Source organism: Chiloscyllium punctatum, chromosome 30 (genome assembly GCF_047496795.1).
Source record: "Chiloscyllium punctatum isolate Juve2018m chromosome 30, sChiPun1.3, whole genome shotgun sequence".
NCBI classification, from domain to species: Eukaryota; Metazoa; Chordata; class Chondrichthyes; order Orectolobiformes; family Hemiscylliidae; genus Chiloscyllium; species Chiloscyllium punctatum.
In genome coordinates, this window is record NC_092768.1 from 18595605 (window position 1) to 18724053 (window position 128449).

At 49.0% G+C, this 128449-nt stretch overlaps 1 protein-coding gene and 4 non-coding genes across 5 annotated transcripts; 1 reads left to right on the plus strand and 4 right to left on the minus strand.

Annotated features, from left to right (window-relative positions):
• Positions 1-40953: 40953 nt before the first annotated feature.
• LOC140455849 (U1 spliceosomal RNA) lies at positions 40954-41118 on the minus strand. The gene has a single exon (XR_011953079.1). It is a non-coding gene; the product is annotated as a U1 spliceosomal RNA (small nuclear RNA).
• Positions 41119-46137: 5019 nt separating this feature from the next.
• LOC140455843 (U1 spliceosomal RNA) lies at positions 46138-46302 on the minus strand. Its single transcript, XR_011953073.1, has one exon. It is a non-coding gene; the product is annotated as a U1 spliceosomal RNA (small nuclear RNA).
• A 5022-nt stretch (positions 46303-51324) lies between these two features.
• On the minus strand, positions 51325-51489 carry LOC140455854 (U1 spliceosomal RNA). Its single transcript, XR_011953082.1, has one exon. It is a non-coding gene; the product is annotated as a U1 spliceosomal RNA (small nuclear RNA).
• A 5022-nt stretch (positions 51490-56511) lies between these two features.
• On the minus strand, positions 56512-56676 carry LOC140455844 (U1 spliceosomal RNA). The gene has a single exon (XR_011953074.1). It is a non-coding gene; the product is annotated as a U1 spliceosomal RNA (small nuclear RNA).
• A 22039-nt stretch (positions 56677-78715) lies between these two features.
• LOC140455221 (nuclear factor 7, brain-like) lies at positions 78716-97065 on the plus strand. The gene is made up of 6 exons (XM_072549944.1): positions 78716-79238; positions 79328-79423; positions 79513-79746; positions 82114-82136; positions 82237-82352; positions 96396-97065. Exons 1-6 carry the CDS (start codon positions 78828-78830, stop codon positions 96908-96910), a joined length of 1395 nt encoding a protein of 464 aa, XP_072406045.1. The 5' UTR covers positions 78716-78827; the 3' UTR covers positions 96911-97065.
• Positions 97066-128449: the final 31384 nt, after the last annotated feature.

Consider the following 128449-nt stretch of genomic DNA (forward strand, 5'->3'; position numbering starts at 1 on the left):
CATCAGAGGTCAGATCAGTTTTCCTTCGTGTGAATCCAAAGAGAGCGATGGGACCAGATGGAGTACCAGGCCGACATCTTCCAGCTCTCCCTGCAGCCAGCCACTCTCACTGCCTGCTTCAAGAGGGCCAACATCATCCCTGTGCCTAAGAAGGCTCGTGCAGCATGTCTCAATGACTACTGCCCTGTGGCCCGAACATTGGCGGTCAGGAAATGCTTTGAAAGGCTGGTCATTGCATTAGTCAACACCAGCCTCCCCACTACTCTTTGACCCACTCTGATTTGCCTATTGGACCAACAGATCCACGTCAGGTGCCACATCACTTGCCCTTCACTCCTCCCTCGAACATCTTGACACCAAGAACAGCTATGTAAGAGTCCTGCTCATTGACTACAGTTCAGCCTTCAACACTATTATTCCCTCGAGACTGATTACTAAACTTAGTGATCTCAGACTGAGCCCCACTCTCTGCAACTGGATCCTCAGTTTCCTGATCCACAGGCCACAATCAGTGAAGACTGGGGACAATATTTCATCTTCACCAACATTCAACACTGGATCCCCCCAGGGGTGCGTACTCAGTCCCCTACTGTACTCACTGTATACCCATGGCTGCATCACCAAATACCAGAGTAATGCCATTTACATATTTGCTGATCACATCACCACAGTCGATTGAATCTCAGTTGGCGACAAAATTGGTCACAGATGGGGAGGTGGAAGACCTTGAAAAATGGTGCCCTGAGAACAACCTAGCTCTCAATGCCGGCAAAACCAAGGAACTCATTATTGACTTTCGGTGGGATGTTACTCATGCCTCCCCCCCCTACACATTATCAGCACAGAGGTGGTACGAGTGGAGAGTGTCAAGCTCCTGGGAGTGGTCATCCACAACAAGTTTTCTTGGACACTTCATATGAATGCACTGGTTACAAAGGCCCAACAATGTCTCTTCTTTCTCAGGCAGCTGAGGGAATTGGGCATGACGGAAAATACCCTTGCCATCTTTTATTGGTGCACCATCGAGAGCATTCTGTCTGAATGTATCACCACCTGGTATGGCATGTACCATTCAAGATCGGAGACAGTTACAGAGTGTGGTGAACTCCGCCGGACAATCACAAAGGCCAACCTCCCATCTGTAGAATCCATCTATCAGACCCGCTGTCAAGGAAAGGCCGCCAGCATTCTCAAAGATCCATCCCACCCTGGCAAGGTTTTGCTCCAACCTCTGACCTGGGTGTGTGTAACACTAATGCTCCTGCTAAGAGCCTGAACATAATCTAGCAGGGCTTTCCAATCCAGCCTTTCTCTGTTCTGACTGGCTGGGACAGGACTGGCCGCCAGCTTCGAATTGGGCTATATTTAAAATGTCAGGTTCGCTTACCCTGTTCAGAGACAAAGGAGCTGTCGACTAATATTGACAAACTTTTTTTTAATTTCAAAAATATACTTTATTCATAAAATATTTTGATAATCTGTACAATTAGTCCTGCCATACATCCTTAAATATTCCATTTCTTGGTAGACAGAGACAGAGTAATCATTCATATATACAGCTCTGTGCCATTACATATTTAGCTGAGGCACCAGCAGAGCCCAATGACTGCATGGGCCCCCTGTTCTTCTTTAGGCAGGCAGATGGTACATGGTGGTCTTTCCCCTCCGCGCCTTGGCTGCAGCTGCCCCAAACTTCAGCATGTCCCTCAACACGTAGTCCTGGACCTTGGAATGTGCCAGTCTGCAACACTCAGTCGGGGTCAACTCCTTCAGCTGGAAGATCAACAGGTTTCGGACCGCCCAGAGAGCGTCCTTCACCAAGTTGATGATCCTCCAGGCGCAGTTAATGTTCGTCTTGGTGTGAGTCCCGGGGAACAGGCCGTAGAGCACGGAGTCCTGCGTCACGGCGCTGCTCGGGGCAAACCTCAACAAACCCCACTGCATTCCTCTCCAGACTTCGTCAGCATCGGCACATTCCAGAAGGAGGTGTGTGACAGTCTCGTCCCCCCGCAGCCTCTTCGAGGGCAGCGTGCGGTGCGGCTGAGAGTCCGGGCATGCATAAAGGATCTCACAGGCAGAGCCCTTCTCACCACCAGCCAAGCCACGTCTTGGTGCTTGTTGGAAAGTTCTGGCGATGAGGCATTCTGCCAAATGGCTTTGACAGTCTGCTCAGGGAACCGCCCGATAGGATCCGCCCTCTCCTTTTCCCGAAGGGTATCAAGGACACTACGTGCTGACCACTTCCTGATGGACTTGTGGTCAAAGGTGTTTTTCCTCATAAATTTCTCCACGAAGGACAGGTGATACGGAACGGTCCAACTACTCGGAGCGTTCCGCGGCAGCGAGGCCAGGCCCATCCTTCGCAACACCGGGGACAGGTAGAACCTCAGTACATAGTGACACTTGGTGTTTGCGTACCGGGGATCCACGCACAGCTTGATGCAGCCACACACAAAGGTGGCCATCAGGGTGAGGGTGGCATTGGGTGTATTTTTTTCCCCGTTGCCCAGATCTTTATACAGCGAGTCACTTCAGACCCGGTCCATCTCTGATCTCCATATAAACTGGAAGATGGCCCGGGTGACTGCAGTGGCACAGGTTCTGGGAATAGGCCAGACCTGTGCCACGTATAACAGCAATGACAGTGCCTCCCACCTGATAACCTGGTTTTGTTCCCATGATGGAGAGAGACCGTAGCTTCCATCTGCCCAGTTTCTGCCTCACTTTGCTGATACGCTCCTCCCAAGACTTGGCGCATGCCCCAGCCACTCCGAACCAAATACCCAGCACCTTCAGGCGGTCGGCCCTGATGATGAAGGGGATCGAGGATTGGTCGGTCCAGTTCCCAAAGAGCATGGCCTCGCTCTTGCCTCGGTTTACCTTGGCCCCCGAGGCCCGGTCGAACTGGTCACATATGCACATGAGCCTGCGCACGGACAGCGGATCCGAGCAGAAAACAGCGACTTCTTCCATGTACAGGGAGGCCTTAACCTGCAGGCCCCCGTTGCCAGGAATAGTCACCCCTCTCAGGCTCGCATCCTTCCTGATGGACTCGGCAAATGGCTCTATGCAGCACACAAACAAGGCAGGAGAGAGAGGGCAGCCCTGCCTGACTCCAGATCTGACTGGGAAGCTACCTGATTTCCACCCATTGATTGAGACTGCGCTGACAATGTTGGTGTAGAGCAGTCTGATCCAATTGCAGATTCCCTCCCCAAAGCCCATTTTGGAGAGAACATCTCTCATATACCTGTGTGATATCCTGTCAAAGGCTTTCTCCTGGTCCAGGCTGATCAGGCAGATGTCTAACCCTCGGTCCTGCACGTAGGCGATCGTATCCCTGAGGAGTGCGAGACCCTCAGCGATCTTCCTCCCCAGTACATCACAGGTTTGGTCAGGGTGAATCACCGACCCTAGGGCAGACCTGACCCGGTTGGCGATGACCTTTGACAGAACTTTGTAATCCGCATTCAACAGTGAAATAGGTCTCCAATTTTTGAGTTCCTCCCTCTCTCCCTTCCGCTTGTAGATGAGGGTGATGATGCCTTTCCTCATGGATTCACTCATGGTACCTGCCTGAAGCATACTGACATACACCTCCAGCAGGTCCTGGCCGATCAAGTCTCACAGAGCGGGATAGAGCTCGATCTGTAAGCCGTCAGTTCCGGGAGTTTTAATCTTTTCGAAGGACTCAAGGGCTTTGGTCAGCTCGTCCAGAGATAGTGGCTGGTCCAGCCTGTCCTGTTTTCTGTCGTCTAAGACCTCTGTGATAGAGGGCAGGAACGACTGGGAGGCCGCGCTGTCGGTCGGCTTCGCGTCATACAGACTGGCATAGAAGGATTTACTGATCCTCATGACGTCAGCCTGAGATGACGTTATCGAGCCATCTTCTTCCTTCAGGCTGCTGAGCACGGAACTGCAGAGAAATTACCCAATAAAGCAGATAGCACACAACCAGATCGGGTGAAACTGACAAGCTATTTAGTCCAAGTGATTAAGATTAAAGGTGCCAGGTACAAGCAAAGATTTCTCAACATTGTTTGGATGTGAGCTTAAACTGAGAGCACCATCTTCTCTGGCTGAACATTCCACGTTTTCAACACCCTTTGTTGCTTTGAAAAACAGTCGCCTGTGATTCCAATGTAAACATTTCCATATAGCTTTGATTTACGGGACTTGCTTACTTACACTAATAACGGAACGTGTTTTACCAATGAGATGTGCTTATGATTGTTGAAACACAAGATAGATATCTGATTAGATTAGATTCCCTCGAGTGTGGAAATAGGCCTTTCGGCCCCAACAAGGCCATACCGAACCTGTGGGAGAAATTAGCCCAATAAGGCAGAGAGCACACAAACCAGATCGGGTGAAACTGACAAGCTGGTTATTACAAGCGATATCGTTGGAAGAGAAACTGATGAGTCTGACACAGAACTGACAGTCTGTACAGGGAGATCAAGGGTTACCTTTCTCGAGGTGAGGATGAAGCCAGGTTTTATAGGAATCTTGTACAAAAAGATGAATGAAAATGGGGAAAGATACAATGCATCTGGAAATGGAGAAATCTCATTACAATGATGATAATTGAAAAACAGTTATCGGATGAATGTCCTGAATCTCGATACAATGCAACATCCTGACAGTATCAATGGGATCAGGAGATTCCAGCTCTTTGCAGGTTGGTGAGAATGTCTCTTCTGAAACAGTAAGGGGCTTCCATTGTTCCTGTCCTGGGAGCGATGTCCTTGGTGGTGTCTCTCCATCTGACCTGATCTTTGTGGGGCTTTGGTATTGCTGTGTTATGAGACTGCCCTCGGGGTTGTGGGAGGTTCGCAATCTGCTTTGAGAGCACAAGATTTCTTTTAATTTTAAAATTTATACTTTATTCATAGAAATGTCTTTCCATAGATGTGTTTTCTCACAAGTGCAGGGAACAGGAGCAGATCAAAGAAACTATTACATATTGGAGTTTTACTCTAATCAACAAACAAAAGGCATCTCTTAGATTAAATTATTTACAGTATTAACACAGGCCCTTCGGCCCAACAAGTCCACACCGACCCTCTGAAGAGCAACCCACCCAGACCCATTCCCCTACATTTACCCCTTCACCTAATACTGGAGGCAATCTTGCATGGCCAATTCACCTAACCTGCACATCTTTGGACTGTGGGAGGAAACCGGAGCACCCGGAGGAAACCCACGCAGACACGGGAGAATGTGCAAACTCCACACAGACAGTCACATGAGGCAGGAACTGAACCGGGCTCTCTGGCGCTGTGAGGCAGCAGTGCTAACTACTGCGCCACTGTGCCACCCACAAGATTGCATTTACAGAATATGATAAAGAGGTCTATATTACACCGATCATAGCGGGTCAAACTGAAGTTCAGGCTGTTCTTCCTGTTCCCAAAGAAGAATTGAAGCATAGACTATTTCTAAATGGGGAGAACATTTGAAAACCTGAAGTGCAAAGAGACTTGGGAGTTCTAGTCCAGCATTCTCTCAAGGTCAAACTTGTAGGTTGAGTCAGTAGTTTTGAAGGCAAATGCAATGTCGGCATTTACTTTGAGACAAACAAATAACAAAGAAATTTACACGAACAGGCCCTTCAGCTCTCGAAGCCTCTGTCGATTCAGCTTCTCTGTCTAAACCTGCCACCTAATTTCAAAAGCTCTGTGTTGTTGTGTTCCCTCCCCATTCATGTATCGACCTGGATACATCTTCAATGACGTTGTTTTTCTAGCCCCTACCACCTCCACTAACAATGTGTTCCAGGAACCCCCAACCGTCTGCCTGATGAACTTTCCACATATCTCCCCTAAACGTTGCCCCTCTCACTTTGAACATGTGACCCCTAGTGATTGAATCCTCCGCTCTGGGGAAAAGCTTCTTGCTGTCCATCCTGTGTCTACTTCTCATGATTTTTTAGGCCTCAATCAGGGCCCTCCTCAACCTCTATCTTTTCAATGAAAATAATCCTAATCTATTTAAACCTCTCTTCATAGTTAGCCATGGTCCACATTCTTTGGGGAATGTTGGGACCAGAACGTAGAATTCCTAATGTGGCTGAACCAAAGTCTGAAACAACTGTAACATGACCTGCCAACTCTTGTACTCAATACCCCGTCTGATGAAGGAAAGCATGCCGTATGCCTTTTTGACCACTCTACTGATGTACGTTGCCACCTTCAGGGAACAATGCACCTGAACACCAAGATCTCTCTGTCCATCAATTTTCCCCAGGACTTTTCCATTTATTCCATAGTTCTCTCTGGAATTTGATCTTCCAAGATCCATCACCTCGCATTTGTCCGGAGTGAACACCATCTGCCATTTCTCTGCCCAACTCACCAATCTGTCTGTATTCTGCGGTATTCTCTGACAGACCCCTTCACTTTCTGCTACTCCACCAATCTCAGTTTCATCTGCAAACTTGCTCATGAAGCAACCCACACGTTCCTGCAAATGATTTATGTACATCACAAGTAACAGTGATCCCAGCACGGATCCCTGTGGGACACCATTGGTCACAGGTCTCCGTTTTGAGAAGCTCCCCTCCACTAATACTCTCTGTCTGCTGTTGCCCAACCTGTTCTCTATCCATCTAGCTAGAACAGCCTGGACCCCGTGCGACTTCACCTTCTCCATCAGTTTACCATAGGGGACCCTATCAAATGCCTTACCAAAGTACATGTACATGACATCTATGTCTCTTCCCTTATTAATCAACTAGGACTTGAATATAAAAGCAGAGATGTACTTCTGAGGCTCTATAAAGCTCTGGTCATCGAATCATAGAGATATACAGCATGGAAATAGACCCTTCAGTCAAACCCATCCATGCTGACCAGATATCCTAACCTAATCTCGGCCCATTAGCCAGCACTTGGCCATATCCCTCCAAACCTTTCCTATTCATATACCCATCCAGGTTCCTTTTCAATGCTGTAATTGTACCAGCCTCCACCACTTCCTCTGGCAGCTCATTCCATACACGTACCACACTCTGCGTGAAAATGTTGTCCCTTAGTTCCCTTTCAGATCTTTCACTTCTCACCCTGAACGTATGCCCTCTAGTTCTGGACTCACCCACCCGAGGGAAAAGATCTGTCAATCAAAAGTTGGCGTGGAGGTAGAGTGGAAGAGTCAGATATCGCACAGAGCCGTGGTCAGAGGGGACTCCATAGTGAGAGGAACTGACCGGGGTGTTTTGTGGCAGCAGGCAGGATTTAAGGATGGTGTGTTGCCTTCCTGGTGCCAGGGTTAAAGACATCACAGACACAGTGCAGGAAATCCTCAAGGACGAAGGTGCAGGTCACAGACGTCACTGTAATTTCTAAACGCGATGACATTCGTGGTGTAGGATTGCCACCAGCTGGCAGTCACCGGTACTGCAGGCACATATCATTCATGCGCGATCATAGCCCAAAAGTAAAATATTGCAGATACTCAACATCGAAATAAAATCAGAAAAGGTTTACAATTGCTTAGCAAATCAAGTAGCATCTTTGAACAGAGATAACTTTGCAGATCTGTGGCCTTTTGCCAAATTGTGAAAAGGTGAAAAATAGATCTGATTTGAAATCTGACACAGACGGGGAAAGGTGAGAAAAGTAACAACCAGAAAGGGGAGGATTTGTGATGTGGTGGAAGGATCCGTTCCAGTGCAGCCTCCCCCATTGGACTGTGGGATTAACCCAACTGTTGGTCTCTCGCACCATTCCCACTGCAGTGTGCAGGCTCCTCCCGCTAATCCGAGCGATATTCCCAAACAATGGACCATCTGAAAGTAGTTGTCTTTCTCCTGAGTTTTTTCCTACAGGTTTCCCTCTTGCTGTCCTCTTGAGGTCGAACCTTTTGGCACATTGAGCCTGCATCATGGCAGAGAAGTTTAGTATCTGCACTGTTACCCCAAAAGGACATCAGACAAACTCGAGGAGAACAGAAATTCTGGAAAAGCTCAGCAGATCTGGCGGCATCTCTTTGGATTGTGGGAGGAGACTGGAGAATTTCCCGGATGCTGTCAGACCTGCTGAGCATTTTCCAACACTTTCTGTTTTGGTTCCGATTTCCACCATTCCCAGTTCTTTCGGTTTTTATGAAAGTCCATCTGAGTCTGGAACAGGACAGGAAACAGCTGCTGGTCCGTAAAGTTTGTCCTTCCCAACTGCTCCATCCTGTCTATCACAATGTATTATCTCTCCCCGCCCCCACACCTAAAGCCACGTGATCTCCTCCTGTTGGATAAATTGTTCATTTTAAATCTGAAAGAGATGCAGTTTTTGGGTCAAAGATGTTACGGGATTCGGGCTTAAGTCAGGAACATGGACCTGGGACAAGCTCAGCCATGATCTCATTGAATGGTAGAACAGACCCAAGGGGCCGAATGGCCTATTCCTGTTCCTGTGCCCCTGTCATGGGGAGATGGCGGTGCAGTGGGAACCTCACGAGACCAAGAATTCCCGGATGGACACGGGTCCCAATCCATCACGGTGCCTGTTAGAACTTCAATGCAATGTCTCAGTCTGGAATGGAAAGTGATTCCCATTAAAGTGGCCCAATGTTGGAAAGCCCCCTCACTATCCCCCGCCCCCCCAATTAGTGTCAGTGCTGCCCTTTAGGGAAAGCAATCTGCCCCCCTCACAGGCAGGGCGGGGCCGAGAGGGGGCGCTCGCGGGCGGTCGGTAACCGGGGGGTAATGCGGGGGGAGATGGGGATGTTCCCAGGGTTCGGTTTTAGATCCTTTGCTTTTTCTGATTTTTCGATATGGGTGTTAAAGGCAATATTTCTAAATTTGCTTCTGATATTAAGCTGGGGAGAACAGTCAATTGTGAGAATGATTCTGAGGGATTTCAAAGGGACATTGACAATTTAGCCAAATGGACAGAGAGACTGACGGGTGAATTCCAATGCAGGGAAATGTGAGGTCATGTAGTTTGGTCGAAGAAACATGGAGAGACAATACAGGCTTAATGGTACAACTCTGAGGGGAGTACAGGAGCAGGGGACTGAGGGGTTTACGTACATGGTTCTCTGAAGGTGGCCAGGCAAGTCGAAACAGTTATTAAGAACCCATATTATTATTATGGGATTCTTGGGTTTATAGACACAGGCATGGAGTATTGAAGCAAGGATGTGATGCTACACCTCTACAAAACATTGGTCAAACCACATTGGGGTATTGTGTTCAATTCAATTCTGGACACCTTACTTCGGGAAGGCTGTTAAAACCTTGGAGGGAGTGCAAAGGAGATTTATGAGAATGATACCAGGCATGAGGGATTTTAGACATGAGGAAAGATTAGAGAGATTGGGCTCCTTCTCTTTGGAACAGTGAAGATTAAGAGAGGACCTCATTCAGATGTTCAAAATTATCAGCAATTTTGACAGGGGGAAGACAGATAATCTGTTTTCACTCGTTGGTGTGTCAGTAAGTAGAGCCCACAATTTCAAGATTGTCATCAAGAAAGTTTGGAGTGAGATGGGGGAAACTTCTTTCCCCAGAGAGTTGTATAGGATTTGGAATGTGCTGCTTCAGGGAGTGGTGAAGGCAGAATCAATAGGAGGTTTCATGAAATCTGGAAATCGAGCTGAAAGGGATGAATTTAGAGACAAGGTCAAGAATGGGACAAGCTGGGTCACTCTTTCAGGGGCCAGGACAGACATGATGGGTCAAATAGCCTCTTTCTGGACCGAAATAGTCTATGATTTGAGATGAAAGTGGGGGTCAGACTTGATGGGCTGAATGGTCCTATCTGCTACTTGATCAATGAATCTATTGATCCATTGGATATGAACAGGTGATCAAGTCTTTGCTCAACTACAGCAGTGAGAGGGAATGAGTTTGATCGAAATGCTGGAATGACAGGGACCAGTGAGTGCAGGACAACTCAGGGCCTGGCTGGGGCAGAATCAGAAAGCAGACTGTTGTTTAAATAGGCCGAGGCTCCAATAAAGTACAGCATCGAGGAGTCTGAGAGGACATGTGCATGAAATGGAGAGAGTTAGCATCCAGCTTCAGCAAGGAGCAGAATTTTAGCCTTTGTTGTTAGGGTCAGTTTTGGGGTTTAAGAGTAGGGCTATCTTGTAGAGCGTGTTTATGAGCCTACATCTGGAGTATTGTCTACAGTATTGATCCCTGTGCTGAAGGATGTAAATGCATTGGAATGGTTCACAGAAGGTCTACCAGACTAATAGCTGGAATGAGTGGATTATCGTCTGAAGAAACATTGAGCAGACTAGGTTTGTATCCACGGGAGGGTAGAAGAAAAGAGATGAGTTGATTGAAAGATCCTAAAGCACCTTCAAAGGTTGGGTGTGGGATTGATGTTTCCACTTGTGGGAGAATCTAGAACTAGTAGTCACTCAATAAAAATCAGAGTCATCCATTTGAATCAGAGTTGAGATGAAATGTTTCCTCTCAGATGGATGTGAACCTTTGGAAATCTCTCCTTGAAAAAACAGCTGGAAGCAGAGCCCTTCATTAGTGTGAAGGCAAAGACTGATTGATTCTTGTTCAGCAAGGGAGTGGAAGGTTATCGTGGGTAGACAGGGACATGGATGAGAGGATAGAATCAGAACAGACATGATATTAAGAGAAACAGAAACAAAATAGGAGAAGGCCATTTGGCCCTTTCAGCCTGCTCCACCATTCAATATGATCATGGCTGCTCATCCAACTCAGTCTCCTGTTCCCAGATCCTCCCCATACCCTTTGATCCACATGCAGTTTAAGATTCTGAACTGACCTCAGTGAAGATGTATCTCTGAGCAGGAGAGACGAGGAGTCAAGGGCACAGCACCAAGAGATGACCCTTTAGCACTGATTAGGGGGAATTTCTTCAAGCACAGAGTGGTGACTCTGGGGAACTCATTGCCTCAGAAGGCTGTGGGGACCAAGTCATTGAGGGAGATAAATTCTTGATTAGTAATGGGGATTAAAGGTTACGGGAGAAAGCAGGAGAATGAGGTTCAGAAATGTATCAGGAGAAAGTGAGGACTGCAGATGCTGGAGATCAGAGCTGAAAAATGTGTTGCTGGAAAAGCGCAGCAGGTCAGACAGCATCCAAGGAGCAGGAGAATCGACGTTTCAGGCATAAGCCCTTCTTCAGGAAGGGATTGCTTCCTGAAGGGCTTATGCCCGAAACGTCGATTCTCCTGCTCCTTGGATGCTGCCTGACCTGCTGCGCTTTTCCAGCAACACTTTTTCCAGCTCAGAAATGTATCAGCTGTGATCGAATGGTGGAGCAGACACAATGGGTTGAATGGCCTAATTCTGCTCCTATACCTTAAGGTCTTATTATCCCATGAGCCCTAAGAATTATATCTAACTCCTTAGAATCACAGAGTCAGAGAGATGTACAGCACATAAACAGACCCTTCAGTCCAACTCAACCATGCTGACCGGATATCCGAACCTAATCTAGTCCCATTTGCCAGCACTTGGCCCTTATCCCTCTAAACCCTTCCTATTCATATAGCCATCCAGATGCCTTTTAAATGTTCGAATTGCACTAGCCTCCACTGCTTCCTCTGGCAGCTCATTCCATACACATATCCCCCTCTGTGTAAAAATATTGCCGTTATGTCCCTTTTATATCTTTCCCCACTCCCCCTAAACCTCCTCCCTCTAGTTCTGGACTCCCCCAATAAAGAGAAAACAGTCTGTCTATTTATCCTATCCATGCCCCTCATGATTTTGTAAACCTCTATAACATCACCCCTCAGACTCCGACGCTCCTGGAAAAACAGCCCCAGTTTATTCAGCCTCTCCCTAGAGCTCAAACCTCCCAACCATGGCAATATCCTTACAAATCTTTTCTGAACCCTTTCAAGTTTCACAACATCCTTCAATAGGAAGGAGACCAGAATTGCATGCAATATTCCAAAATGGCTGAACCAACGTCCTGTACAGCAGCAACATGACCTCCCAACTCCTATACTCAATGCTCTGACCAACAAATGAAAGCAAACTAACTGCCTTCTTCACTATCCTATACACCTGCGACTCTACTTTCAAGGAGCTATGAGCCTACACTCTAAGGTCTCCTTGTTCAGCAACACTTCTCAGGACCTTACCATGAAGTATATCAATCCTGCTCTGATTTCTCTCCCAAATTGCAGCACCTCGCATTTATCTAAATTAAACTCCATCACACTGCCTCTCCTTGTCTTCTACCTTCGAGCCAGTTCTGTATCCAAATGGCTAGTTCTCCTGCAATGTTTTGGCCTCAGTCACTTCCAGTGGTAGTGAATTCCACAGCCTCCCCATTCTCTGTGTGAAGGCATTTCCCCTCTTCTCAGTCCTCAGTGTATACGAGAAAATGTTCTGATTCAGTATGTGGATGTACCTACCAGAGAAGGTGCAAAACTTGACCCACTCCTGGGAAATAAGGCAGGGCAAGTGACTGAGGTGTCAGTGGTGGAGCACTTTGGGGCCAGCGACCATAATTCTATTTGTTTTAAAATAGTGATGGAAAAGAGTAGACTCGATCTAAAAGTTAAAGTTCTAAATTACAGGAAGGCCAATTTTGATGGTATTAGGCAAGACCTTTCAAAAGTTGATTGGGAGCAGATGTTCACGATAAAGGGACGGCTGGAAAATGGGAAGCCTTCAAAAATGAGATATGAGAATCCAGAGAAAGTATGTTCCAGTCAGGCTGGTAGGGAATGCTGGATGACTCGAGAAATTGAGGTTTTGGTCAAGAATAAGAAGGAAGCATATGTCAGGTAAAGACAGCAGAGATTGAGTGAATTCTTAGTCGATTATAAGTCAGTCGGAGTATAATTAAGAAGGAAATCAGGAGGGCAAAAAGGGGACATGAGATAACTTTGTAACTAGGGTTAAGGAGAATCCAAAGGGATTTTACAAATACAATAAGGACAAAAGGGAAACTCAGGAGAATAAGGCCCTAAAAGATCAGTCAGGCAGCCTATGTATGGAACCGCTGGAGTTGGGGGTTATAATAAATGAAAAGTTTGCATCAGTGTTTACTGCGGAGAAGAACATGGAAGATATAGAATATGGTGAAATAGATGGTGACATCTTGAAAAATGTCCATATTATGGAGGAGGAAGTGTGGGATGTCTTAAAATGCATGAAGGTGGATAAATCCCTGGGACATAATCAGGTGTAACTGAGAACTCTGTGGGAAGCTAGGCAAGTGATTGCTGGGCCCCTTGCTGAGATATTTGGATCAGCAATAGCCACAAGTGAGGCGTGGGAGGACTGGAGGTTGGCGAACATGGTGTCACTGTTTAAGAATGGTGAGAAACAAATTTGTCAGGAGATCTCAGTTATCTGTAAGAATAATAGGGTGGTTATGGTAGGGGATTTTAACTTTCCAAACGTAGTCTGGGGCTGCTATAGCGTTAAGGGTTTAGATGGAGAGGAATTTAAGTGTGTACAAGAAAATGTTCTGATTCAGTATATCGATGTACCTACTAGCGAAGGTGTAAAACTTGATCTACTCTTGAGAAATAAGGCAGGGCAGGTGACTGAGGTGTCATTCGGGGAGCACTTTGGGGCCAGTGACCATAATTCTATTAGTCTTAAAATAGTGATAGAAAAGGGTAGACCAGATCTAAAAGTTGAAGTTCTAAATTGGAGGAAGGCCATTTTGATGGTATTGGGCAAGAACTTTCAAAAGCTGATTGGGCGCATATGTTTGCAGGCAATGGGATGGTTAGAAAGTGGGAAGTCTTCAGAAATGAGATAATGATAGTCCAGAGAAAGTATATTCCTGTTAGGGTGAAAGGAAAGGATGGTAGGTATAGGGAATGCTGGATGATTAAAGAAATTGAGGGTTCGGTGAAGAAAAAGAAGGAAGCAAATGTCAGGTATAGACAGGATAATTCGAGTGAATCCTGAGAGGAAAAAAATGCAGTAGGAGTACACTTAAGGGGGAAATCAGGGGGGCAAAAAGGGGACATGAGATAGCTTTGGCAAATAGAGTTGAGGAGAATCCAAAGGGTTTTTACAAATACATGAAGGACAAAAGGGTAACTAGGGAGAGAATAGGACACCTCAAAGATCAGCAAGGCGACTTTTGTGTGGAGCCGCAGGACATGGGGGAGACACTAAGAATATTTTCCAACTGTATTTACTGTGGAAAAGGACATGGAAGATATAGAATGTAGGGAAAAACTGGCGATATCTTGAAAATCATCCATATTACAAAGGAAGACATGTTGGATGACATGAAACGCATAAAGGTGGATAAATCCCCAGGACCTGATCAGGTGTACCCTTGAACTCTGTGGGAAGTGAGGGAAGTGATTTGTGTGCCTCTTCGCGAGACATTTGTATCAATTAGTTTAAAATAGTGCCGGAAGTCTGGAGGTTGGCTAATGTGGTGCTACTGTTTAAGAAGGGTGGTAAGGAAAAGCCGGGGAACTGTAGACCAGTGAGCCTGACGTCGGTGGTGGGCACGTTGTTGGAGGAAATACTGAGGGACAGGATGTACATGTATTTGGAAAGGCAAGGGCTGAATAGGGATAGTCAACATGGCTTTGTGCATGGGAAATCATGTCTCTCAAACTTGATTGAGTTTTTTGAGAAGTCACAAAGAGGATTGATGAGGGCAGAGCAGTAGATGTGATCTATGTGGACTTCAGTGAGACGTTCGACAAGGTTCCCCATGGGAGACTGGTTAGCAAGGTTAGGTCTCTCGGATTACATGGAGAAATGGCCATTTGGTTACAGAACTGACTCAAAGGTAGAAGACAGAGGGTGGTGGTGGAGGGTTATTTTTCAGACTGGAGGCCTGTGACCAGTGGAGTGCCACAAGGATCTGTGCTGGGTCCTCTACTTTTTGTCATTTACATAAATGATTTGAATTCGAGCACAAGAGGTACAGTTAGTAAGTTTGCAGATGACACCAAAATTGGAGGTGTAGTGGACAGTGAAGAGGGTTACCTCCGATTAAAACAGGATCTTGACCAGATGGGCCAATGGGCTCAGAAGTGGCAGATGGTCTTTCATTCAGATAAATGCCAGGTGCTAAAGTTTGGGAAAACAAATCTTAGCAGGACTTATACACTTAATGGTAAAGTTCTGGGGAGTGTTACTGAACAAAGACATCTTGGAGTGCTGGTTCACAGCTCCTTGAAAGTGGAGTCGCACATCGGTAGGATTGTGAAGAAGGCGTTTGGTATGCTTTCCTTAATTGGTCAGAGTATTGAGTACAGGAGTTGGGAGGTCATGTTACAGCTGTACAGGACATTGGTGAGGCCACTGTTGGAATATTGCGTGCAATTCTGGTCTCCTTCCTGTCAGAAACATGTTGTGAAACTTGAAAGGGCTCAGTAAAGATTTACAAAGATGTTGCCAGAGTTGGAGGATTTTAGCTGTAGGGAGTTGTTGGATAGGCTATGGCTGTTTTCCCTGGAACATTGGAGGCTGAGGGGTGACCTTATAGAAGTTTATAAAATCATGAAGGGTTTGGATAGGATAAATAGACAGTCTTTTCCCTGGGGTTGAGGAGTCCAGGAGTCGAGGGTGTCGGTTTAGGGTGAGAGGGGTAAGATATAAAAGAGACCTAAGGCGCAACTTTTTCACACAAAGTGGTATGTGTCTGGAATGAGCTGCCAGAGGAAGTGGTGGAGGCGACTACAATTGCAACATTTAAAGGGCATCTGGATGGGTATATCAATAGGAAGGGTTTGGATCGATATGGACCAGGTGTTGGCAGGTCGGATTAGTTTGGGTTGGGAGATCTGGACAACATGGAAGAGTTGGACCGAAGGGTCTGTTTCCGTGCTGCACAACTCTATGACTCTATGTATTAGCATAGCACCTGGCTTTCGAGGAAATACATGAAGCCAAAGGAGATGGAATTATGAAGCTATTAAATCAAACTGAAAAGACATGAAATGGAAAAGAGAGAACTTGGTTGAGAAGTGAAAGGGCGAAAAAAGTGAAATAATCTGAATATCAGTTTAACACAATGCATTTGGAACAAGAGACATCAAATACGAATGTAGTACTGAGAGTTGTGGAGGTGCCATCACTGAAAGGGTTTAAAGTGGAGGTTGATAGATGTTGTAATATCTGAGAGTTGATGGCTATGATGAGCTGCCATCAAAATGGAGCTGAGCCCTGGGGCAGGTTACCCATGATCCTGTTGAATGGCGGTGCAGACCTGAGGGGCTGAAAGACCTATTATTTCTCTTATTCCTTATGTTCTTATATTAATATATCAGGTCCTCTCTTTTCAATCCCTCTTCATCCATCGCAACAAATATCTTCATTTCCTGCCACAGTTGTGGGTCTGTTCACCGAGCTGGGAAGTTGTTTTGCAGATGTTTCATCTCCTGACTCTGGGACATCCAGCGCTTTGGATCCTCCTGTGAGGTGTCTTCTGGAAATTATTTGGTTCTGTTCCTGCTGCTTCCAGTTGCTGGTTCCGGTTGTTCGTTGTAGTGGCCGGTATATTGGGTCAAGGTCTGTGTGTTTGTTAATGAAGTCCGTGGATGAGTGCTTTGCTTCGAGAAATTCTTTGGCTGTACCCCTGTTTAGGTTGTCCCTGTCACCTGTTCATATGGGCACTTTGGACAGTTGGTCATGGCGTTTTGTGGTGAGTTGGTGTTCATGGATGTGGATTGCAATTGTCTGTCTGTTTGTGCTCGACAGTGTTACATACAGTCTTAGCATTTTTACAAGATTTCTTGGAAAGATTGCATGAAACATTGGAGAATTTTTAGCAGCATGGCCCTCATTCATGGACTCCCATCAACAAGCACATCGACCACCAACCAATATACTGGGCACTACAATGAACAACAGGAACCAGCAACAGGAGTCGAACCAAATAAATTCCAGAAAACAGTATAGCAGCACTTCACAGGGGAATCCAAAGCACTGAAGACTTCACCTGGACAGAAGACAAAATGTCTGCAAATCAACTTCCCAGCTTGGTGAACATACCCACAACCATGGAAACTGGCACCCAAGCTACAAATCTTCACACAAACCTTGATCTTCATTTCCTGTTCTGGTTCACACTTCAATTCAAATGTAATGAATGAGATCAAACTGATGGAGCCAAATGATAAGGATTTCTTGAGTGAAAAAAGAGGATCTGTTCGCCGAGCTGGGAATTTGTCTTGCAAATGTTTCGTCCCCTGTCTAGGTGACATACTCAGTGCCTGGGAGCCTCCTGTGAAGCGCTTCTGTGCTGTTTCTTCCAGCATTTATAGTGGCCTGTCTCTGCCGCTTCCGGTTGTCAGTTCGAGCTGTCCGCTGTCGTGGCCGGTATATTGGGTCCAGGTCGTTGTGTTTGTTGATAGAGTCTGTGGAAGAGTGCCATTCTTCCACAAACTCGATCAACAAACACATCGACCTGGACCCAATATACCGGCCACTATAGCGGACAGATCGAACTGACAACCGGAAGCGGCAGAGACAGGCCACTATAAATGCCGGAAGAAACAGCACAAAAGCGCTTCACAGGAGGCTCCCAAGCACTGAGGATGTCACCTAGACAGGGGACGAAACGTTTGCAAGACAAATTCCCAGCTCGGCGAACAGAACCACAACAACGAGCACCCGAGCTACAAATCTTCTCCCACACTTTGAAAAAAGAGGAGTTTTGTTCCCAATAACCCTGAGAAAATAAAAAAAGTACCAACAAGTATAAACACAGACCAGAAGGGACAGGGTGTCTGATCCACAGGGGAAGCTGAAGTTTAAATTCCTTGAGTTGTGAGAATTATCTAAATCCTGTCTGTTTTGCTGTTGTCTTGTTTGTTTAGCAGAAGAGAGGTTTGAAGATATCCCGGAGTTCTTGGTTGTTTTTTTCCAAGGTGCTTTTTCACTGGGCACTGACATTGACTTTGACAGAGAGAATCCTTTAGCTCTTTCACTTCTTGTTGTTTTTCACAGAAAAATGTGTGTAAATCTTTATTTATATTCCACCACCAGGAAGAAAGGAAACACCTGAGTGGCCAGTGACGAGCGATGCCCTTCCTCAGGGCAATGCTGCGTGATCAAATATGAAGTGAAGGGCAGGGATTAGATCAAAATAGATTTGGAGGGGGAAATAATACACTCCACCGCTCTTTCACTTCACAAGGTAATTGCACATTGTGTTGGTGGGAATTTGAGCTTGGATCGAGGATTGCCTGACAAACAGAAAACCAAGAGTTGGGCAAATTGGGCCATTTTCTGTTTGTCAAAATGTAACTGATAACATGTCACAAACCCCAAATATTTCCAATCGTTATGAATGACTTGGATGGAAGGATAGAAGGAATTATGGACAAATTTACAGATGATACTAAAAGAGGTGAGAAAATATATTGCAATGAATAAATAAGAAATATAAAAATGCATATGGATAGATGAGGTGAATGGGCAGGATTTGATAGATGAAAGGTGAATATGTGTGAGGTTATCCATTTTGCACAGAGGAAAAGAAAAGCAACATTTTATTGAAATGGAGAGAAACATCTGAGTGCTTCAGTGCAGAGGGATCTGGATATCCTTGGGTGTGAATCGCAGAAAAGTCAAATGTAGCTGCAGCAGGTAACCAGGAAAGCAAATGGAATCCTGACATTTATTACTAAACGAATAGGGTATGAAAGTTGGTGAGTGTTGCTACAATTGTACAAGGCATTAATAAGACCACACCCTGAGGATTGTGTACAATTTTAGTTCCCATATCCTTGAGGATGAATACAGTGGCACTGGAGTTAAGTGAGGGGAGATCTCAGTGAGTATATAAGATGATGCAGGGGATTGTGAAATTAAATGTCTAGAGGATACTTCCCGGAATGAGATCATAGTTGTTAGGAAAAGGTATTGTAGTTTTTAAATAGAAAAGAGGAAAGATTATTTCTTTCAAAGGGTCGTGAATATGTGTAATTCACTATCCCAGAGTATAGTGCATGCTGGGACATTGAGTAAACTTAAGGTGGAGAAAGGTTTCTAATTGATCGGTGAAAGGGTTAGAAGGAGCAGGCAGGAAGTGCAGTTGAGGCTGAGATTGGACCATAACTGACCTCATGAAATGGTGGAACAGGCTCAAGGGCCTGAATGGCCTATTCCTGTTCCTAGTTCTTATGATCTTTCTGATAATTCCAGCTTCCTTCTCTCTGCTGTACTGCAAAAAAAATCTTAAGCTATAAATTCTGTGATCCAACTCCCCCCACCCCCCGCCCCCGACCCGCCACCCCGAGCAACCTGACGAAGAAGCAGTGTTCTGAAAGCTTGTACTTCCAAATAAACCTGTTGAACTTCCAAATGAATCTGGTGTTGTGATTTTTTTTAGCAAAAAACATTGGTGTTGAAATATAGTTCAGCGTGTGTTGCAGAGTGAAGATCCATCAAGTGAATGTTATCAAATATCAGACAAGTGTCAATTTTGGGAAGTTCCATGGATGGGATCATTCAGTGAGTTTTCTCACAGTTCTGCATAGCTCACCTCATTGAATATGAACCGTGACTCCAAGATGCCTTACTCTGACTATTGTCACTTCACAGTGCACGTAGTGACATGGCAATGAAAGAAATGCTTCTGGGGGCCCACAGGTGACCCTTCATTGGAAACTCCCATTCATAAATGTATTGCTGTTATACATCATCTTATTTCTGATTGATTCATGTACCTACACCTGCAATGGCAGTCAATCTACACAGGCTGCATGTTCTGAACACCATACCATCTTTCAGTTTTGTGTAATGGAATGTTAATCTTTCCCTAAAACATATCATAGCATTACGCTATCTCATAGACATAGAAAATAGGAACTGGAGTAGGCCATTTGATCTTTTGAAATTTCTCCACCATTCAACTGAACCATGGTGATCATTCAATGCAGTCCCTTGTTCTCACTTTCTCCCACATCCCCCTTGATCCCTTTAGCCCAAGACCGATGTCTAAAGCCTTCATGAAAACATTTAATACTTTACCCTCAACCACTTTGTGAGGCAGAGAACGCCCCAGGCTTAGCATCCTCTGGAAGATGAAATTTCTCTTCATTTTAGACCAAAAAGCAAAACAGCTCAGGAACAGGCCCTTCAGCCCGCCGAGCCTGCGCCAACACATTTTGCCCTTCCATACTAAAACTGTCTTCACTTACAGGATCCATATCCCTCTATTCACTTCCTATTTATGTATTCATCCAGGTGCTTCTCAAATGCTGCTGTTGTGTCTGCTTCCACTACCACCTCTGGCAGCAGATTCCAGGCATTCACTGCTCTTGATGTACAAAAAGTGACTTGCATATCTCTTCTAAACATTTCCCAAACCCAACCCCTCCCCGCACCTTGAATCTGTGCCTTCTTGTAATTGACCCCTCCACTCTGAGAAAACCCCTCATATTTTTCCATTCTATCTGCCATTCACAATCTCATAAACATCCATCAGGTCAGCCCTCAACCTCCTGTGTTCCCTGTGAAAACAAACCAATTCTATCCAGACTTTCTTCATAGCTACAATCCCCCACACCAGGCAATATCCTGGTAAACCTTCTCAGTACTCTGACGGTGACTCAGGTGCTGCATTCTTGATTATCACCCTTCCTGTATTTATCCTGTCCAGTCCTGTTAGAATTTTATAGATTTCTATAAGATGCTTCCTTGTCTGAAGTCCAGGGAATATCGCTCTGACAGATCCAGTTTCTTTTCACATGTCCATCCTGGTATCCCAGGATTCAGTCTGGCAAACCATATTTCAATGCCCTCATAGTCAGTACTTCTTTCCTCAGATAAAAAAACCAAAACCACACAGAATACTCCAGATGTGGTCCCACTCAGGCCCTGTACAGCTGCAGCAACTCATCCCTGTCCCTGTACACTATCCTCTCACTATGAACGCTAACTTATCATTTGCCCCCTTCACCTCCTGCTGCACCTGCACACTTACTTTCAGTGATACGTGTACAAGGACATCCAAGTCTCATTGCACATCCCCTTTTCCCTATCTATTGCCTTTCTGTTCTTGCTACAAAGTGGATAACCTCACATTTACACATATCATATCTCATCTGTTGTATGTTTTCCCACTCACTCAACGTGTCCAAATCACACTGAAACATCTCTGTATCCTCCCCACAGCTCACCCTCCCACCCAAGTTCTCTGTTCAATGTGAGAGCTTCACATGGTTGAAAACATTTCAACATTTATAAAGTTAACTTCTTTTCAACAGCAACAAAAATACAGATCAAACAAGGAAAAAGAAGCAGTATTTCTTCTGGGAAGATAGACCACTTGCTTTTCAATCATCAACAAATTTACAGCCAGTGATTGGAAGTGTTCATCCTGTGGAACAGCTCGACAGAATGTTCGGACATTGGGGGAGTCAATGAGATCCGAAATGGACAACATACTCATGGAGCTGTCCACTCAAGTCCCCCTTTACAGTAATATTCCCCTGTCCATGAGAATAGACATTCATTATTCCCTGCACGCCCAGTTGAACACCTTGAGCTGGGGTTAAACTAAACATTCCATTGAGAATAGGACTGATCAGATCCCTGTCCCTGTATTCTCAGATGGGACACAATATTCACCCAATACCCACATCTCTCACGGAGCTGTTCCACCTCAACACTTGGTGCAGCATCAATTCTGCAATGCTCATGTTTTATATTGACACTGTGGGGGTGTCCCCATATCCCCTAAATTCCTCATTGCCAGCATTACCTGATGGGGCCCATGGGGAGAGATGCTCATGGGGGTGGGAGTAACAAACAGCCCGTTCTCTGGTCCCAGTGACTGGGGAGAGCATCCGGTAGACTTGGGTTCCTCTTTTTCTTCAAAGCAAACGGAGGGAGCTTCTGGGTGAGATTAATGTTTTTCCAATGGAACATTTCCCCCCTTTTCCCAGCACACAGCCCCAAGGGCCCACCTCCTTTCCAGGGCGGTGCCATGCAATGCCTAATAGGTCCACCTCTTCCATCCCAACAGCGATGAAGATCTGCCTTTCACAGCCACCATTCCAATCCCATCCTGACTGAAGCTGGGGCCTGCCCCAGGCCTCACATCATGTCTCCCTCACATTGTTCCCTCCAGTACCGACGTCAATGCACTCGGATTCTGACTGAGGAGGAGACATCTGGATTCCAGGTATCCCCTATCTGCTCCCATCTATTTTAACTCTCCTCAGAAACCAGACAGGGTTATTCTCCATCACTGTCTTTGAGGATGTGTTACAAATGATAAACATTCTTTCTTTACTTATTCTTCCCTAACTGTGTGCTGCTAAACACACTTTACTCGACAATTTCTCGTCAGCTCCCCAGTGTAACCTCCCCTCTCAACCCTCACCAATTTACCCGACTCCATCACCCTCCTCAGTTACCCAATGTATCCCCCCTCCCCACCCAGCCTGACCCTCAGGGTTTCATTGGGATCGGTGTATCAATCACTGACCCTGCATTATTATTCTCTTCCTGATTCTCTCTGGACAATGTTCCCAGTCGGGAATCCCAGGATCATCACCGTCTTCATGGTTCCATATAAATCCCCAAACCCCCTATTCTGGGAGCAGGATTTGTCCCAGGAGTATGTTGTGGACCAGACCAGACCCCCCTCAAAGCAGTTTAAGAAGGTAGCCCAGACTCTAACCTTTCTGGTTGTTTTAAGCAGGTGTGTAGTGGATATTCCAGGAGTGATGCAGCTGGCCCAACCACTTAGTGTAAACCAAACAGAATTCATTTGCAAGATCAAAACGAGAACAGAATATTAAATAACATAACTATTTAAAAACACGACTTTATTGCAACTCAATGATGCTGTTCCAAATACTTCCAACAGACCCCATAAACACCCCCTTGGCAAAAAATCTAAAATCAAACACAGGATCTCACAGGAGGGGTGTCAGAGAGAGAGAGAGAGAATCAGCGTGGAGCTGCTTCCTTGACCAGCAGTCTCAAAAAGCTGCCATCTTGCCAAAACCAAACCAAACCAGAGTGAAGATGAGCTGGGAGAACTGGGCACTTTCCTTTCAGTTTACACATTTTTTTTCAAAAAATAACACCTTGAAAGCCTTTTGCCTGAGGCATTATTTGTTGGCTATAAGCAAGTTGGCCCTAAAATCCATCCCAAACGGACACATCGGAATCTGCATTTGTGACTCCTCTGAGAAAAAAGAACAAGCTAATCTTGTTAAAGGAGTAGCAACATTCCAGGAGCATTATTCCCATCTCCAACCGTGTGGAATGCTGCATGAGCTGAGGATCCATGTGGGTCTCCTGTCCCTGTTCCCCTCTCTTGGGGCTGCTGTTGCAATTCTCTGTCCTGTGGCTGGCTTTGTCCATGATAGACTCTGCGTCCCTGTTGAGTGGGTCAAACATTCCCATTCCTGTGTCATTTTCCACCATCTCCTGATCTCCCACAGCCATTTCTAAATAAAATGTGTTTTGCTTAAAGCCTCGCACTGGACCAATCAAATCACATCTGGAACGCAGCGCCTTACACTTCCCTTTAAATAAAATAAAGAATTAAGGTCTCGGCTATCTCCTTGACCTATTTTTGCTATAACTTCTGTGTTAGGATTGACCCCTCCACTATCACCTGATGAAGGAGTGTCGCTCCGAAAGCTAATGATCTTCCAATTAAACCTGTTGGATTATAACCTGGTGTTGTGTGATTTTTAACTGTGTAATATTACCATCCTCTGGCGGCGAGGGGGACTGTAGGGAACAGACGCCACTGTAAATGCTCAACGGCGATGACATTCGTGGTGTAGGATTGCCACCAGCTGGCAGTCACCGGTACTGCAGCCACATATCATTCATGCGCGATCAGAGCCCAAAACTAAAATACTGCAGATACTCAACATCGAAATAAAATCAGAAAAGGTTTACAATTGCTCAGCAGATCAAGGAGCATCTTTGAACAGAGATAACGTTGCAGATCTGTAGCCTTTTGCCAAAAGGTGAAAAATAGATCTGATTTGAAATATGACAGAGGCGGGGAAAGGTGAGAAAAGTAACAACCAGAAAGGGGAGGATTTGTGATGTGGTGGAAGGATCCGTTCCAGTGCAGCCTCCCCCATTGGATTGTGGGATTAACCCAACTGTTGGTCTCTCGCACCATTCCATAAAACCATAAGACATAGGAGTGGAAGTAAGGCCATTCGGCCCATCGAGTCCACTCGCCATTCAATCATGGCTGATGGGCATTTCAACTCCATTTACCCCCATTCTCCCCGTAGCCCTTAATTCCTCGAGACATCAAGAATCTATCAATCTCTGCCTTGAAGACATTTAGCGTCCCGGCCTCCACTGCACTCTGCGGCAATGAATTCCACAGGCCCACCACTCTCTGGCTGAAGAAATATCTCCGCATTTCTGTTCTGAATTGACCCCCTCTAATTCTAAGGCTGTGTTCACGGGTCCTAGTCTCCTTGCCTAACGGAAACAATTTCCTAGCGCCCACCCTTTCCATTCCCACTGCATTCCCGGGGGGTAATGCGGGGGGAGAGAGGGAGGGACAGGAATTGGACAGCACCGGTCACTGTTCATCCTTCATTAAACTGGTTCAGGCCGATTGTCGCTCTCTCTCTCTCTCTCTCTCTCCCCCCACCCGCCCCCACCTCCCCCTTTCACCGGGGGCGGATTGAAAGAAACTGGGATCTTCCTGCACTCTGATCCTCCTCTTCCCCATTTATTTAAGGGAGAGAGGGAGGGGGCGGGTGGGGATTGTGTGAACCGACCCCCCGGGGGGGTGGGGGGGGGGGGGGGGGAAGCATCATGATGGAGGGTCGAGTGGGTTTGGGAAGTGGGGCATCTGGAGCCGGAGCTGCCTCTGGGATATTTCTCTCTCTCTCTCACTCACACAGACATACACACAGACACACACACACACACACAAAAACACACACACACTCACACACACAGACACAAACACACTTAAACAGACACGCACACACATACAGACAGACAGACACACACACAGACACTCACTCACACACACACACACTCTCACACACTCACACACACCGGGGTGAAAGGCTGTGAGCTCAGACCAAGCGGGAAACAGGCATCTGCTGGAAACAAGATGTGGGCGATGAGGCTGAAAGGAAGCTGCTGGAGCCCGCGCCCCTGAGTCTGAAATGGAGAGGTCTCTGAGCTTGCCCAAGGTGAAGGGTTACAATCCCAGGATTGAGGGGGCACCGTGTCTTCATGGAGGGTCTTGGGAGGAAAATATCACCAGATGACAACGGATTGAAATGTTCTTCATGACTGTTTCAGGAGGTTGTACAGGATGTTGGTGAGGACACTTCTGGAGCAATGTGTTCAATTCTCGTCCCCCTGCTGTAGGATGGATATTATTAAACTGGAGAGGGTTCAGAAACAACCTACAAGGATATCACACAGACTGGAGGGTTTGAGTTACACAGAGAGGCTGGACAGGTTTTTCACTGGAGTTTTGGAGGCTGAAGGGTGACCTTCATCGAGGTTTATAAATCATGAGGGACATGGAAGGGGAAAATAGCAAAACTTTTTACCCCTTAGGGTAGAGGAGTTCACAACAAGAGAGAGGTTTAAGGTGAGAGGGAAAGATTACAGAGGGATCTCAGGTGAAACATTTTCACACAGAGTGTGGGTCGTGTACGGAACGAGCTGCCAGACAAAATGATACAACGACAACATTTAAAGGGCATTTGACAGGAACATGAATAGGAAACAGTCAGAGGGTTATGGAGTAAATGCAGGCTCCTCGGACTTGTTTAGTTTGGGAATGTTGGCTGGCATGTTCGAGTTGCTGTATGCCTCTACGACAGTGATTAATGATGTGAAAAAGAATGATTGTAAATGGGAAAATGAGACAGAATTTGAATAAACACAAAGATAGAATGCTGGGGAAACAGAGTCTGGTAGGGTCAGTGCAGAGAGAAACAGAAACTGAATGTGGAGTTCTGAACAAGAGAGAGATTGGACTGAAAGGTTAATTCTGTTTCTCTGTCCACTGACTCTGCTGTACCTGCTGTGTTTCTCCAGCACTTTGTACAATAAAATCACCAGCATCTGCAGTATTTTGCTTTATTATAGTACATTCATTGTCATGAAAAGATGCATCGACAAAGAGGTTCAAATGGAAACCACAGAAGCATTCAGACAAAAAAAAGCTCTGCCCGAAAATATAGAGGGACATAGAGTACGATTTCAAAATTCTACAAAATTCTGGAAGGCTGCAATATTCCTACACCAAAGTTAAGGGACCATCTCTTCACCTGACAGTTTCATCGGAACGAGAGGATTTGGAGGGGAATGGTAAGTGGAGCAATACTACCACCACGTGGCGGAAATAGGCAGTGCGGGGAAATAAAATATAAAAGTGGTATCTCGATAACAACCGCCAGGTGGCGATGATGGTCCATGGAAAACATTATTTGCAACAAATGGCCTTCGTCAACTTGTTCAAAACTCATTGATCGACATTTCCTCCGAGATTTATTTCAAAGACGATGTTGTTTGATTTGGTTGGCAATCTAGAGGCAGGGTTCGCTGGCAGAGCTAAGAAGGCACAAGCCTTAGGTTTAGAGGAAATGCAAGAAACCGATTCTCCAGGGAGTGAAGCAGTGAAATCAGGGCAGATGCAGCTCCAGTGAAGGCAGCTGGAGAATAAAGAGAGAATGAAGAAACTGGAGAAGGCAGAAAAAGATAAAGTGGAGCAGAAAATGAGAAAGAAAGAGCAGAGAAAGTAAAGATAAAGGAGATGGATATAGGAAGCTTTGAAATAGACCTGAAGAGACAGGATATGGAAAAGAGAAAATTAGATTTAGAAGTGAAATAATGTGAACATTCGTTTAACATAATCCATTTGGAACTAGAGGCATCCTGTAGTATTGAGAGTTGTGGGGGGTGCCATAACTGACAGGATTTAAAGTGGAGGTTGATAGATGATGAACTATCTGGGAGTGATTGGCTATGATGAGCTGCCCTCAAATGGGGCTGACTTCTGGGACAGATTACCCATGATCCTGTTGAATGGCAGGGGCTGACCTGAGGGGCTGAGTGGCCTATTAACTCTCCTATTTCTTATGTTCTTATTTTCATATATCAGGTCCTCGCTTTTCAATCCTTCTTCATTTAATTTCCTCCTGTAGTTGTGGGTATATTTTGTTTCTGAGGAGACCTTAAATCTCCTGGTTTGATATGTTTTCCCCAGCCCCCATGTTGTGTGTGTGCAGGTGTGAGACACAGTGACAGACAACAGCTGTATGAATCTTTATTCTATTTCCACCATCAGGAAGAAAGGAAAACGCCAGGGTGGCCAGTGACAAGCAGTGCCCTTCTCCTCAAAGAGCAATGCTGAGTGATCAAAAAAGTGGAGGGAAGGGGAAGGATTAAATCTAAATAGAGTTGGAGTAGGAAATAAAGCACTCCACTCTGTGGGGTGAACATCTTTCTGTGAACAGCTCGAGGGAGTTGGTAGACACCACATGCTCCCTCTCCAGGGACACCCGGGCTCAGATATAACCATCTGTCTCTCCTGTATAATGCTTCATGCAGACTTTGCATGCAACCTTGTAATAATGCAGAGACTGTGTGGAACACTGTACAGGGCAAACAGAGAGACAACTGGCAATCCACATTCACGAACACCAACTAGCCACTAAACACCACAACCAGCTGTCCCTGATAGCCACACACACAGATGACAAGGATTACAAATTTGATTGGGACATTACAACAATCAGAGGACAAGCTAAACAGAGGACAGCCAGAGAATCTCTAGAAGCATGGCACTCATCCACAGACTCCATTAACAAACACACTGACTGTGGCCCAATACACCGGCCACCACAATGAACATCCGGAACCAGCAACTGGAAGCAGCAGGAACGGAACCAGATACATTCCAGAAGAGACAGTACCACAGCGCCTCACTGGAGAATCCCAAACCCTGAAGATGTCCCCTGGACGGGGGAGGTAACATCTGTAAACCAACTTCCCAGCTCGGTGAACATACCCACAACTACGGGAACTGGCATCCGAGCTACAAATCTTCACACAAACCTAGATCTTCATTTCCTCTTTTGGTTCACACTACACACTTCAATTCAAATGTAATGAATGAGATCAAACTGATGGAGCCAAATTATAAGGTTTCCTTGAGTAAAAAAAAGGAGGAATTTTGTTCCCCAAACCCTGAGAAAATAATAAAAATGTACCATCAAGCATAAACACAGACAAGAAGGGACAGGGTGACCAGACCGGAAGCTGAAGTCTTTGAGTGTGAGAATTACCTAAATTCTGTCTGTTTTGCTGTTGTCTTGTTTGTGATAGTCCAACAGGTTTATTTGGAAGTACAAGCTTTCAGAGTGCTGTTCCTTCATCAGGTAGCAGGACTTAACATTTATTATAAACAATCAAAGTGATTTTGCTTCTTGTAAAGGACCCCTCCACTATGGAAAAAAACTCATATTTTCCATTCCATCTGTGCCATTCACGATCTACAATCCCGCACACCAGGCAACATCCTGGTAAACCTTCTCTGTATTCTGACTGTGACTCAGGTGCTGCATTCTTGATCATCATCCTTCCTGTATTTATCCTGTCCAGTCCTGTTAAAATTTTATTAGTTTCACCTCTTAACCTCTGATGCTCCAGGGAAAACAGCCCCAGTCTGTTGAGCCTCTCCCTATAGCTCAAACCCTCCAACCCTGGCAACATCCTTGTAAATCTTTTCTGAACCCTTTCAAGTTTCACAACGTCTTTCCGATAGGAAGGAGATCAGAATTGCACACAATATTCCAACAGTGGCCTCACCAATGTCCCGTACAGCCACAACATGACCTCCCAACTCCTGTACTCAATACTCTGACCAATAAAAGAAAGGATACCAAATGCCTTCTTCACTATCCTATCTACCTGTGACTCCTCTTTCAAGGAGCTATGAACCTGCACACCAAGGTCTCTTTGTTCAGCAACACTCCCTAGGACCTTACCATGAAGTGTATAAGTCCTGAGAAGATCTGCTTCCCCAAAGTCCAGCACCTCACATTTATCTGAATTGAACTCCACCTGCCACTCCTCAGTCCATTGGCTGATCTGATCAAGTTCCCGTTATACTCTGAGGTAACATTCGACACTGTCCACTACACCTTTAATTTTGGTGTCATCTGCAAACTTACCAACTGTATCTCTTGTGCTCACATCCATTTATATAAATGTTGAAAAGTAGTGGACCCAGCACCGTTCCTTGTGGCACACCACTGGCCACAGGCCTCCAGGCTCAAAAACAACCCTCCACCAGCAGCTTGTGTCTTCTGCCTTTGCGCCAGTTCTGTATCCAACTGGCTAGTTCTCCCTGTATTCCATGAGATCTAACCTTGCTCATCAGTCTCCCATGGGGAACCTTGTTGAATGCCTAACTGAAGTCCATATAGATCACATCTACTGCTCTGCCCTCATCAATCCTCTTTAGCACTTCTTCAGAAAGCTCAATCAAGTTTGTGAGACATGATTTCCCATGCACAAAGCTATGTTGACTATCCCTAATCAGTCCTTGCCTTTCCAAATACATGCACACCCTGTCCCTCAGGATTCCCTCCAACAACTTGCCCACCACCGACTTCAGGCTCACTGCTCCATAAGAACCACTCCCGCCACATTCCCATTCCATGATCCAAAACCAATTATACAAATCAAAAACACACACATTTGAGCATCGATCATTAATAAACACCAATGTCTACCTCCCAGCAGTTTGAAAAGTAACCAGTTATCAAAGGGGAAGGTAGTGTTGATGCCACTGAAAGTGTAATCTGTGAGCCCAGGCCAAGGATCAGATTAGATTAGATTAGATTACAGATTCCCGACAGCATGGAAATGGGCCTTTCAGCCCAACAGGTTAACACTGACCCTCCGAAGAGTAACCCACCCAGACCCATTCCCCTACCCTATGTTTATCCCTGACTCATGCACCTAACACCACAGGCAATTTAGCAAGGCCAATGCACCTGAGCTGCACATCTTATTCTGGCGAATGTGTCAGACATCCCTCAACCCTCCCACTGCAGAAAAGACCAACAAAGAATTAAATCAGATGGACCACTGGCATTAATCCAGCCTCTGGAAATGACGCTGGCACACACAAGCGAAACATTCCTTACTAATGACTCGGGGCTTGTGCCAGAATTGGGAGAGCTATTCCATGGGGTCATCAACCAACAGCCTGTTAATCCTCTGTCCAAGACAGCAACTTCCTTATTCAACAGGACACATCACCAGAGGTTACAGTGCAGTGGTATAGAGGCAGGAATGAGTTACCCTGGGGATCTTGGCATTGAATTGGGACCCCATGATGTCTCATAGGTACAGGTTCAATCTGGCCAAAGAGTTAACTGGAACAATCACTGAGGGTAGAAAATGTACAGAAGGTATTCTAAGTCTGGACTTCAATGTCCATCACCAAGAGCTGGCTGGGAGCACCATTATCCATTGAACAGGCTCAGTCCTAAAGGATCGAACAGTTTGACTTGGTCAGTGACAGATGGTGAAGGAACCAGCAAGAGCAAAACAGATAGTGAACCTCATCGCCACTGACCCAGCCGTCAGAAATACATCTGACCATGGTAGTATCGGAAGAAGGGACCAGAACACAGCTCTTTTGGAGAGAAAATCCAGTCATCACATTGACAATCCCCCCTGTTGTGTTGTGCAGCACTATCACCGTGCTGAATGGGATCGCTTTCCAAAAGATCAAAGAACTCAGAACAGGGAATCCCTGAGGTGCTGTGGGCCATCAGTAGCAGCAGAATTATATCCAGCTCCAATCTGTGACCTCATGGCCAAACACAATCCCCTCATATTTCCTGAATTTTCTGGTTTTATTTCTTGAATGACTGTAAGTGATGAAATCACCTGGATTTGTTATAAGGATGTGAATGTATTTGTTAACAACATGTTCATTGCAGCTTAAGAGGAGGCAGGAGATTCAAATGAAATGTCTGTACTCTGCAAAAGTTTGACTTTGTACATGTTGAGTTAGATGTTTTTGTTTATTCAAGTTTTGTAGTGTTTTAATGTTCAAATGCACATTTTACCCCAATCTGAACCTACAAAGTATCTAAGTATAACAATAAACTTGAATTTTCTTGCAGATTTGTTGATTTAAAAACAGATGTAAAACAGCGATTGTGCAGGAGGACCACTCCCCCGCCCTGAGAGTTTTCCACAAGTAACTTGCTCCTTGCTGAATGTATTTGTTAACAGCATGTTCATTGCAGCTTTAGTGGAGGCAGGAGATTCAAATGAAATGTCTGTGCTCTGCAAAAGTTTGAGTTTATAGATTTTGAGTTAGATATTTTTGTTTATTGGGATTTTGTAGTATTTTAATGTTAAAACGTTCATTTTTCCCCCAAAATGAGCCTACAAAGTATTGAATTATAATTATAACCTTGGATTTTCTTTTAACAATTTCTTTGTAGGTTTAAATACAGATGTAAAACTGTGATTGTGCAGGAGGACCACTCCCCCACCCTGAGAGTTTTCCCACAAGTAACTTGCTCCTTCTGCTTCCTGCATCCTTCAATGTAAAGACATGGCAGACTGGTTTTGTTTGAAAGTATCAGCTCTAAGTAATGTCAGTCATGCTCAGTCCTGTGACTGTTCTTGTGGAGCACATTTTTACAAGTTGGGGAATTTGAGATGACAGATAATGATAGTTTGTGGGTGAGGTGATGAACAAAATGTGAACAGGTTCAGCAATGGAACAGAAAGTCCACTTCTCAAAGTGATCAGGCTCAGTGGAAAAAGGCAAACTGAACAATTCAAGTATGTTAGAGACCATAGGACTGTAAGATAGGAGCAGAATTAGGCCACTCAGCCCATCGAGTTTGCTCCATCACTCGATCATGACTGTTATGTCTATCAGCCCCGTGCGACTGCCTTCACCCACTAACCTTTGACTAATTATGAACCTACCTATCTCTAAAACACACTCAATGACTTGGCCTCCACTGCTGTGGACCCTGCTGTGCAAGGTGTTCCACAGATTAACCACACTCTATCTGAAGAAATTCCTCCTCATATCAGTTCGAAAGGATGATCTCTTTCCCTCTGAGGTTATGCTTTTGGGGCCTAGTCTCTCTGACTGGTGGAAGCATCTTCTCCATGTCCAATCTGTCCAGGACTCTCAATATTCTGAGATCCCCCTCTTTTCTTTTTGATTTGATTTATTATTATCACGTGTCCTGAGATAAAGTGAAAAGTGTTGTTTTCTTTGCTAGTCAGGCCGACCATACTGTACAATATTACAGGTGGCACGGTGGCTCAGGGGTTAGCACTACTGCCTCACAGTGCCAGGGACCCATGTTTGATTCTAGCCTTGGGCATCTGTGTGTGTGGAGTGTGTACATTCTCCCGTGTCTTTGTGGCTTCCTCCCACAGTCCACAGATGTACACGCCTGGTGAACTGGTCTTGCAAAATGGCCCATAGCGTTCAGGGATGTGTTGACCATGTGCATTAGTCAGGAGTAAATGTCGAGTAACAGGGTAGGGAATTGGGTCTGGGTGGGTTACTCTTCAGAAGCTCGGTGTGGATTTGTCGGACCAAACAGTCTGTCTCCACACTGTAGGGAATTCTATGATCAGGGGAATTGAACAGTTTTGGAGGTGCAGAGAGAGATAAACTGAAACACTTGAGATGTCCATCCGGAAGTATGATAACATCAGTGAAGAAGCTGTTCTTGAATCTGTTGGTCTGTGTTTACAAGGTTTTATATCTTCTGCCTGATGGAAGAGGCTGGAAGAGAGTACATTCGGGTTGGGAAGAGTCTTTGATTATATTGGCTGCTTTCCCAAGACAGCGGGAAGTGTAGATGGAGTCAATGAATGGAACTGTGTGATGGACTGGGCTGTGTCCATGATTCTCTGTAGTTTCTTGTGGTCTTGGACAGAGCAGTTACTATGCCGTACTGTGATACATCCAGCTAGTATGCTGTCTATGGTACATCTGTAAAATTGGTAAGAGTCATTTGGACATGCTGATTTTCCTCAGTCTTCTAAGGGAATAGTAACATTGTGGTGATTTCCTGACTGTCGCATCAACATGGATGGACCAGGACAGATTGGTGGTGATTGTTACTCTGAGGAACTGGATGCTCTCCACCATCCCCACCTCAGCATCATTGATCCAGACAGGGGCGTGTCCTCCACTTCCTGAAGTCGATCACCAACTCCTTCGTTTTGTGGACATTGATGGAGAGATTGTTGTCTCGAGACCATCCCACTAAGCACTCCATCTCTTTCCAACACTCTAAATTTTCGTTGTTTGAGATCTCACCCGCTATAATGGTGCCATCAGCAAGTTTGTAAATGGAGGTGGAGTGGAATTTGGGCACATAGCCGTGAGTGTATAAGGTGTACACCAAGGGCTGAGTGAGCAGCCTAGCAGGGCACCAGTGTTGAGGATTATAGTGGAGGAGGTGTTATAGCCTATCACTACTGCAGTCTGTGGGTCAGGAAGTTGAGGATCCAGTCACAGAGTGGATCCAGAGGGGGAAGCAGAGTGCTAGGCCTCAGACTTTGGTGATGAGTTTGGTTGGAATTATGGTGTCGGAGGCAGAGCTGTGACCAATAAGTAGGAGTCTGACATTGACATCTTTGTTCCCCAGGTGTTCCAGGGAATGAGAGTAGGCCAGTGAGATGGTGTCTGTTGTGGACCTGTTGTAAGGGTAGATGAACTATCGTCGATCTAACCTGGGAGGCTGGTGTTAGTGTGTGCTATGACTAACCTCTTGAAGCACTTCATAGTTCTTCTGTTATACTTCATCAAGGACAGACCCAGAGACACAAACTATTCCTCAAATGGTGAGTTCTTCATTCCCAAGACCATTCTTGTGAACCTCCTGTGTAACCTCCCCAAAGCCAGTTCATGCTTCATCAGAATTGGGGCACAAAACTGCTCACCATTCAAAAAGACAGACCATCAGAGATGGCAGTGCAGTGGTACACCGTCAGGAATGAGTTGCCCTGGAGATCTCACCATTGCATTGGGATCCCATGATGTTTCACATGAAATGGTTCAATATGGGCAAAGAAACAACTGAGGGTGGAAAAGCCAGTGCAGGTATTCTGGGTTTGGGACTTCATGGCCCATCACCAAGAGCTGGCTGGTAGCACCATTACCAACTGAATCTCCAAATCCTGACTGGGTCTGTCACAGTTGGTGAAGGAACCAACAAGAGCAAAATCATTGTTAACCTCACCGCCACTGATCTACCTGTCAGAAATACACCTGACCACGGTAGTTTCTGAAGAAGGGACCAGAACACAGCTCTTTTGGGAGAAAATCTTGTCTTCAAGACAATACCCAGTTTTGTGTTGGATAGCACAGACACCCTGCTGCATGGGATAGATTTCCAAAAGATCAAACAACTCAGAGCTTGGAATCCGTGAGGTGGTGTGGGTCACCAGCAGCAGAAGAATTGTATCCAACTACAATCTGTGACTCATGGCCAAACACATTCCCCCAGTATTTCTAGTATTCTCTGGTTTTATTTCTTGAATGACTGTGTGTGAGATGAAATCACCTGGATTTATTATGAGGATGTGAATGTATTTGTTAACAATGTATTTGTTCATTGCAGCTTAAGCGGAGGCAGGAGATTCAAATAAAATGTCTATGCTTTTCACAAGTTTAACTTTAAACAATTTGAATTAGATATCTGTTGCAGCTTTTTTGTGTATCCATTCATCAGACAGGTGCATCGTTGGCTGAGCCAGTATTTATTGCCCGTCCCTAGGTGCCCCTCCAGAAGGTGGTACTGAGCTGCTTTCTTGAACCACTGCAGTCCATCAGAGAGGGATTTCCCAGGATTTTGATCCAGCAACAGTGAAGGAACAGTGATATATTTCCAAGTCAGGATGGTGAGTCACTTGAAGGGAAACAAGGCTGGTGGACACCCGTATCTACTGCCAATGACAATTTTATTTTTAAATTCAAACTTATCAAGTTGCCACCTGAATTCAGGAAGTTTGTGTTAACTGACATCCATAGAGTCATAGAGATGTACAGAAAGGAAACAGACCTATGTCCCTCGAGTTCTGGACTCCCTGACCCCAGGGAAAAGACCTTGCCTATTTACCCTATCCATGCCCCTCATGATTTTATAAACCTCTACAAGGTCTCCTTTTTATATATGAGTTTGCTTGCACTCATATTTCATCTCCTCACCCTTTATTTCTTTTGAATTATCCTCGATTGATTTTTAAAGTGTTCCCAAATCTCTGGCGTCCCACACACCCTCATCACATTGTCTGATTTTACTTTTGCTTTTATGCTGATCCTGACTCCCCTTGTCAGCCACGGTTGGCTTGTGCTCTCCTTAGAATGTTTGTTCTTCTTGGGGATGAAAATAGTGAAAATACCTTCAGCTGCCTGGGCCCAATTCCCGGCCGGCACATTTCATCATCTCATCCAGCTTTCCTCCTTTAAGACAATCCTGTCTCTTTGACCAAATGTTTGGCTCATCTGTCCAAACACCTCTATCTGTGACTGATAGCCTCATAATCCAGAGGGACAGGCTAATGATCTGGGAACATAAGAACATGAGAACCAGGAGCAGGAGTAGGTCGTCCGGCCCTTCGAGCCTGCTCCACCATTCAATAAGATCATGGCTAATCTTTTCATGGACTCAGTGGTGTATAAGTCAGTGCGCCAAACTACCACTGTACCCTCCTTGTCGGCTGGTTTGATGGTGAGGTTAGAGTCGGAGCAGAGGGAGTGGAGGGCTGCGTGTTGTGAGGATGAGAGATTGAAGTGGGTCTCCTCTAAATTGGGGAGTCGAGATGCCCACTTGCTGAGCACTTCAGGGAACTTCTCCGGGGACCCCCGCAGCAACCAACCCCATCAGACTATGGCCAAACACTTCAACTCCCACTCCGCCGAGGACATGCAGGGCCTCCTCCATTTCCATTCCTTTACCACCCGGTGTCTGGAGGAAGAACACCTCATCTTCTGCCTCGAGACACTCCAATGTGGATTTCACCAGTTTCCTCATTTCCCCCTCACTCCCCAACCTTATCCCAGTTCCAACTTTCCAGCTCAGCACTGCCCTCATGACCTGTCATACCTGTCCATCTTCCTTCCCACCTGTTTCCTTTACCCCCCACCTCCACCTACCTATTGTATTCTCAGCTACCTTTGCCCCAGCCCCACGTCCCTCCCATTTATCTCTCCACCCCGAAGGCTCCCAGCCTCATTCCTGATGAAGGGCTTTTGTCCGAAACATTAATTTTCCTGCTCCTTGGATGCTGCCTGGCCTGCACCACACTCTCAACTGATAAAGGTCAGTGTCCTGTATGCTTTCCTAACTACCTATTAACCTGTTTAACCACCTTCTGGAATCTGTAGGCAAGCACCCACTATCCCTCTGTTCTTCTGAGCTTCTTAATGTCCTGCCATTCATTGAGTCCTTCCTTGTCTCCTTACTTCTTCCAAAGTGTATTACCTCACACTTATCAGGGTCAAATTCCATCGGTCACAGATCTGCCTGGAAGTATATATCAACAATATCCTCTTCACCATGAACCACCTAGCCAATCTACGTGTCATCCAAAACCTTACTTATCATCCCCCCACCTTCTTATTTATGTTATTTATAAATAAACACAAACAATAAGAGACCCATAGTGATCCCTGTCGTATGCCACTGAACAGTCACACAAATAGCCTTCCACAACCACTCTCTGCCGCCTGCCATTAAGCCAATTTTGGATCCAGCTTGTCAAGTAATTCTGGATCCTATGAGCTTTCACCAACTTTATCAGTTTCCAACAGGGGACTGTGTCAAAGGCCTTGCTGAAATGTATACAAACGACATTAACTGCAAAACCATCTATACGAGTAACCTGGCTTGATAAAACATCTTTTGTCTTATTTTGGTTTTAATGAGGTGGTCTGTAACTGAGACAGAAGCATAGAATGATGTCGGTTTTAACCAGAAGAAATGAAGGTTTTGTATAATAAACCATACTGTATTTTTTCCTTCTCACTGGAGGACATTGAAATAGGCTTGAGCAGCTCGAGAGGGGAGTGGGTCTGTTGGGGATCACAAGTGGAGGTGATGGTGGGGTTGAGTAAATCAGTCACTGCAGAAATGTTGTGGTGAATGGAGGGTCAAAGGCCTGGATAACGTTTTTTGTTTTGAGTGTGTGGTTATCAGTGAATTGGGGAATAGTTCTTTTTCCCCATGGAGGAATACAGAAGGCCGCAGACCTGGAATGTGAATGTGGGATGTAGATTAGGGTTAGTGATCAGAGCTGGCCTTCTTTGTAATGGAAGGATGACGATGAGAGGACTAAGGTCGGGTGAGACAGCAAGACCAAGGTGGTGGCCAGGAATCATGGTTGGAGAAATGACTGAAACTGACAGTCAGGACAACCAAGGAAACTTCTAGAAAGATGATTATTCCTCACATATAATCAATACTTTGCAATATTAATTACTGATACACAATAAAGCAAACTTCAATCTGTCTTTTCATTCCTCAAATTGAGATAATTAGGAGATCACAGCAGGTCAGGCAGCATCTATGGAGAGACAGCGAGCAAATGTTTCAAGTCTAGATGACTCTTCATCAGATTGTATTTGAAAAGAAAGGGCCGGCCCACAAAAAAGCATCAAATTTGGCAGTAATTACCTAGAGGTAAAAGGTCAAGTTACAATCACCACACACCCCCAAACTTTGGACAGCCCCAGTGTCCCAATGGATAAGTCACTGGCCTCCCAAAACCAGGATTGTGGGTTCAAGTCCCAGCTGGGGTGGAACAAAGTTTGGTCAAGATACAAACCTCAAAGCCCTTTCTCTCAACATTGTTTGATCTGAATGTGGCAATCTGGGCAGTTCCCACTCAGCCGCTTCTCACTCTGTCACTTACTTTCCAGTGACACAAACCAATGTAATACTTCTCTCAAGCTGAACACCATCGCCATCTCACCCCAGTTCCCAGACAAATCCTGTCCCTTCAGATGCTGTCTTCAGTTTAGCCAACACCCCACAATCACTACTTTGAAATGCCAATTGATCAAGTGTAAAATTCTATTGAGACATTTATGTCAGAAAGGATTTTTTTAATTTCAAAAATATAATTTATTCATAAAATAATTTGATGGTTTGTACAATTGGTCATGCCATACATACGTAGAGATTTACATACAGAAATCAGAATTTTAAAAGACCCAGTATATCCCATGGACAAAACCAACGTCATCTACAAAATTCCATGCAAGGACTGCCACAAACACTACGTAGGACAAACAGGAAGAAAGTTCGCCACCAGGATACACGAACACCAGCTAGCCACAAAAAGACACGACCCTCTCTCCCTCGTAGCTCTACACACAGATGTAAAAAAACACCATTTCAACTGGGACAACACATTAATCCTGGGACAGACTAAGCAAAGACATGCCAGAGAATTCCTAGAGGCCTGGCACTCCAACCACAACGCAATAAACAAACACATAGATCTAGATACCATCTATCAACCCCTCAGATAACGAACAGGAAATGACATCACCACAAACCCCAGGAACCCCATCCAGGAGAAAGATATAAATAGAAAGCAGGAGACAACAGCTTCGCTTCACTTGGAGGTCGCCACTGATGATGTTACCTCGCCAGGTAATGAAACGCCTGGATATCAAACCTACAGCTCAGTGATCAAACCTCCACCCTAAACCTCAAGCTGAGCTACAAACCTTCACAAACTTTGCAAACACCTGTGAGACTCTAACCTGGTGTTGTGTGGTTTCTAACATTGCACACCCCAGTCCAACACTGGCATCTCCCAATCCAGCCTTTCTCTGGTCTGACTGGCTGGGGCAGGGCTGGACGCCAGGTTCGAATTGGGTTATATTTAAAATGTCAGGTTCGATTACCCTATTCAGAGAAAAAGGAGCCGTCGACTAATGTCAAGAAACGGTCAGAGAAATTACCCAATACCCGATTCAGCTTCTCTGTCTAAACCTGCCACCTATTTTCAAAAGCACTGTGTCATTTTGTTCCCTTCCCATTCATGTATCTACCTGGATACATCTTCAACCTGCAGGAAGCTAGGGAAGTGATTGCTGGGCCTCTTACTGAGATATTTGTTTCATTGATAGTCACAGGTGAGATGCTGGAAGACTGGAGGTTGGCTAACGTAGTGTCACTCTTTAAAAAGGGTAGTAAGGACAAGCCAGGGAACGATAGACCAGTGAGCCTGATGTCGGTGGTGGGCATGTTGTTGGAGGGAATTCTGAGGGACAGGATGTACATATATTTGGAAAGGCAAGGACTGATTAGGGATAGTCAACATGGATTTGCGTGTGGGAAATCATGTCTCACAAACATGATTGAGTTTTTTGAAGAAGTAACAAAGAGGATTGATGAGGGCATAGTGGTAGATGTGATCTATATGGACTTCAGTGAGGCGTTTGACAAGGTTCCCCAAGGGAGACTGATTAGCAAGGTCAAGGGTCACAGAATAAAGGGAGAACTAGGAATTTGGGACAGAACTGGTTCTAAAGTAGAAGATAGAGGGTGGTGGTGGGAAGTTGTTTTTCAGACTGGAGGCCTGTGACCAGTGGACTGCTACAAGGATCAGTGCTGGGTCCACTACTTTTTTTCATTTACATAAATGATTTGAATGTGAGCATGAGAGATATAGTTAGTAAGTTTGCTTATGACACCAAAATTGGAGATGTAGTGGACAGCAAAGAAGGTTACCTCAGACTACAACAGGATCTTGATCAGATGGGTCAATGGGCTGAAGCGGCAGATGGAGTTTAACTCAGATAAATGCGAGGTGCTGCATTTTGAAAGCAAATCTTAGCAGGACTTATACACTTAATGGTAAGGTCCTAGGGAGTGTTGCTGAACAAAGAGACCTTGGGGTGCAGGTTCATAGCTCCTTCAAAGAGGAGTCGCAGGCAGATAGGATAGTGAAGAAGGCGTTTGGTATGCTTTCTTTTATTGGTCAGAGTACCGAATACAGGAGTTGGGAGGTCAGGATGTGGCTGTACAGTACATTGGTTAGGTCACTGTTGGAATATTGCGTGCAATTCTGGTCTCCTTCCTATCGGAAAGATGTTGTGAAACCTGAAAGGGTTCAGAAAAGATATACAAGGTTTCAGAAAAGATTTACAAGGATGTTGCCAGTGTTGGAGGATTTGAGCTATAGGGAGAGACTGAACAGGTTGGGGCTGTTTTCCCTGAAGCGTCGGAGGCTGAGGGGTGACTTGAAAGAGGTTTATAAAATCATGAGGGGAGTGGATAGAATAAATAGACCAAGTCCTTTCCCTGGGGACATAGTTTAGGGTGAGAGGGTCAAAGATATAAAAGCAACCTAAGGGGCAATGTTTTGACTGAGAGGATGATACGTGTATGGAATGAGCTGCCAGGGGAAGTGGTGGAGGCTGGTACAATTGCAACACTTAAAAGGCATTTGGATGTGTATATGAATAGGAAGGATTGAGAGATATGGGCCGGGTGCTGGCAAGTAGGACTAGATTAGGATGGAGTATCAGGTTGGCATGGACGAGTTGGACCCAAAGGTCTGTTTCCATGCTGTACATCTGTATGACTGAATAAGCGTGTGCAGCATGGCCAATTTGGGCCGAACAGCCTGCCACCATACTGTAAAGTTGTATGATTAGATGACAGCATCCACCGTCTCCTTTGGCCTGGAGCAGGTGGTGAAGAATCAGTGGACAGAGCTGAATATAATCTGTCGAATAAATTGTTGAAAGAGGCACTTTGAGCAATACTGGAATAGGCAGTAAATAGAGGGAAATGGAGCAAATGCGGACGCAGATTTGGTTATGTGAAGGGCTTGGTCCTCTTATGAAAAACTTTGAACACAGCGGATAAAATAAGACGGACGGCATTATCTGTCAATTTGGGTGAAACTGAATTGAACATAGGTGCGGGGGACATAGGGAGCTGTATGAAGCACAAGTGAACCTCATCTACTGATAGATCTGTTTTTTGTTTGTAAATCAGGGGAGAGCGCAAACACAGTCCCCCACTACCACAAATTTTGCAGTCGAGTATCCCGCATTTGGGGACATCGCAGGCGTCAGCACATCCGAAGTGCAATGGGATAGCCTTGTCCTGGGAGAACTTTTTTTTAATTTCAAAAATATACTTTATTCAGAAAATGATTTGATGGTCTGTACATTTGATCATGCCATACATATGTCCACATTTACAAACACAGATTCGACTTTATCCTTGTCCTTTACACTCCTGTGCATTTTTCAATCTTGTACATATACATATATTTGGCTGAGGCATCAGCAGAGCCCAAAAAAACGTCTGTATGGGCCCCCTGTTCTTCTTTAGGCAGGCCGATCTTACACGGTGGTCTTTCCCCATCGCGCCTTGGCGGCAGCTGCCCCAAGCTTCAGCGCGTCCCTCAACACGTAGTCTTGGACCTTGGAATGTGCCAGTCTGCAACACTCGGTCGGGGTCAACTCCTTCAGCTGGAAGATCAACAGGTTTCGGACCGCCCAGAGAGCGTCCTTCACCGAGTTGATGATCCTCCAGGCGCAGTTAATGTTCGTCTCGGTGTGAGTCCCGGGGAACAGGCAGTAGAGCACGGAGTCCCGCGTCACGGCACTGCTCGGGACGAACCTTGACAAGCACCACTGCATTCCTCTCCAGACTTCCTCTGCATAGGCACATTCCAGAAGGAGGTGTGTGACAGTCTCGTCCCCCCGCAGCCACTTCGAGGGCAGCGTGCGGTGCGGCTGAGAGTCCGGGTGTGCATAAGGGATCTCACAGGCAGAGCCCTTCTCACCACCAGCCAAGCCACGTCTTGGTGCTTGTTGGAAAGTTCTGGCGATGAGGCATTCTGCCAAATGGCTTTGACAGTCTGCTCAGGGAACCGCTCGACGGGATCCGCCCTCTCCTTTTCCCGAAGGGTCTCAAGGACGCTACGTGCTGACCACTTCCTGATGGACTTGTGGTCAAAGGTGTTTTTCCTCATAAATTTCTCCACGAAGGACAGGTGATACGGAACGGTCCAACTACTCGGAGCATTCCGCGGCAGCGAGGCCAGGCCCATCCTTCGCAACACCGGGGACAGGTAGAACCTCAGTACGTAGTGACACTTGGTGTTTGCGTACCGGGGATCCACGCACAGCTTGATGCAGCCACACACAAAGGTGGCCATCAGGGTGAGGGTGGCATTGGGCGTGTTTTTTCCCCCATTGCACCGGTCTTTGTACATAGAGTCTCTTCGGACCCGGTCCATCTTTGATCTCCGAATGAATTGGAAGATGGCCCGGGTGACTGCGGCGGCACAGGTCCTGGGGATAGGCCAGACCTGTGCCACATATAGCAATACTGAGAGTACCTCACACCTGATGACCAGGTTTTTTCCCGCGATGGAGAGCGACCGTTGCCCCCATCTGCCTAGTTTCTGTCTCATCTTCCTGATCCGCTCCTCCCAGGTCTTGACGCACGCCCCAGCCCCCCCGAACCAAATACCCAGCACCTTCAGGTGGTCAGTCCTGACGGTGAAGGGGATAGAGGATTGGTCGGCCCAGTTCCCGAAAAGCATGGCCTCGCTCTTGCCTCGGTTTACCTTGGCCCCCGAGGCCCGTTCGAACTGGTCACAGATGCACACGAGTCTATGCACGGACAGCGGATCCGAGCAGAAAACAGCGACGTCATCCATGGACAGGGAGGCCTTAACCTGCAGGCCCCCGCTGCCAGGAATAGTCACCCCTCTCAGGCTCGCATCCTTCCTGATGGATTCGGCAAATGGCTCTATGCAACACACAAACAAGGCGGGTGAGAGGGGGCATCCCTGCCTGACTCCAGATCTTACAGAGAAGCTATCTGATTCCCACCCATTGATTGAGACTGCACTGACAATGTTGGTGTAGAGCAGTCTGATCCAATTTCCGATTCCCTCCCCAAAGCCCATTTTGGAGAGGACATCCCTCATATATGTATGCGATATCCTGTCAAAGGCTTTCTCCTGGTCCAGGCTGATGAGGCAGGTGTCCACCCCCCTGTCCTGCACGTAGGCGATCGTATCCCTGAGGAGCGCGAGACTCTCAGAGATCTTCCTGCCCGGTACAGCACAGGTTTGGTCCGGGTGGATCACCGATCCCAGAGCAGACCTGACCCGGTTGGCGATGACCTTTGACAGGATTTTGTAGTCTGCATTTAACAGTGAGATCGGTCTCCAATTTCTAATTTCCTCCCTCTCCCCCTTCCGCTTGTAGACGAGGGTGATGATGCCTTTCCTCATGGATTCACTCATGGTACCTGCCCGGAGCATACTGACATACACCTCCAGCAGGTCCTGGCCGATCAAGTCCCAAAGAGCGGAATAAACCTCGACCGGTAAGCCGTCGCTTCCGGGAGTTTTATTCTTTTCGAAGGACTCGAGGGCCTTGGTCAGTTCATCCAGAGATAGCGGCTGGTCCAGCCTCTCTCGTGTTCCGTCATCTAGGACCTCCGTGATAGAGGACAGGAACGACTGGGAGGCCGCGCTGTCGGTCGGCTTCGAGTCATACAGGCTGGCGTAGAAGGATTTGCTGATCCTCATGACGTCAGCCTGAGATGACGTTACCGAGCCATCTTCTTTCTTCAGGCTGCTGAGCACGGAGCTCTCTTTGTGCACCTTCTGGAAGAAGAAACGTGAGCACGTCTCGTCCTGCTCCACCGAGCGGACCCTGGACGGGAAGATTATCCTGGAGGCCTCTGAGGCAAAGAGCGAGGCTTGCTGGCCCTTCACCTCCTTGAGGTCCTCCGTGACATCCACCCCCATCGTCTGCAGCAGGAGCAGGTTCTGCATACTTTCCTGGAGCTGGGACAGTTTTCCCCGCCTCTCTCTCGCCTCCTGGACACCTTTGAGGATAAAGAACCTCTTGATGTTCCCTTTTACCGTTTCCCACCAGTCCGCTGGAGACTCAAAGAGGGGCTTCACGGTTCTCCAACCTGCGTAATCCCTCTTGAGCTCTTCGATGTTTCCCGGGGTCAACAGCTTAGTGTTCAGTTTCCACGTTCCCTTGCCCGCCCGCTGTTCGTCCTGTAGGTGACAGTCGGCCAGCAGGAGGCAGTGGTCAGAGAAGAACACCGGCTTGACGTCGGTGGATCTGACCGAGAGCATTCGGGACACAAACAGGTAATCTATCCTTGAGCGGATAGACCCGTCTGCCCTTGACCAGGTGTATCTACGCTGCGCTCCGTCTGCAGGGGCGCTGAAGACGTCGTGCAGCTTGGCGTCTTTGACCGTTTCCATCAGGGCCCTGGACGTAGCGTCCGGTTTACTGTCCCCCCCGCCGGATCGTCCATCCGCATCAATGATGCAGTTGAAGTCTCCGGCCAGAATGACCGGCCTGGACGTAGCCAGCAGCAGTGGAAGCTGTTGCAGGACGGCCAACCGTTCACTCTTACCCACTGGGGCGTACACGTTGATTAGTCTCACGGGAGCGTTTCTGTATTTAACATCCGCGACGAGGAGGCGCCCGCCCACCACCTCCTTAACCTCGGAGATGGTGAAGTTGCCTCCCCGCAACAGGATACCCAGGCCGGAGGCGCGGCTATCGTTGCCCCCCGACCACACTGACGGCCCGTGGGCCCACAAGCTCGACCATCTCCTGTAACTGCTGAGGTGCGGTATCCCACACTCCTGCAGAAACAGGACATCGGCTTTGACGTTGGCCAGGAAAGCCAGCGTTGAGACACATCGCGTAGCCGATTTAATGCTACGCACATTTATGTTGGCAATTTTAAACCCCATTTTAACAGTTTACGGGGTTCCCAGTGTCCATTTTCTTCTGGTCTTGCTCCAGTGGGGTAGCTGCGTGCATCTCCGTGGTGACAGCAAACTGCTGGACCTTCGCAGGGCTGAGGTAGTTGTCCGGCTCCACGCTGGTGTCATTTCCCCGCTCTGGTGTCATCGTGTCAGACCCAGGGTCCGCATCGCCCCGTTCTCCATCTGACAGCAGGGCTGTGACTGGGACGCTGCTCCCAGTTACCTGGAGCTGTGGGCCGGTGGGTACCCCTTGGTTCTCACCGGGTAGGGGGAGGCCTTCACCCACCCCCTCAGAGGGATCGTCTTTTCCTTCTTGGGCGGTGCTGCCCTCCTTTCTCCCCACGGCGCTCTGCCTCTTCCTCAGGTGGCGACCCTTCTTGTGACTGTCCTCACCCGCGGAGGAGCTGCCTGTATCCTCCTCTTGGAGGTGTCTCTTCCCCCTTCGCTTGATGGCTTTGGGGCCCTCGAGAGGTTTCCTTTTCCTGTTTTTAACGATAATCCACTGCTCTGCCTCCTTTGATCCCTCCTCTTCAATTTCTTCCGTCTGTCTTGCAGGAGCTTGGGTCGGCTGCTGCATCTCCCCGCTGTCTGCCGCCTGCTCCTCTACAACCTTCCCTTCCTTCTGGGTGCCTCCAGGCACCGTTCCTTTGCTGATTCGCGGTACCTCGTTGGACTTTGTCGGTCCGCGGCTCGTGTTACCACCTCCGGCCATCTCTGCGTAGGTGGCGGCTCCTTGTCTTGGGCAGGCCTTGTACATGTGGCCCGCCTCCCCGCACAGGTTGCAGCTCTTTTCCTCCCGACAGTCCTTAGTCAAGTGACCCTCCTGTTTGCAGTTCCTGCAGATGGTCACTTTGCAATCCTCCGCCACGTGTCCCGACTTCCCGCAGGTTCGGCACACTTTGGGCTACCCTGCATATGTCAGGTAGCCTCTGCTCCCTCCGATTGCGAACCTCGAGGGTGGGTGGAGGATGTTCCCACTGTCATCGGCCCTCAGAGTTACCCTGACCTGCCGCTTACTGGTCCAGATCCCAAAGGGGTCGATCACATCAGTGGCTTCTCCCTCAACTTGGACGTACCTTCCCAGGAAGGTCAGGACATCAGCCGCTGGAACGTAAGGGTTGTACTTATGGATTGTAACAACCCGATTCCTCTGTGCAGGAAGCACACACAATGGGGTCGCTGACAAGATGGAAAACAGCGGCTCCCCTTCCTTCTCCTTGAAGACCTTCAGGAGCTGTTCTCACTGCTTCACGCTTCTGAAGGTCACATCGAAGTAGCCTGCCCCAGGGAAATCCTGCAGGCAGTACACGTCCGCTGCTGCAAGGCCGCAACACGCGGGATATAGGGAACCGTATGAAGCACAAGTGAGCCTCATCGACTGATAGATCTGCTTTTTGTTTGTAAATCAGAGGAGAGCGCGAACGCAGTCCCCCACTACCACAAATTTTGCAGTCGAGTATCCCGCATTTGGGGACATCGCAGGCGTCAGCACACCCGAAGTGCAATGGGATAGCCTCGTCCTGGGAGAACCTTTTTTTTTTATTTCAAAAATATACTTTATTCATAAATGATTTGATGGTCTGTACATTGGATCATGCCATACATATGTCCATATTTACAAACACAGATTCGACTTTATTCTTGTCCTTTACAATCCTGTGCATTTTTTCCATCTTGTATATATACATATATTTGGCTGAGGCATCAGCAGAGCCCAAAAAAACGTCTGTATGGGCCCCCTGTGCTTCTTTCGGCAGGCCGATCTTACACGGTGGTCTTTCCCCACCGCGCCTTGGCGGCAGCTGCCCCAAGCTTCAGCGCGTCCCTCAACACGTAGTCTTGGACCTTGGAATGTGCCAGTCTGCAACACTCGGTCGGGGTCAACTCCTTCAGCTGGAAGATCAACAGGTTTTGGACCGCCCAGAGAGCGTCCTTCACCGAGTTGATGATCCTCCAGGCGCAGTTAATGTTCGTCTCGGTGTGAGTCCCGGGGAACAGGCCGTAGAGCACGGAGTCCCGCGTCACGGCGCTGCTCGGGACGAACCTCGACAAGCACCACTGCATTCCTCTCCAGACTTCCTCTGCATAGGCACATTCCAGAAGGAGGTGTGTGACAGTCTCGTCCCCCCCGCAGCCACTTCGAGGGCAGCGTGCGGTGCGGCAGAGAGTCCGGGCGTGAAGAAAGGATCTCACGGGCAGAGCCCTTCTCACCACCAGCCAAGCCACGTCTTGGTGCTTGTTGGAAAGTTCTGGCGATGAGGCATTCTGCCAAATGGCTTTGACAGTCTGCTCAGGGAACCGCTCGACAGGATCCGCCCTCTCCTTTTCCCGAAGGGTCTCAAGGACGCTACGTGCTGACCACTTCCTGATGGACTTGTGGTCAAAGGTGTTTTTCCTCATAAATTTCTCCACGAAGGACAGGTGATACGGAACGGTCCAACTACTCGGAGCGTTCCGCGGCAGCGAGGCTAGGCCCATCCTTCGCAACACCGGGGACAGGTAGAACCTCAGTACGTAGTGACACTTGGTGTTTGCGTACCGGGGATCCACGCACAGCTTGATGCAGCCACACACAAAGGTGGCCATCAGGGTGAGGGTGGCATTGGGCGTGTTTTTTCCCCCATTGCACCGGTCTTTGTACATAGAGTCTCTTCGGACCCGGTCCATCTTTGATCTCCAAATGAATTGGAAGATGGCCCGGGTGACTGCGGCGGCACAGGTCCTGGGGATAGGCCAGACCTGTGCCACATATAGCAATACTGAGAGGACCTCACACCTGATGACCAGGTTTTTTCCCGCGATGGAGAGCGACCGTTGCCCCCATCTGCCTAGTTTCTGTCTCATCTTCCTGATCCGCTCCTCCCAGGTCTTGGCGCACGCCCCAGCCCCCCCGAACCAAATACCCAGCACCTTCAGGTGGTCAGTCCTGACGGTGAAGGGGATAGAGGATTGGTCGGCCCAGTTCCCGAAGAGCATGGCCTCGCTCTTGCCTCGGTTTACCTTGGCCCCCGAGGCCCGTTCGAACTGGTCGCAGATGCACACGAGTCTGTGCACGGACAGCGGATCCGAGCAGAAAACAGCGACGTCATCCATGTACAGGGAGGCCTTAACCTGCAGGCCCCCGCTGCCAGGAATAGTCACCCCTCTCAGGCTCGCATCCTTCCTGATGGATTCGGCAAATGACTCTATGCAACACACAAACAAGGCGGGTGAGAGGGGGCATCCCTGCCTGACTCCAGATCTTACAGGGAAGCTATCTGATTCCCACCCATTGATTGAGACTGCACTGACAATGTTGGTGTAGAGCAGTCTGATCCAATTTCCGATTCCCTCCCCAAAGCCCATTTTGGAGAGGACATCCCTCATATATGTGTGCGATATCCTGTCAAAGGCTTTCTCCTGGTCAAGGCTGATGAGGCATGTGTCCACCCCCCTGTCCTGCACGTAGGCGATCGTATCCCTGAGGAGTGCGAGACTCTCAGAGATCTTCCTGCCCGGTACAGCACAGGTTTGGTCCGGGTGGATCACCGATCCCAGAGCAGACCTGACCCGGTTGGCGATGACCTTTGACAGGATTTTGTAGTCTGCATTTAACAGTGAGATCGGTCTCCAATTTCTAATTTCCTCCCTCTCCCCCTTCCGCTTGTAGACGAGGGTGATGATGCCTTTCCTCATGGATTCACTCATGGTACCTGCCCGGAGCATACTGACATACACCTCCAGCAGGTCCTGGCCGATCAAGTCCCAAAGAGCGGAATAAACCTCGACCGGTAAGCCGTCGCTTCCGGGAGTTTTATTCTTTTCGAAGGACTCGAGGGCCTTGGTCAGTTCATCCAGAGATAGCGGCTGGTCCAGCCTCTCTCGTGTTCCGTCATCTAGGACCTCCGTGATAGAGGACAGGAACGACTGGGAGGCCGCGCTGTCGGTCGGCTTCGAGTCATACAGGCTGGCGTAGAAGGATTTGCTGATCCTCATGACGTCAGCCTGAGATGACGTTACCGAGCCATCTTCTTTCTTCAGGCTGCTGAGCACGGAGCTCTCTTTGTGCACCTTCTGGAAGAAGAAACGTGAGCACGTCTCGTCCTGCTCCACCGAGCGGACCCTGGACCGGAAGATTATCCTGGAGGCCTCCGAGGCAAAGAGCGAGGCTTGCTGGCCCTTCACCTCCTTGAGGTCCTCCGTGACATCCACCCCCATCGTCTGCAGCAGGAGCAGGTTCTGCATACTTTCCTGGAGCTGGGACCGTTTTCCCCGCCTCTCTCTCGCCTCCTGGACACCTTTGAGGATAAAGAACCTCTTGATGTTCCCTTTTACCGTTTCCCACCAGTCCGCTGGAGACTCAAAGAGGGGCTTCACGGTTCTCCAACCTGCGTAATCCCTCTTGAGCTCTTCGATGTTTCCCGGGGTCAACAGCTTAGTGTTCAGTTTCCACGTTCCCTTGCCCGCCCGCTGTTCGTCCTGTAGGTGACAGTCGGCCAGCAGGAGGCAGTGGTCAGAGAAGAACACCGGCTTGACGTCGGTGGATCTGACCGAGAGCGTTCGGGACACAAACAGGTAATCTATCCTTGAGCGGATAGACCCGTCTGCCCGTGACCAGGTGTATCTACGCTGCGCTCCGTCTGCAGGGGCGCTGAAGACGTCGTGCAGCTTGGCGTCTTTGACCGTTTCCATCAGGGCCCTGGACGTAGCGTCCGGTTTACTGTCCCCCCCGCCGGATCGTCCATCAGCATCAATGATGCAGTTGAAGTCTCCGGCCAGAATGACCGGCCTGGACGTAGCCAGCAGCAGTGGAAGCTGTTGCAGGACGGCCAACCGTTCACTCTTACCCACTGGGGCGTACACGTTGATTAGTCTCACGGGAGCGTTTCTGTATTTAACATCCGCGACGAGGAGGCGCCCGCCCACCACCTCCTTAACCTCGGAGATGGTGAAGTTGCCTCCCCGCAACAGGATACCCAGGCCGGAGGCGCGGCTATCGTTGCCCCCCGACCACACTGACGGCCCGTGGGCCCACAAGCTCGACCATCTCCTGTAACTGCTGAGGTGCGGTATCCCACACTCCTGCAGAAACAGGATATCGGCTTTGACGTTGGCCAGGAAGGCCAGCGTTGAAACACATCGCGTAGCCGCTTTAATGCTACGTACATTTATGCTGGCAATTTTAAACCCCATTTTAACAGTTTACGGGGTTACCAGTGTCCATTTTCTTCTGGTCTTGCTCCAGTGGGGTAGCTGCGTGCATCCCCGTGGTGACAGCAAACTGCTGGACCTTCCCAGGGCTGAGGTAGTTGTCCGGCTCCACGCTGGAGTCATTTCCCCGCTCTGGTGTCATCGTGTCGGACCCAGGGTCCTCATCGCCCCGTTCTCCATCTGACAGCAGGGCTGTCACTGGGACGCTGCTCCCAGTTCCCTGGAGCTGTGGGCCGGTGGGTACCCCTTGGTTCTCACCGGGTAGGGGGAGGCCTTCACCCATCCCCTCAGAGGGATCGTCTTTTCCTTCTTGGGCGGTGTTGCCCTCCTTTCTCCCCACGGCGCTCTGCCTCTTCCTCCGGAGGCGACCCTTCTTGCGCCCGTCCTCACCCTCGGAGGAGCTGCCTGTATCCTCCTCTTGGAGGTGTCTCTTCCCCCTTCGCTTGGTGGCTTTGGGGCCCTCGAGAGGTTTCCTCTTCCTGTTTTTGACGATAATCCACTGCTCTGCCTCCTTTGATCCCTCCTCTTCCATTTCCTCCGTCTGTCTTGCAGGAGCTTGGGTCGGCTGCTGCATCTCCCCGCTGTCTGCCGCCTGCTCCTCTACAACCTTCCCTTCCTTCTGGGTTCCTCCAGACACCGTTCCTTTGCTGATTCGCGGTACCTCGTTGGACTTTGTCGGTCCGCGGCTCGTGTTGCCACCTCCGGCCATCTGTGCGTAGGTGGCGGCTCCTCGTCTTGGGCAGGCCTTGTACATGTGGCCCGCCTCCCCGCACAGGTTGCAGCTCTTTTCCTCCCGACAGTCTTTAGTCAAGTGACCCTCCTGTTTGCAGTTCCTGCAGATGGTCACTTTGCAATCCTCCGCCACGTGTCCCGACTTCCCGCAGGTTCGGCACACTTTGGGCTACCCTGCATATGTCAGGTAGCCTCTGCTCCCTCCGATTGCGAACCTCGAGGGTGGGTGGAGGATGTTCCCACTGTCATCGGCCCTCAGAGTTACCCTGACCTGCCGCTTACTGGTCCAGATCCCAAAGGGGTCGATCACATCAGTGGCTTCTCCCTCAACTTGGACGTACCTTCCCAGGAAGGTCAGGACATCAGCCGCTGGAACGTAAGGGTTGTACTTATGGATTGTAACAACCCGATTCCTCTGTGCAGGAAGCACACACAATGGGGTCGCTGACAAGATGGAAAACAGCGGCTCCCCTTCCTTCTCCTTGAAGACCTTCAGGAGCTGTTCTCACTGCTTCACGCTTCTGAAGGTCACATCGAAGTAGCCTGCCCCAGGGAAATCCTGCAGGCAGTACACGTCCGCTGCTGCAAGGCCGCAACACGCGGGATATAGGGAACCGTATGAAGCACAAGTGAGCCTCATCGACTGATAGATCTGCTTTTTGTTTGTAAATCAGAGGAGAGCGCGAACGCAGTCCCCCATTACCACAAATTTTGCAGTCGAGTATCCCGCATTTGGGGACATCGCAGGCGTCAGCACACCCGAAGTGCAATGGGATAGCCTCGTCCTGGGAGAACCTTTTTTTTTTATTTCAAAAATATACTTTATTCATAAATGATTTGATGGTCTGTACATTGGATCATGCCATACATATGTCCATATTTACAAACACAGATTCGACTTTATTCTTGTCCTTTACAATCCTGTGCATTTTTTCCATCTTGTATATATACATATATTTGGCTGAGGCATCAGCAGAGCCCAAAAAAACGTCTGTATGGGCCCCCTGTGCTTCTTTCGGCAGGCCGATCTTACACGGTGGTCTTTCCCCACCGCGCCTTGGCGGCAGCTGCCCCAAGCTTCAGCGCGTCCCTCAACACGTAGTCTTGGACCTTGGAATGTGCCAGTCTGCAACACTCGGTCGGGGTCAACTCCTTCAGCTGGAAGATCAACAGGTTTTGGACCGCCCAGAGAGCGTCCTTCACCGAGTTGATGATCCTCCAGGCGCAGTTAATGTTCGTCTCGGTGTGAGTCCCGGGGAACAGGCCGTAGAGCACGGAGTCCCGCGTCACGGCGCTGCTCGGGACGAACCTCGACAAGCACCACTGCATTCCTCTCCAGACTTCCTCTGCATAGGCACATTCCAGAAGGAGGTGTGTGACAGTCTCGTCACCCCCGCAGCCACTTCGAGGGCAGCGTGCGGTGCGGCAGAGAGTCCGGGCGTGAAGAAAGGATCTCACGGGCAGAGCCCTTCTCACCACCAGCCAAGCCACGTCTTGGTGCTTGTTGGAAAGTTCTGGCGATGAGGCATTCTGCCAAATGGCTTTGACAGTCTGCTCAGGGAACCGCTCGACAGGATCCGCCCTCTCCTTTTCCCGAAGGGTCTCAAGGACGCTACGTGCTGACCACTTCCTGATGGACTTGTGGTCAAAGGTGTTTTTCCTCATAAATTTCTCCACGAAGGACAGGTGATACGGAACGGTCCAACTACTCGGAGCGTTCCGCGGCAGCGAGGCTAGGCCCATCCTTCGCAACACCGGGGACAGGTAGAACCTCAGTACGTAGTGACACTTGGTGTTTGCGTACCGGGGATCCACGCACAGCTTGATGCAGCCACACACAAAGGTGGCCATCAGGGTGAGGGTGGCATTGGGCGTGTTTTTTCCCCCATTGCACCGGTCTTTGTACATAGAGTCTCTTCGGACCCGGTCCATCTTTGATCTCCAAATGAATTGGAAGATGGCCCGGGTGACTGCGGCGGCACAGGTCCTGGGGATAGGCCAGACCTGTGCCACATATAGCAATACTGAGAGGACCTCACACCTGATGACCAGGTTTTTTCCCGCGATGGAGAGCGACCGTTGCCCCCATCTGCCTAGTTTCTGTCTCATCTTCCTGATCCGCTCCTCCCAGGTCTTGGCGCACGCCCCAGCCCCCCCGAACCAAATACCCAGCACCTTCAGGTGGTCAGTCCTGACGGTGAAGGGGATAGAGGATTGGTCGGCCCAGTTCCCGAAGAGCATGGCCTCGCTCTTGCCTCGGTTTACCTTGGCCCCCGAGGCCCGTTCGAACTGGTCGCAGATGCACACGAGTCTCTGCACGGACAGCGGATCCGAGCAGAAAACAGTGACGTCATCCATGGACAGGGAGGCCTTAACCTGCAGGCCCCCGCTGCCAGGAATAGTCACCCCTCTCAGGCTCGCATCCTTCCTGATGGATTCGGCAAATGACTCTATGCAACACACAAACAAGGCGGGTGAGAGGGGGCATCCCTGCCTGACTCCAGATCTTACAGGGAAGCTATCTGATTCCCACCCATTGATTGAGACTGCACTGACAATGTTGGTGTAGAGCAGTCTGATCCAATTTCCGATTCCCTCCCCAAAGCCCATTTTGGAGAGGACATCCCTCATATATGTATGCGATATCCTGTCAAAGGCTTTCTCCTGGTCAAGGCTGATGAGGCATGTGTCCACCCCCCTGTCCTGCACGTAGGCGATCGTATCCCTGAGGAGTGCGAGACTCTCAGAGATCTTCCTGCCCGGTACAGCACAGGTTTGGTCCGGGTGGATCACCGATCCCAGAGCAGACCTGACCCGGTTGGCGATGACCTTTGACAGGATTTTGTAGTCTGCATTTAACAGTGAGATCGGTCTCCAATTTCTAATTTCCTCCCTCTCCCCCTTCCGCTTGTAGACGAGGGTGATGATGCCTTTCCTCATGGATTCACTCATGGTACCTGCCCGGAGCATACTGACATACACCTCCAGCAGGTCCTGGCCGATCAAGTCCCAAAGAGCGGAATAAACCTCGACCGGTAAGCCGTCGCTTCCGGGAGTTTTATTCTTTTCGAAGGACTCGAGGGCCTTGGTCAGTTCATCCAGAGATAGCGGCTGGTCCAGCCTCTCTCGTGTTCCGTCATCTAGGACCTCCGTGATAGAGGACAGGAATGACTGGGAGGCCGCGCTGTCGGTCGGCTTCGAGTCATACAGGCTGGCGTAGAAGGATTTGCTGATCCTCATGACGTCAGCCTGAGATGACGTTACCGAGCCATCTTCTTTCTTCAGGCTGCTGAGCACGGAGCTCTCTTTGTGCACCTTCTGGAAGAAGAAACGTGAGCACGTCTCGTCCTGCTCCACCGAGCGGACCCTGGACCGGAAGATTATCCTGGAGGCCTCCGAGGCAAAGAGCGAGGCTTGCTGGCCCTTCACCTCCTTGAGGTCCTCCGTGACATCCACCCCCATCGTCTGCAGCAGGAGCAGGTTCTGCATACTTTCCTGGAGCTGGGACAGTTTTCCCCGCCTCTCTCTCGCCTCCTGGACACCTTTGAGGATAAAGAACCTCTTGATGTTCCCTTTTACCGTTTCCCACCAGTCCGCTGGAGACTCAAAGAGGGGCTTCACGGTTCTCCAACCTGCGTAATCCCTCTTGAGCTCTTCGATGTTTCCCGGGGTCAACAGCTTAGTGTTCAGTTTCCACGTTCCCTTGCCCGCCCGCTGTTCGTCCTGTAGGTGACAGTCGGCCAGCAGGAGGCAGTGGTCAGAGAAGAACACCGGCTTGACGTCGGTGGATCTGACCGAGAGCGTTCGGGACACAAACAGGTAATCTATCCTTGAGCGGATAGACCCGTCTGCCCGTGACCAGGTGTATCTACGCTGCGCTCCGTCTGCAGGGGCGCTGAAGACGTCGTGCAGCTTGGCGTCTTTGACCGTTTCCATCAGGGCCCTGGACGTAGCGTCCGGTTTACTGTCCCCCCCGCCGGATCGTCCATCAGCATCAATGATGCAGTTGAAGTCTCCGGCCAGAATGACCGGCCTGGACGTAGCCAGCAGCAGTGGAAGCTGTTGCAGGACGGCCAACCGTTCACTCTTACCCACTGGGGCGTACACGTTGATTAGTCTCACGGGAGCGTTTCTGTATTTAACATCCGCGACGAGGAGGCGCCCGCCCACCACCTCCTTAACCTCGGAGATGGTGAAGTTGCCTCCCCGCAACAGGATACCCAGGCCGGAGGCGCGGCTATCGTTGCCCCCCGACCACACTGACGGCCCGTGGGCCCACAAGCTCGACCATCTCCTGTAACTGCTGAGGTGCGGTATCCCACACTCCTGCAGAAACAGGATATCGGCTTTGACGTTGGCCAGGAAGGCCAGCGTTGAAACACATCGCGTAGCCGCTTTAATGCTACGTACATTTATGCTGGCAATTTTAAACCCCATTTTAACAGTTTACGGGGTTACCAGTGTCCATTTTCTTCTGGTCTTGCTCCAGTGGGGTAGCTGCGTGCATCCCCGTGGTGACAGCAAACTGCTGGACCTTCCCAGGGCTGAGGTAGTTGTCCGGCTCCACGCTGGAGTCATTTCCCCGCTCTGGTGTCATCGTGTCGGACCCAGGGTCCTCATCGCCCCGTTCTCCATCTGACAGCAGGGCTGTCACTGGGACGCTGCTCCCAGTTCCCTGGAGCTGTGGGCCGGTGGGTACCCCTTGGTTCTCACCGGGTAGGGGGAGGCCTTCACCCATCCCCTCAGAGGGATCGTCTTTTCCTTCTTGGGCGGTGTTGCCCTCCTTTCTCCCCACGGCGCTCTGCCTCTTCCTCCGGAGGCGACCCTTCTTGCGCCCGTCCTCACCCTCGGAGGAGCTGCCTGTATCCTCCTCTTGGAGGTGTCTCTTCCCCCTTCGCTTGGTGGCTTTGGGGCCCTCGAGAGGTTTCCTCTTCCTGTTTTTGACGATAATCCACTGCTCTGCCTCCTTTGATCCCTCCTCTTCCATTTCCTCCGTCTGTCTTGCAGGAGCTTGGGTCGGCTGCTGCATCTCCCCGCTGTCTGCCGCCTGCTCCTCTACAACCTTCCCTTCCTTCTGGGTTCCTCCAGACACCGTTCCTTTGCTGATTCGCGGTACCTCGTTGGACTTTGTCGGTCCGCGGCTCGTGTTGCCACCTCCGGCCATCTGTGCGTAGGTGGCGGCTCCTCGTCTTGGGCAGGCCTTGTACATGTGGCCCGCCTCCCCGCACAGGTTGCAGCTCTTTTCCTCCCGACAGTCCTTAGTCAAGTGACCCTCCTGTTTGCAGTTCCTGCAGATGGTCACTTTGCAATCCACCGCCACGTGTCCCGACTTCCCGCAGGTCCGGCACACTTTGGGCTACCCTGCATATGTCAGGTAGCCTCTGCTCCCTCCAATTGCAAAGCTCGAGGGTGGGTGGAGGATGTTCCCACTGTCATCGGCCCTCAGAGTTACCCTGACCTGCCGCTTACTGGTCCAGATCCCAAAGGGGTCGATCACATCAGTGGCTTCTCCCTCAACTTGGACGTACCTTCCCAGGAAGGTCAGGACATCAGCTGCTGGAACGTAGGGGTTGTACTTATGGATTGTAACAACCCGATTCCTCTGTGCAGGAAGCACACACAATGGGGTCGCTGACAAGATGGAAAACAGCGGCTCCCCTTCCTTCTCCTTGAAGATCTTCAGGAGCTGTTCGCACTGCTTCACGCTTCTGAAGGTCACATCGAAGTAGCCTGCCCCAGGGAAATCCTGCAGGCAGTACACGTCCGCTGCTGCAAGGCCGCAACACGCGGGATATAGGGAGCCGTATGAAGCACAAGTGAGCCTCATCTACTGATAGATCTGCTTTCTGTTTGTAAATCAGAGGAGAGCGCGAACGCAGTCCCCCACTACCACAAATTTTGCAGTCGAGTATCCCGCATTTGGGGACATCGCAGGCGTCAGCACACCCGAAGTGCAATGGGATAGCCTCGTCCTGGGAGAACCTTTTTTTTTTATTTCAAAAATATACTTTATTCATAAATGATTTGATGGTCTGTACATTGGATCATGCCATACATATGTCCATATTTACAAACACAGATTCGACTTTATTCTTGTCCTTTACAATCCTGTGCATTTTTTCCATCTTGTATATATACATATATTTGGCTGAGGCATCAGCAGAGCCCAAAAAAACGTCTGTATGGGCCCCCTGTGCTTCTTTCGGCAGGCCGATCTTACACGGTGGTCTTTCCCCACCGCGCCTTGGCGGCAGCTGCCCCAAGCTTCAGTGCGTCCCTCAACACGTAGTCTTGGACCTTGGAATGTGCCAGTCTGCAACACTCGGTCGGGGTCAACTCCTTCAGCTGGAAGATCAACAGGTTTTGGACCGCCCAGAGAGCGTCCTTCACCGAGTTGATGATCCTCCAGGCGCAGTTAATGTTCGTCTCGGTGTGAGTCCCGGGGAACAGGCCGTAGAGCACGGAGTCCCGCGTCACGGCGCTGCTCGGGACGAACCTCGACAAGCACCACTGCATTCCTCTCCAGACTTCCTCTGCATAGGCACATTCCAGAAGGAGGTGTGTGACAGTCTCGTCCCCCCCGCAGCCACTTCGAGGGCAGCGTGTGGTGCGGCAGAGAGTCCGGGCGTGAAGAAAGGATCTCACGGGCAGAGCCCTTCTCACCACCAGCCAAGCCACGTCTTGGTGCTTGTTGGAAAGTTCTGGCGATGAGGCATTCTGCCAAATGGCTTTGACAGTCTGCTCAGGGAACCGCTCGACAGGATCCGCCCTCTCCTTTTCCCGAAGGGTCTCAAGGACGCTACGTGCTGACCACTTCCTGATGGACTTGTGGTCAAAGGTGTTTTTCCTCATAAATTTCTCCACGAAGGACAGGTGATACGGAACGGTCCAACTACTCGGAGCGTTCCGCGGCAGCGAGGCTAGGCCCATCCTTCGCAACACCGGGGACAGGTAGAACCTCAGTACGTAGTGACACTTGGTGTTTGCGTACCGGGGATCCACGCACAGCTTGATGCAGCCACACACAAAGGTGGCCATCAGGGTGAGGGTGGCATTGGGCGTGTTTTTTCCCCCATTGCACCGGTCTTTGTACATTGAGTCTCTTCGGACCCGGTCCATCTTTGATCTCCAAATGAATTGGAAGATGGCCCGGGTGACTGCGGCGGCACAGGTCCTGGGGATAGGCCAGACCTGTGCCACATATAGCAATACTGAGAGGACCTCACACCTGATGACCAGGTTTTTTCCCGCGATGGAGAGCGACCGTTGCCCCCATCTGCCTAGTTTCTGTCTCATCTTCCTGATCCGCTCCTCCCAGGTCTTGGCGCACGCCCCAGCCCCCCCGAACCAAATACCCAGCACCTTCAGGTGGTCAGTCCTGACGGTGAAGGGGATAGAGGATTGGTCGGCCCAGTTCCCGAAGAGCATGGCCTCGCTCTTGCCTCGGTTTACCTTGGCCCCCGAGGCCCGTTCGAACTGGTCGCAGATGCACACGAGTCTATGCACGGACAGCGGATCCGAGCAGAAAACAGCGACGTCATCCATGTACAGGGAGGCCTTAACCTGCAGGCCCCCGCTGCCAGGAATAGTCACCCCTCTCAGGCTCGCATCCTTCCTGATGGATTCGGCAAATGACTCTATGCAACACACAAACAAGGCGGGTGAGAGGGGGCATCCCTGCCTGACTCCAGATCTTACAGGGAAGCTATCTGATTCCCACCCATTGATTGAGACTGCACTGACAATGTTGGTGTAGAGCAGTCTGATCCAATTTCCGATTCCCTCCCCAAAGCCCATTTTGGAGAGGACATCCCTCATATATGTATGCGATATCCTGTCAAAGGCTTTCTCCTGGTCCAGGCTGATGAGGCATGTGTCCACCCCCCTGTCCTGCACGTAGGCGATCGTATCCCTGAGGAGCGCGAGACTCTCAGAGATCTTCCTGCCCGGTACAGCACAGGTTTGGTCCGGGTGGATCACCGATCCCAGAGCAGACCTGACCCGGTTGGCGATGACCTTTGACAGGATTTTGTAGTCTGCATTTAACAGTGAGATCGGTCTCCAATTTCTAATTTCCTCCCTCTCCCCCTTCCGCTTGTAGACGAGGGTGATGATGCCTTTCCTCATGGATTCACTCATGGTACCTGCCCGGAGCATACTGACATACACCTCCAGCAGGTCCTGGCCGATCAAGTCCCAAAGAGCGGAATAAACCTCGACCGGTAAGCCGTCGCTTCCGGGAGTTTTATTCTTTTCGAAGGACTCGAGGGCCTTGGTCAGTTCATCCAGAGATAGCGGCTGGTCCAGCCTCTCTCGTGTTCCGTCATCTAGGACCTCCGTGATAGAGGACAGGAACGACTGGGAGGCCGCGCTGTCGGTCGGCTTCGAGTCATACAGGCTGGCGTAGAAGGATTTGCTGATCCTCATGACGTCAGCCTGAGATGACGTTACCGAGCCATCTTCTTTCTTCAGGCTGCTGAGCACGGAGCTCTCTTTGTGCACCTTCTGGAAGAAGAAACGTGAGCACGTCTCGTCCTGCTCCACCGAGCGGACCCTGGACCGGAAGATTATCCTGGAGGCCTCCGAGGCAAAGAGCGAGGCTTGCTGGCCCTTCACCTCCTTGAGGTCCTCCGTGACATCCACCCCCATCGTCTGCAGCAGGAGCAGGTTCTGCATACTTTCCTGGAGCTGGGACAGTTTTCCCCGCCTCTCTCTCGCCTCCTGGACACCTTTGAGGATAAAGAACCTCTTGATGTTCCCTTTTACCGTTTCCCACCAGTCCGCTGGAGACTCAAAGAGGGGCTTCACGGTTCTCCAACCTGCGTAATCCCTCTTGAGCTCTTCGATGTTTCCCGGGGTCAACAGCTTAGTGTTCAGTTTCCACGTTCCCTTGCCCGCCCGCTGTTCGTCCTGTAGGTGACAGTCGGCCAGCAGGAGGCAGTGGTCAGAGAAGAACACCGGCTTGACGTCGGTGGATCTGACCGAGAGCGTTCGGGACACAAACAGGTAATCTATCCTTGAGCGGATCGACCCGTCTGCCCGTGACCAGGTGTATCTACGCTGCGCTCCGTCTGCAGGGGCGCTGAAGACGTCGTGCAGCTTGGCGTCTTTGACCGTTTCCATCAGGGCCCTGGACGTAGCGTCCGGTTTACTGTCCCCCCCGCCGGATCGTCCATCAGCATCAATGATGCAGTTGAAGTCTCCGGCCAGAATGACCGGCCTGGACGTAGCCAGCAGCAGTGGAAGCTGTTGCAGGACGGCCAACCGTTCACTCTTACCCACTGGGGCGTACACGTTGATTAGTCTCACGGGAGCGTTTCTGTATTTAACATCCGCGACGAGGAGGCGCCCGCCCACCACCTCCTTAACCTCGGAGATGGTGAAGTTGCCTCCCCGCAACAGGATACCCAGGCCGGAGGCGCGGCTATCGTTGCCCCCCGACCACACTGACGGCCCGTGGGCCCACAAGCTCGACCATCTCCTGTAACTGCTGAGGTGCGGTATCCCACACTCCTGCAGAAACAGGATATCGGCTTTGACGTTGGCCAGGAAGGCCAGCGTTGAAACACATCGCGTAGCCGCTTTAATGCTACGTACATTTATGCTGGCAATTTTAAACCCCATTTTAACAGTTTACGGGGTTACCAGTGTCCATTTTCTTCTGGTCTTGCTCCAGTGGGGTAGCTGCGTGCATCCCCGTGGTGACAGCAAACTGCTGGACCTTCCCAGGGCTGAGGTAGTTGTCCGGCTCCACGCTGGAGTCATTTCCCCGCTCTGGTGTCATCGTGTCGGACCCAGGGTCCTCATCGCCCCGTTCTCCATCTGACAGCAGGGCTGTCACTGGGACGCTGCTCCCAGTTCCCTGGAGCTGTGGGCCGGTGGGTACCCCTTGGTTCTCACCGGGTAGGGGGAGGCCTTCACCCATCCCCTCAGAGGGATCGTCTTTTCCTTCTTGGGCGGTGTTGCCCTCCTTTCTCCCCACGGCGCTCTGCCTCTTCCTCCGGAGGCGACCCTTCTTGCGCCCGTCCTCACCCTCGGAGGAGCTGCCTGTATCCTCCTCTTGGAGGTGTCTCTTCCCCCTTCGCTTGGTGGCTTTGGGGCCCTCGAGAGGTTTCCTCTTCCTGTTTTTGACGATAATCCACTGCTCTGCCTCCTTTGATCCCTCCTCTTCCATTTCCTCCGTCTGTCTTGCAGGAGCTTGGGTCGGCTGCTGCATCTCCCCGCTGTCTGCCGCCTGCTCCTCTACAACCTTCCCTTCCTTCTGGGTTCCTCCAGACACCGTTCCTTTGCTGATTCGCGGTACCTCGTTGGACTTTGTCGGTCCGCGGCTCGTGTTGCCACCTCCGGCCATCTGTGCGTAGGTGGCGGCTCCTCGTCTTGGGCAGGCCTTGTACATGTGGCCCGCCTCCCCGCACAGGTTGCAGCTCTTTTCCTCCCGACAGTCCTTAGTCAAGTGACCCTCCTGTTTGCAGTTCCTGCAGATGGTCACTTTGCAATCCACCGCCAGCACACCCGAAGTGCAATGGGATAGCCTCGTCCTGGGAGAACCTTTTTTTTTATTTCAAAATATACTTTATTCATGTAAATAAATCTTTGTTACTTGTACAATTTTCCATGTCATTCATAGTTATATACATTGCATTTCTTAACATTACAAAGAACAAATTGAATTAATCAAATTCACAGTTATCCTATTAACAGTTACATTTATTAACTATCCAGTCTCTTGGTATTTGGCTGTGGCTTCAGCGGAACCCACCTACTGAGTGGGTGCCCTGCAAATGAAACTTCTTTAACCCCCAGCTTATGGGGTTACCATTGTCCATATGACTGTCCTGTCTCTGGGGTGGCTGTCTACATCCCCAAGGTAAGCACGAACTGCTGGACCTTCGCTGGGCTGAGGTAGCTATCCAGCTCCTCACTGGGGTCATTTACCCGCTCTGGTGTCATTGAGCCAGGGCAAGGGTCCTCACTATCCAGTTCTGTGTCTGACAGTGGGACTGTCAGAGGATCGCAGCTCTCGGTTGCCTGTAGTTGTGGGGCAGTGGGTACCTCCTGGTTCTCACTGGGTGGAGGGTGGACTTCGGGGGGTCCGTTGTTTCCTAGTTGAGAGGAAATGCCCTCCTCTTTACCGACGGCGCTCTGTCTCTTCTTCTGGTGGTGATGACCTTCTGTGCGTCCATCTTCCCCCTCCGAAGAGCTGGCCGTTCCTCCCTCGTGCAGCTGTCTTTTCCCCCTTTGCTGGGAGGCTTTGGGGGCCTGGCAAGATTTCCTCTTCCTGTTTTTAACAGGTATCCACTCCTCCGCCTGCTTGATTACCTCCTCCTCCTCCATTTCTTCCATCTGCCCGGCTAGAGCTAGGATCAGCTGCTGTGTCTCACCGCTGGCTGCCGCCTCCTTCACTCCAGCCTGTCCTTCTTTCTGGGTGCTACCAGACTCCGTTTCCTTGCTCTCCGGGTGGACTTTACTGGTCTTTGGGGGTCCACGGCTCACATTGCCACCTCCAGCCATCTGTGCGTAAGTGGGGCCCCCCCGTCTTGGGCAGGTCTTATACATGTGGCCTGCCTCTCCACACAGGTTGCAGCTCTTGTCTTCCTGACAGTCCTCCGTCAAGTGACCCTCCTGTTTGCAGTTCCTGCAGATGGTCACTTTGCAATCCGCCGCCACGTGTCCCGACTTCCCGCAGGTTCGGCACACTTTCGGCTGCCCTGCATATGTCAGGTAGCCTCTGCTCCCTCCGATTGCGAAGCTCGAGGGTGGGTGGAGGATGTTCCCACTATCATCGGCCCTCAGAGTTACCCTGACCTGCCGCTTACTGGTCCAGATCCCAAAGGGGTCGATCACATCAGTGGCTTCTCCCTCAACTTGGACGTACCTTCCCAGGAAAGTCAGGACATCAGCCGCTGGAACGTAGGGGTTGTACACATGGATTGTGACAACCTGATTCCTCTGTGCAGGAAGCACACACAATGGGGTCACCGACAAGATGGAAAACAGCGGCTCCCCTTCCTTCTCCTTGAAGACCTTCAGGAGATGTTCGCACTGCTTCACGCTTCTGAAAGTCACATCAAAGTAGCCAGCCCCAGGGAAATCCTGCAGGCAGTACACGTCCACTGCAGCGAACCCACAGCATCCCAACAGTACCTTCTTAATAAACAAGGTGCGGTCGAGCGGTGTACGATCCTCAATCTTCTTCACAGTCACCCTGACTGTGTTCCGAACACCCTGCCCAGGGCTGCGGGCAGCTGTTGAGGTCATAGCTCTGAGGTTGGCTGGTCCCTGAATTGGTGTTAGGCCAAAGCCAGTATGAACATCCACCAAGAGCAGGTCAGCACAACCAAACGATCCTCCAACGTCCAATCACGATCCAGCGATGATCTCCTCACTAGCTCTGATGACTCGCAAGCTGTTCTGATAAGAACAGATACTAGATCCTAACCCCGTCCTGGGAGAACCACCTTGGTGATCATGGTATCTCCCCTGCCAGGTAAGTATGCTCAATATTCTCACTCGCTCAAACCCAACAACAGCCCATACCTCTCACACTCATACTAACTGCGTGTTCGAAAATCGGAAATACACCTCTCTAAGGTTCCCTGTCTGTGAAACAGCGCAATTTCTGACCTGGATCACAGAACATCCGGAAAGGCTCATGTTTCACTGAAAAGGACACTCACTGGGCGCCCTGAGAAGCTGCGCTAATTTGCATTTCGTCCTGAAACAAAGACGCTCCGCCCCTTCCCCACCCACTGCAGACTGACTCCTCTTTCACCAAAACAAATCCCCAGAAATCCCTCATGTTCTTGAAGCTCTCTGTTACCAAACACTGTTTACAATGTGAGATGAACGCGAATAAAAGCAATTTTTAAGCTTTGCTGGTGAAACTTAAAGGATATTTTGAAATCGCTTTTTCCTAATCCCTACAAATTGAACAAATCTTCTTTTGTGAAACTGCAGCTTTGCAATCTTCCCCCCTCTGTGTTCCACCATGCAAATCAATTCCTTCAGGAGACGTCACCGTTAAAATTAAAGGTGACAGGAACAAGTAAATATTTCTCAACGCTCTTTGGATGTGACATTAAACTGAGAGCACCACCTTTTCTGGATGTACATTCCACGTTTTCAACACCCTCTGTTGTTTCGAAAAACAGTCTCCTGTGATTCAAATGTAAATATTATTTTCATATGTGTCTTTGATTTGCTTGCTTACTGATACTAATAATGACACGTGGTTATTATGGTTGAAGTACAAGATTAGATTCCCTACAGTGTGGAAACAGGCCCTTCAGCCCAACAAGTCCACACAAACCCTTGGAACAGTAATCAACCCAGAACCATTTCCCCTCTGATGCACCCAACACTTCAGGCGATTTTAGCACGGCTAACTCACTTAACCTGCACACCTTTGGACTGTGGGAGGAAACCCACACAGACATGGGGAGAATGTGCAAACTACGCACAGTCGCCCGAGGCTGGAATCAAACCTGTGGCCCTGGTGCTGTGAGGCAGCGGTGCGAACCACTGAGCCGCCGTGCTACTCCCATGTAGGGCCTCTATAAAACCCACCTGTCCTTCTCATTTCCAGAGCAACTTTACAGTTCTTTAATGCCTGTGCCCTCTGTCTTTGAGAACGCAAGATAATTTTTAATTTTTAAAATTATCCTTTATTCATTAAAATGTCTTTACATATATATGGTGGCTCAGTGGTTAGCACTGCTGCCTCACAGCACCAGAGACCCTGGTTCAAATCCAGCCTCGGACAAGGCATCTCTTATTTGTGCAAGATTGCATTTTCAGAGGGTGATAAAGAGGTTTATACTACCCTGATTATAGTGGGACAAACTGAAGATCAGGCTGTTCTTCCTGCTCCCAAGGTTTCTGATTCTTGGTGCTAATGTTCTCTCTGGAGTATGTGAGGGAACCCGTCTGATCGGAGTTGTTTTATTTCACAGGAGGCTGGAAGAACACAGCAAGCCAGGCAGCATCAGGAGGTGGAGAAGACAATGTTTTGGGTCTAACCCTTTGTCAAGACTGGGCTTTGAACTAGTTATCTGGGTCACCTCCGAGTGCTGTTTGGTGTAAGAATGTAATTAGCATAAATTAGTTACTTAATGTTAATTGACATTCTATCTCGGGAAGACTGTTACAAAAGACAGCATTGGATATTGTAATTTCCCTATTGACTGAGCGGACCCGAGGAGTCGAACTGTCCCAATAGCAGTTCGACTGAAACTCAGATCTACTGTTCCACCCGAAACCTTGCAGCATTGTCCTGTCAACACCGATACAATCAATCAAGTTGAATGGCCTGTGTATCTGTCTGACTTGATCCAAGTGAATGCTGCAAGCTTCCTGCCTTCATACCACAGTTCCCACTGTCCTATTAAAACCTATTCCATATCATCAATCAGGGTAACAGGTGTGCATACCTGTTGGTCTGGCCTGATCCAACCTCAGTTATCCAGTTTTCCCAGCAGGCCATTCAACTGGCCAATGCTGTTTTCAGAATCCCAAAAGAGCTGTATTTTCTTTAAAAAGGGACAAGATAGCAGACGATGACATATCCCTCCCAGATCGTCTCAACACCATCTATGCTCGCTTTGAGCAGAATTTCGGTGGAGAGGTAACACCTATTCCGACCAGTCCTAATGAACCTATCCCAACAGTCACCGCATCAGAGGTCAGATCAGTTTTCCTTCGTGTGAATCCAAAGAGAGCGATGGGACCAGATGGAGTACCAGGCCGACATCTTCCAGCTCTCCCTGCAGCCAGCCACTCTCACTGCCTGCTTCAAGAGGGCCAACATCATACCTGTGCCTAAGAAGGCTCGTGCAGCATGTCTCAATGACTACTGCCCTGTGGCCCGAACATTGGTGGTCAGGAAATGCTTTGAAAGGCTGGTCATTGCATTAGTCAACACCAGCCTCCCCACTACTCTTTGACCCACTCTGATTGGACCAACAGATCCACGTCAGGTGCCACATCACTTGCCCTTCACTCCTCCCTCGAACATCTTGACACCAAGAACAGCTATGTAAGAGTCCTGCTCATTGACTACAGTTCAGCCTTCAACACTATTATTCCCTCGAGACTGATTACTAAACTTAGTGATCTCAGACTGAGCCCCACTCTCTGCAACTGGATCCTCAGTTTCCTGACCCACAGGCCACAATCAGTGAAGACTGGGGACAATATTTTATCTTCACCAACATTCAACACTGGATCCCCCCAGGGGTGCGTACTCAGTCCCCTACTGTATTCACTGTATACCCATGGCTGCATCACCAAATACCAGAGTAATGCCATTTACATTTTTGCTGATCACATCACCACAGTCGATTGAATCTCAGTTGGCGACAAAATTGGTCACAGATGGGGAGGTGGAAGACCTTGAAAAATGGTGCCCTGAGAACAACCTAGCTCTCAATGCCGGCAAAACCAAGGAACTCATTATTACTTTCGGTGGGATGTTACTCATGCCTCCCCCCCCTACACATTATCAGCACAGAGGTGGTACGAGTGGAGAGTGTCAAGCTCCTGGGAGTGGTCATCCACAACAAGTTTTCTTGGACACTTCATATGGATGCACTGGTTACAAAGGCCCAACAATGTCTCTTCTTTCTCAGGCAGCTGAGGGAATTGGGCATGACGGAAAATACCCTTGCCATCTTTTATAGGTGCACCATCGAGAGCATTCTGTCTGAATGTATCACCACCTGGTACGGCATGTACCATTCAAGATCGGAGACAGTTACAGAGTGTGGTGAACTCCGCCGGACAATCACAAAGGCCAACCTCCCATCTGTAGAATCCATCTATCAGACCCGCTGTCAAGGAAAGGCCGCCAGCATTCTCAAAGATCCATCCCACCCTGGCAAGGTTTTGCTCCAACCTCTGACCTGGGTGTGTGGAACACTAATGCTCCTGCTAAGAGCCTGAACATAATCTAGCAGGGCTTTCCAATCCAGCCTTTCTCTGGTCTGACTGGCTGGGACAGGGCTGGCCGCCAGCTTCGAATTGGGCTATATTTAAAATGTCAAGTTCGCTTCCCCTGTTCAGAGACAAAGGAGCTGTTGACTAATATCGACAAACTTTTTTTTAATTTCAAAAATATACTTTATTCATAAAATATTTTGATAATCTGTACAATTAGTCCTGCCATACATCCTTAAATATTCCATTTCTTGGTAGACAGAGACAGAGTAATCATTCATATATACAGCTCTGTGCCATTACATATTTAGCTGAGGCACCAGCAGAGCCCAATGACTGCATGGGCCCCCTGGTCTTCTTTAGGCAGGCAGATGGTACATGGTGATCTTTCCCCTCCGCGCCTTGGCTGCAGCTGCCCCAAACTTCAGCGTGTCCCTCAACACGTAGTCCTGGACCTTGGAATGTGCCAGTCTGCAACACTCAGTCGGGGTCAACTCCTTCAGCTGGAAGATCAACAGGTTTCAGACCGCCCAGAGGGCGTCCTTCACCGAGTTGATGATCCTCCAGGCGCAGTTAATGTTCGTCTCGGTGTGAGTCCCGGGGAACAGGCCGTAGAGCACGGAGTCCCGCGTCACGGCGCTGCTCGGGACGAACCTCGACAAACACCACTGCATTCCTCTCCAGACTTCCTCTGCATAGGCACATTCCAGAAGGAGGTGTGTGACTGTCTCCCCCCCCCGCAGCCACTTTGAGGGCAGCGTGCGGTGCGCCAGAGAGTCCGGGCGTGCATAAAGGATCTCACAGGCGGCAGACCCCTTCTCACCACCAGCCAAGCCACGTCTTGGTGCTTGTTGGAAAGTTCTGGCGATGAGGCATTCTGCCAAATGGCTTTGACAGTCTGCTCAGGGAACCGCTCGACAGGATCCGCCCTCTCCTTTTCCCGAAGGGTATCAAGGACACTACGTGCTGACCACTTCCTGATGGACTTGTGGTCAAAGGTGTTTTTCTTCATAAACTTCTCCACGATGGACAGGTGATACGGAACGGTCCAACTACTCGGAGCGTTCCGTGGCAGCGACACCAAGCCCATCCTTCGCAACACCGGGGACAGGTAGAACCTCAGTACTTAGTGACACTTGGTGTTTGCGTACCGGGGATCCACGCACAGCTTGATGCAGCCACACACAAAGGTGGTCATCAGGGTCAGGATGGCATTGGGTGTATTTTTTTCCCCGTTGCCCAGATCTTTATACAGCGAGTCCCTTCAGACCCAGTCCATCTTTGATCTCCATATAAACTGGAAGATGGCCCGGGTGACTGCAATGGCACAGGTTCTGGGAATAGGCCAGACCTGTGCCACGTATAACAGCAATGACAGTGCCTCCCACCTGATAACCTGGTTTTGTTCCCATGATGGAGAGAGACCATAGCTTCCATCTGCCCAGTTTCTGCCTCACTTTGCTGATACGCTCCTCCCAAGACTTGGCGCACGACCCAGCCACTCCGAACCAAATACCCAGCACCTTCAGGCGGTCGGCCCTGATGATGAAGGGGATCGAGGATTGGTCGGTCCAGTTCCCAAAGAGCATGGCCTCGCTCTTGCCTCGGTTTACCTTGGCCCCCGAGGCCCGGTCAAACTGGTCACATATGCACATGAGCCTGCGCACGGACAGCGGATCCAAGCAGAAAACGGCGACTTCTTCCATGTACAGGGAGGCCTTAACCTGCAGGCCCCCGTTGCCAGGAATAGTCACCCCTCTCAGGCTCGCATCCTTCCTGATGGACTCGGCAAATGGCTCTATGCATCACTCAAACAAGGCAGGAGAGAGAGGGCAGCCCTGCCTGACTCCAGATCTGACTGGAAAGCTATCTGATTCCCACCCATTGATTGAGACTGCGCTGACAATGTTGGTGTAGAGCAGTCTGATCCAATTGCAGATTCCCTCCCCAAAGCCCATTTTTGAGAGAACATCTCTCATATACCTGTGTGATATCCTGTAAAAGGCTTTCTCCTGGTCCAGGCTGATCAGGCAGATGTCTAACCCTCTGTCCTGCACGTAGGCGATCGTATCCCTGAGGAGTGCGAGACCCTCAGCGATCTTCCTACCCAGTACATCACAGGTTTGGTCAGAGTGAATCACCGACCCTAGGGCAGACCTGACCCGGTTGGCGATGACCTTTGACAGAACTTTGTAACCCACATTCAACAGTGAGATTGGTCTCCAATTTTTGAGTTCCTCCCTCTCCCCCTTCCGCTTGTAGATGAGGGTGATGATGCCTTTCCTCATGGATTCACTCATGGTACCTGCCTGAAGCATACTGACATACACCTCCAGCAGGTCCTGGCCGATCAAGTCTCACAGAGCGGGATAGAGCTCGATCTGTAAGCCGTCAGTTCCGGGAGTTTTAATCTTTTCGAAGGACTCAAGGGCTTTGGTCAGCTCGTTCAGAGATAGCGGCTGGTCCAGCCTGTCCTGTTTTCTGTCGTCTAAGACCTCTGTGATAGAGGGCAGGAACGACTGGGAGGCCACGCTGTCGGTCGGCTTCGCGTCATACAGACTGGCATAGAAGGATTTACTGATCCTCATGACGTCAGCCTGAGATGACGTTATCGAGCCATCTTCTTCCTTCAGGCTGCTGAGCACGGAACTGCAGAGAAATTACCCAATAAAGCAGATAGCACACAACCAGATCGGGTGAAACTGACAAGCTATTTAGTCCAAGTAATTAAGATTAAAGGTGCCAGGTACAAGTAAAGATTTCTCAACATTGTTTGGATGTGAGCTTAAACTGAGAGCACCATCTTCTCTGGTTGCACATTCCACGTTTTCAACACCCTTTGTTGCTTTGAAAAACAGTCGCCTGTGATTCCAATGTAAACATTTCCACATGGCTTTGATTTACGGGACTTGCTTACTTACACTAATAACAGAACGTGTTTTACCAATGAGATGTGCTTATGATCGTTGAAACACAAGATAGATATCTGATTAGATTAGATTCCCTAGAGTGTGGAAACAGGCCTTTCGGCCCCAACAAGGCCATACCGACCCTGTGGGAGAAATTAGCCCAATAAGGCAGAGAGCACACAAACCAGATCGGGTGAAACTGACAAGCTGTTTATTACAAGCGATATCGTTGGAAGAGAAACTGACGAGTCTGACACAGAACTGACAGTCTGTACAGGGAGATCAAGGGTTCCCTTTCTCGAGCTGAGGATGAAGCCAGGTTTTATAGGAATCTTGTACAAAAAGATGAATGAAAATGGGGAAAGATATAATGCATCTGGAAATGGAGTAATCTCGTTACAATGATGATAATTGAAAAACAGTTATCGGATGAATGTCCTGAATCTCGATACAATGCAACATCCTGACAGTATCAATGGGATCAGGAGATTCCAGCTCTTTGCAGGTTGGTGAGAATGTCTCTTCTAAAACAGTAAGGGGCTTCCATTGTTCCTGTCCTGGGAGCGATGTCCTTGGTGGTGACTCTCCATCTGACCTGATCTTTGTGGGGCTTTGGTATTGCTGTGTTATGAGACTGCCCTCGGGGTTGTGGGAGGTTTGCAATCTGCTTTGAGAGCACAAGATTTCTTTTAATTTTAAAATTTATACTTTATTCATAGAAATGTCTTTCCATAGATGTGTTTTCTCACAAGTGCAGGGTACAGGAGCAGATCAAAGAAACTATTACATATTGGAGATTTACTCTAATCAACAAACAAAAGGCATCCCTTAGATTAAATTATTTACAGTATTAACACAGGCCCTTCGGCCCAACAAGTCCACACCGACCCTCTGAAGAGCAACCCACCCAGACCCATTCCCCTACATTTACCCCTTCACCTAATACTGGGGGCAATCTAGCATGGCCAATTCACCTAACCTGCACATCTTTGGACTGTGGGAGGAAACCGGAGCACCCGGAGGAAACCCACGCAGACACGGGGAGAATGTGCAAACTCCACACAGACAGTCACATGAGGCAGGAACTGAACCGGGATCTCTGGCGCTGTGAGGCAGCAGTGCTAACTACTGCGCCACCGTGCCACCCACAAGATTGCATTTACAGAATATGATAAAGAGGTCTATATTACACCGATCATAGCGGGTCAAACTGAAGTTCAGGCTGTTCTTCCTGTTCCCAAAGAAGAATTGAAGCATAGACTATTTCTAAATGGGGACAACATTTGAAAACCTGAAGTGCAAAGAGACTTGGGAGTTCTAGTCCAGCATTCTCTCAAGGTCAAACATGTTGGTTGAGTCAGTAGTTTTGAAGGCAAATGCAATGTCGGCATTTACTTTGAGACAAACAAATAACAAAGAAATTTACACGAACAGGCCCTTCAGCTCTCTAAGCCTCTGTCGATTCAGCTTCTCTGTCTAAACCTGCCACCTAATTTCAAAATCTCTGTGTTGTTGTGTTCCCTCCCCATTCATGTATCGACCTGGATACATCTTCAATGACGTTGTTTTTCTAGCCCCTACCACCTCCACGAACAATGTGTTCCAGGAACCCACAACCGTCTGCCTGATGAACTTTCCACATATCTCCCCTAAACTTTGCCCCTCTCACTTTGAACATGTGACCCCTAGTGATTGAATCCTCCGCTCTGGGGAAAAGCTTCTTGCTGTCCATCCTGTGTCTACTTCTCATGATTTTTTAGGCCTCAATCAGGACCCTCCTCAACCTCCATCTTTTCAATGAAAATAATCCTAATCTATTTAAACCTCTCTTCATAGTTAGCCATGGTTCACATTCTTTCGGGAATGTTGGGACCAGAACGTAGAATTCCTAATGTGGCTGAACCAAAGTCTGAAACAACTGTAACATGACCTGCCAACTCTTGTACTCAATACCCCGTCTGATGAAGGAAAGCATGCCGTATGCCTTTTTGACCGCTCTACTGATGTACGTTGCCACCTTCAGGGAACAATGCACCTGAACACCAAGATCTCTCTGTCCATCAATTTTCCCCAGGACTTTTCCATTTATTCCATAGTTCTCTCTGGAATTTGATCTTCCAAGATCCATCACCTCGCATTTGTCCGGAGTGAACACCATCTGCCATTTCTCTGCCCAACTCACCAATCTGTCTGTATTCTGCGGTATTCTCTGACAGACCCCTTCACTATCTGCTACTCCACCAATCTTAGTTTCATTTTCAAACTTTCCCATGAAGCAACCCACACGTTCCTGCAAATGATTTATGTACATCACAAGTAACAGTGATCCCAGCACGGACCCCTGTGGGACACCATTGGTCACCGGTCTCCGTTTTGAGAAGCTCCCCTCCACTAATACTCTCTGTCTGCTGTTGCCCAACCTGTTCTCTATCCATCTAGCCAGAACAGCCTGGACCCCGTGCGACTTCACCTTCTCCATCAGTTTACCAGAGGGAACCCTATCAAATGCCTTACCAAAGTACATGTACATGACATCTATGTCCCTTCCCTCGTTAATCAACTAGGACTTGAATATAAAAGCAGAGATGTACTTCTGAGGCTCTATAAAGCTCTGGTCATAGAGTCATAGAGATGTACAGCATGGAAACAGACCCTTCAGTCAAACCCATCCATGCCGACCAGATATCCTAACCTAATCTCGGCCCATTAGCCAGCACTTGGCCCATATCCCTCCAAACCTTTACTATTCATATACCCATCCAGGTTCCTTTTCAATGCTGTAATTGTACCAGCCTCCACCACTTCCTCTGGCAGCTCATTCCATACACGTACCACACTCTGCGTGAAAAAGTTGTCCCTTAGTTCCCTTTCAGATCTTTCACTTCTCACCCTGAACGTATGCCCTCTAGTTCTGGACTCACCCACCCGAGGGAAAAGATCTGTCAATCAAAAGTTGGCGTGGAGGCAGAGTGGAAGAGTCAGATATCGCACAGAGCCGTGGTCAGAGGGGACTCCACAGTGAGAGGAACTGACCGGCGTGTTTTGTGGCAGCAGGCAGGACTTAAGGATGGTGTGTTGCCTTCCTGATGCCAGGGTTAAAGACATCACAGACACAGTGCAGGAAATCCTCAAGGACGAAGGTACAGGTCACTGACGTCACTGTAATTTCTAAACGCGATGGCATTCGTGGTGTAGGATTGCCACCAGCTGGCAGTCACCGGTACTGCAGGCAAATATCATTCATGAGTGATCATAGCCCAAAAGTAAAATATTGCAGATACTCAACATCGAAATACAATCAGAAAAGGTTTACAATTGCTCAGCAGATCAAGTAGCATCTTTGAACAGAGATAACTTTGCAGATCTGTGGCCTTTTGCCAAATGGTGAAAAGGTTAAAAATAGATCTGATTTGAAATATGACACAGACGGGGAAAGGTGAGAAAAGTAACACCCAGAAAGGGGAGGATTTGTGATGTGGTGGAAGGATCCGTTCCAGTGCAGCCTCCCCCATTGGATTGTGGGATTAACCCAACTGTTGGTCTCTCGCACCATTCCCACTGCAGTGTGCAGGCTCCTCCCGCTAATCCGAGCGATATTCCCAAACAATGGACCATCTGAAAGTAGTTGTCTTTCTCCTGAGTTTTTTCCTGCAGGTTTCCCTCTTGCTGTCCTCTTGAGGTCGAACCTTTTGGCACATTGAGCCTGTATCATGGTAGAGAAGTTTAGTATCTGCACTGTTACCCCAAAAGGACATCGGACAAACTCGAGGAGAACAGAAATTGCTGGAAAAGCTCAGCAGATCTGGCGGCATCTCTTTGGATTGTGGGAGGAGACTGGAGAATTTCCCGGATGCTGTCAGACCTGCTGAGCTTTTTCCAACACTTTCTGTTTTAGTTCCGATTTCCACCATTCCCAGTTCTTTCGGTTTTTATGAAAGTCCATCTGAGTCTGGAACAGGACAGGAAACAGCTGCTGGTCCGTAAAGTTTGTCCTTCCCAACTGCTCCATCCTGTCTATCACAATGTATTATCTCTCCCCGCCCCCACACCTCCTGTTGGATAAATTGTTCATTTTAAATCTGAAATAGATACATGTTTTGGGTCAAAGATGTTACGGGATTCGGGCTAAAGTCAGGAACATGGACCTGGAACAAGCTCAGTCATGATTTCATTGAATGGTAGAACAGACCCAAGGGGCTGAATGGCCTATTCCTGTTCCTGTGCCCCTGTAATGGGGAGATGGCGGTGCAGTGAGAACCTCACTAGACCAAGAATTCCCGGATGGACACGGGTCCCAATCCATCACGGTGCCTGTTAGAACTTCAATGCAATGTCTCAGTCTGGAATGGAAAGTGATTCCCATTAAAGTGGCCCAATGTTGGAAAGCCCCCTCACTCCCCCATTAGTGTCAGTGCTGCCCTTTAGGGAAAGCAATCTGCCCTCCTCACAGGCAGGGCGGGGCCGAGAGGGGGCGCTCGCGGGCGGTCTGTAACCGGGGGGTAATGCGGGGGGAGAGAGGGAGGGACAGGAATTGGACAGCACCGGTCACCGTTCATCCTTCATTAAACCGGTTCAGGCCGATTGTCGCTCTCTCTCTCTCTCTCCACCCACCCGCCCCCACCTCCCCCTTTCACCGGGGGCGGATTGAAAGAAACTGGGATCTTCCTGCACTCTGATCCCCCTCTTCCCCATTAATTTAAGGGAGAGAGGGAGGGGGCGGGTGGGGATTGTGTGAACCGACCCCCCCCCCCCGGGGGGGGGGGGGGGGGCAGCATCATGATGGAGGGTCGAGTGAGTTTGGGAAGTGGGGCATCTGGAGCCGGAGCTGCCTCTGGGATATTTCTCTCTCTCTCTCTCTCACTCAGTCAGACACACACACACACAGAGACACACACACACACACACACAGACACACAGACTCTCTCTGTCTCTCACTCAGTCACAGACACAGACACAGACACACACACAGAGGACTGAAATATTAATTCTGTTTCTCTCTCCACTGAACATTCAGAACCTGCTGTGTTTCTCCAACACCTTACACGTTCAACCACCAGAAGCTGCAGTATTTTGCGTTAATATTATTGTAATGTTGAACGCAACGAAACGATACGTCGACAAGAGGTTCAAATGGAAACTGCGGAAGCATTCAGACAAAAAATGCTCTGCACGAAAAATATATAGAGGAACATAGTGTACAACACAAAATTTCTGGAAGGCTGCAATATTCCTATACCTCATCCACGCACTCCATTAACAAACACACTGACCCTGACCCAATACACCGGCCACCACAATGAACATCCGGAACCAGCAACTGGAAGCAGCAGGAACGGAACCAAATACATTCCAGAAGAGACAGTACCACAGCGTCTCACTGGAGAATCCCAAACCCTGAAGATGTCCCCTGGACGGGGGAGGTAACGTCTGTAAACCAACTTCCCAGCTCGGTGAACATACCCACAACTACGGGAACTGGCATCCGAGCTACAAATCTTCACACAAACCTAGATCTTCATTTCCTCTTTTGGTTCACACGACACACTTCAATTCAAATGGAATGAATGAGATCAAACTGATGGAGCCAAATGATAAGGTTTCCTTGAGTGAAAAAAAAGAGGAATTTTGTTCCCCAAACCCTGAGAAAATAATAAAAATGTACCATCAAGCATAAACACAGACAAGAAGGGACAGGGTGACCAGACCGGAAGCTGAAGTCTTTGAGTGTGAGAATTACCGAAATTCTGTCTGTTTTGCTGTTGTCTTGTTTGTGATAGTTCAACAGGTTTATTTGGAAGTACAAGCTTTCAGAGCGCTGTTCCTTCATCAGGTAGCAGGACTTAACATTTATCATAAACAATCAAAGTGATTTTGCTTCTTGTAAAGGACCCCTCCACTATGGAAAAAAGCTCATATTTTCCATTCCATCTGTGCCATTCACGATCTGCAATCCCGCACACCAGGCAACATCCTGGTAAACCTTCTCTGTACTCTGACTGTGACTCAAGTGCTGCATTCTTGATCATCATCCTTCCTGTATTTATCCTGTCCAGTCCTGTTAGAATTTTATTAGTTTCACCTCTTTACCTCTGATGCTCCAGGGAAAACAGCCCCAGTCTGTTGAGCCTCTCCCGAAAGCTCAAACCCTCCAACCCAAGCAATATCCTTGTAAATCTTTTCTGAACCCTTTCAAGTTTCACAACATCTTTCCGATAGGAAGGAGATCAGAATTGCACACAATATTCCAACAGTGGTCTAACCAATGTCCCGTACAGCCGCAACATGACCTCCCAACTCCTGTACTCAATACTCTGACCAATACAGGAAAGCATACCAAACGCCTTCTTCACTATCCTATCGACCTGACTCCACTTTCAAGGAGCTATGAACCTGCATGCCAAGGTCTCTTTGTTCAGCAACACTCCCTAGGACCTTACCATTAAGTGTATAAGTCCTGAGAAGATCTGCTTTCTCAAAGTGCAGCACCTCACATTTATCTGAATTGAACTCCACCTGCCACTTCTCAGTCCATTGGCTGATCTGATCAAGTTCCCGTGGTACTCTGAGGTAACATTCGTCACTGTCCACTACACCTTTAATTTTGGTGTCATCTGCAAACTTACCAACTGTATCTCTTGTGCTCACATCCAAATCATTTACATAAATGTTGAAAAGTAGTAGACCCAGCACCGATCCTTGTGGCACTCCACTGGCCTCCAGGCTCAAAAACAACCCTGCATCAGCAGCTTGCGTGTTCTACCTTTGAGCCAGTTTTGTATCCAACTGGCTTGTTCTCCCTGTATTCCATGAGATTTAACCTTGCTCATCAGTCTCACATGGGGAACCTTGTTGAATGCCTAACTGAAGTCCATATAGATCACATCTACTGCTCTGCCCTCATCAATCCTCTTTAACACTTCTTCAAAAAACTCAATCAAGTTTGTGAGACATGATTTCCCATGCACAAAGTCATGTTGACTATCCCTAATTAGTCCTTGCCTTTCCAAATACATGCACACCCTGTCCCTCAGGATTCCCTCCAACAACTTGCCCACCACCGACTTCAGGCTCACTGCTCCATAAGAACCACTCCCGCCACATTCCCATTCCGTGATCCAAAACCAATTATACAAATCAAAAACACACACATTTGAGCATTGATCATTAATAAACACCAATGTCTACCTCCCAGCAGTTTGAAAAGTAACCAGTTATCAAAGGGGAAGGTAGTGTTGATGCCACTGAAAGTGTAATCTGTGAGCCCAGGCCAAGGATCAGATTAGATTAGGTTAGATTACAGATTCCCGACAGCATGGAAATGGGCCTTTCAGCCCAACAGGTTAACACTGACCCTCCGAAGAGTAACCCACCCAGACCCATTCCCCTACCCTATGTTTATCCCTGACTCATGCACCTAACACCACAGGCAATTTAGCAAGGCCAATGCACCTGAGCTGCACATCTTATTCTGGCGAATGTGTCAGACATCCCTCAACCCTCCCACTGCAGAAAAGACAAACAAAGAATTAAATCAGATGGACCACTGGCCTCCAAATCTTTTCTGAACTTTTTCAAGTTTCCCAACATCCTTCCTGTAACAGGGACACCAGAGCCTCCAACAGGGACTGAGATCATGAACAAAGGACACTGGAGGACATGTCAACAATGAGATAGGATCAGCATCATCAGGTCATTCCTTTCAGAATTGGAGGAAGTCATTGTCACAATCAATAGCCCAGACAGCATCCATCACATCATGGAAGGAGATACATCCTTCTATATTTGGATCAATTTGGGAGCCAGGGATACAATTTCCCCTAAATCCCTCACTGTTTCAAACCCGACTGTTTTCCCTGTCCTGTGAAGGGCCTGATCTGACTCCACCGCCTATGGGAGCCCCTATTGGGAAAACACCTCTCACTTGGGTCTGGGCCGCCTAGACAAATCCCCCAGTGACTCCATGTGGCAGTGAGTCCCACATCCCCACCAGTCGATTGAAGAGAAGGACACTCTCATGGAGTCTCATGTCCCGTCAGGCCCTCCCCCTGGCCCCTCTCTGGGAGAGGGAGATACATTCTGAGGGAGAATTGCTGCCGTGTGTCCAGTTTGGTGGAAACCCTTGGGGTTGAATATCCCTGGTGTGGATTCCCTGGACTGTCTGTTGTATTTAGTGGGATCCAGCAGTGAGCCCGGAGAAATAGTGGAAATGACACCAACAGGATTCCCACTGGCCTCCTGCACCAAGCTGCAGCCAATTCTGGGCCTGCCCTTTCGGAAGGATGTCAAGGCTGAAGGGATGGTACAAGGGGAGATTTCCCACAATGGGACCAGGGATGAGGCTCTTCAGTTCTGTGCAGTGACTCCCAAAGTGAGGATTGAGAGGATCCTGGTGGATTGTAAGGGAGAGGTGAGGAGGCGCTGGACAATATGTTTCAGCTTGTGTTTCCCCCAGAGTCAAACACAACTTGGCCATCCGTGTCTGGGACTGCTTTGGGACTGAAGGATATGAAGGAGAGCAGCAGGCTGCCAGTCACTCCCAGGACAAAATCCCCACCCACTCCCATCCTCTCTCCACCCACCTACCCCACTCCCAACCGACCTTCCCTCTCACCTCCCAGCTTCAGGGATTCCCATGGTTTTGCCAGGACCAAACACTTGTTGGGAGGGCCAGGAGCTTAACAATGTACAATTTATATTTTGAGAAACCACCACCAAAAGTACAACATAATTTTCTTTCAGTGAGTTATGTACCAACAGAGATCAGTGGGAGAGACTGGAGGGAGTATATTTTCCGCTCAGTGTTGGGAGTTGGAGGTTTGGGGGTTTGGGGGTTGGGGGTGTTGGGGGTTTGGGGTTGGGGGTTTGGGGGTTGAGGGTTGGGGGTTTGGGAGTTGGAGGTTGGGGGGTTGGGGGTTTGGGGGTTGGGGGTTTGGGGGTTGGGGGGTTGGGGGTTGGGGGTTGGGGGTTTGGGGTTGGGGGTTTGGGGGTTGGGGGTTGGGGGTTTGGGGGTTTGGGGGTTGGGGTTTGGGGGTTGGGGGGTTGGGGGGTTGGGGGTTGGGGGTTGGGGGTTGGGGGTTGGGGGTTTGGGGGTTTGGGGGTTGGGGGTTGGGGGTTGGGGGTCTGTTACTCATTTCCTGAAAACAGAATGCTCCAGTCACATCAGCGGACGGCGAATGAGTGCGAGACTCTGCGCTGGACGGTACCGGTGGATACAGAAAGGAAGCCCTGTATGAACTATCACCATCTCGGTGCTGCCTGAGCTGAATGTATTCAGCAGCGCAGGGACAGTGAAAGTGAAAGAGGGTTTGAATCAGGAAGTGCTGAGGGTGAACATGGCTTTCAGACAGCAGGTACAGAGTTTGACCGAGGAGGTAATCTGTCCCATTTGTCTGGATTTCTTCACCGATCCGGTTATACTGGAGTGTGGACACAACTTCTGCCGCTCCTGTATCACCCAGAGTTGGGAAAAGCAGGAGATAAACTCCTGCCCGGAATGTAGACAGGAGTTTCCGGACAGAAACCTCAGAGGAAACCGGGCCTTAGCGAATCTGACCGAGAAAGCTCGAACATTAAATGTGAATCCACAAGAGAAGGAAAGTAACCATCACTGTGAGGAACATCAGGAAGGACTGAAGCTGTTTTGTGAAACTGACAAGAAATTGATCTGTCTGGTTTGCAGAGATTCCCGGGAACACAAATCTCACAACTTCATCCCGATTAAAGAAGCTGTTGGAATCTACAAGGTAAAAGGAAACAGATTCCATCCCCTGATTATTTCATCACATTTTCATGAATAACACTTTTATTTTCTGATTTTCTCTCCCAATCCCAGGATCGGGTGAAATCTTCCTTGGATTCTCTCACAGAGAAAAAATCAGCAGCTCTAGGAATAGAGCGGGAGCAGAAACAGAAGATTTCCCAAATTCAGGTAAAATCTCCCCGGGTTCGGCTTCAACATTTGATTTGTTCATTTATTTTTTTTGCAGAAACATATTGTTTTTATATTTCCCCTGACAGGAGGAATCCAGTCGTCTGCAGACTCACATCAAATCTGAGTTCACTAAAATGCACCAGATGCTGACTGAGAAAGAGCAGAGTTTACTCCGAGATCTCAGGGAACAAGAGGAAAACATTCTCAAAGCAATGGAGCGAAATCTTTGTGAAATTCAAAAGCATTTAAATTCTCTTCAGCAGAAACTCTCAAACTTGGAAAAACAATTGGAACAAACAGACGGAGTGATATTTCTGACGGTGAGGGATTATGTTTCAGTTTAGTTCAGTGAAAGAGACACCCATCCTCCGTCACTATCTCCCTCTGCTGCTTTCTCCATCATGGGATTCTCCACTTTCCTGTTCAATATATTTGTCTCAATCACACTGTGTGACCGTGGGTTCCACATTCTCATCACTTTCTTGATCAAGACATTTCTCCTGAATTCCCCATGGAATTGAATTGAAATGAATTTATTGTCACGTGCACCGAGGCACAGTGAAAAGCTTTGTCTTGCAAGCAATACAGGCAGATCACAGAGTTATGTCACATAGACAGTAAATAATAGGCAAACAGCGGCAAAAACAAAAATACAGGTACAGGCGAATGTTAAGAGTTTGTGAGTCCACTCAGTATTCTAACAAGAAACTGGTGCATGTGTTCAGGATTCTGTACCTTCTCCCCAATGGTAGAGGTTGTAGGAAAACATTGCCAGGGTGGGATGGATCTTTGAGAATGCAGGCGGCCTTTCCTTGACAGTGGGCCTGGTAGATGGATTCTATAGGTGGGAGGTTGGCCTTTGTGATTGTCCGGGCCAAGTTCACCACTCTCTGTAACTGCCTCCAATCTTGAATGGTACAGTTGCCATACCAGGTTGTGATACATCCACACAGAATGCTCTCCATGGCGCACCTATAAAAATTGGCAAGGATATTCATCTTCATGACAAATTTCCTCAGCTGCCTGGGGAAGAAGATATGTTGCTGGGCCTTTGTAACCAGTGTTTCCACTTGAAGAGTCCAAGAATGTTTGTTGTGGATGACCACTCCCAGGAGCTTGACACTCTCCACTCGTTCCACCTCTGTGCTGTTAATGTGCAGGGGAGGCATGAATAACATCCCACCAAAAGTCAATAATAAGTTCCTTGGTTTTCTGGCATTGAGAGCTAGGTTGTTCTCAGTGCATCATTTTTCTAGGTCTTCCACCTCCCATCTGTAGTCTGTTTCGTCACCATCTGAGAGTCAACTGACTGTAATGGTGTCATCATCGAACTTGTAAATGGCATTAGTCTGGTATTTGGTGACACAGTCATGGATATACAGTGAGTACAGTAGGGGGCTGAGTCCCCACCACTGGGGGGACTCCAGTGTTGAGTGTTAGTGAGGATGAAATATTGTTCCCAATCTTCACTGATTATGACCTGTGGGTCAGGAAACTGAGGATACACTTGCAGAGAATGGGGCTTAGGCCGAGATCACTAAGTTTAGTAATCAGTCTCGAGGGAATAATAGTGTTGAAGGCTGAACTGTAGTCAATGAGTAGGATTCTTATGTAGCTGTTCTTGGTGTCAAGATGTTCTAGGGAGGAGTGAAGGACACTGATATGGCATCTGTCATGGATCTATTGGTCCAATAGGCAAATTGGAGTGGGTCAAGAGCAGTGGGGAGGGTGGAGTTGATTAATGACATGAGCACCAAATTTAGGGCCACTGGGTGGTCGTCATTAAGACATGCTGCATGAGCCTTCTTAGATACAGGGATGATGTTGGCCCTCTTGAAACAGGCAGGAACAGTGGCCTGCTGCAGGGAGAGGTTGAAGATGTCCAAGAAGACCTCTGCCAGTTGATCTGTGCATGCTCTGAGTGCATGGCCTGGTACTCCGTCTGGTCCTATTGCTTTCATTGGATTCATAAGAAGGAAAGCTGATCTGGCCTCTGATGCAGTGGCTGTTGGGATAGGTTCATCCGGACTTCTCTCCACCGAAATCTTGCTCGAAGCGAGCGTATAAGGCGTTCAGACGATCTGGGAGGGATATGTCATCGTCTGCTATCTTGCACTGTCTCTTTAGAACCTGTGATGTCAATCAGTCCTTGCCATAGTCGCCGGGTGTCTGTCTGGGTCTCTGGTTTAGTTCGGTGTTGGTCCTTGGCTGGCTTAATGGCTCTGCAAAGGTCATACTTGGATTCCTTATATTTGAGTGGGTCTCCTGAATCTGAAGGCCTCACACCTGGTTTTTGTGAGGCCTGTATTTATTTATTGGATTTACTGGAATTATTTATACCTGGATGATGTTCACAGACTCACATGTTTAGATTCCTTAGAAGTGAAAATATCTTTCCTGAATCTATGGAATCAATCCCTTTCTTTATTCTAATTTTAAATATCAAAGTCAGATTTTTATCCAGTAAAATATATTAATGTTTCTTTCAATCCTTTGTAATTGTTCAAATTTTGTATTTATTCTTCTGGTCTTCAATATCCTTGGTGTCACAATCTCTTTCTATTCGATGCCTGCAACAATCAGAATTGGCAATTCTCAGCAGTTTGTAACAATGTGAGTGTATTTGCTGCTTTCTGGATGTAGACAGTCAGTCTCTGTCAACTCAGATTGTGTTTTGTTTATTTCAGGAGGAAGCATCTCGGAAGAGAAGGTAGGACATGTACTTTACTGGAACTCAGTGCAAGTTGGTGAAATTATTCAGGAAAGCGTTTATGCCAAAATTCTGATCAATTTATGTTTAATATTTACAGAATTAGTGATACCGTGAATGCGCTCTCAATAACAGATGGTACCATCTCCACTGAAACATTCTGCAGCCTCTTCCCTTTTCTTGTATGGAAAGAAATGCAGGAAGCCACTCACCCTGGTAAAGCTCAGATAAGTTCCTCCTTTGGCCTGATTTATATTGTATAACTTGTATTTTTGTTCATGCAAATATCAAAGTCTGTAATGAGCAAAACTGTAGTTAATAGGAATCAGTGGAAATCTCTCTACTTTTTTGAGTCACACTGAACACAAGGGAAGATTAGATTAGATTAGATTAGATTACTTACAGTGTGGAAACAGGCCCTTCGGCCCAACAAGTCCACACCGCCCCGCCGAAGCGTAACCCACCCATACCCCTACATCTACATTTACCCCTTACCTAACACTATGGGCAATTTAGCATGGCCAATTCACCTGGCCTGCACATCTTTTGGACTGTGGGAGGAAACCGGAGCACCCGGAGGAAACCCACGCAGACACGGGGAGAACGTGCAAACTCCACACAGTCAGTACTTTTGTTCATGCAAATATCAAAGTCTGTAATGAGCAAAACTGTAGTTCATCGGAATCAGTGGAAATCTCTCTACTTTTTTGAGTCACACTGAACACAAGGGAAGATGGTTGTGATTGTTCAAGATCAACCATCTCAGATCCCGGACATTTCTGGAGGAGTTTGTCAGAGTAATGGCTCGGCCTAAGCATCTTCAGCTACTTCATGAATGGACTTCCCTCTGTCATAAGGTCACGGTGGAGGTGATGAGATATTCACTAATGATTGCACAATAACAGCACCATTTCCAACCTCTCAGATCCTGAAACAATCCATGTTCAAATACAATGAGGCCACGACTTTGTCCAGCTTTGAGCTGACAAGTGACAAGGAACATTCGTGCCACACGAGTGCCAGGCAATGACCGTTTCCAACAAGAGAGAATGTAACAATCAACACTTGATGTTCAGTAACAATTCCATTCATCACTGCATCCTCCACTTGCAACATCCTGGAGGTTACCATTGACCGGAAACTGAACTCACCTGCCAAACACACACTATAGCTACAAGTGCAGGTCAGAGAGTGAAAAGTCTGCAGGCAGCAACTCACCTACTGACTCCTCAGTTACTAGTCCTCCATCTATAAGGCAGAGATTTGGTGTATAATAGAGGTCTCTCCACGTGCCTGGATGACTGCAGCCCCAATTGTACTGAAGAAGCTCAACACAATCCAGGACAAAACAGGCTGCTTGAATGGCACTCCGTCCAATACCTCTAACATTCACTCCCTGCACCACTGACACACAGTTGCAGAAATGTGGACAATTTAAAAAAAGTGTTAGAAAACTCACCAAGTCTCCTCACAGAGCAACTTCCAATTATGCAACCTGAACTGGGTAAGGATAGCAGATAGACAGAAACACCATCACTTGCAAATTGTCCTGTATGCCATATACCATGCTGAATTGGGCCAAAATGCTGGAAATCCTCTCCTAACTGCCCAGTGGGTGTCCCTCCCCTACATGGATGACAATGGGTTAATGAGCAGGCTCCAGGACAATTAGGTTTGCACAATAAATGCTTGCCAAGACAGTGATGCAAAAGTCTCCCGAATGTGAAATATCATCTTCAGCTGGTCAGCTGTGACTGTTCAATCCCAAACCTTCACCAAGACAGGAAATCTCAGACACTGCTGTGTACAAGTTTTGAGAAGATTTGTAGCTCAGGTTGAGATCTGGATGTAGGTTTGCTCGGTGAGCTGGGAGGTTCATTTCCAGAAGTTTCATCAACCTACCAGGTAACATGTAGGTTGTGGGCCTCAGGTGATTGCTGCTTTCGATTTATATGTTTGGGTTTCTTTGGGTTGGTGATGTCATTTCCTGTGATGATGTCATTTCCTGTTCTTTTTCTCAGGGAGGAGTAGATGGGGTCTAACTTGATGTGTTGTCCCAGTCGAAGTGACGTCCTTCCTTATCTGCATCAGAACGTCACTTCAATGAGCCAACACACACTACAACATAGAGGAACTACGGCAGAGCAGAGGAAACCCCTATACCGTGTCTTCACAAAGAATGGATACCCAATGAACACAATCCACCAATTTCTCAGCAACAAACTCAACCAAGCAGACAAGACACATCCAGAAACCCTAGCCACTTACCCCTACATCAAACACATCTCGGAAACGACTGCCAGACTACTCAGACCCCTCGACAACATGGTAGTCCACAAACCCACCAACACACTAAAACAGCAGCTAATGAACTTGAAAGACCCTATATAGACAACAAGCAAAACTAATGGTATTTACAAAATATCATGCAAGGATTGTAACAAACACTACATTGGACAAACAGGCAGAAAACTGGCCACCAGGATACATGAACACCAACTAGCCACAAAATGACATGATCCTCTGTCACTAGTATCCTCACATACAGATAAGGAAGGACACCACTTCGACTGGGACAATAAATCCATCTTAGGACAAGCCAAACAGAGAAATGTACGCGAATTCCTAGAAGCATGGCATTCCAACTGGAACTCCATCAACAAACACATCGAGTTAGACCCCATCTACCAACCCTGAGAAAAAGAACAGGAAATTACATCACCACAAGAAATGACATCACCAACCCAAACATATAAATAGAAAGCAGGAATCATGTACACTGCTTTGCCTGAGGCCCACTGAAGATGTTACCTAGTAGGGTGACGAAATGTCTGGAAATGAAGCTGCCAGCTCAGTCTCTCTGTCTCCAGTGGCTGAAGAAGGGGGAGGTTGATCAGAGTTTGATCACTCTTTGATTTTCTCACAGACCACTTGAGGCTCCGTTCTTAGTTTTAATGGTTCTATTCAAGCAAATACAGGGGACAGGTCCATTGGTCAGGCTGATGCACAAACTCTGATTTAATTACAAACAAAGAGTTGATACTTTATTCATTTCATAATCAATAACATTGATTACATTAGCTTTGGGAAGTTGTCCAACCAAGATACTGCACACACTTTTGATGTGGTAATCACATGATCACTGGCCAATCTCCTCGATGTTCATGGTGATGACATCACAATGACCAGTTGTAGCAGTGCCCTGTACACCTCAGGGATTTAATGACATCATCAGGTTGAACAGTCTTGTGATGTAACATCTCCTACGGGTCAGCTGACACTGCCCCATTATCCCAGATAAACCTGGCTCCCTGTCAAACCCATCCATACTTTAAAAACTTCATTAAGTGGAAACCTTATTCTTCCCAGTTGAGTTGTTCTGAGGAAGGGTCACTCGACCCAAAATGTTCACTCTGATTTCTCTCCACAGATGCTGCCAGACCAGCTGAGCATTTCCAGCAACTTCTGTTTTCGTTTCTACTTTTCAGTATCGTCCCACTCTCCTCAACCACTCCTTGTGATATAGTCTGCCAATTCCTGGAATAGCCCTAGTGAACCTTCTTTGGACTGCCTCCAACACCAGCGTATATTTCTCCTGATAATACAGGACTATTCACAGTATACCCAGAGCAGAGCCCACATTGCTGAACACTTGCTGAAGACATCACACATTCAACTGGAGAGATGATTGTCTAACTAATAAAAGACTGAGAATTGGGATAGCTCGTAGCAAGTGGTGAGCCACACGGTTCAGTCCTGGGTCCACAATTATTTATGAAATACATAAATGACTTGGTTGTGGAAGGTGAATGCCAAGTTTGTAGGTGACACAAAAATAGTTGGGAAAGCAAGTGGTGAAGATGACATAAGGAGTCGGCAGAGGGATATGGTCAGGTTGAGTTAGTGGACAATACTTTTGGCAGATGACATATAATGTCAAGGAACTTTAGATTAAGGACATTGGCAGGAAGAATAGAGGAGCTGAATATTATTTAAATGGAGAAAGGCTGCAGGGAGCTATGGTACTGAGGGATCTGGGAATCCTTATCCATGAATCACAAAGAACCAGCATCTAAGTTGAGTGGGTATTTTAGCCTTTACTTCAAAGGGAATGCAATGTAGAAGTAGGAAGCTTTTGCTAAAACTTTACAAGGGACTGGTCAGAACACAACAATTACAATGAAATGAGGGTCGAGTTATCTGAAGTGATCTGGGTAAATAGATGAGAAGGAATGACAGTAAACAAGCAGGGGTGGACATTTAAGGAGGTTTATCTCAGCTCTCAGCAAAAATATATCTTGAGGAAGAGGAAAGGATCTAAGAGCAAGATAAATTTAGGAAGTTGGGCAGAGCATAATGTGGGCGGCACGGTGGCACAGTGGTTAGCACTGCTGTCTCACAGCACCAGAGACCCGGGTTCAATTCCCGCCTCAGGCGACTGACTGTGCGGAGTTTGCACGTTCTCCCCGTGTCTGCGTGGGTTTCTTCCGGGTGCTCTGGTTTCCTCCCACAGTCCAAAGATGTGCAGGTCAGGTGAATTGGCCATGCTAAATTACACCGTAGTGTTAGGTAAGGGGTAAATGTAGGGGTATGGACTTGTTTGGCCGAAGGGCCTGTTTCCACACTGTAATGTAATGTAATCTAATCTAATCATAATGTTGAAATAGTGTGAGACAAACGAATGGGGCTAAAGGCAGAGAGGTTGCTTGGCCCTAATGGCTTACATCTGAGGATTCTAAAACAGGTCACTACAGTGATAGTGAAGGTGTTTGTTGTAATTCTCCTTAAATTGCTCAATCCTGGAAAAGTACAAGAGGATTGGAAAACTGCTAATATGACACGTCTGTTTAATAAGGGAAGGAGGCAAAAAGCAGGTAACTATAGGCAGATTATCCCATGATCTCTTATTGGAAAAGTATTGCAGTCGGTTACTGTTCAAGTAACAGGAGAATATTCAGAAAATCATAATCTCATCAAGCAGAGTCAGCGTGGTTTTAAGAAAGGAAATTAATATCTGTCTCAGCTTTTGAGGAGATCTCAACTAGAGGGAATGGAATGGAATGGAATGGAGCCAGTAGAGTTGATTTGGACTTCTAGAAGGATTCAATAAGATACTTCAAGAAAGATTAAGAGACCATAGTATTGTAGGCAGGATTATGGGATGGAGAAAGAATTGGCTTATGGACAGGAAACAGCAGGTGGGGATAAGGAGTGTTTTTTCAGCTTGGTGAACTGTGACCAGTGGGGTTCCACAGGGATCAGTGCTGTGACTGCAAATGTTTACAATAAATATTAATGATTTGGAGGAAAGAAGTTAATGCACTGTCACCAAATTTGCAGACAATTCTAAAACAGGTGGATACAAACAAATCACAGAGACATTGATGGTTCAAGTAAATGGCATAAAGTTGGCCAATGGACGATTAATTTGGGAAAGTTATTTAATTTGAAGAGAAAACAATAGAACAAAGAATTATTTAAACGGAGAAAAACTGCAGAAAGATACACCACAATGGCACTTGAGAGTATTTGCGCATTAAATGCAGAAAACTAGCACTCAGGGAAAGCATGTAATCAGGAAGGGCTATTGGAATAGTGGCCCTTTCAATGTGGTTGGAGTGTAAGAGCAGGGAATTACAAGGCCCTCATGGAATACTGAAAGAGCAGCTGGGAATTTAAGAAAGTAATTGAGAGTGCAAAGTAGGTGCATGAGAAAACACTGGTGGCTAAAATGAGGGAGAATTCCAAGATATATCATCAGTATATTAAGGGGAAGAGAATAACCAGGAAAATGTAGGGATCAAGGAGCAATCCAGGTATGGAGCTGGAGGACAGAGACAGGGTGTTAATTTACTATCTTGCTTCTGTCTTCACTTGGGAGAAGGACGATGTAAGTTAGAATTTAGAGTCATAGTGTGGTAGAGAGGTACAGCATGGAAACAGACCCTTCGGTCCAACTCGTTCATGCCGACCAGATATTCCAACCCAATCTAGTCCCACCTGCCAGCACCCCACCCGTATCCCTCCTATTCATATACCCATCCAAATGCCTTTTAAATGTTGTAATTGTCCCAGCTTCCACCACTTCCTCTGGCAGCTCATTCCATACACGTACTACCTTCTGTGTGAAAAAATTGCCCCTTTCATATCTTTCCCCTCTCACCCTAAACCTATGTACTCTAGTTCTGGACACCCCCACCTCAGGGAAAAGACTTTGTCCATTTACCCTATTCATGCCCCTCATAATTTTGTAAACCTCTATAAGGTCACCCCTCAGTCTCTGATGCTCCAGGGAAAGCAGCCCCAGCCTGTTCAACCTATGGCTCAAATCTTTCAACCCTGGCAACATCCTTGGAAATCTTTTCTGAACCCTTTCAAGTTTCACAACATCTTTCCAATAGGAAGGAGACCAGAATTGCACACAATATTCCAACAGTGGCCTAACCAATGTCCTGTACAGCCGCAGCATGACCTCCCAACTCCTGTACTCAATACTCTGACCAATAAAGGAAAGCATACCAAACGCCTTCTTCACTATCCTATCTACCTGTGACTCCACTTTCAAGGAGCTATGAACCTGCATTCCAAGGTCTCTTTGTTCAGCAACACTCCCTTGGACCTTACCATTAAGTGGATAAGTCCTGCTAAGATTTGCTTTTGCAAAATGCAGCGCCTCACATTTATCTGAATTAAACTCCACTTGCCACTTCTCAGCCCATTGGCCCATCTGGTCCAGATCTTCTTGTAATCTGAGGTAAACCTGTCCACTACACCTCCAATTTTGGTGTCATCTGCAAACTGTACCTCTTATACTTGCATCCAAATCATTTATATAAATGACAAAACGTAGAGGGCCCAGCACTGATCCTTGTGGCACTCCACTGGTCACAGGCCTCCAGTCTGAAAAACAACCCTCCAGCACCACCCTCTGTCTTCTATCTTTGAGCCAGGTCTGTATCCAAATGGCTCATTCTCCCTGTATTCCATGAGAAACTTGCTAATCAGTCTCTCATGTCCCTTGTCGAATGCCTTACCGACGTCCACATAGATCACATCTATTGCTCTGCCCTCATTAATCTTCTTTGTTACTTCTTCAAAACAGTCAATCAAGTTTGAGAGACATGATTTCCTACACACATGTTGGAAATGTTGACTATCCCTAATCAGTCCTTGCCTTTCCACATACATGTACATCCTGCCCCTCAGGATTCCCTCCTACAACTTGCCCACCACCGAGGTCAGGCTCACTGGTCTACAGTTCCCTGACTTGTCTTTATCGCCCTTCTTAAACATTGGCACCACATTTGCCAACCTCCAGTCTTCCAGCACCTCACCTTTGACTATCGATGATACAAATATCTCAGCAAGAGGCCCAGCAATCACTTCCTTAGCTTCCCACAGAGTTCTCGTGTACACCTGATCAGGTCCTGGGGAAACCGGAGCACCCGGAGGAAACCCACACAGACACAGGGAGAACGTGCAAACCCCACACAGACACAGGGAGAACGTGCAAACTCCACACAGTCAGTCACCTGAGGCAGGAATTGAACCCGGGTCTCAGGCGCTGTGAGGCAACAGTGCTAACCACTGTGCCACCGTGCTGCCCACCTGCCACCATGCTGCCCACCTGCCACCATGCTGCCCACCTGCCACCATGCTGCCCACAAGATGTCACCATCTATTTCCCTACAGTCTATATCTTCCATATCCTTTTCCACAGTAAATACTGATACAAAATATTCATTTAGTATCTCCCCCATTTTCTGTGGCGCCACACAAAGGCTGCCTTGTTGACCTTTGAAGGGCACTATTCTCTCCCTAGTTACCCTTTTTCCTTAATATGTTTGTAAAAACCCTTTGGATTCTCTTATGTCCCCTTTTTGCCCTCCTGATTTCCCTCTTAAGTACACTCCTACTGCCTTTATACTCTAAGGATTCACTCAATCTATCCTGTCTCTACCTGACGTATGTTTCCTTCATTTTCTTAACCAAACGCTCAATTTCTTTAGTCCCCTTCCTCCCACTTGCCCCCTCTCTCCCCCTTCCCCTCTCCCCTTCCCACCCTCACCCCCTCCCCCCTTCCCCCCACTGCCCCCTCTGTCCCCTTCCCCCTCTCCCCTTCCCACCCTCTCCCCCTCCCCCCTTCACCCCGTACCCCTACCCCTCTCCCCCTACCCCTTCCCCCTCTCCCCCTACCCCTGCCCCCTCCCCCTCTCCCCACACTCCCCTTCCCCTTCCCCCTCTCCCCTTCCCCCCCACTCCCCTTCCCCCTTCCCCACCACTCCCCTTCCCCCACTCCCCTTCCCCCCCACTCCCCTTCCCCCCCACTCCCCTTCCCCCCCACTCCCCTTCCCCCCCACTCCCCTTCCCCCCCACTCCCCTTCCCCCCCACTCCCCTTCCCCCCCACTCCCCTTCCCCCTCTCCCCTTCCCCCCCACTCCCCTTCCCCTACTCCCCTTCCCCCCCACTCCCCTTCCCCCCCACTCCCCTTCCCCCCCACTCCCCTTCCCCCTCTCCCCTTCCCCCCCACTCCCCTTCCCCCCCACTCCCCTTCCCCCTCTCCCCTTCCCCCCCCACTCCCCTTCCCCCTCTCCCCTTCCCCCCCCACTCCCCTTCCCCCTCTCCCCTTCCCCCCCACTCCCCTTCTCCCCTTCCCCCCCACTCCCCTTCCCCCTCCACTCCCCTTCCCCCTCCACTCCCCTTCCCCCTCTCCCCCCATTCCACTTTCCCCCACACTCCCCTCCCCCCCCACACTCCCCCTCCCCCCCCACACTCCCCTTCCCCCCCCGCACTCCCCTTCCCCCCCCGCACTCCCCTTCCCCCCGACTCCCGTCCCCCCCCCTCCCCTTCCCCACCCACTCCCCTTGCCCCTTCCCCACCCCCCTCGCCCTTCCCCCTTCCCCTCCCCCCCTCGCCTTCCCCCCTCCCCCTTCCCCCCCTTCCCCCCCCTCGCCCTCCCCCCTTCCCCCCCCTCTCCCTCCCCCCTTCCCCCCACCTCGCCCTCCCCCCTTCCCCCCACCTCGCCCTCCCCCCTTCCCCCCACCTCACCCTCCCCCTTCCCCCCCCCTCGTCCTCCCCCCTCCCCCCATCCCCTTCCCCCCATCCCCTCCCCCCTCGCCCTCCCCCCTTCCCCCCTCGCCCTCCCCCCTTACCCCCCCTTCCCCCACCCCCTCGTCCTCCCCCCTTCACCCCCCTCATCCTCCCCCTTCCCCCATGCCCTCCCCCCTTCCCTCCCCTCCCCTCCATTGCCCTTCCGCTCCCCCTTCCCCTCCCCCTTCGCCCTTCCCCTCCCCCCATCGCCCTTCCGCTCCCCCTTCCCCTCCACCCTCACCCTTCCCCCTTCCCCTCCCACCCTTCCCCCTTCCCCTCTTCCCCTCCCCCCTCGCCCTTCCCCTCCCCGCCCCACCCTCGCCCATCCCCTTTCCCTCCCCTCCCCCCTTCCCTCTTCCCCTCTCCCTCCCACCTTCCCCTCATCCTCCCCCTTCCCCTCCCCTTCCCCTCCCCCCTCCCCTCGCCTCCCCCTTCCCCTCCCCTTCCCCTCCCCCCTCCCCTCGCCCTTCCCCTCCCCCCATCGCCCTTCCCCTCCCCCTTCCCCTCACTACATCACCCTTCCGCTCACCCCATTGCCCTTCCCCTCACCCCATCGCCCTTCCCTTCCCCCTTCCCCTCACCCCATCGCCCTTCCCCTCCCCCTTCCCCTCACCCCATCGCCCTTCCCCTCCCCCTTCCCCTCACCCCATCGCCCTTCCCCTCACCCTTCCCCTCACCCCATCGCCCTTCCCCTCCCCCTTCCCCTCACCCCATCGCCCTTCCCCTCCCCCCATCGCCCTTCCCCTCCCCCTTCCCCTCACCCCATCGCCCTTCCCCTCCCGCTCCCCCTCCCCCTTCTCCCCTACCCCTGCCCCCTCGCCCTTCCCCTGCCGCTCCCCCTTTCTTCCCTACCCCACCTCGCCATTCCCTTCCCCCCCTCGCCCTTCCCCTCCCCCTTCCCCCTTCCCCTCCCCCTTCCCCCCCCTTCCCCTCCCCCTTCCCCCCCCTTCCCCTCCCCCCTCGCACTCCCCCATCACCCTTCCCTTCGTCCCTTCCCCTCCCCCTTCCCCCTTCCCCTCCCCCTTCCCCCCCCTCCCCCCTTCCCCTCCCCCTTCCCCCCCTCCCCCCTTCCCCTCCCCCTTCCCCCCCCTCCCCCCTTCCCCTCCCCCTTCCCCCCCTCCCCCCTTCCCCCCCCCCTTCCCCCCCCTTCCCCTCCCCCTTCCCCCCCCTTCCCCTCCCCCCTCGCACTCCCCCATCACCCTTCCCTTCGTCCCTTCCCCTCCCCCTTCCCCTCCCACCTCGCCCTTCCCCTCCCCCTTCCCCACCATCGCCCTCCCCTCCCCCTTTCACTCCCCCCTCGCCCTTTCCCCTCCCCCCCTCGCCCTTCCCCTCCCCCTTCCCTCCCCCCTCCCCTCCCCACCTCCTCTCCCCCTTCCCCTCCCCCCTCCCCTCCTCTCCCCCTTCCCCGCCCCCCTCGCCCTTCCCTTCTCTCTCCCCCTCCCCTCTCGCCCTTCCCCTCCCCCTTGCCCTTCCCTTCTCCCTCCCCCTCCCCTCTCGCCCTTCCCCTCCCCCTTCCCCTCCCCCCTTGCCCTTCCCTTCCCCCTCCCATCCCCCCTTGCACTGCCCTTCCCCCTCCCCTCCCCCTTCCCCTCCCCCCCTTGCCCTTCCCTTCCCCCTCCCCTCCCCCCCTTGCCCTTCCCTTCCCCCACCCATCCCCCCCTTGCCCTGCCCTTCCCCCTCCCCTCCCCCCTTGCCCTTCCCTTCCCCCTCCCCTCCCCCCTTCCCCTCCCCCCCCTTGCCCTTCCCTTCCCCCTCCCCTCCCCCATCGCCCTTCCCCTCCCACCCTCGCTCTTCCCCTCGCTCTTCCCCTCCCCATTCCCCTTCCCCTTCCCTTCCCCTTCGGCTCCCCCATCCGCCTTCCCCTCCCCCCTCCCACTTCCCCTCCACACACCCCCCACTTCCCCTCCCACCTCCCCTCGCCCTCCCCCCTCCCCACTCGCCCTCCCCCTTCCCCTCCCCCTCCCCCCTCCCCCATCTTCCCCTCGCCCTTCCCCTCCCTCCTCCCCCTTCCACTGCCCCCTCCCCACCCCCTCCCCCCCACTTTTCCTCCCACTTCCCCTCCCCCTCCCCTCCCACCTTGCCCTCCTCCCCTCGTCCTTCCCCTCCCCACTCGCCCTCCCCACCTCCCCTCTTCCCCTCCCCCCCCTTGCCCTTCCCTTCCCCCTCCCCTCCCCCCTCGCCCTTCCCCTCCCACCCTCGCTCTTCCCCTCCCCCTTCGCCCTTCCCCTCCCCTTCCCCTCCCCCCGCACCCTTCCCCTTCGCCTCCCCCCTCCCACTTCCCCTCCATACACCCCCCACTTCCCCTCCCACCTCCCCCTCGCCCTCCCCCCTCCCCACTTGCCCTCCCCCTTCCCCCTCCCCCATCTTCCCCACGCCCTTCCCCTCCCTCCTCGCCCTCCCCACCCCCTCCCCCCCACTTTTCCTCCCACTTCCCCTCCCCCTCCCCTCCCACCTTGCCCTCCTCCCCTCGTCCTTCCCCTCCCCACTCGCCCTCCCCACCTCCCCTCTTCCCCTCCCCCCCTCGCCCTCCCTCCTGGCCCTTCCCCCCCTGCCCCCTCCCCTCCCCTCACTTCACATACACCCTCCCCCACACACCCCTGCTCCCCCCATACACACCCCTCCCCCCCACACACACACACACCCCTCACCCCCCCCCACACACACCCCTCACCCCCACACACAAACCCCCTTCCCCCTACACACACACACAAACCCCCTTCCCCCTACACACACACACACCACTCCCCCCTACACACACACACACCCCTCCCCCCTACACACACACACACCCCTCCCCCCTACACACACACACACCCCTCCCCCCTACACACACACACACCCCTCCCCCCTACACACACACCCCTCACCCCCACACACAAACCCCCTTCCCCCTACACACACACACAAACCCCCTTCCCCCTACACACACACACACCACTCCCCCCACACACACACACACCCCCCTCCCCCTACACACACACACACCCCTCCCCCCTACACACACACACACACCCCTCCCCCCTACACACACACACCCCTCCCCCCTACACACACACCCCTCCCCCCACCACACACACACAGTCCTCCCCCCAACACACACCCTCACCCCCCCACACCCCTCCCCACACACACACCCCTCCCCCCCACACACACTCCCCTCCCCCAACACACCCCCCTTCTCCCCCCACACACACCCCGTTCCCCCCCCCCACACACACCCTCCCCCCCCACACACACCCCTTCCCCCCCCACACACACCCCTTCCCCCCCCACACACACCCCTTCCCCCCCCACACACACCCCTTCCCCCCCCCACACACACCCCTTCCCCCCCCCACACACACCCCTTCCCCCCCACACACACCCCTTCCCCCCCCACACACACCCCTTCCCCCCCCCACACACACCCCTTCCCCCCCCACACAACCCCCTTCCCCCCCCACACACAACCCCCTTCCCCCCCCCACACACACCCCCCTTCCCCCACACACACACACACCCCTTCCCCCACACACACACACACCCCTTCCCCCCCACACACACACCCCCCTTCCCCCCCCACACACACCCCCCTTCCCCCCCACACACACCCCCCTTCCCCCCCACACACACCCCCCTTCCCCCCCCACACACACCCCTTCTCCCCCCCACACACACACCCCTTCCCCCCCCACACACACCCCTTCCCCCCCCCACACACACCCCTTCTCCCCACACACACACACCCCTTCCCCCCCCACACACACCCCGTTCCCCCCCCACACACACCCTTCCCCCCCCACACACCCCCCTTCCCCCCCCCACACACCCCCCTTCCCCCCCACACACACCCCCCTTCCCCCACACACACACCCCTTCTCCCCCCACACACACACCCCTTCTCCCCCCACACACACACCCCTTCCCCCCCCACACACACACCCCTTCCCCCCCCACACACACACCCCTTCCCCCCCACACACACACCCCTTCCCCCCCCCACACACACACCCCTTCCCCCCCCACACACACCCCTTCCACACACCCCTTCCCCCCCCCACACACACACCCCTTCCACACACCCCTTCCCCCCCACACACACACCCCTTCCACACACCCCTTCCCCCCCCACACACACACCCCTACCACACACCCCTTCCCCCCCCACACACACACCCCTTCCACACACCCCTTCCCCCCCCACACACACACCCCTTCCCCCCCTTCCCCCCCCACACACACACCCCTTCCACACACCCCTTCCCCCCCACACACACACCCCTTCCACACACCCCTTCCCCCCCACACACACACACCCCTTCGCCCACACACACACACCCCTCCCCCCCGCACACACACCCCTCCCCCCCGCACACACACCCCTCCCCCCCACGCACACACACCCCTCCCCCCCACGCACACACACCCCTCCCCCCCACGCACACACACCCCTCCCCCCCACGCACACACACCCCTCCCCCCCCGCACACACACCCCTCCCCCCCCACACACACACCCCTCCCCCCCACACACACACACCCCTCCCCCCCACACACACACCCCTCCCCCCCACACACACACTCATCCCCCGCAACACACCCCTCCCCCCCACATACACCCCTCCCCCCCACACACACACACTCCTTCCCCCCCCACACACACACACTCCTTCCCACCCCCCACACACACACACTCCTTCCCACCCCCCACACACACACCTTCCCACCCCCCACACACACACCTTCCCACCCCCCCCACACACACACACACCCCTCCCCCACCCCACACACACCCCCCTCCCCCACCCCACACACACCCCCCTCCCCCACCCCACACACACCCCCTCCCCCACCCCACACACACCCCCCTCCCCCACCCCACACACACCCCTACCTCACCCCACACCCCATACACACCCCTACCCCACCCCACACACACCCCTGCCCCACCCCACACCCACCCCCCCACACCCCCCCCACCCAACCCCCCACACCCCCCCCACCCAACCCCCCACACCCACACACCCCACACCCCACACCCACACCCACACACACACCCCTCCCCCCCCCCCCCACACACACCCACCCCTCCCCCCCCCACACACACACCTCCCCCCCACACACACACACCTCCCCCTCGCATATCTCCAGACCCAGGGACTGTCTCTAATTCTCTGTGTTTCTCTCCCAGTCTCTATGACCCTGGATGTGGAAACAGCGAATCCCTGGCTCGAGGTCTCTGAGGATCTGAAGAGTTTAAGACGGACCGGGGCCCGGCGGAGTCTCCCTGACACCGGGAAGAGGTTTACAGATCGTTCCTGTGTCCTGGGATCAGAGGGATTCACATCGGGGAGACAATACTGGGAGGTGGAGGTGGGGGGGAATCAGAGCTGGAGTCTGGGAGTAGCCTCAGAGTCTGTGGAGAGGAAGAGATGGGTCAGTCTGATCCCGGAGAATGGATTCTGGATCTTGGGACGGGATTGGGATCAGTTTTATATAAACTCCTCTCCTCGATCCCCTCTCCCTATCGATCTGATCCCCAGGAAGGTGGGAGTTTATCTCAGTTATGAATCTGGGACAGTTTCATTTTACAACGCGGACACCAAGTCCCATCTCCACACCTTCACTGGGAATAAATTCACTGGGAAACTTTATCCTTTCTTCAGGACCAGGGATTCAAACAAATTTCTGAGAATCAGCTGTTAAAGGGGCGGGGCCTCTCTGACGTCACAATGACCCCCGGGTTTAGGGTCTGGGTCAGGGATTGGGGTCAGAAACCTCCCATTGACAACAGGATGTTACTGAATGTGTTCTTGAATTCTGAGATTATACTTTGTAACATCACAACCAAACTGTCAATAAATCAGATACAAAAATAAACATCAGATGGTGAAAATAAAAAGTAAATTAAATATCTTGTGTCTCCCCTTTCTTCATTTACTCCCTGCTTCAGTCCCATCCTCCATCTCTTCACCTGTTTCCCAGTCTGGAGCTGGGATTTCTCTGTGTTTCTCACTCTACACCCGGAACATGAAATCCTGAGGGAGAAATCCAAACACTGAAAGGTGACATATCCGCATTTACATGGCATCCTCTACAGAGCTGTTTGTATCATTGGGGCGGAGATTTACACAGAATCTCTCTCAGGATATGCAATATCCCCAGTGTTTAACTATCCGTTAACTCCGGTTTTCTTTGCACAGATGCTGCCTGACCGACTGAGGATTTGCAGCATTTTCTGATTTTATTTCTGCTTTCCAACATTCCCCAGGATTTGTTTGTGTGTCACCGCCATCTGCTGGATGGAATTAGTACTGGATGATATTGGGCCGCAGTACCGTCTCTCGCCAGGCGGGGGCGGTCCTGTACCGTGTTTCTGGAAAAGCTCCGAGGATCATCGATCAAGTTGTAAATTCGCTGAAAAGTAGAAGTTTCCAGGGTTGAGCAGTTGCTGTAATACAGTGCATTTGTTAGCAAATGAGAAATGTGAGGGATTGATGGCAGTATGGATTAGAAGTTGGCTAAAAGGGAGGAAACAGACAGTAGGAATAGATAAACATTTCTCAGACTGGAGACGAGTGAAAGGGATGTTCCCAGGGTTCGGTTTTAGAACCTTTGTTTTTTCTGATTTGTCTATATGGGTGTTAAAGGCAACATTTCTAAATTTGCTTCTGATATTAAGCTGGGGAGAACAGTCAATTGTGAGGATGATTCTGAGGGATTTCAAAGGGACATTGACAATTTAGCCAAATGGACAGAGAGACTGACGGGTGAATTCCAATGCAGGGAAATGTGAGGTCATGTATTTTGGTCGAAGAAACATGGAGAGACAATACAGGCTTAATGGTACAACTCTGAGGGGAGTACGGGAGCAGGGGACTGAGGGGTTTATGTACATGGTTCTCTGAAGGTGGCCAGGCAAGTCGAAACAGTTATTAAGAACCCATATTATTATGATGGGATTCTTGGGTTTATAGACACAGGCATGGAGTATTGAAGCAAGGATGTGATGCTACACCTCTACAAACCACGTTGGGGTATTGTGTTCAATTCAATTCTGGACACCTTACTTCGGGAAGGCTGTTAAAACCTTGGAGAGAGTGCAAAGGAGATTTATGAGAATGATACCAGGAATGAGGGATTTTAGACATGAGGAAAGATTAGAGAGATTGGGCTCCTTCTCTTTGGAACAGTGAAGATTAAGAGAGGACCTCATTCAGATGTTCAAAATTATCAGCAATTTTGACAGGGGGAAGACAGATAATCTGTTTTCACTCGTTGGTGTGTCAGTTAAGTAGACCCCACAATTTCAAGATTGTCATCAAGAAAGTTTGGAGTGAGATGGGGGAAACTTCTTTCCCCAGAGAGTTGTTAGGATTTGGAATGTGCTGCTTCAGGGAGTGGTGAAGGCAGAATCAATAGGAGGTTTCATGAAATCTGGAAATCGAGCTGAAAGGGATGAATTTAGAGACAAGGTCAAGAATGGGACAAGCTGGGTCACTCTTTCAGGGGCCAGGACAGACATGATGGGTCAAACAGCCTCTTTCTGGACCGAAATAGTCTATGATTTGATATGAAAGTGGGAGTCAGACTTGATGGGCTGAATGGTCCTATCTGCTACTTGATCAATGAATCTATTGATCCATTGGATATGAACAGGTGATCAAGTCTTTGCTGAACTACAGCAGTGAGAGGGAATGAGTTTGATCGAAATGCTGGAATGACAGGGACCAGTGAGTGCAGGACAACTCAGGGCCTGGCTGGGGCAGAATCAGATAGCAGACTGTTGTTTAAATAGGCCGAGGCTCCAATAAAGTACAGCATCGAGGAGTCTGAGAGGACATGTGCATGAAATGGAGAGAGTTAGCATCCAGCTTCAGCAAGGAGCAGAATTTTAGCCTTTGTTGTTAGGGTCAGTTTTGGGGTTTAAGAGTAGGGCTATCTTGTAGAGCGTGTTTATGAGGCTACATCTGGAGTATCATCTACAGTATTGATCCCTGTGCTGAAGGATGTAAATGCATTGGAATGGTTCACAGAAGGTCTACCAGACTAATAGCTGGAATGAGTGGATTATCGTCTGAAGAAACATTGAGCAGACTAGGTTTGTATCCACGGGAGGGTAGAAGAAAAGAGATGAGTTGATTGAAAGATCCTAAAGCACCTTCAAAGGTTGGGTGTGGAATTGATGTTTCCACTTCTGGGAGAATCTAGAACTAGGAGTCACTCAATAAAAATCAGAGTCATCCATTTGAATCAGAGTTGAGATGAAATGTTTCCTCTCAGAGGGATGCGAACCTTTGGAAATCTCTCCTTGAAAAAACAGCTGGAAGCAGAGCCCTTCAATAGTGTGAAGGCAAAGGCTGATTGATTCTTGTTCAGCAAGGGAGTGGAAGGTTATCCTGGGTAGACAGGGACGTGGATGAGAGGATAAAATCAGAACAGTCATGATCTTAAGAGAAACAGAAACAAAATAGGAGTAGGCCATTTGGCCCTTTCAGCCTGCTCCACCATTCAATATGATCATGGCTGCTCATCCAACTCAGTCTCCTGTTCCCAGATCCTCCCCATACCCTTTGATCCAGATGCAGTTTAAGATTCTGAACTGATCTCAGTGAAGATGTATCTCTGAGCAGGAGAGACTAGGACTCAAGGGCACAGCACCAAGAGATGACCCTTTAGCACTGATTAGGAGGAACATCTTCAAACACAGAGTGGTGACTCTGGGGAACTCATTGCCTCAGAAGGCTGTGGGGACCAAGTCATTGAGGGAGATAAATTCTTGATTAGTAATGGGGATCAAAGGTTACAGGAGAAAGCAGGAGAATGAGGTTCAGAAATGTATCAGGAGAAAGTGAGGACTGCAGATGCTGGAGATCAGAGCTGAAAAATGTGTTGCTGGAAAAGCGCAGCAGGTCAGGCAGCATCCAAGGAGCAGGAGAATCGACGTTTCAGGCATAAGCCCTTCTTCAGGAAGGGATTGCTTCCTGAAGGGCTTATGCCCGAAACGTCGATTCTCCTGCTCCTTGGATGCTGCCTGACCTGCTGCGCTTTTCCAGCAACACTTTTTCCAGCTCAGAAATGTATCAGCTGTGATCGAATGGTGGAGCAGACACAATGGGTTGAATGGCCTAATTCTGCTCCTATACCTTAAGGTCTTATTATCACATGAGCCCTAAGAATTATATCTAACTCCTTAGAATCACAGAGTCAGAGAGATGTACAGCACAGAAACAGACCCTTCAGTCCAACTCAACCATGCTGACCGGATATCCGAACCTAATCTAGTCCCATTTGCCAGCACTTGGCCCTTATCCCTCTCAACCCTTCCTATTCATATAGCCATCCAGATGCCTTTTAAATGTTCGAATTGCACTAGCCTCCACTGCTTCCTCTGGCAGCTCATTCCATGCACATATCACCCTCTGTGTAAAAATATTGCCGTTATGTCCCTTTTATATCTTTCCCCACTCCCCCTAAACCTCCTCCCTCTCGTTCTGGACTCCCCTATTAAAGAGAAAACAGTCTGTCTATTTATCCTATCCATGCCCCTCATGATTTTGTAAACCTCTGTAACATCACCCCTCAGACTCGGACGCTCCAGGAAAAACAGCCCCAGCTTATTCAGCCTCTCCCGAGAGTTCATACCTCCCAACCCATGGCAATATCCTTACAAATCTTTTCTGAACCCTTTCAAGTTTCACAACATCCTTCAATAGGAAGGAGACCAGAATTGCATGCAATATTCCAAAATGGCTGAACCAACATCCTGTACAGCAGCAACATGACCTCCCACCTCCTATACTCAATGCTCTGACCAACAAATGAAAGCAAACTAACTGCCTTCTTCACTATCCTATACACCTGCAACTCTACTTTCAAGGAGCTATGAGCCTACACTCTAAGGTCTCTTTGTTCAGCAACACTTCTCAGGACCTTACCATGAAGTATATCAATCCTGCTCTGATTTCTCTCCCAAATTGCAGCACCTCGCATTTATCGAAATTAAACTCCATCACACTGCCTCTCCTTGTCTTCTACCTTCGAGCCAGTTCTGTATCCAAATGGCTAGTTCTCCTGCAATGTTTTGGCCTCAGCCACTTCCAGTGGTAGTGAATTCCACAGCCTCCCCATTCTCTGTGTGAAGGCATGTCCCCTCTTCTCAGTCCTCAGTGTATACGAGAAAATGTTCTGATTCAGTATGTGGATGTACCTACCAGAGAAGGTGCAAAACTTGACCCACTCCTGGGAAATAAGACAGGGCAAGTGACTGAGGTGTCAGTGGTGGAGCACCTTGGGCCCAGCGACCATAATTCTATTTGTTTTAAAATAGTGATGGAAAAGAGTAGACTCGATCTCAAAGTTAAAGTTCTAAATTGCAGGAAGGCCAATTTTGATGGTATTAGGCAAGACCTTTCAAAAGTTGATTGGGAGCAGATGTTCACGATAAAGGGACGGCTGGAAAATGGGAAGCCTTCAAAAATGAGATGTGAGAATCCAGAGAAAGTATGTTCCAGTCAGGCTGGTAGGGAATGCTGGATGACTCGAGAAATTGAGGTTCTGGTCAGGAATAAGAAGGAAGCATATGTCAGGTAAAGACAGCAGAGATTGAGTGAATTCTTAGTCGATTATAAGTCAGTCGGAGTATACTTAAGAAGGAAATCAGGAGGGCAAAAAGGGGACATGAGATAACTTTGTAACTAGGGTTAAGGAGAATCCAAAGGGATTTTACAAATACAATAAGGACAAAAGGGTAACTCAGGAGAATAAGGCCCTAAAAGATCAGTCAGGCAGCCTATGTATGGAACCGCTGGAGTTGGGGGTTATAATAAATGAAAAGTTTGCATCAGTGTTTACTGCGGAGAAGAACATGGAAGATATAGAATATGGTGAAATAGATGGTGACATCTTGAAAAATGTCCATATTACGGAGGAGGAAGTGTGGGATGTCTTAAAATGCATGAAGGTGGATAAATCCCTGGGACCTAATCAGGTGTAACTGAGAACTCTGTGGGAAGCTAGGCAAGTGATTGCTGGGCCCCTTGCTGAGATATTTGGATCAGCAATAGCCACAAGTGAGGCGCCGGAGGACTGGAGGTTGGCGAACATGGTGTCACTGTTTAAGAATGGTGTTAAGGAAAAGCCAGGGAAATATAGACCAATGAACCCGATGTCAGTGCTGAGCAAGTTATTGGGGGAATTCCTGAGGGCCTTTATTGGTCAGAACATTGAGTACAGAAGTTCGGAGGTCACGTTGCAGCTGTACAGGACATTGATTTGGCCATTGTTAGAATATTGTGTGCAATTCGAGCCTCCTTCCTGTCAGAAAGATGTTGTGAAACTTGAAAGGGTTCAGAAAAGATTTACAAGGATGTTGCCAGGATTGGAGTTTTGGGCAAGAGGGAGAGGTTGAACAGGCTCGGGCTCTTTTCTCTGGATCGTCGGAGGCTGAGGGGTGACCTTATAGAGGTTTACTAAATCATGAAGGGCAATGGATTGGATAAATAGACAAAGTCTTTTCCCTGGGGTGGGAGAGTCCAGAATTAGAGAGCATAGGTTTAGGGTGAGAGGGGAAAGATATAAAAGGGACGTAATGGGCAACTTTTTCACACAGAGGATGATATGTGTGTGGAATGAGCTGCCAGAGGATGTGGTGGAGGCTGGTACAATTACAGCATTTAAAAGGCATCTGGATGCGTGTGTGAATAGGAAGGTTCTGGAGGGATATGGGCCAGGTGCTGGCAGGTGAGACTAGATTGGGTTGGGATATCTGGTCGGCATGGACAGGTTGGACCGAAGGGTCTGTTTCCATGCTATACATCTCTATGACAGGATTCATTTGTATTTGGAAAGACAAGGATTGATTAGGGATAGTCAACGTTGCTTTGAGCATCAGAAATCATGTCTCATGAACTTGTTTGAGTTTTTGAAGAAGTAACGAAGAGAATTGATGAGGGCAGAGCAGTGGACATGATCTTGATGGACTTCAGGAAGGCGTTCATCAAGGTTTCTCATGGTTGACTGGTTAGCAAGGTGAGATCACATGGCACACAGGGAGAACTAGCCATTTGGATTTTGACCTGGCTAAATGGTAGAAAACAGAGGGTGATTGGAGACGGTTGTTTTTCAGACTCGAGGCATGTGACCAGTGCTGTGCCACAAGGATCAGTGCTGGGTCCACTGGTTTTCATCATTTATGTAAATGATTTGGATGTGAACATAGGAGGAATGTTAGTAAGTTTGCAGATGACCCCAAAATGGGAGGTGTAATGGACAGTGACAAATGTTGCCTCAGAGTACAATGGGATCTTGATCAGATGGTTCAATTGACTGTGGAGTGGCAGATGGAGTTTAATTTAGACAAATGTGAGGAGCTGCATTTTGGAAAGGCAAATCAGGGAAGGAGTTATACACTTGGGGGAAGGGACCTTGGAGTGCAGGTTTACAGTTCCTTGAACATGGAGTTGCAGGTAGATATTTAGCGAAGAAGGCATTTGGTATGCTTTCCTTTATTGGATAGTGCATTGAGTAATGGAGTTAGGAGGTCATGTTGAGGCTGTACAGGTCATTGGCGAGGCCACTTTTGGAATACTGTATGCAGTTCTGGTCTCCCTCCTATTGGGAGGATGTTGTTAAACTTGAAAGGGTTCAAAAAAGATTTACAAGGACGTTGCCAAGGTTGGAGGATTTGAGCTATAGGGAGACACTAAATAGGCTAGGGCTGTTTTCCCTGGAGCGTCGGAGGCTGAGGGGTGACCTTATAACGGTTTATAAAATCATGAGGGGTATGGATAGAGTCAATAGTCAAGGTCTTTTCCCTCGGTTGGGGGAGTCCAGAACTAGAGGGCATAGGTTTAAGGTGAGAGGGGTAATATTTAAAAGGGATCTAAGAGGTAATGTTTTCATGTACAGTAGAGGGCGGTGACTGTATGGAGTGAGCTGCCAGAGGAAGTAATGGAGGCTGGTACAATTACAACATTTAAAAGGCATCTAGATGGGTATATGAATAGGAAGGGTTTAGAGAGATATGGGCCAAGTGCTGGCAAATGGGACTAGATTAATTCAGGATATCTGTCCAGCGTGGACGAGTTAAACCCAAAGGTCTGTTTCTGTACTGCACATCTGTATAACTCTCTGACTCTAAATGACCTACCCTGTATCCTTAAGCTGTAATCCCTTGACCTGGACTCCCTGGTCATTGGGAACATCTCGTCTGGGTTGAACTGGAGGCTGAGGGGTGACCTCATAAAGGTCTACAAAATTATGAGGGGCATGTTGGGGGAGTCCAGAACTAGAGGGCATAGGTTTAAGGTGAGAGGGGTAAGATTTAAAAGGGATCTAAGAGGTAACGTTTTCATGTACTGTAGAGGGCGGTGACTGTATGGAGTGAGTTGCCAGAGGAAGTAATGGAGGCTGGTAAAATTACAACATTTAAAAGGCATTGAGATGGGTATATGAATAGGAAGGGTTTGGAGGGATATGGGCCCAGTGCTGGCAGGTGGGACTAGATTGGGTTGGGATATCTGGTCAGCATGGACGGGTTGGACCGAAGGGTCTGTTTCCATGCTGTACATCTCTATGACTCTATCTCTACGAAATCCCCATTTGATCTTTGAAACTCTGGTGAATGTAGTCCGAACTGATCATTGTTAAAAAAACATGTGCGGTGGGCTGAATGGCCTCCATACTATCATATAACCAGAGATGGTCATGTTTCAGGGACACATTTAACAGTTGGAAATGTGGGGGCAGGTCTTACACAAAGCTGCCTGGCTTACCTGGGTCTGAAAGGGCCAAATGATTTACCCCACAGATTGTCAGGGGCGAGAGTCGGGGGGGGGGGCGAAATGGGGAGTGTCAGAGAGAGAGAGGGGTATCAGGGAAAGAAAGGAAAGGCGAAAGGAAGAGGGAGGCTGAAACTGAAACCCAGGAAGAAAAGTCAGAAAAGGCTGATTGGCGAGAGTAGCTGTGGGCGGAGATGTAAAAGCTGAGAATTAGGAAACAGACTGAGAGCCGGAGAGCTCCAGGAGTTCACAGTCTCTGTGTCTGTCTGGGTGTGGGGGTGTGTGTGAGTGTGTGTGAGAGAGAGAGATCACAGCACAGTCTCACACACACACAGAGGGAGAGAGGGCAGCCCCCAGCCCTGCTCGGCTGCTCCTACCAGAGGGAGTGAGACACTCAGAGCAGACAGTCCTCCCCACACCCACAGCCCAGGAGAGCTCCCCCAGCCCCAGGCCTGACTTGGAGAAGGGAGCGGACGGAGCTGGTGGCCGCCTGGTCCCTGGACTCGGCACCGTCTTTCTGAGCCTGGGGCTGTCAGTGCCCACCACAGCCCTGCTCGTCATCTACTTCCGATGTGGAGCCGAGCCAGAGCAGCCCGAGCAGGTGAGAGAGCGGGGGACGGGGGGGGGAAGGGAGGGAAATACGTCACCGAGCCTGCCGCTGGTGGAGGCGCTACACAAATGTAGCTCTTCCTTGTTGTTCAGAGGAAGGTCATTTGATGTTTTGACATTGCCCCGTTTACACCAGAGCTTTCCTCGTTATAAATTGCTGCCGCTCGGAGTCAGGGCAAAGGAATCTCTCGGGAAATCCCGGGAATGGCACTGAGGCCAATTGGGAAGCTTGGTCCCTGAGTGGTCAGCATGTGGAGCATCCCATTGGCCTCAGTGCCCTTGGAGAGGAAGGAGGGGGAGGGGGATGGGGAACCAGGATGGCTGCAAGGACCCCATCACCAGCCGGGGATGACCTTGAGAAGATCCCAGTCACCACTTAAGGGACTTAATGTCCTCCATCACTCACCTGTGGGAGCTCAGCCTTTGGGGGAGGAGGGGGTGGTAATGTAAAATGGGGAGGATCAGGAGGGGGACCCGGGGGGAGGGAGACCCCGAAGAGGGTGTACTTGAGAACCCGGAGAGCTGATCCCAGCCAGTGATGCCCACATCCCCATGAATGAATGTTTAAGAAGCCCCTCCTTGTGGGCTGCCATTGCAATGCCCCTCTTAAACACTTTCCCTCCCAGAGTGAACCAGGTTCATCAAAGGGACAGACAGAACTAAACACAGTGCTCTCACTGAGAAAGCGGAGTTTGAGCCATTCGCTTGCCTTTATTGGTCAGTGCATTCAGTATTGGAGTTGGGAGATCACGTTGTGTCTGTACAGTCTGTTCAGCCACGACTGGAATATTGCATTCAATTCTGGTCTCCCTGCTATAGGAAGGATGATGTGAAACTTTAAAATGTTCAGAAAAGATTTACAAGGATGTTGCTGGGGTTGGAGTGTTTGGCCTACAGGGAGATGCTGAACAGGCTGTGGCTGTTTCCCCTGGAGTGTCGAAGCCTGAGGGGGACTTTATAGAGTTTCATAAAATTATGAAGGGCATGGATAGGGTGAATAGTCAAAGTCTTTTCCCTGGGCTGGAGTGTCCAAAACTAGATGGCAGAGGTTTAAGGTGAGAGGGGAAAAATTTAAAAGGGATCCATGGGGAATTTTCTTTTATATGCAGAGGGTGGTGAGTGCATGGACTGAGCTGCCAGAGGAAGTGGATGAGACTTGTACAATTACAACATTTAACGGGCATCTGGGTGGATATGTGAATAGGAAGAATGAATATGGATGTGTGGCAAGTGCTGGCAAGTGGGGCTAGATTAATTTAGGACATCTGCTTGGTGTGGATGAGTTGGACCGAAGGGTCTGTTTCCATGTCGTACGAATAAGACTCTATCTGAAAAGTGCTGGTTCCCTTTTGTTGCTTTTGTTGTTCTCACTGCTGCTATGTTATTACACATTAAACAGCGTTGTCTGCTTCGTTTGACCTACAACCCTACTTTTACAGTGGTGTATATAAACTGCAGGGTCTCTCCCTCCCCTCTGTGTTCCTGCAACCTCCCTCAGACTGGGCTGGGATGGGGCTATTCAGGCTGAGTTTCTCAAGTTGCCTGTCACCCCTGTGCAGACCGAGGTGAGGCAGTGATGTCTCAGGGTGAAACTGGGAAACCACAGCCTCCCGTTGTATTGACCGTGGGCCAGCTTGGGAGGCTCAGAGAGAGAGAGAGAGACTGCAGACAGAAATCAGAGGAAGCTGCTGGCAGGTGATCACAGTCTGAGATTGGGCGAGAGTGAGAACTGCAGATGCTGGAGATCAGAGTCGAGAGTGTAGGCCTGGAAAAGCACAGCTGGTCAGGCAACATCTGAGGAACAGAAGAATTGATGTGCCAGGCAAAAGCCCTTCACCAGAGTCTGAGATTGCTCAGTCCCTCTGCAATCTGAGAGCTCCACATGGGAATACAGACAGGAACACTGTCTCCAACCCTGAGCCCAGCATCTCTCCCGCTGGATCACTCTGTCAGTTCTCTGAATTGTTCATCTGTCGTGGGGGAGGTTCAGATGTTGCTTGATATCACTCTGAGGTGGCGCCACAGTCTGCCCATTCTGCGCACAGCAAGATCCAAATAACAGGAGGGCGGGAGTGAGCTGACCATTTCCTTTCTGAGTTTCTCTTTAGCATCGGGGAAGATATTGATCAGGTTCATTGCACTGAGCTCAGGGGAGCAGCTGAACCCACTCTCGCTTACTGTGAGGACTCAGCTTTTCTCTCCCATGATTCCTGCGTGTTTTCCAGGAACCTGCAGCCAGGGAAAGTGAGACTTCCTGGGAATACGCTGTGCTTTCTGCCACCAGCAGAGGTGGGTTCAGGTGGCTTTGGGTTTGAGGGAAAGGGTCCCACTGCAACAGCACCTCGGGAATATCCTGTTCCTGTTAATAGCTGGAGAATTCCAAGTGCCCATCCTGAGGCGCAGTGAGAGATGGGGCATCCATGGGTCGAGCTCTCTCCCCTCGAAGTGGGAAGATGGTGGGTTCAAGCCCCATTCCGGGGAGGGTGGTCAGTGCCTAGGGTGAGCCACTTTGAAGTGTCTCCTCTCAGAAGTGGCCTCTCTCAGGTTGTCAATGATCTCCCTTGCTCTTTTTTCTCAGAAAAGTGACAAGGCAGGAATTCAAGGAGGTTGCTCCACCTCACAACTGGTTCCATTTTAACACAGGAAGAAATACCAGACAGATTAAACAACAAAGACAGATCTTCCCTTACTACATGATAGATACACACCAACACTTAAAAAACCTCACAGCTTCAATTCGATGGTATTCCCAAAGAACATGACTCCACTTGTGAATCTGCTCCACTCACCTTATCCAGTCCCTTCAGGAACATCTTCAGCCACTTTCCAGCTCTCCTGTCCCTGAGCCCACAACCTTGGTCAGACAACAGACAGGCTCACAACCAGGACATGAGAGAGAATTCATCCCCAAGGATGGAGTTCGAGGCTCAGACCAATGTTCACCCAAGTGACCCCCGTCACCAGTCTCTGTTCTTTCTCCCTTCATTGTCTGTTCTTTTCACAAATAAATGGATCCCGCTGTGTGAGTCGAGCTGGACAAACCCGGACCTCCCTAAGTCATCCTGGGCCCTGAGTGCCCTGTCCCTGGGCCTTGCTCAGAATGGGACACATGGGCCTGGGGTTTTCAAGCCCAATGCTTTCAGCTGGAGAAGAGGATGAGGCGTGTTCCCTTCCTTCAGGACAGGGGAATCCAGAACCAAGCCGAGCCAGGCCAGGCTCCTGTTCCCCGGATGGCCCTCAGGCTTCACCAGGGAATCCCAGCACCAGGCCCGGATTTGACAGATCTCGGTGGTAAAAGTGCACATGACTGGAAGGTATTTCTCAGGAACCCAGGCGGTTCATTTCCTTCCTCATCCGGAGCCGACACATTAACTCTGATTTCTCTCCACAGATGCTGCCAGACCTACTAAGCTTTTCCAGCAATTTCTGTTTTTGTCTCTGATTTCCAGCAGCTGCAGTTCTTTTGGTTTTTAATTCTCAGGTGGACATGGGGTCCAAACCGTCATGGTGCCTGTTCGTACTTAAAATGTGTTATCTCAATCTGGAATGGATTAAAGTGGCCCAATGTTGTAAAGCCCCCTCACTCCTCCATTAGTGTCAGTGATGCCCTTTCGGGAAAGCAATCTGCCCTCCTCACAGGCAGGGCGGGGCCGAGAGGGGGAGCTCGCGGGCGGTTCGGCTTCAGCCGTTTGGGGCGGGCGCAGGCTCTGGCTCGGGCTCTCGCGCAGGCGCGACGGTTAGATTCAAATTTGAATGTGCGCTCCCGGGCGGCGGTGACGGTTGAGATGGCGGGAACGGTTCTGATGACAATAATGGCGGCTCTGGGCGGGCGAAGGGAAAGACTGGGATCTTTCTGCACTCTCCATCTCCTCTTCCCCATTTATTTAAGGGAGCGATGGAGCGGCATCATGATGGAGGGTCGAGTGAGTTTGGGAAGTGGGGCATCTGGAGCCGGAGCTGCCTCTGGGATATTTCTCTCTCACTCACTCACTCACTCTCACACACACCGGGGTGAAAGGCTGTGAGCTCAGACCAAGCGGGAAACAGGCATCTGCTGGAAACAAGACGTGGGCGATGAGGCTGAAAGGAAGCTGCTGGAGGACCAGAGGAAGAGATTCTGCTCGAGTGTTGTAGGTTTGACGCAGCAGACGTGTGCTGGCGGGGGAAGTCCCACGGGGATCGTGTTGCGGGTCTTCGGAGCTGCTGGAGACCATCACTGGATCATAATTGGACGTTGGAGGATCGTTTGGTTGTGCTGACCTGCTCTTGGTGGATCTTCATGCTGGCTTCGGCCTAACGCCAATTCAGGGACCAGCCAACCTCAGAGCTATGGCCTCGACAGCTGCCCGCAGTCCTGGGCAGGGGGTTCGAAACACAGTCAGGAGATTGAGGATCGTACACCGCTCGACTGCACCCTGTTTATCAAGAAGGTCCTGTTGGGATGTTGTGGGTTCGCCGCAGCGGATGTGTACTGCCTGCAGGATTTCCCTGGGGCAGGCTACTTCGATGTGATCTTCAGAAGCGTGAAGCAGTGAGAACAGCTCCTGAAGGTCTTCAAGGAGAAGGAAGGGGAGCCGCTGTTCTCCATCTTGTCGGCGACCCCATTGTGTGTGCTTCCTGCACAGAGGAATCGGGTTGTTACAATCCATATGTACAACCCCTACGTTCCAGCGGCTGATGTCCTGACTTTCCTGGGAAGGTACGTCCAAGTTGAGGGAGAAGCCGCTGATGTGATCGACCCCTTTGGGATCTGGACCAGTAAGCAGCAGTTCAGGGTGACTCTGAGGGACGATGTCAGTGGGAACATTCTCCACCCACCCTCGAGCTTCGCAATTGGAGGGAGCAGAGGCTACCTGACATATGCAGGGCAGCCGAAAATGTGCCGAACCTGTGGAAAGTCGGGACACGTGGCGGCGGATTGCAAAGTGACCATCTGCAGGAACTGCAAACAGGAGGGTCACTTGACTAAGGACTGTCAGGAAGAAAAGAGCTGCAACCTGTGCGGAGAGGCATGCCACATGTATAAGACCTGCCCAAGACGTGGGGGCCCCACTTACGCACAGATGGCTGGAGGTGGCAATGTGAACCGTGGACCCCCAAAGACCAGTAAGGTCCACCCAGACAGCAGGGAAACGGAGTCTGGTGACACCCAGAAAGAAGAGCAGGCTGGAGTGGAGGAGGCAGCAGCCAGCGGAGAGACACAGCAGCTGATCCTAGCTCTAGCCGGGCAGATGGAAGAAATTGAGGAGGAGGAGGTAATCAAGCAGGCAGAGGAATGGATACCTGTTAAAAACAGGAAGAGGAAATCTTGCCAAGCCCCCAAAGCCTCCCAGCAAAAGGGGAAAAGACAGCTGCATGAGGGAGGGACGGCCAGCTCTTCGGACGGGGAAGATGGACGCAAAGAAGGCCATCACCACCAGAAGAAGAGACAGAGCGCCATCGGTAAAGAGGAGGGCATTTCCTCCCAACCAAGAAACAACGGACCCCCCGAAATCCACCCTCCACCCAGTGAGAACCGGGGGTACCCACTGCCCCACAACTACAGGCAACCGAGAGCTGTGATCCTCTGACAGTCCCATTGTCAGACACAGAACTGGACAGTGAGGACCCTTGCCTTGGCTCAATGACACCAGAGCGGGTAAATTACCCCAGTGAGGAGCTGGATAGCTTCCTCAGCCCAGCGAAGGTCCAGCAGTTCGTGCTTACCATGGGGATGTAGACAGCCACCCCAGAGACAGGACAGTCAAATGGACAATGGTAACCCCATAAACTGGGGGTTAAAGAAGTTTCATTTGCTTTCATATAACAGGGGACCCACTCTTTAGGTGAGTTCCGCTGAAACCACAGCCAAATACCAAGAGACTGGACAGTTAATAAAGGTAACTGTTAATAGGATAACTGTGAATTCGATTAATTCAATTTGTTCTTTGTAACGTTAAGACATGCAATGTATATAACTATGAACAACATGGACAATTGTACAAGTACCAGAGATTTATTTACATGAATAAAGTATATTTTGAAATAATAAAAAAAAAGTGGACATGTACTGCCTGCCGGTACGCAAACACCAAGTGTCACTACGTACTGAGGTTCTACCTGTCCCTGGTGTTGCGAAGGATGGGCCTGGCCTCGCTGCTGCGGAACGCTCCGAGTAGTTGGACCGTTCCGTATCACCTGTCCTTCGTAGAGAAATTTATGAGGAAAAACACCTTTGACCACAAGTCCATCAGGAAGTGGTCAGCACGTAGCGTCCTTCAGACCCTTTGGGATAAGGAGAGGGCGGATCCTGTCGAGCGGTTCCCTGAGCAGACTGTCAAAGCCATTTGGCAGAATACCTCATCGCCAGAACTTTCAAACAAGCACCAAGACGTGGCTTGGCTGGTGGTGAGAAGGGCTCTGCCTGTGAGATCCTTCATGCACGCCCGGACTCTCTGCCGCACCGCACGCTGCCCTCGAAGCGGCTGCGGGGGGGACGAGACTGTCACACACCTCCTTCTGGAATGTGCCTATGCAGAGGAAGTCTGGAGAGGAATGCAGTGGTGCTTGTCGAGGTTCGTCCCGAGCAGCGCCGTGATGCGGGACTCCGTGCTCTACGGCCTGTTCCCCGGGACTCACACCGAGACGAACCTTAACTGCGCCTGGAGGATCATCAACTCGGTGAAGGACGCTCTCTGGGCGGTCCGAAACCTGTTGATCTTCCAGCTGAAGGGGTTGACCCCGACCGAGTGTTGCAGACTGGCACATTCCAAGGTCCAAGACTACGTGTTGAGGGACGCGCTGAAGCTCGGGGCAGCTGCCGCCAAGGCGCGGTGGGGAAAGACCACCGTGTAATATCGGCCTGCCTAAAGAAGAACAGGGGGCCCATGCGGACGTTTTTTGGGCTCTGCTGATGCCTCAGCCAAATACATGTATAAGATTGAAAAATGCACAGACCTGTATATGACAATGATAAATTCAAATCTGTGTTTGTAAATGTGGACATATGTATGGCATGACCAAATCATGACCAAATCATCAAATCATTTTATGAATAAAGTATATTTTTGAAATTAAAAAAAAAGCTTGAGCCCGCACCCCTGGGTCTGAAATGGAGAGGTCTCTGAGCTTGCCCAAGGTGAAGGGTTACAATCCCAGGATTGAGGGGGCACCGTGTCTTCATGGAGGGTCTTTGGAGGAAAATATCACCAGATGACAACGGATTGAAATGTTCTTCATGACTGTTTCAGGAGGTTGTACAGGATGTTGGTGAGGACACTTCTGGAGCAATGTGTTCAATTCTCGTCCCCCTGCTGAAGGGTGGATATTATTTAACTGGAGAGGGTTCAGTAACAATCTACAAGGATATCACACAGACTGGAGGGTTTGAGTTACACAGAGAGGCTGGACAGTTTTTCACTGGAGTTTTGGAGGCTGAAGGGTGACCTTAATCGAGGTTTATAAATCATGAGCGACATGGATAGGATAAGCAGCAAAGAGTTTTTTCCCCTTAGGGTGGGGGAGTTCAAAACTAGACAGAGAGGTTTAAGGTGAGAGGGAAAGATTGCAGAGGGACCTGAGGTGAAACATTTTCACACAGAGTGAGGGTCGTGTATGGAACGAGTTGCCAGACAAAATGATACAACGACAACATTTAAAAGGCATTTGGACAGGGACATGAATAGGAAACGGTCAGAGAGTTATGGATTAAATGCAGGCTCCTAGGACTTGTTCAGTTTGGGAAAGATGGCTGGCATGTTCAAGTTGCTGTATGCATCTATGACAGTGATTAGTGATGTGAAAAAACATGGTGATGGTCAACAGGAATATGAGACAACAATTGTATAAATACAAGTAGAAAATGCTGGGAAAACACTGGTAGGGTCAGTGCAGAGAGAAACAGAAACTGAATGTGGAGTTCTGAACGAGAGACAGATTGGACTGAAATGTTAATTCTGTTTCTCTGTCCACTGACTCTACTATCCTTGCTTTCTCCAGCACTTTGTTTTGTACTTTAAATCACCACAATCTGCAGGATGTTGGTTTAATATTATTATAGTGATGTTAAATGCCATGAAAAGATGCATCAATAAGAGATTCAAATGGAAACTGCAGAAGCATTCAGACACAAAATCGATCTGCATGAAGAATATAGAGAGACGTAGAGTACAATTCGCAATTTCAAAATGGGATCACGTTATTGGGATTGCATTATAGACCCTCCAATAGTTAGGTGGAAATTGAGAAACAAATTTGTCAGGAGATCTCAGTTATCTGTAAGAATAATATGGTAGGGGATTTTAACTTTCCAAATGTAGTCTGCGGCTGCTGTAGCGTTAAGGGTTTAGATGGAGAGGAATTTAAGTGTGTAGAAGAAAATGTTCTGATTCAGTATTTCGATGTACCTACTAGAGAATGTGTAAAACTTGATCTACTCTTGAGAAATAAGGCAGGGCAGGTGACTGAGGTGTCATTCGGGGAGCACTTTGGGGCCAGTGACCATAATTCTATTAGTTTTAAAATAGTGATAGAAAAGGGTAGACCAGATCTAAAAGTTGAAGTTCTAAATTGGAGGAAGGCCACTTTGATGGTATTGGGCAAGAACGTTCAAAAGCTGATTGAGCGCATATGTTTGCAGGCAATGGGATGGTTAGAAAGTGGGAAGTCTTCAGAAATGAGATAATGAGAGTCCAGAGAAAGTATATTCCTGTTAGGGTGAAAGGAAAGGATGGTAGGTATAGGGAATGCTGGATGATGAAAGAAATTGAGGGTTCGGTGAAGAAAAAGAAGGAAGCAAATGTGAGGTATAGACAGGATAATTCGAGTGAATCCTGAGAGGAAAAAGATGCAGTAGGAGTACACTTAAGGGGGAAATCAGGGGGGCAAAAAGGGGACATGAGATAGCTTTGGCAAATAGAGTTGAGGAGAATCCAAAGGGTTTTTACAAATACATTAAGGACAAAAGGGTAACTAGGGAGAGAATAGGACACCTCAAAGATCAGCAAGGCGACTTTTGTGTGGAGCCGCAGGAGATGGGGGAGACACTAAGAGAATATTTTCCAACTGTATTTACTGTGGAAAAGGACATGGAAGATGTAGAATGTAGGGAAAAACTGGCGATATCTTGAAAATCATCCATATTGCAAAGGAGGACGTGTTGGATGACATGAAATGCATAAAGGTGGATAAATCCCCAGGACCTGATCAGGTGTACCCTCGAACTCTGTGGGAAGCGAGGGAAGTGATTTGTGTGCCTCTTAGCGAGACATTTGTATCAATTAGTTTAAAATAGTGCCGGAAGTCTGGAGGTTGGCTAATGTGGTGCTACTGTTTAAGAAGGGTGGTAAGGACAAGCCGGGGAACTGTAGACCAATGAGCCTGACGTCGGTGGTGGGCACGTTGTTGGTGGAAATACTGAGGGACAGGATGTACATGTATTTGGAAAGGCAAGGACTGAATAGGGATAGTCAACATGGCTTTGTGCATGGGAAATCATGTCTCTCAAACTTGATTGAGTTTTTTGAGAAGTAACAAAGAGGATTGATGAGGGCAGAGCAGTAGATGTGATCTATGTGGACTTCAGTGAGACGTTCGACAAGGTTCCCCATGGGAGACTGGTTAGCAAGGTTAGATCTCTCTGATTACATGGAGAAATGGCCATATGGATACACAACTGGCTCAAAGGTAGAAGACAGAGGGTGGTGGTGGAGGGTTGTTTTTCAGACTGGAGGCCTGTGACCAGTGGAGTGCCACAAGGATCTGTGCTGGGTCCTCTACTTTTTGTCATTTACATAAATGATTTGAATGCGAGCACAAGAGGTACAATTAGTAAGTTTGCAGATGACACCAAAATTGGAGGTGTAGTGGACAGTGAAGAGGGTTACCTCCGATTAAAACAGGATCTTGACCAGATGGGCCAATGGGCTCAGAAGTGGCAGATGGTCTTCAATTCAGATAAATGCGAGGTGCTAAATTTTGGGAAAAGAAATCTTAGCAGGACTTATACACTTGATGGTAAGGTTCTGGGGAGTGTTACTGAACAAAGACACCTTGGAGTGCTGGTTCACAGCTCCTTGAAAGTGGAGTCGCACATAGGTAGGATTGTGAAGAAGGCGTTTGGTATGCTTTCCTTTATTGGTCAGAGTATTGAGTACAGGAGTTGGGAGGTCATGTTGCAGCTGTACAGGACATTGGTGAGGCCACTGTTGGAATATTGCGTGCAATTCTGGTCTCCTTCCTGTCAGAAAGATGTTGTGAAACTTGAAAGGGCTCAGTAAAGATTTACAAAGATGTTGCCAGAATTGGAGGATTATTGCTGTAGGGAGTTGTTGGATAGGCTATGGCTGTTTTCCATGGAACATTGGAGGCTGAGGGGGTGACCTAATAGAAGTTTATAAAATCATGAAGGGTTTGGATAGGATAAATAGACAGTCTTTTCCCTGGGGTTGAGGAGTCCAGGAGTAGAGGGTGTAGGTTTAGGGTGAGAGGGGTAAGATATAAAAGAGACCTAAGGCGCAACCTTTTCACACAAAGTGGTATGTGTCTGGAATGAGCTGCCAGAGGAAGTGGTGGAGGCGACTACAATTGCAACATTTAAAAGGCATCTGGATGGGTATATCAATAGGAAGGCTTTGGATCGATACGGACCAGGTGTTGGCAGGTCAGATTAGTTTGGGTTGGGAGATCTGGACAACATGGAAGAGTTGGACCGAAGGGTCTGTTTCCGTGCTGCACAACTCTATGACTCTATGTATGAGCATAGCACCTGGCTTTCGAGGAAATACATGAAGCCAATTCTCCAGGGAGTGAAATCAGGGCAGATGCAGTTCCAGTGAAGGCAGCTTGAGCATAAGGAGAGAATGAAGAAATTGAGAAGGCAGAAAAAAGATAAGGTGGAGCAGAACATGAGAAAGAAAGAGCACAGAAAGTGAAGGCAAAGGAGATGGAATTATGAAGCTATGAAATCAAACTGAAAAGACGTGAAATGGAAAAGAGAGAACTTGGTTGAGAAGTGAAAGGGCGAAAAAAGTGAAATAATCTGAATATCAGTTTGACACAATGCATTTGGAACAAGAGACATCAAATACTAATGTAGTACTGAGAGTTGTGGAGGTGCCATCACTGAAAGGGTTTAAAGTGGAGGTTGATAGATGTTGTAATATCTGAGAGTTGATGGCTATGATGAGCTGCCATCAAAATGGAGCTGAGCCCTCGGGCAGGTTACCCATGATCCTGTTGAATGGCGGTGCAGACCTGAGGGGCTGAAAGACCTATTATTTCTCTTATTCCTGATGTTCTTATATTAATATATCAAGTCCTCTCTTTTCAATCCCTCTTCATCCATCGCAACAAATATCTTCATTTCCGACCACAGTTGTGGGTCTGTTCACCGAGCTGGGAAGTTGCTTTGCAGATGTTTCATCTCCTGACTCTGGAACATCCAGCGCTTTGGATCCTCCTGTGAGGTGTCTTCTTGAAATTATTTGGTTCTGTTCCTGCTGCTTCCAGTTGCTGGTTCCGGTTGTTCGTTGTAGTGGCCGGTATATTGGGTCACGGTCTGTGTGTTTGTTAATGGAGTCCGTGGATGAGTGCTTTGCTTCGAGAAATTCTTTGGCTGTAGTTCTGTTTAGGTTGTCCCTGTCATCTGTTCATATGGGCACTTGGGACAGTTGGTCATGGCATTTTGTGGTGAGTTGGTGTTCATGGATGTGGATTGCAATTGCCTGCCTGTCTGTGCTTGACAGTGTTGCACACAGTCTAAGCATTTTTACAAGATTTCTTGGAAAGACTGCATGAAACATTGGAGAATTTCTAGCAGCATGGCCCTCATCCATGGACTCCCATCAACAAGCACATAGACCGCCAACCAATATACTGGGCACTACAATGAACAACAGGAACCAGCAACAGGAGTCGAACCAAATAAATTCCAGAAAACAGTACAGCAGCACTTCACAGGAGAATCCAAAGCACTGAAGACTTCACCTGGACAGAAGACAAAATGTCTGCAAATCAACTTCCCAGCTTGGTGAACATACCCACGACCATGGAAACTGGCACCCGAGCTACAAATCTTCACACAAACCTTGATCTTCATTTCCTGTTCTGGTTCACACTTCAATTCAAATGTAATGAATGAGATCAAACTGATGGAGCCAAATGATAAGGATTTCTTGAGTGAAAAAAGAGGATCTGTTCGCCGAGCTGGGAATTTGTCTTGCAAACGTTTCGTCTCCTGTCTAGGTGACATCCTCAGTGCTTGGGAGCCTCCTGTGAAGCGCTTCTGTGCTGTTTCTTCCAGCATTTATAGTGGCCTGTCTCTGCCGCTTCCGGTTGTCAGTTCGAGCTGTCTGCTGTAGTGGCCGGTATATTGGGTCCAGGTCAATAATTTTGTTGATAGAATTTGTGGATGAGTGCCATTCTTCCACAAACTCTATCAACAAACACATCGACCTGGACCCAATATACCGGCCACTATAGCGGACAGCTCGAACTGACAACCGGAAGCGGCAGAGACAGGCCACTATAAATGCCGGAAGAAACAGCACAGAAGCGCTTCACAGGAGGCTCCCAAGCACTGAGGATGTCACCTAGACAGGGGACGAAACGTTTGCAAGACAAATTCCCAGCTCGGCGAACAGAACCACAACAACGAGCACCCGAGCTACAAATCTTCTCCCACACTTTGAAAAAAGAGGAGTTTTGTTCCCAATAACCCTGAGAAAATAAAAAAGTACCAACAAGTATAAACACAGACCAGAAGGGACAGGGTGTCTGATCCACAGGGGAAGCTGAAGTTTAAATTCCTTGAGTTGTGAGAATTATCTGAATCCTGTCTGTTTTGCTGTTGTCTTGTTTGTTTAGCAGTAGAGAGGTTTGAAGATATCCCGGAGTTCTTGGTTGTTTTTTTCCAAGTTGCTTTTTCACTGGGCACTGACATTGATTTTGACAGAGAGAATCCTTTAGCTCTTTCACTTCTTGTTGTTTTTCACAGAAAAACGTGTGTAAATCTTTATTTATATTCCACCACCAGGAAGAAAGGAAACACCTGAGTGGCCAGTGACGAGCGATGCCCTTCCTCAGGGCAATGCTGCGTGATCAAATATGAAGTGAAGGGCAGGGATTAGATCAAAATAGGTTTGGAGGGGGAAATAATACACTCCACCGCTCTTTCACTTCACAAAGTAATAGCACATTGTGTTGGTGGGAATTTGAGCTTGGATCGAGGATTGGCTGACAAACAGAAAGCCAAGAGTTGGGCAAATTGGGCCATTTTCTGTTTGTCAAAATGTAACTGATAACATGTCACAAACCCCAAATATTTCCAATCGTTATGAATGACTTGGATGGAAGGATAGAAGGAATTATGGACAAATTTACAGATGATGCTAAAAGAGGTGAGAAAATATATTGCAATGAATAAATAAGAAACATAAAAATGCATATGATTAGATGAGGTGAATGGGCAGGATTTCATAGATGAAAGGTGAATATGTGTGAGGTTATCCATTTTGCACAGAGGTAAAGAAAAGCAACATTTTATTGAAATGGAGAGAAACATCTGAGTGCTTCAGTGCAGAGGGATCTGGATATCCTTGGGTGTGAATCGCAGAAAAGTCAAATGTAGCTACAGCAGGTAACCAGGAAAGCAAATGGAATCCTGACATTTATTACTAAATGAATAGGGTATGAAAGGAGGTGAGTGTTGCTACAATTGTACAAGGCATTAATAAGACCACACCCTGAGGATTGTGTTTTAGTTCCCATATCCTTGAGGACGAATATAGTGGCACTGGAGTTAAGTGAGGGGAGATCTCAGTGAGTATATAAGATGATGGAGGGGATTATGAAATTAAATGTCTAGAGGATACTTCCTGGAATGAGATCAAAGTTGTTAGGAAAAGGTATTGTAGTTTTTAAATAGAAAAGAGGAAAGATTATTTCTTTTAAAGGGTCGTGAATATGTGTAATTCACTATCCCAGAGTATAGTGCATGCTGGGACATTGAGTAAACTTAAGGTGGAGATAGGTTTCTAATTGATCGGTGAAAGGGTTAGAAGGAGCAGGCAGGAAGTGCAGTTGAGGCTGAGATCGGACCATAACTGACCTCATCAAATGGTGGAACAGGCTCAAGGGTCTGAATGGCCTATTCCTGTTCCTAGTTCTTATGATCTTTCTGATAATTCCAGCTTCCTTCTCTCTGCTCTACTGCAAAAAAAATCTTAAGTTATAAATCCTGTGATCCTGCCCCCCCCCCCCCCCCCCCCCGCCGAGCAACCTGACGAAGAAGCAGTGTTCTGAAAGCTTGTACTTCCAAATAACCCTGTTGAACTTCCGAATGAACCTGGTGTTGTGATTTTTTTTTAGCAAAAAACATTGGTGTTGAAATATAGTTCAGCGTGTGTTGCAGAGTGAAGATCCATCAAGTGAATGTTATCAAATATCAGACAAGTGTCAATTTTGGGAAGTTCCATGGATGGGATCATTCAGTGAGTTTTCTCTCAGTTCTGCATAGCTCACCTCATTGAACATGAACCGTGACTCCAAGATGCCTTACTCTGACTATTGTCACTTCACAGTGCACGTAGTGACATGGCAATGAAAGAAATGCTTCTGAGGGCCCACAGGTGACCCTTCATTGGAAACTCCCATTCATAAATGTATTGCTGTTATACATCATCTTATTTCTGATTGATTCATGTAACTACACCTGCAATGGCAGTCAATCTACACAGGCTGCATGTCCTGAACACCATACCATCTTTCAGTTTTGTGTAATGGAATGTTAATCTTTCCCTAAAACATATCATAGCATTGCGCTATCTCACAGACATCGAAAATAGGAACTGGAGTAGGCCATTTGGTCTTTTGAAATTTCTCCACCATTCAACTGAACCATGGTGATCATTCAATGCAGTCCCTTGTTCTCACTTTCTCCCACATGCCCCTTGATCCCTTTAGCTCAAGACCTATGTCTAAAGCCTTCATGAAAACATTTAATACTTTACCCTCAACCACTTTGTGAGGCAGAGAACGCCCCAGGCTTAGCATCCTCTGGAAGATGAAATTTCTCTTCATTTTAGACCAAAAAAGCAAAACAGCACAGGAACAGGCCCTTCAGACCGCCGAGCCTGCACGAACACATTTTGCCCTTCCATACTAAAACTGTCTTCACTTACAGGATCCATATCCCTCTATTCACTTCCTATTTATGTATTCATCCAGGTGCTTCTCAAATGCTGCTGTTGTGTCTGCTTCCACTACCACCTCTGGCAGCATATTCCAGGCATTCACTGTTCTTGATGTGCAAAATGTGACTTGCATATCTCTCCTAAACATTTCCCAAACCCACCCCCTCCCCGCACCTTGAATCTGTGCCTTCCAGTAATTGACCCCTCCACTCTGAGAAAACCCCTCATATTTTCCATTCTATCTGCCATTCACAATCTCATAAATATCCATCAGGTCAGCCCTCAACCTCCTGTGTTCCCTGTGAAAACAAACCAATTCTATCCAGACTTTCTTCATAGCTACAATCCCCCACACCAGGCAATATCCTGGTAAACCTTCTCTGTACTCTGACTGTGACTCAGGTGCTGCATTCTTGATTATCATCCTTCCTGTATTTATCCTGTCCAGTCCTGTTAGAATTTTATAGATTTCTATAAGATGCTTCCTTGTCTGAAGTCCAGGGAATATCGCTCTGACAGATCCAGTTTCCTTTCACATGTCCATCCTGCTGGATTCAGTCCGGCAAACCATATTTCAATGCCCTCATAGTCAGTACTTCTTTCCTCAGATAAAGAAACCAAAACCATACAGAATACTCCAGATGTGGTCCCACTAAGGCCCTGTACAGCTGCAGCAACTCATCCCTGTCCCTGGACACTATTCTCTCACTATGAACGCTAACTTATCATTTGCCCCCTTCACCTCCTGCTGCACCTGCATACTTACTTTCAGTGATACGTGTACAAGGACATCCAAGTCTCATTGCACATCCCCTTTTCCCTATCTATTGCCTTTCTGTTCTTGCTACAAAGTGGATAACCTCACATTTACACATATCATATCTCATTTGCTGTACCTTTTCCCACTCACTCAATGTGTCCAAATCACACTGAAACATCTCTGTATCCTCCTCACAGCTCACCCTCCCACCCAAGTTCTCTGTTCAATGTGGGAGCTTCACATGGTAGAAAACATTTCAACATTTATAAAGTTAACCAATTTTCAGCAGCAACAAAAATACAGATAAAACAAGGAAAAAGAAGCAGTATTTCTTCTGGGAGGATAGACCACTTGCCTTTCAATCATCAACAAATTTACAGCCAGTGATTGGAAGTGTTCATCCTGTGGAACAGCTCGACAGAATGTTCGGACATTGGGGGGGTCAATGAGATCCGAAATGGACAACATACTCATGGAGCTGTCCACTCAAGTCCCCCTTTACAGTAATATTCCCCTGTCCATGAGAATCGACATTCAGTATTCCCTCCACACCCAATTGAACACCTTGAGCTGGGGTTAAACTAAACATCCCATTGAGAATAGAACTGATCAGATCCCTGTCCCTGTATTCTCAGATGGGACACAATATTCACCCAATACCCACATCTGTCATGGAGCTGCTCCACCTCAACACTTGGTGCAGCATCAATTCTGCAATGCTCATGTTTTATATTGACACTGTGGGGGTGTCCCCATATCCCCTAAATTCCTCATTGCCAGCATTACCTGGTGGGGCCCATGGGGAGAGATGCTCATGGGGATGGGAGTAACAAACAGCCCGTTCTCTGGTCCCAGTGACTGGGGAGAGCATCTGGCAGACTTGGGTTCCTCTTTTTCTTCAAAGCAAACGGAGGGAGCTTCTGGGTGAGATTAATGTTTTTCCAATGGAACATTTCCCCCCTTTTCCCAGCACACAGCCCCAAGGGCCCACCTCCTTTCCAGGGCGGTGCCATGCAATGCCTAATAGGTCCACCTCTTCCATCCCAACAGCGATGAAGATCTGCCTTTCACAGCCGCCATTCCTATCCCATCCTGACTGAAGCTGGGGCCTGCCCCAGGCCTCACATCATGTCTCCCTCACATTGTTCCCTCCAGTACCGACGTCAATGCACTCGGATTCTGACTGAGGAGGAGACATCTGGATTCCAGGTATCCCCTATCTGCTCCCATCTATTTTAACTCTCCTCAGAAACCAGACAGGGTTATTCTCCATCGCTGTCTTTGTGGATGTGTTACAAATGATAAACACTCTTTCTTTACTTATTCTTCCCTAACTGTGTGCTGCTAAACACACTTTACTTGACAATTTCTGGTCAGCTCCCCAGTGTAACCTCCCCTCTCAAACCTCACCAATTTACCCCACTCCATCACCCTCCACAGTTACCCAATGTATCCCCCTTCCCCACCCAGCCTGACCCTCAGGGTTTCATTGGGATCGGTGTATCAATCACTGACCCTGCATTATTATTCTCTTCCTGATTCTCTCTAAACAAGGTTCCCTGTCGGGAATCCCAGGATCATCACTGTCTTCATGGTTCCATAAAAATCCCCAACCCCCCTACTCTGGGAGCAGGATTGGTCCCAGGAGCATGTTATGGACCAGGCCAGACCCCCCTCAAAGCAGTTTAAGAAAGTAGCCCAGACCCTAACCTTTCTGGTTGTTTTAAGCAGGTGTGAAGTGGATATTCCAGGAGTGATGCAGCTGGCCCAACCACTTAGTGTAAACCAAACAGAATTCATTTGCAAGATCAAAACGAGAACAGAATATTAAATAACATAACTATTTAAAAACACGACTTTATTGCAACTCAATGATGCTGTTCCAAATACTTCCAACAGACCCCATAAACACCCCCTTGGCAAAAAATCTAAAATCAAACACAGGATCTCACAGGAGGGGTGTCAGAGAGAGAGAGAGAGAGACAGAGAATCAGCGTGGAGCTACTTTCCTTTCAGTTTACACTTTTTTTTTTCAAAAAATAACACCTTGAAAGCCTTTTGCCTGAGGCATTATTTGTTGGCTATAAGCAAGTTGGCCCTAAAATCCATCCCAAACGGACACATCGGAATCTGCATTTGTGACTCCTCTGAGAAAAAAGGACAAGCTAATCTTGTTAAAGGAGTAGCAACATTCCAGGAGCATTATTCCCATCTCCAACTGTATGGAATGCTGCATGAGCTGAGGATCCATGTGGGTCTCCTGTCCCTGTTCCCCTCTCTTGGGGCTGCTGTTGCAATTCTCTGTCCTGGGGCTGGCTTAGTCCATGATAGACTCTGCGTCCCTGTTGAGTGGGTCAAACATTCCCATTCCTGTGTCATTTTCCACCATCTCCTGATCTCCCACAGCCATTTCTAAATAAAATGTGTTTTGCTTAAAGCCTGGCACTGGACCAATCAAATCACATCTGGAACGCAGCGCCTTACACTTCCCTGTAAATAAAATAAAGAATTAAGGTCTCGGCTATCTCCTTGACCTATTTTTGCTATAACTTCTGTGTTCGGATTGAGCCCTCCACTATCACCTGATGAAGGAGTGTCGCTCCGAAAGCTAATGATCTTCCAATTCAACCTGTTGGATTATAAATTGGTGTTGTGTGATTTTTAACTGTGTAATATTACCATCCTCTGGCGGCGAGGGGGACTGTAGGTCACAGACGTCAGTGTAAATGCTCAACGGCGATGACATTCGTGGTGTTGGAGTGCCACCAGCTGGCAGTCACCGGTACTACAGTCACATATCATTCATGAGTGATCATAGCCCAAAACTAAAATACTGCAGATACTCAACATCGAAATAAAATCAGAAAAGGTTTACAATTGCTCAGCAGATCAAGGAGCATCTTTGAACAGAGATAACGTTGCAGATCTGTAGCCTTTTGCCAAAAGGTGAAAAATAGATCTGATTTGAAATATGACACAGACGGGGAAAGGTGAGAAAAGTAACACCCAGAAAGGGGAGGATTTGTGATGTGGTGGAAGGATCCGTTCCAGTGCAGCCTCCCCCATTGGATTGTGGGATTAACCCAACTGTTGGTCTCTCGCACCATTCCATAAAACCATAAGACATAGGAGTGGAAGTAAGGCCATTCGGCCCATCGAGTCCACTCCGCCATTCAATCATGGCTGATGGGCATTTCAACTCCATTTACCCCCATTCTCCCCGTCGCCCTTAATTCCTCGAGACATCAAGAATCTATCAATCTCTGCCTTGAAGACATTTAGCGTCCCGGCCTCCACTGCACTCTGCCGCAATGAATTCCACAGGCCCACCGCTCTCTGGCTGAAGAAATATCTCCGCATTTCTGTTCTGAATTGACCCCCTCTAATTCTAACACTGTGTCCACGGGTCCGAGTCTCCTCACCTAACGGAAACAATTTCCTAGCGCCCACCCTTTCCATTCCCACTGCAGTGTGCAGGCTCCTCCCGCTAAACCGAGTTATATTCCCAAACAATGGACCATCTGAAAGTATTTGTCTTTCTCCTGAGTTTTTTCCTGCAGGTTTCCCTCTTGCTGTCCTCTTGAGGTCGAACCTTTTGGCACATTGAGCCTGCATCATGGCAGAGAAGTTTAGTATATGCACTGTTACCCCAAAAGGACATCAGACAAACTCGAGGAGAACAGAAATTGCTGGAAAGCTCAGCAGGTTTGTCGGCATCTTTTTGGATTGTGGGAGGAGACTGGAGAATTTCCCGGATGCTGTCAGACCTGCTGAGCATTTTCCAACAATTTCTGTTTTGGTTCCGATTTCCACCATTCCCAGTTCTTTCGGTTTTTATGAAAGTCCATCTGAGTCTGGAACAGGACAGGAAACAGCTGCTGGTCCGTAAAGTTTGTCCTTCCCAACTGCTCCATCCTGTCTATCACAATGTATTATCTCTCCCCGCCCCCACACCTAAAGCCACGTGATCTCCTCCTGTTGGATAAATTGTTCATTTTAAATCTGAAATAGATGCATTTCTTTTTGTTCAAAGGTTTTACCGGATTTGCCGTAAGGAACATGGACCTGGGACAAGCTCAGTCATGATCTCATTGAATGGTAGAACAGACCCAAGGGGCCGAATGGCCTATTCCTGTTCCTGTGCCCCTGTAATGGGGAGATGGTGGTGCAGTGGGAACCTCACTAGACCAAGAATTCCCGGATGGACACGGGTCCCAATCCATCACGGTGCCTGTTAGAACTTCAATGCAATGTCTCAGTCTGGAATGGAAAGTGATTCCCATTAAAGTGGCCCAATGTTGGAAAGCCCCCTCACTATCCCCCCCCCCCCCCCAATAGTGTCAGTGCTGCCCTTTCGGGAAAGCAATCTGCCCCCCTCACAGGCAGGGCGGGGCCGAGAGGGGGCGCTCGCGGGCGGTCGGTATCCGGGGGGTAATGCGGGGGGAGAGAGGGAGGGACAGGAATTGGACAGCACCGGTCACCGTTCATCCTTCATTAAACCGGCTCAGGCCGATTGTCGCTCTCTCTCTCTCTCTCTCTCTCTCCCGCCCCCCCCCCCCCCCCACCCCCACCTCCCCCTTTCACCGGGGACGGATTGAAAGAAACTGGGATCTTCCTGCACTCTGATCCCCCTCTTCCACATTTATTTAAGGGAGGGAGGGAGGGGGCGGGTGGGGATTGTGTGAACCGACCCCCCGGGGGGGTGGGGGGGGGGGGCAGCATCATGATGGAGGGTCGAGTGGGTTTGGGAAGTGGGGCATCTGGAGCCGGAGCTGTCTCTGGGCTATTTCTCTCTCTCTCTCTCTCACTCACACATACACACAGACACACGCACACAGACACACACTCACACACACGCACAGACATACAGACAGACACTCACACACAGACACACACACACACACACACACACACACACTCACACACACACACACACACACAGACACCGGGGTGAAAGGCTGTGAGCTCAGACCAAGCGGGAAACAGGCATCTGCTGGAAACAAGACGTGGGCGATGAGGCTGAAAGGAAGCTGCTGGAGCCCGCGCCCCTGAGTCTGAAATGGAGAGGTCTCTGAGCTTGCCCAAGGTGAAGGGTTACAATCCCAGGATTGAGGGCGCACCGTGTCTTCATGGAGGGTCTTGGGAGGAAACTATCACCAGATGACAACGGATTGAAATGTTCTTCATGACTGTTTCAGGAGGTTGTACAGGATGTTGGTGAGGACACTTCTGGAGCAATGTGTTCAATTCTCGTCCCCCTGCTGTAGGATGGATATTATTAAACTGGAGAGGATTCAGAAACAATCTACAAGGATATCACACAGACTGGAGGGTTTGAGTTACACAGAGAGGCTGGACAGGTTTTTCACTGGAGTTTTGGAGGCTGAAGGGTGACCTTTATCGAGGTTTATAAATCATGAGGGACATGGATAGGATGAGCATCAAAGATTTTTTTTCCCTTAGGGTTGGGGAGTTCAAAACTAGACAGAGAGGTTTAAGGTGAGAGGGAAAGATTGCAGAGGGACCTGAGGTGAAACATTTTCACACAGAGTGAGGGTCGTGTATGGAACGAGCTGCCAGACAAAATGATATAACGACAACATTTAAAGGGCATTTGGACAGGGACATGAATAGGAAACGGTCAGAGGGTTATGGAGTAAATGCAGGCTCCTAGGACTTGTTCAGTTTGGGAAAGATGGCTGGCATGTTCGAGTTGCTGTATGCCTCTATGACAGTGATTAATGATGTGAAAAAGGATGATTGTAAATGGGAAAATGAGACAGAATTTGAATAAACTCAAGTAGAGAATGCTGGGGAAACACAGCAGGGTCTGGTAGGGTCAGTGCAGAGAGAAACAGAAACTGAGCGTGGAGTTCTGAACAAGAGAGAGATTGGACTGAAATGTTAATTCTGTTTCTCTGTCCACTGACTCTGCTGTACCTGCTGTGTTTCTCCAGCACTTTGTTTGTACTTTAAATCACCAGCATCTGCAGTATTTTGCTTTATTATAGTACATTCATTGTCATGAAAAGATGCATCGACAAAGAGGTTCAAATGGAAACCGCAGAAGCAATCAGACAAAAAAAAGCTCTGCCCGAAAATATAGAGGGACATAGAGTACGATTTCAAAATTCTAAATGAGATGTTGAATCTGGAAGGCTGCAATATTCCTACACCAAAGCAAAGGGACCATCTCTTCACCTGACAGTTTCATCGGAACGAGAGGATTTGGAGGGGAATGGTAAGTGGAGCAATACTACCACCAGGTGGCGGAAATAGGCAGTGCCGTGAAATAAATATAAAAGTGGTATCTCAATAACAACCACCAGGTGGCGATGATGGTCCATGGAAAACATTATTTGTAACAGATGGCCTTCGTCAACTTGTTCAAAACTCATTGATCGACATTTACACCGCGATTTATTTCAAAGACGATGTTGTTTGATTTTGTGGGCAATCTAGAGGCAGGGTTCGCTGGCAGAGCTAAGAAGGCACAAGCCTTAGGTTTAGAGGAAATGCAAGAAACCGATTCTCCAGGGAGTGAAACAGTGAAATCAGGGCAGATGCAGCTCCAGTGAAGGCAGCTGGAGCATAAAGAGAGAATGAAGAAACTGGAGAAGGCAGAAAAAGATAAAGTGGAGCAGAAAATGAGAAAGAAAGAGCAGAGAAAGTAAAGATAATGGAGATGGAATTAGGAAGCTCTGAAATAGACCTGAAGAGACAGGAAATGGAAAAGAGAAAAATAGATTTAGAAGTGAAAGTCAGAAAGAAGTGAAATAATGTGAATATTACTTTAACGTAACACATTTGGAACTAGAGGCATCCTGTAGTATTGAGAGTTGTGGGGGGTGCCATAACTGACAGGATTTAAAGTGGAGTTTGATAGATGTTGAACTATCTGGGAGTTAATGGCTATGATCAAAAT

Bases quoted from the DNA above. Each gene is read 5' to 3' on its own strand.
- LOC140455221 (XM_072549944.1), top strand. From the start codon at position 78,828: ATGGCTTTCAGACAGCAGGTACAGAGTTTGACCGAGGAGGTAATCTGT. The intron at 79,239-79,327 runs GTAAAAGGAAAC...TCCCAATCCCAG, and splicing joins AAGCTGTTGGAATCTACAAG to GATCGGGTGAAATCTTCCTT. The intron at 79,747-82,113 runs GTGAGGGATTAT...TGTTTATTTCAG, and splicing joins ACGGAGTGATATTTCTGACG to GAGGAAGCATCTCGGAAGAG.